The 106,274-nt window shown below is 39.6% G+C and overlaps 1 protein-coding gene and 1 long non-coding RNA gene across 2 annotated transcripts; one reads left to right on the top strand and one right to left on the bottom strand.

The window, feature by feature from the left end:
• The first annotated feature begins 27,369 nt into the window (after positions 1–27,369).
• LOC148346298 (uncharacterized) lies at positions 27,370–105,964 on the top strand. The gene is made up of 3 exons (XR_015848363.1): positions 27,370–27,637; positions 47,998–48,114; positions 105,810–105,964. It is a non-coding gene; the product is annotated as an uncharacterized LOC148346298 (long non-coding RNA).
• Positions 28,387–45,746, bottom strand: kcnk13b (potassium channel, subfamily K, member 13b). The gene is made up of 4 exons (XM_088325634.1): positions 45,713–45,746; positions 43,047–43,439; positions 35,214–35,953; positions 28,387–29,196 (listed from the first exon to the last, which is right to left on the bottom strand). The coding sequence occupies exons 1-4, from the start codon at positions 45,744–45,746 to the stop codon at positions 29,056–29,058; spliced, it is 1,308 nt and encodes a 435-aa protein (XP_088181760.1). The 3' UTR covers positions 28,387–29,055.
• Positions 105,965–106,274: the final 310 nt, after the last annotated feature.

Here is a 106,274-nt window from a genome sequence, read left to right as displayed (position 1 = left end):
GGTATCGGGTATCGTGCTTGGCCACGCCCATTTTGGAAAGAAGCTGCGCTAAAAAAGACGCATGGGGGGAAAAGTAGGACCAAAGAAATGGTTTTTCCAGGTATTTCTCCTCCAGATTGATTTATTGTAATATCAATTTAATTTGGGGCTCTCTGATTGGATGAGTGTGTGGTATTGTGGTTGGCCACGCCCATTTTGTGAAGCAGTAGGGCAGAGGCGTCAAACAGGCGGCCCGCGGGCCACATCAGGCCCGCTAAGGGATTGAATCCGGCCCGCGAGACAACACTCAGAGAAGCGCAAGAGAAAGACAAGCTGCAGGTTGAAATATGTCAACTTGATGTTGCCAAAGAAAGGTGCCTCGAAGAAAGACACTGTCCTTGTATCGCTCTCTCGCCCCTTTTCTTCCTCTCTCTCTTTGTCTCTCTCTCTCGCCCCTTTTCTTCCTCTCTCTCTCTCGCCCCTTTTCTTTATCTCTCTCCCCTTTTTGTTCCTCTCTCTCTCTCGCCCCTTTTTGTTTCTCTCTCTCTCTCGCCCCTTTTTGTTTCTCTCTCTCGCCCCTTTTGTTTCTCTCTCTCTCTCTCGCCCCTTTTCTTCCTCTCTCTTTCTCGCTCCTTTTCTTCCACTCTCTCTCTTGCCCCTTCCTCTCTCTGTCTCTCCTTTTCCCCTTCCTCTCTCTGTCTCTCCTTTTCCCCTTCCTCTCTCTGTCTCTCTCTCTTGCCCCTTCCTCTCTCTGTCTCTCTCTCTCTCTTGCCCCTTCCTCTCTCTGTCTCTCTCTCTCTTTTGCCCCTTCCTCTCTCTGTCTCTCTCTCTTGCCCCTTCCTCTCTCTGTCTCTCTCTCTCTCTTGCCCCTTCCTCTCTCTGTCTCTCTCTCTCTCTCTCTTGCCCCTTCCTCTCTCTGTCTCTCTCTTGCCCCTTTTCTCTGTCTCTCTCTTTTGCCCCTTCCTCTCTCTGTCTCTCTCTTTTGCCCCTTCCTCTCTCTGTCTCTCTCTCTTGCCCCTTCCTCTCTCTGTCTCTCTCTCTTGCCCCTTCCTCTCTCTGTCTCTCTCTCTCTTGCCCCTTCCTCTCTCTGTCTCTCTCTTTTTCTTTCTCTCTATTTTTCTCTCTCTTTTTCTTTCTCTTTCTCTCGAATCTACTAGTCCGGCCCCCAACAGAATGTTTGTTCCATCGTGTGGCCCCCGATTTAAAATGAGTTTGACACCCCTGCAGTGGGGTAACAGGATAAAAAATTTGTGAGACTCCTCAAGATTGTTATTTTATAACTTATATAAGTTATTTGTTGTCTGATTGGCTGAGTAGGTCCTGGGTATTGTGTTTGGCCACGCCCACTTTGTGAAGTACTTACTAAAAAGACATACAAAGGAAATGGATCTTCAAAAAAATTAATTTTGTGGAAGCATAATGGCATTATTTCTCAAGATTCTATTATAATAAACGGGTGTTGATTGGTGGAATATTGGCCACGCCCACTTTTAAAAGAAATTATGCTTTAACAACTACCAAATGTCGAAAAATTTAACGAAAAAAAAATCTTTTAGTAGAATTATGTCCCTTATGTCTTATTGTAAATTAGTTTGGGGCTCTGTGATTGGTCGTGTATCTGTATTAGGTAGTGTTGCTGGCCACGCCCACTTTTAAAAGAACAGGCACTAAGATGAACCTAAACGCATAAAAATGAGAATTCTACGGATTATTTTATCATGTATAATATTTCTTCTCCCTTATTGGCCGAGTATCATGCTCTTAGAAATACAGTCGAAGAAAAAAAAATTGTAAAGAAAATAAAAATATATATGAGTTCTTAGTCCTCCCTGAATCACTCCAATGTATTTTCCCGGGGAAGTATCAGGAGCGCCCGAAACAGACGAAGCTCCTCCCCTTCCTGTCGAATGGCGAATTATCGGAGAGGCCTCGCGACAACCGAGCCTCCCCGAAGCTCGTGAAATATTCAACGGTATCGGATTACAGTTAATGAACAAAAAACAAAACAAAGAAGCTCTTTAATAACACATTTACCTTCGGGTAAATTTCCTGCCACTAGATGGGATTAGTGTTTCATGTTAAGATATTTCAATGAATGGATGAATAAATTATTGAGTGAGTGAATGGATGTTTGGATAACTTTGACTTCATCTAGAGCAGGGTCTCAAACTCATTTGACTTGAGGGCCCCCGGGGCTAGGGTCCGATTGACAGTTAACAATCCACTCGCATCAAAGGGACAGTTTGTTTTATTTGACCGCTAGATGTCGCTTTATCGTGCCCTGCAACTGAAAACGAGTGCTAAAAAGACAGGTGCAAACTTACAGTGACTAAATCACAACATTTATTTTGTGTTTTTTTATGTCCATGTACATACATTTTTTTTCCTTTTTGGTGGTACCTGTAGCAGCAAGATGGCCGACAAAGTAAGTCAATGTTACGTCAAATAAATGCAAGTTTCTCTACTTATGAGTATTTTAAAACATGGACGTTTATTTCATGGTTCATGTATTTTTTGCTCATTTTTTAAATCTTTTTTTTTTAAATGATTTATATTATTCTCTCAAGAAGGTGCTTAATAATACACACTGTTCCTTTACACTTTCATATTAAGGCTGGGGCCTCAAACTATCACCCAACGTGTCGTATTTGGCCCCCGGGCCGCAGGTTTGAAACTCCTGATGTAGAAGTTAAAATGACGATATGGCCTGAAAAAAAAATCTGGATTTAATTTGGGGTAAATTCCTGCCACTAGAGGGGTTTAAACGACTTGATTTTGAGAAGATGACGTCATAGGGCCTGAAAATCAAATTCCAGGTCGTAATTCGGGACGGGAGAACAGACGTGGTCGAGATCAAAACAGATCGTAGCGGGAGACAAACGGGACAGGCGAAAAAGGGCTTGCCGTGTAAAATCAGAGATTCGCAGACGGACCGACAAAAGTGGTTTTGGGTGGTCTGGATTTTCAAAGATTTATAATTAATAAGATCATAAAGAATTTCCTTTATTGAAAATGAGTCTTCATGGTGTCGGGAACGGGAAACAAACAAATCAGTAGCCGGGATAGAAGAGCAAAAATGTGGTCAGGATCGGAAACGAGTCGAAAGCCAGAAGAGGAGAGTCGACGTGGTCGGGTTCAAAAACGGATCATTATTCGGCGCGGGAGAACAGACGTGGTTGAAATCAAAACAGGTCGTAATTCGGGACGGGAGAACAGACGTGGTCTAGATCAAAACAGATCGTAACGGAGACAAACAGGAGCAAAGAACGGGACAGGCGAAAAAGGGCTTGCTGTGTAAAATCAGAGATTCGCAGACAGACCGACAAAAGTTGTTTTGGGTGGTCTGGATTTTTAAAGATTTACAATTAATAACATCATAAAGAATTTCCTTTATTGAAAATAAGTCTTCATGGTGTTGGGAACGGCAAAAAACAAATCAGTAGCCGGGATAGAAGATCAAAAACGTGATCAGGATCGGAAACGAGTCGAAAGCCAGGAAAGGAGAGTAGACGTAGTCGAGATCAAAAAAGGATCATTATTCGGGACGGGCGAACAGACGTGGTCGAGATCAAAACAGGTCGTAATTCGGGACGGGAGAACAGACGTGGTCTAGATCAAAACAGATCGTAACGGAGACAAACAGGAGCACAGAACGGGACAGGCGAAAAAGGGCTTGCCGTGTAAAATCAGAGATTCGCAGACAGACCGACAAAAGTGGTTTTGGGTGGTCTGGATTTTCAAAGATTTATAATGAATAAGATCATAAAGAATTTCCTTTATTGAAAATAAGTCTTCATGGTGTTGGGAACGGCAAAAAACAAATCAGTAGCTGGGATAGAAGATCAAAAACGTGGTCAGGATCGGAAACAAGTCGAAAGCCAGGAAAGGAGAGTAGACGTAGTCGAGATCAAAAAAGGATCATTATTCGGGACGGGCGAACAGACGTGGTCGAGATCAAAACAGGTCGTAATTCGGGACGGGAGAACAGACGTGGTCTAGATCAAAACAGATCGTAACGGAGACAAACAGGAGCAAAAAATGGGACAGGTGAAAAAGGGCTTGCAAAATCATAGATTCGCAGACAGACCGACAAAAGGGGACTGATATGACAGAGTTTAAATACTGACAGGGAGCCAATCTGCCAACAATCTGCAGCTGGCGCCACATGGGCGGGGCCAATTGGGCGCTATGGCAACCGTGACACAAACTAGTATTTTTTTTTTCTTCTCTTTTGACGATAATCTGTTATTCTATGAAAATATTACCGTAAAACGGACAAAATGATCTTATGTGGATTCCTGGCGTCTCCAAGTTAACTGTCAAAGTGTCCTCAGGCAAGACACCGAACCCCTGATGTCCCTAATAGGCGCCTTCCACAGCTTGACTCGTGTGTGAGAGTGTGCGCGAATGGGTAAAGCGCTTTGGCAGGTGTTCGGTGACTCGAAAAGCACGATATAAATGCAGACCATTTAGCATTATTCTCTCATGTTGGGTATTCATCATCCATTTTTAACCATCTGCCCATTTATTTCAAGAAAGTTTTAATAGTTAAAATAAATATAGATAGTTTATTCATCCGGCCTGCGAGAACGCTGAGGGAAGTGCAAGAGAAAAACGAGCTGCAGGTTGAAATATGTCCACTTGATGTTGCCAAAGCCAGGGGCCTCTAACAAACGCTGTACATTTCTTTCTCTCCCTCTCTCTCAGTCTCTTCCTCCCCTTTTCTCTCACTCTTTTTCTCTTTGTTCCTCTTTGTCTCTTTCGCTGTGTCTTTTTAACTTATTTTTTTCTCTCTTCCTTTTTTCCTTTTCTCTCTCTCTTTATCTCTCTCTCTCTTGCTTTCCCCTTCTCTATCTCCCCTTCTCTTTCTATTTCTTTGGATTCCTCTCTATTCTTTCTTCCCCCCTCTCTAACTATTTCTTTTTTTAAGTCTTTTGTTTCTCACATTCTCTCTTTTTTCTCCCTATCTCCCATTTCTTTGTCTCTATATATTTTTTTCTCTCTAATCTACTAGTCTGGCCCCCGGGAGAATATTTTTTCTATCGTGTGGCCCCTGAGTTAAAATGAGTTTGACTCTATATTATAGAGTATTCAAATAGTGCTACAGAAAATACACACTGTAATAAGAGGGTAATATGCAAATGTGGGGGTGGGGTTTAATGTGGGCTTTTACACCCCCTGGGTGGAGTTAAAGAGCCTCATGGCATGAGGAAGAAAAGTTTGACTCCACGATATGGCATTTTATTTCGATTTCTCGACAAATCAATCCAGTTTTTCCTCTTGTGTTTCTACGCTAACAATTCTGGCACCTGTGCTAGCATAGCATCAGGTGGCAATCACCTGCATCAGCATCTTCTGCAGGGGGGTACCCGTCCCTCCCCAAGGGAGGGGGCGGGGGGGGGGGGGGGTCAATGCAGAGAAGGTGAGGCAAAGAGGAAAAGCGAGGGAGTTGAGGGAAGGGCGGAGTCTAGGAAAACCATGCAGGGGGGTCCCCCCCTCCCTGCAAGGAATTTCCCTTTTGTCATGTGTTTCCCCTTTTTGTCTTTTGATGGGGGGGGGGATGCACGGGTGGGGGTAATGGGTGCGGTGAGGGTGGAGCGGGGGGGGGGGAGTCTTGCAGATGCAAATGCAACATAATGCAGTGGTAGCCGACTGAGGCATTGCAGATGTGACAAGGCAAAAGGAGCCCCCCCCCCTGGGTCTTTATCGCCCCCCCTCCCTCACAGAGCATGACGGTGAGGTTTGCAATGCTCATCTTAAAGGGACAGACTGTAAAAGAGACATTGCCCGAGTAGCGTGGAATTGATTGGGGTTATTTTTTTGGGTCATTCGAGAGTCAGAAATCTGTGTTTAAGACAATGTCATGATGGTTTACATCCCCTTTTGTCAGTCCGTCAGCAAATCTCTTTTTACACGGCAAGCCCTTTGTTTTTGGTTTTCAATGTTATAATCCGGGATTATAATAAAGTAGCTGCTTGTTGCAGACCCCTGGGATATTGGGGTATTGCTAGGATTAGACTGAGACTCTTAAAGCATAGGTGTCAACTATGCAGCCCGTGGGCCGGATCAGGGGCGCCAGGGGTTCTGATCCGGCCCACTAGAATACACTGAGAGAAGCACAAGAGAAAAGAATGGCTGGTAGTTTGAAATATGTCCAGTGGATGCTGCTAAAATTGGGCACCACTCACAAAGCAACTGGAGCTCTATTCCTTTCTTTCTCACACTCTTTCTTTCTCTATCCCTCTATTCGACTCTTTTTTCACTCTGTCTTTCCTCTCTCGCTCTTTCTCTCCCTTTATGTCTCTGTTTCTTTTCTTTCTCTTTATTTCTTCTGTCTTTCTTTCCTTCTTTTTTCTCTTCCACTCTTTCTTTCTCCTCTCTTTCTCTGTCACTGTATTACATCTTTTTTCCTCTTTCTTTCTTTTTTGATTCTCTTTTTTTCTCCTCATTTTTTCTTTCTCATTTTGTCTTTTTTTTCGTTCTCTCTCTCTTTCGATATGTATTTCTTTGGCTTTCTTTCTTTATCTCTTCTTCTCTTTCTTTTTATTTTCTCTATATTTCTCTTATTTTTCTCCTCTCTCTTTATCTTCTTTCTCTCTTTCTTTGTCTTTTCTCTTCCGTTCTTTCTTCTTTTGATTTCTTCTTTCTTTATTTCTCTCTCGTCTTCCTTTTTTTGCCTTGCTCTCTTTCATCTTTCTCTTTTTCTCCGCTCGGTTTCTTGTTTATTTTTTTCTTACTTCTCTCATACTTTTTGTTTCCGCTCGTTTTCTCTCTTTTTGTCTTTTCTTTCTCTTTTTCTCCCCCTCTCCCTTTCTCCCCTTATTTTTCTCATGCACTCTTTCGTTCTCTATTTCTTTTTTCTTTCACTCTCTCCTTGTCTGTCACTCTATTACTTTTTTCCCCTCCTCCTCCCACTGCCCGATGATTGCTGGGATGGGCTCCAGCACCCCCGCGACCCTAATGAGGATAAGCGGTACGGCTAATGAGATGGGGAAATGAGATTTCTCTTCTCTCTTTCTCTCTCTTTATCTCCTTTCTCTCTCTCTTTCCTTGTCTTTTCTCTTTTATTCTCTCTTCTTTTCTTTTTTTTGTCTCTCTCTTTGTGTCCCTTTTTCCCTTGTTCTATTTCATCTTTCTCTCTTTTATCATCTCTCTCTTGTTTATTTTTTTCTTTCTTCTCTGTTACTCATTTTGTTTCCACTCTCTATCCCTCTCATTTTGTCTTGTCTTTTTCTTTTTATCCCGCTCACTTTTTCTCCCCCTCGCTCTCCTTATTTTTTTTTCATGCAATCTTTCTTTCTCTTTCTTTTCTATTTCACCCTCTCATTGTCTGTCACACTATTACTTTTTTTTCTCCTTCTCTCTCTGCCTTATTCCATTTGCTTTTTAACATTTTGTTTTTTCTCATTTTGTCATTCTTTCTCTCTCTTTTCTGTCCCCTGTCTCTCTTTGTTTCTATTTTCTCTATTTTTCTCTCTTTATTTCTCTTCTATCTTTTTCTCTCTATCTCCTTTCTCTCTTTCTTTGACTTTTCTCTTCATTTCTCTCTTCTTTTGATTTTCTTTTTTCTTTGTCTCCCTCTTTGTTTCCCCCTTTTTCTTGCTCTCTTTCATCTTTCTCTCTCTTTTTTGTTTGTTTTTTTCTTTCTTCTCTCTTTCATCTTTCTCTTTTCTTCCCTCTCTTGTTTATTTTTTCTTTCTTCTCTCTTACTCTTTTTGTTTCCGCTCTTTATCTCTCTTATTTTTTCTTGTCTTTCTCTTTTTATCGCTCTCTCTCTTTCCCCCCCTCTCTCTTTCTCTTTCCCCTGTGAGAGTTTCTTTCTATCCAGCTCAAACGAGTATGACACAACGATGCCGTGAAAAAAGAACACAGTTGAGAAACCTTGCAATCAAATAGAACCCGGAAAAAAAAACAAAAAACGAATTTTTGAAAAATAGAGGTTTTTTTTGCTTGACTCAGTAAAAAAAAAACAAAAAAGTATGACGGCGCTCGACCTTCGGAATCAGCGTTGTGCCGTCCTTTGGTCCATGTCACGTCAGAAAGCTGACTGCATTTTTTTTGGACGTTTATTGCGCTTCGGGGGCTTTAAAGGCCGAAAATGCTGCGGTCAGATGAGACAAAGTCAAAAGATGTCGGAGTCGATGTGACGGCGAGGTGCGCTTGATAATCTGCAGATGTGAAAGCGACTGATGGGGGGGAAAATATTCATACCTTCATTGCCATTGCCGGTTATAGACGTCAAAATTTCAAAGGAAGATAAAAAATATCCGAAATTGAAGTGTTAAGTGCCATTGACGGTTATAGACGTCAATATGTGACAAGAAGTCCAAAATGTATTCAAATCTTGAAACTTTATGTGCCGTTAACAGTTATCGATGTTGGCCTTCTTTCCAGCTAGCTTTTTAGCTTCGTTTTTAGCTTTCTATCTGGTTGTTTAGATGGCTTTCTTACTCTTTTAGCTATCTAGCTAGCTCCCTTTTTTTGATTACCCGTTTACCTTTCTAGCTAACTATAAAGCTACCTTTTCATCTACTTAGAATACCATTCTAGCTAGCTTTTTATATGTTTGCATGCTCTCTAGCTGACATTTAACTTATTTTGCTAGTTATTAGGCTACATTTTTGCCTTCTTTCTAGTTATATATCTATCTTTTTTCCTTTCTATCTTACTATTTAGCTACTATTTATTGTTTTCGCTAGCTTTCTAGCTCCCTTTAAGTTTTTTACCTGTTGACCTTTCTAGCTATCTATCAAGCTACCGTTTTAGCTATTTAGCAAGCAATCTATCTTGCTTTTTACCCTTTTTCATCCTTTCTAGCTAACATTTGACCTTTTTGCTAGTTATCAAACTAAATGTTGGCCCTCTTTCCAGCTAGCTTCGTTTTTAGCTTTCTATCTGGTTATTTAGTTAGCCTTTTTACTATTTTAGCTATCCATCTAGCTCCCTTTTTGTTGATTACCTGTTTACCTTTCTAGCTAACTATCAAGCTACCTTTTGAGCTACTTAGCAAACCATCCAGCTAGCTTTTTACATTTTTTGCATGCTATCCAGAATACATCTTACTTTTTGGCTAGTTATCAAGCTAAATCTTTGACTTCTTTCCAGTTATCTATCTACCTTTTTTGCCTTTCTATCTTACCTTTTAGTTGGGTTTTTATTGTTATAGCTAGCATTTTAGCTCCCTTTAAGTTTACCTGGTAACCTTTCTAGCTATCTATCAAGCTACAGTTTTAGCTATTTAGCAAACAATCTTTTTAGCTTTTTAAATTTTGTTTGCATGATATCGAGCTAACATTTTACATTTTTTGCTATTTATCACACCAAATGTTGGCCTTCTTTCCAGCTAGCTATCTAGATTTATTTTTAACTTTCTATCTTATTATTTAGATAGCTTATTACTTTTTTAGCTAGCTCCTTTTTAGTTTTTTACCTGTTTACCTTTCTAGCTAACAATCTAGTTACCCTTTTAGCTATTTAGCAAGCCATTTAGCTAGCTTATTACATTTCTTTTGCATGCTATCTAGCTAACATTTTACTCTGAACCCTTAATGCCTCTGATAAACAGGTAGGAGCCTTGCATTGCTGACTTCACTATCGGTGTGTGATCGTGTGTATGAATGGGTAAGTGTGAAGCACATTGTAAAGCACTTTGGGAACTCTTCAGAGACTTGAAAAGCGTAAATGCATACCAGTTGCCATTTACCTTTTTTGCTAGTTATCAAGCTAAATGTTGGCCTCCTTTCTTGCTAGCCATCTAGCTTTGTTTTCAGCTTCCTATCTGGTTATTTAAATGTATTTTTACTCTATTAGCTAGCTATTAGCCTTTGTAGTTTATACCTGTTTACCTTTCTAGCTAAGTAGCAAGCTACCTTTATTTGCTATTTAACAAACCATCTAGTTAGGTTGCTATTTTAGAAAATGCATATCAAATTAGGTGCTATTTGCGCTAATTAGCAACAAAAAGTTGCTCTTAGCTTGAGAAAGGTTAAGCTTTCACAGGGTTGGGTAGGGTTACTTTAACTGGATTACTTTCAATTACTTTTGGATTACCCCAATACCAAATATGCTAATAAAAGACAAAAGAAACTAAATATGAATAAAATGACTCCATTTTGTGCAGGCATGTTTTTGGATTGTGGGAGGAAACCGGAGTGCCCGGAGGAAACCCACGCAAGCACAGGGAGAACATGCAAACTCCGCACAGGAAGCTTCGATCTCATTACCTCAAAACTGTGCCGCTCATGCGCTTACCACTGCGCTGCCGTGCTGCCCCAAGTGAGAACATATTTTTACAATTTAATTTAATCTCTAAGTATGATACTATTCATGTAGGAGATTATAAACCTTCCGTATGCGGAAGCATATAAATACTAAAAAGAAGGGGGCCAAGTACAGAGCCCTGTGGAACGCCACAGGGGACATTAGAGTGTTTAGAAGTCAGATTGCCGTAATTAACACATTGCATCCTGCCTGACAGGATTTACTTTCTTTTGTCTTTTATTAGCATATTTGGTATTGGAGTAATCCAAAAGTAATTGAAAGTAATCCAGTTCAAGTAACCCTACCCAACCCTGAGCTTTCATGACCGATGGCTTCGGGACACCAAGAGTCCGAATCCAAAGTACTTAGTGTACCGATCTCGTGGGTATTAGTGCGATAGCGCCTAGCGATACGTCCGTGTAGCGTTTCGGTTTCCCGGGCGCTGATCGACGGTCCGGATCGCGCCAGCAGGTGGCGAGCCGCCCGGGTAATAACGGAGAAAACCGAACGGGTCGCTAACGAGACATCGGATCCCGCCCGATAGCGCCCCGTTCGCCGGAGGTTACCCGAGAAGCTCGGTGAATAATAGAGGCTCCGCGCTTGGTTGAGTTTGGTGGCTAGCGCTGGCGTTTAGCGGCTAACGCTAAGCTTCACCGGGAGCGAACAAAGAGAGAGGGGTTCATTGGGTTAGGAGCGCTGCGGTCTTGTGATTAAAGGTGCTAAATGTTTGATAACCGTGTATCCAGTGTTCCCTCTAAGCTGCGCACGTGCGCAATCGTGCACCGCTCGCACATTCTCAGCGCACAAGAAAATCTAGCCGGCGCACGAAAATCAGGGCTCAAAATGACTATAGAATAGAATATACCTTTATTGTCATTGTTACAAAATGGGTGAACATATTGTGACAACGAAATTGGGCATGACACTCCAGGTTCACACATTCACAGTGAGGTAAAAAGCCAAGAAGATAAAGGAACAGAGAAGAATACAGAAGAATAATAATAATAATAATAATAATTTCCTTGTATTGTCATTCTGTGTAACAATGTACACAGAACGAAATGTCGATTGCACCTGACCCGTTGTAGCGAGCCGATGCAGCCGCAGCCAACAGAGGGCGCCGCCGACCACTTTTTAAGTCTTAGGAATGACTCGGCCGGGGCGCGAACCACCGACCTCCCAGTCTCAAAGCGGGCGCCTTACCATCTAGGCTACTGAGCTGGTAAGAAGCGACCCAAGTCAAAGTTACAGTGCATAAATGTAAAAATACACGGGTTCCCCTGACGTTGTGTCCTAAATGAAGTATTTTGAAGTCGAGTCGAAGGAGAACGAAGTCGAGTAAAGTGAGTAGAGTTTGTCGGGGAACCGGCTTCTTCGGCTCGGCTCACTAAAAGGCACCGGCTCTTTCGGGTCCTAAACGGCTCTTCGGGTTGTTTTTGCTTCTTTCATCCCAACATGACCAAATATGATGTAAAATTATGCACAAAATGACTTGAAAGGGGGGGGAATAGAACAATAAAGAAAAAAAATACCAAAATGAAAAAGTAGTGAAAAGCTGAGAAAAAAAGAAACAAAAGGAAGGAAAAATTTAGAAAAAAGACGGAAAAAAAGAAAAGAAAGAAATGTAGGAAAAAAGTAAATAGAGAACAAAAAGAAAAAAGTAACAGCGCGGAAAAAACACAATGAGACTTTTTTTAAAGGAATTTAAAAAAAAAAACAGTAGAAAAAAACACGGGAAAAAAAAAGTTTGTTTTTCCATTTAAATAATTTCAAGTGAATCTTGTTGCCAACATTGTACTTCCACTAAAAAATGTGATTAAGTACAGTTCTGTATCTTACAACCGACTCAATAAGCCCCCAAAAATGTTAATATTATGCGACAAAAGATATCAGTAAAAAAAAAAGAAATAGATATCTTGTGAAATAATTGTAAGAAGAAACGACGTTTGTAGGACGTACAACCTTTGCAATCGTTCATGAGTCAATTCATTCAAAAGTGAAAAATGTTTTGCGTTGCCGGAAACTCAGCAAAATGTAACTTGATGTCAAGTTTTGGACATGTTTGATAATGAATTATCTTGCCACACTTGGGATTACGGTTGCTCACTGTTGTTTCAAGCGTTGCTCACCGACTTTGTGTGAACGCTCAGACCCGTAAGGAAAATGACAGGGAACGTTGCGCGTGTCCGATTATTCGGCGATACACGATTGGAAGTGTCGTTCTAGAAAACGATGGAAGTTTAACTTTCAATTTGTAGAAGGATGAAACGAAGCTTATGGGTTAGGATGGGTTCAGGGTGAGAGCGTTCAAAGTTAGGGTTAGGAGTTGTGTTTTAGGGGATTGGGTTAGGCGTTAGGGTTTGTGGTTAGAGCATTGCGGTTAGAGGATTAAGGTAGGGTTTGCTTTGGGTTCGAGTGAGAGGGTTAGGTCTAGAGGGTTAGGGTGAGAGGGTAAGAGTAAGGGTTAACGGTTGTGTTTGCAGGTTTGTATTAGGGGTTAGGGTTAGAGGATTAAGGTAGGGTCTGCTTTGGGTTCGAGTGAGAGGGTTAGGTCTAGAGGGTTAGGGTGAGAGGGTAAGAGTAAGGGTTACCAGTTGTGTTTGCAGGTTTGTATTAGGGATAAAGGTTATAGGCTTTAGGTAGTGTTTGGCTTGGGTTTGAGTTGAAGAGTTAGGTTTGGAGGGTTGGGATTTGGGGTTTAGAGTTGGGTAGAGAGTTAAGATTTAGGGTTCTTAGTTTGAGGGTTTGTGTTTGCATTATGGTTACAGTTTAGAGGGTTAAGGTTTAAGGTTTTGGTAAGAGTTATAGTTCAGGGTTAAGATTAGGGTTATTGGTTAAAGGGTTAAGGTTAGGATAACGGTTACTGGTTAGGTTTTTGGAGTTAAGGTGGGGCTAGGATTACAGGTTTAGGATTTAGGGTTAGATTTTTGGTTAGATGGTTAGGGGTTAAGGTGAGAAGGTTATGGTCAGTCATAGGGATTAGGGTTATGGGTTAGGGTTATGGTTACTGGTTGGTTAGGTTTAGGATTTAGGGTTAAAGTGAGCGGTGTCAGTTTTAGGGTAATGGTTCGGGATTAGGGGTTAATGTGAGAGGGTAAGGGTTAGTTATAGAGTTCAGGTTACGGGTTATAGATTGTGGGTTATTAGTTAGGTTATAATAATAATAATAATAATTTCCTTTGTATTGTCATTCTTTGTAACAATGTACACAGAACGAAATGTCGATACACCTGACCCGTTGTAGCGAGCCGATGCAGCCGCAGCCAACAGAGGGCGCCGCCATTTTACCAATGTTATAAGTCTAGGTATGACTCGGCCGAGGCGCATACGAGTTAGGGTTAGGGTTATTGGTTAAGTTTAGGGTTAGAGGGTTAGGGTGAAGGTCTGAGTTATGGTGAGAGGGTTAGGGGTTAGCTTGGGAGCATTATGGTTGGGGTTAGGATTAGGGTAATGGGTCGAATTTAGGGTTACCGGGTCGGGGTTATGGTCAATGGGTTAGGATACAAGGGTAAGTGTTTCGATTGGTAGAACGCGGAGGGGTGAAAGGAGTCACCCGGCGTCCCCTGCGGTAGCGCCGTCCCAATCCCGCATACTGTCGTCCCATCACTTTGAACAGATTATACTAATCCGCGCCTGTCACCTCCACCTCGCGCTGTCCTATTTAACCGTTCCCGGAAACCGGACACCCGAAGAAAACATGCAAACGTCGGCGCTAACTGCGGATCCTTACTGGCCACAATGCCGGAGTGCCACTTATCCCTCAAACATTCATGAGAGTTGATGTGCGCTTAATAACCCTGCGGGGAAATCGGCCACTCAACCTTCAACCGAAAGCGTGAGCTACTGTTATGATGGCAGGCGCTAGTTGCACAATGGAATTGCTGAGGTACCGGCCCTTCACCAAAGACCCGAGGACTCATCAAAATTCATGTGCCGCCTAGAAAGGAACGCCTAGAAATTTCCCCCAAAACGCTAGCTTGCACTACCACTGCTATCCAGTCTGCTTACGTACGGCAAAATGTTAAAACACAAATTCTATAACACCTACAGACTCTCTTGGGTTAAGGGTAGGTTAGGGTCACTAAACTCCCTAACAATACAGGATCATACAATTCAGAGTTAATTAAGCTAGGCTTAGACTTGGAGGGTTAAGGTTAGGGTAAGAGTTAGGGTTAGGGTAAGGGGTTATAGTTTAGGAGTTAGGATTAGGGGGTTAGGTTTAAGGAGTTAGGGTTAAGGGTTGGGGGTAAAGGTTGGGTTAGAATTAGGCTGGGGTTAGAGAGTTAGGGGATAAGGGGTTTACGGTTCACTGATCTAGAGTTAGAGGGTTCAGGTTCTGTCTAGGGTTAGGGGTTAGTGTTAAGGGGTTAGGGTCACAGGTTAGGGAGTTAGGGGATAAGGGTTTACGGTTCGCTGATCTAGGGTTAGAGGGTTCTGGCTATGGTTAGGGGGTTAGTGTTAAGGGGTTAGGGTCAAAGGTTAGGGAGTTAGGGTTTACGGTAAGGTGATTAGATTTAAGTGTTTGGGGTTAGAGTTAAGGTTATTAGTTAAGGGTTACGGTTATTTGTTAAGGGGTTTGGGTTAAGAGGTTAGGTTTAAGGTTTAGGGGATTGAGATTAAGGGTTAGGCTTGAATTAGGTTGGGTTAGAATTAGGCTAGGGCTAGGGGGTTAGTTTAAGGGGTTAGGGTCAAAGGTTAGGGAGTTGGGGATAAGGGTTTACAGTTAGGTGATTAGATTTAAGTGTTTGGGGGTTAGGGTTAAGGGGTTAAGGTTACGGGGGACAGAGTTAAAGGTTAAGGTTAGTAGTTAAGGGTTATGATTATTTGTTAAGGGGTTAGGTTTAAGGTTTAGAGGGTTAAGATTAAGGGTTAAGCTTGAATTAGGCTAGGGTTGGGGTTAGAAGGTTAAGATTAAGGGTTAAGCTTGAATTAGGCTAGGGTTGGGGTTAGAGGGTTAGGGTGAAGGCTAGGGTTAAGGGGTAGGGGAATGGGTTTAGGGGTTGGGGTTTGGCTGGAGGTAGGCTAGGGTTATGGTTAGAGGGTTAGTGAAAAGGGTTAAAAACAGACGAGCAGCGTCGAGTGATACTTCTGCATCTCACTCGTTTTCTCTCACTAGCGTTTCCTCTGACATGGCATCCGCCTACGAGCTCCCAAATGTTGAAACACGAATTCCACAACACCTACAGACTTCTCGCAGTCTGGTATACTTGTCAAGTTCCTGTTCCCGTCCAATATCTGATCCCCTGAAACCGGTATCATTTTGGATCCGGAGGGCGGTCTCGTGGGAAAGATACATATGTTTTGTTTTTAACAGTGTAGCGTTCGGTGTCCTCGGATGGCTCGGAAGCCGGCACGTGCCCTATGCATCTCTGGGGCCCGGTTGCCACGGCAACTTGTAGTCGAGGGGACGGGCCCTCCACGGGAAAGGGTAATCGGCTCGCTCGATCCGATGCTAGCGCTCGAGAGCATCTCGATCAGGTGGCTCTAGTGGCCAAAAGATTAGGTACGGAAATGCCTATCATCTTTATCATCTGTGAAGATTAAGATAGTTTAGGGTTAGGTGTGAGTCTTAACAGGTTAAAGTTAGAGCAAGGGTCCGGAGTTTAGTGTTAGTCGGTTAGAGTCGGGTTTAAGAGTTTATGTTTAGAGTTAGAAAGTTATGGTTTGGGGTTAGAGCGTTAGAGTTGGGTTTAGGTTTTAACGTTTTAAGGTGAGGTGTTTAGGGTTAGAGGGATATGGGTTTGAATTACTTTGAGGTTTAGGGGAGAAGGTTAGAGGGTTAGAGGTTTAAGGATTAGTGTTGGGTTTAGGGATTAGGAGTTTAGAGTTATGGTTTAGAGTTAGAACGTTAGGTTTAGTGGGTTAGAGTTGGGGTTAGGTTTTAAGGCTAGGCGATTAGGGTTAGAGGAAAAGGGGTTTGGGTTACAGGGTTTACGTTGGGGTTTAGAAGATAAGGTTAGAGTTGGGTTTAGAGTTTAAGAGTTTACCTTTAGAGTAAGAGAGTCATGGTTTAGGGTTAAAGCGTTAGGGTTAGTGGGTCAGATTTGGGGTTAGGTTTTAAGGCTAGGAGTTTAGGGTTAGATGAAAAGGGGTTAGGGTTATAGGGTTAACGTTGGGGTTTAGGGGATAAGGTTAGAGAGTTTGAGGTTTAGAGGTTTTAGGATTAGTGTTGGGTTTAGGGATTAAGAAATTACCTTTGGAGTATGGTTATGGTTTAGAGTTAGAACGTTAGGGTTAGTGGGTTAGAGTTGGGGTTAGGTTTTAAGGCTAGGCGATTAGGCTTAGAGGAAAAGGGGTTTGGGTTACAGGGTTTACGTTGGGGTTTAGAAGATAAGGTTAGAGTTGGGTTTAGAGTTTAAGAGTTTACCTTTAGAGTAAGAGAGTCATGGTTCAGGGTTAAAGCGTTAGGCTTAGTGGGTCAGATTGGGGTTAGGTTTTAAGGCTTGGAGATTAGGGTTAGAGGAAATGGGGGTTAGGGTTACAGGGTTAACGTTGGGGTTTAGAAAATAAGGTTAAATGGTTAGAGTTGGGTTTAGAGTTTAAGAGTTTACCTTTAGAGTGAGAGAGTCATGGTTTAGGGTTAGAGGGTCAGACTTGGGGTTAGGTTTTAAGGCTAGGAATTAAGGGTTAGAGGAAAAGTGGTTTGGGTTACAGGGTTTACGTTGGGGTTACAAGATAAGGTTAGAGGGTGAGAGTTGGATTTAGAGTTTAAGAGTTTACCCTTAGAGTAAGAGAGTCATGGCTTAGGGTTAAAGGGTTAGAAGGTCAGACTTGAGGTTAGGTTTTAAGGCTAGGAGTTTAGGGTTAGAGGAAAAGGGGTTAGGGTTATAGGGTTAACGTTGGGGTTTAGGGGATAAGGTTATATGGTTAAAGGGTTAGAGTTGGGATTTAGGGTTAGGATTTTGTGTTTTTGTTTTGTGTTGAAGGGTTAGGGTTTAGTTTATAAACGTTCGGGTAAAGGCTGGGGTTAGGGTCTAAGGTTAGGGGCTTAGTTTTAGATGGTTAGAGTTAGGGTCTAGTGTTTAGTGTTAAGATTAGCGTGTTAGGGTGTGATTAGGTTGTGGTTTGGTTTTACGGTTAGGGGTTTAGGTTTTAGGCTTCGTAGTTAAAATTTGGGTTCAGGGTTTAGAGTTATGACTTAGTTTTGGAGGATTAGGGTTTGACGGTTTAGGTTAAAAATTGGGGTTAGAGTTTGAGGTTAGGGGGTTAGAGTTGGGGTTTAGGGCTAGAGATTTAGTGTTTAGGGTTAGATATCTAGGGGTTAGGGTTTGAGGGATAGGGTTAAGTTTAGGGTTTAGGGTTAGCGGGTTAGGGTTTTGTTTGGGTTGTTAGTCAGGGTTTGAGGGTTAGGGTTTGGATTAACCGATAAGCTAAGAGAATCCCTATATCCCTCCCGGTGGCCCAAAACAGAAACATCAGTGCAATATCCATTCACAAGGGTTTTTTTCCCCCCCGGGGTATGACATAACTCCACAACGTGCCTGGAAAGTACGCGAAAAGTCACGTGTCGGTCAATGAATCGAGCGAACGCATCAAGGAATATCGCCGTGACCCATCAAAGCGAAGAGTCAAGTAAAAGCACCCTGAGGGAGGGTTTTTTCCCCCATCTTTAGACACGCCTCATTTCCAATATTGCACGCTTCCCTTCCCCCACTTCTTACTTGCGCTCCGGACCATAAAAGCACTGAGCGCAAGTGAAGGCAGCACGAGTTATACTCCTTTCTTTAAATTCCATTTAATTGCACCATTAATTCATGTTAACGACGAATCATTTTAGTTAAGCGTGTGAAACTAAAGTGAAATTTGTTCCGGGGTCATTTTCCGCCACTAGATGGCATCAGTGTTTCATGTAGCACATGTTTCCTGGGTGGTGGATATAAAACCAGGATTTTATGAAACATTCGTTGTATTTTACTTCAACTTAGACTTCGTAGTTTATCGTCTAAGCCTGTGAAGACCTAAATTCTACAACCAGGGGTCTCAAACTCAAATTTCTTGGGGTCCGCTGGAGCTACGATCTGGTTTAAGTTGGGCAGAATCGGGTTTTTCTAGTGGTCCCATTTTTTTAAATTTTCTCCATTAAATAAGATCTAAAAAAAATCAAATATTAAGAATTCATATGAAAATAAATCACTCAGTAGTAAATGTATTCAAAATTTGGGACAATGTGTGTTATTTGACCACTAGATGTCGCTATAGTGTCATGATTACTGATGTGATTCACCTGTGCCCGCTCATTTGGCTCCCTGTCACTATTTGAACCCAGTCCTGTCAGTCCCCTGTTGTCAGTCCGTCTGCGAACCTGTTTTTACAAGGCAAGCCTTCTTCGACCCTGACTCCCGCCTGTCTTGTTTTTGCTCCCGTTTGTCTCCGGCTACGAACCGTTTTTATCCCGACCACGTCTGCTCTCCCGTCCCGGCTTACTTCCCGTTTCTGACCCTGACCACGTTTTTGCTCTCCTGTGCCGACTATCGACCTGATTTTCCGTTCTTGACACCTCCATCGCTCGCTACGGAAGAGCCACTTCCGTATTCGGATCACAACCCGAGTGCGAGAACGACTTGCTTCCCGCGTCCAGCGAGCATCGGACTCTTTCTTTCAATAAAATTGCGAGAAAACGTTACGCGATTGGGTCCACCCTGTGTGCTGGTCGTGACATATCGTGTGTAATGCAACCAAAAACTAATACAACGGATTCCATTGACATGTTTTTATTTATTCTATTTTTTTTGCCCAATTCTTTTGCAAAGAAAGAAAAATGGATTAAAGGAAAGGTGTGTAAAAAGGGAAACAAGGGATAAAAAGAAAGAAAGGAAAGAAGAAAATAAGACAGAAAAGGAAAGAAATAAAAGACAACAAAAGTACATGAGGAAGAAGGAAGAAAGAAAAAAGCTCGGAAAAGAAATGAAAGAAAGAAATGAAGAAAAAATATTTTTTTGGTTTATATTGATGTCAACTGTTGCAAAATAAAGGTCTATTTTTAATCATTTTTCAGAAAATATTAGTTTTGTAGGCCAGCACGGCGGGGCAGTGGTTTGCGCTTGTGCGGCACAGTTCAAGTCATGGGAACCTGTCGTGGGTTCAAATCCAGCTCCAGACTTCCTGTGCGGAGTTTGTATGTTCTCCCCGTGCTTGCGTGGTTTCCTCCCACGTTCCAAAAACATGCATTTCAGGTGAATTGGCCGGTCCAAATTGTCCCTAGGTGTGAATGAGCGAATGAGTTGTCTGTCCCTGTGTGCCCTGCGATTGGCTGGCAACCAGTTCAGGGTGTCCCCTGCCCACTGCCTGGAGATGGCTGGGATGGGCTCCAGCCCCACCCGCGACCCTAATGAGGAGAAGCGGTACGGCTGATGAGATGGCCGGTCCAAATTGTCCCTAGGTGTGAATGAGCGAATGAGTTGTCTGTCCCTGTGTGCCCTGCGATTGGCTGGCAACCAGTTCAGGGTGTCCCCTGCCCACTGCCTGGAGATGGCTGGGATGGGCTCCAGCCCCACCCGCGACCCTAATGAGGAGAAGCGGTACGGCTAATGAGATGAGATGAGAATACATTCTCTACCACTAGAAGGCACCAAATATTACACACTGTCCCTTTAAACTTTTATATCAAGGCCAGGGCCTCATTCTATCATCCCACGGGCCTCAATTGGCCTGCGGGCCGTGAGTTTCAGACCCCTGAGGTGAAAGTCTCCGAAGCAGGGAAGCCCCGGAACGAAGACTCCCAAGATGCCTCCTCTTCCGGGAGAATCCTGAGGTGTTTTTCCTGGGTAATCCCGGGGCTCTCCCCCCCGTGGGACGCTCAAGGTACTCCATTATATCTGGCATCTCCTGGAGGAATGAGTTCCTCACTTTATTTTGAAGGACGTACTCATTGAACCCTGCTAGGGTTAGTTTTGATTTTGGACTATCAGTTCCCGACCATTAACTAGTACAGTAATCCCCCACTGTATTGAAATGTTCTCGTGGAAAACCGCTCCATTTGTTTAGTTTTGTCTTTTAATCGCGGAGACCTGTCTCAGCCCGAGGATCCCTCATGCTACCTTGTAAACTCTTTAATTTAGATATTCCTCATTCGTGTGGTTACTTGAAATCCTTGAAAATGCTTGAATTTTTATTCTGTGTTTTCAAGATTTATAAATATGCTTGAATTTTTGGGGGAAGTGCTTGTAAATGCTTGAAATTGATGCCGCGTTACTCGGCGGTCTGACTTAATAGTCCACGCATTTGATAAATAAAAATAAAACAAGTCTGGGCAGCACGGCGGCGCAGTGGTTAGCGCGTGTGCGGCACAGTTCAAGTCATGGGAACCTCCTGCGTGGGTTCAAATCCAGCTCCAGACTTCCTGTGCGGAGTTTGTATGTTCTCTCCGTGCTTGCGTGGGTTTCCTCCGGGCACTCCGGTTTCCTCCCACATTCCCAAAACATGCATTTCACGTGAATTGGCCGGTCCAATTTGTCCCTTGGTGTGAATGAGCGAGCGAGTTGTCCGTCCCTGTGTTCCCTGCGATTGGCTGGCAACCAGTTCGGGGTGTCCACTGCCCGATGATTGCTGGGATGGGCTCCAGCACCCCCGCGACCCTACTGAGGATAAGCGGTGCAGCTAATGAGATGAGATGAGAAAACAAGTCTGCTTAAAATAACGCCAAATTTGCTCTCCCGTGGCTTTGTTTTGCCGTTGTATTTCTTCTTCCCTAGTGATTAACAGCAGCTGGCATTAGTTTGTACGATGTCTCCGCCCCCCTCCCCTAGCGTCGCTGTTTAGTAGCCACAATCCGCGCGCATTGTAGAGGCAGAATGGTGGATTTTATGTCAATATTTACCAGCCGATTGACAGAAAAAGACTGTTTTTTGTAGATGGTAAGATTTCAAACGAGCACTAAGTATGTACCGTATTTTCCGCACTATAAGGCGCACCGGGTTATAGGGCGCACCCCGAAAAAATTGTTTTTGGTCCTATTTTTGACATACATAAGGCGCACCAGATTATAAGGCGCTACTATGGGAACGTGGACAAAACAGTCAGATAGTTCAGTCCAACTTATTACCCCCTTAACATTCTGAAAGCTTGCAAAGACGCAAATACGTGTCGAGAACACGTGCGGATGCGGTGTCCGTACGATGTCACTCAAATGCATCGTTCCATCATTCGGAAGGTTAAAGTCTTGGGATTCAAGAAATGCCAATCATTCCTTAGTTTCTATTTTCTTTTTCCCTCGCAACTTTACTGTTCATATGACAATAAACACTTGGAATTGAGTTGAATTTAAAAATAGACACTCCATTCCACCCATTATCTGCACCGCTTATCACAGAAACATCAAGTTCAGTCTGAAACCAGATACAGGGATAATATATAGCCGGAGTAGCTCACCGAAGTCGTTGTGTTCATAATAACGTGCAGCCAATGTCCTCTTATATCCGTGAGTTTAGTAAATCCAGGAGAGTAAAATATTTACAAATACAGAATAGTAAAAAATGCTTTCTGTATTCCGTCAACCACGTGCTATACACATTCATCTTTTTCGGCCAATTGCAGGCTTTGTTTTGCCGTTTAAACCAATGCCAGTCTGTAAATGATAAAAAGGATCCACCCCTTGACCTCCGAATAACTTTAGCCAATAGTGATCGATTCAAATGATGATTGACACATTGGTCAGCCAATGAAACGCCGGTAAATAAATCCCAGCATACACCGCGGACTACTAAGTTAGTTGGAAGACTTTGCGACTTAATGTTGATCCATATATAAGGCGCACTGTATTATAAGGCGCATGGTCAGCTTTTGAAAAAAAATAAAGGCTTTTAGGTGCGCCTTATAGTGCGGAAAATACGGTACACACTTCTAACAGCATGATAGCAATTTTATCCCTAATGCCCCTGATAGCAGGTAGTTGCCTTGCATGGCTGACGCTTAGTTAGTGTGTTAAAGGGAAAAGTGTGAAGCACATTGTAAAGCGCTTTGGGAGGTCTTCAGAGACTTGAAAAGCGCCATATAAATGCAGACCATTTACATGTATTTACATTTGCAGCTATCTGCCTGCTGTTTACATAGCATTCTGACACTGAAATTTTCATTTTGCATGACAATAAAGACCATTCTTTCAACTGCATTTCTGTGTTTTTATTCATAGATATACAGTATAGTTGTTATTTACTTTCAGAAATGTATATATTATGTGTTACAGATATTTAATAGATGAATGGATACTTTGATGGATTGCAGCCCCCATGAAAAGCAAAGGATTACTTTATCGTAAGCAGGGTAGGGTTACTTTAACTGGATTACTTTCAATTACTTTTGGATGACTCCAATACCAAATATGCTAATAAAAGACAAAAGAAAGTAAATATGAATAAAATGACTCAATTTTGTGCAGGCGTGTTTTTGGATTGTGGGAGGAAACCGGAGTGCCCGGAGGAAACCCACGCAAGCACAGGGAGAACATGCAAACTCCGCACAGTAAGCTTCGATCTCATAACCTCAAAACTGTGCCGCTCATGCGCTTACCACTGCGCTGCCGTGCTGCCCCAAGTGAGAACATATTTTTACAATTTAATTCAATCTCTAAGTACGATACTGTTTATGTAGGAGATTATAAACCTTCCGTATGCGGAAGCATTTAAATACTAAAAATAAGGGGGCCAAGTACAGAGCCCTGTGGAACGCCACAGGGGACATTAGAGTGTTTAGAGGTCAGATTGCCGTAATTAACACATTGCATCCTGCCTGACAGGTAGGACCTAAACCACGAGAGTACAGTTCCATATATTTTCATTTTGTTTCTGTCGCATTTTATGTTAGTTTTGCCGGAGATCAAAGCCAGGAGAGAAAGCTTACCACGTGTTGTGAGTCATCATTTTATTCATATTTAGTTTCTTTTGTCTTTTATTAGCATATTTGGTATTGGAGTCATCCAAAAGTAATTGAAAGTAATCCAGTTAAAGTAACCCTACCCAACCCTGACATCTATTTATATCTATCTATCTATCTATCTATCTATCTATCTATCTATCTTGCTATACATCTATCAGGGTTGGGTAGGGTTACTTTAACTGGATTACTTTCAATTACTTTTGGATTACTCCAATACCAAATATGCAAATAAAAGACAAAAGAAACTAAATATGAATAAAATGACTAAATTTTGTGCAGGCCTCGGGAGTAACGGAATACATGGAACGGCAAAAATGATGTTGGCAAGCTGTTTGGATTTATTTTCATTTTGTTTCTGTCGCATTGTATGTTACTTTTGCCATGGATCAAAGAGATCAAAGCCAGGAGAGAAAGCTTACCACGTGTTGTGAGTCATCATTTTATTCATAATTAGTTTCTTTTGTCTTTTATTAGCATATTTGGTATTGGAGTCATCCAAAAGTAATTGAAAGTAATCCAGTTAAAGTAACCCTACCCAACCCTGATCTCAAGTAACTTGAATTAGTCTAAAATCTGATTTTTGACAAAGCTAATTTAGCAATTAGCATCAAAGCTACACGCCCACATTACAACTCCGTTGCATGGGGTCTTTGATACCTTGGTGGGGGGCGAGGTTTCCTTTCCTTTTTTATTTTCTCGCTTGGTTTTCCAGCAAAAGCAGATGCGAGACAAGGCTGGCAAGCTGTGATCAACAGCAGGGGTGCCCCAGATTCAAGAGAAAAATAAATAAAACATGATAAAAAACACGCCCTCCCTTACGGTTTTTGCGAGCGCCTGCAGCCTTTCCATTTGTGGGGATTTTCTGACATCTGCTGGACAGAAAATAAAGTGCAACTAGAGTGATGCGAAAAGTATCGGAATGACTTATAAATGCGATTACTTGTTACATTAGACACATACTTGTCAAACTCGAAATGAAAATAGTTTCTTCGTTGATTTAATAGTTTAAAATTTGTTTCCAAATGATAAAAAAACCCCTTTAATTTCTATTCGTCATCCGAAGTGGATCCCGGGGAAGTGACGTCATTTCCGGTATTGGGTTTGTTTTCCTTCCAGAATGTCATTTCTTTACGTTTTACTTTTAAAATATTCTATAAGTTCATCCAAAAGGTCCTCTGATGTTTTTATCATAGTTAAATAATGTACGTTATTTTTTTTAATTTGCCTGTAAAGGTATTTTGGTGTCATCTTGCTGTTTTCCGCTAGAGGGCAACCGAGACCTTCCTTTTCAGCAACCTACTAATATTTTTCGAGAAATATAAGCTGTTTGAAACGATTTTTTTTTTTTTTTATACGATGAGATTAAATTGATCTTCTGGGGCATTTTTTAAAATACTTTTATTCATTTATAGAATTTATAAAAAGTCCTGAGTACATTTAATTATTCAATATTTATGACAGAATTTATTTTTTTGACGTAATTATTTTTTCAAAAATCATCAAAGATGCAGCTGAAAATGGATATAATTCTGTATAAAGTGACTAGGTAGAGTATTTTTATCTCAATAAGTTAGTAACTTTACTTTATTCTTGACCAAATATACTTACATAAATAGTTCAATTTCAAAAGTCGTTTTTCTACTGATTCATTGTTCGTCAGACATTATCGTGTTTCTTTCAAAATAAAAACACAAACAAATTGTTTTTCTATTTTTGTCTTTTATTTCTTTATTATTATGTTTTTTTTTACCATATATTCTCTCATAATGAACAATAATCCATTATCCTTTTTTTCACGTAAAATTTTATTGATTTTATGAGGCATTTTGCCTGCTTACATTTTGAAATATTTATAAGCAGTCCTGAGTACGGATATCAAATACATCATTTTCTTTAAAAAAAAAAATTGTATTTTTTTTTTAAAGTCATCGAAAGATGCAGCTGAAAATTAATATGATTCAGTGTAGAATGACTTCCTAAAATCTTTCTTCTTAAAAATACATTTTTTCACTTAAATATTTGACCAAATGGCCTGCAGAGAGATGGGCGCCACCAGGCTGTACTTGCCCAAGACACACCACAGAAGATGGTGCCTAAGAGATTCAACTAACTCATAAAAATGTGTGTAAAAATGTATTAAAAAACTGATTTCTACAACTGATTCCGTTTGTCAAACATGGACGTATTTCTTTCAAAGTAAAACCATAAAATTTGTTTGTAAACTGTTTCTTTCCAAAATATATACATTTTTAAATCTTGGAAATATTTTTTTTTTCTCATCATTGTCTAAATTAAAATAATCGTAACTAGATTATAAAGTTTTAATTAAATATTTGTTTAAGAAAAACGTTTTTTTTCCTCATTAACATATTCAATTCATCCCCCTAAACGGTAATAAAAAATATTATATATTTTCTAAGAATAAATAGAAAATATAATATATCCTTGTATCTTCAAAAAAAAATTCCTTTTTTAAAAAGCATTTTTTTTTAAAATGGCTGGACATTAGCGACACCTAACGGAAGAATTGTGTAACCTGCAAGTTTTTATTTGGACAAATAAAACCTCACGAAGCACAATTTTCAGTCTCCTCTAGATGACGCTAGCGTTATTAAAATGCTGTATATAAACTCTTTCCTTATAATAATAATATTATGCTTTGTTTAGCAAAAATTGTACTTTTTATCTAAATGGTCCTACCATAAATTCCTGTAAATAGATAATAGGACCTAGAAGAAAGACATTTTATGAAAACATTATTTTTCAAACATTAATATGAGATTTTATGCAGTGACTGTAGTGCCCTCAAATAATCCTTTTTAAAGGGAAGCGAGGATCTACGTCACCATGGCAACCTGGTCCCTGGTATAGCTTGGTATCTTTATTTCCAGAAAATTCTATACAGTAAACCCCCCGGGATACAACAACCCCACTTTACAACATTTGTCTTCAGGGTTTAAAATAATACCGTTAAAATACTCGAATATAAGCTGAAATTAGAACTATAAAATCAAATAGTGCAGTGGAAATTGCAAAAAAGCATGCCGTTTTTTAACACCAGTAGGTGGCAGCAGATGACTGTTTTCTTTTATTTTTATGTGCACATCATCTGCTCATGAGAATCCTCTTTTAAAAATAAATTTTAATATTTGATCCACCATCTCCTACCTCTATTGCATCCACCCGCTACTTCACTGTACCAGCTCAAGTCATATCACAGCAAATATAATTTTCATGAACATATTTCGCTTGATGAAGTCGTTTAGGTTATCCTGAAAAAAAATAGTAAAACGGATAAAATAGATGAATGAAAGTCAAATTATCTGTACTGATTTGAATGATTAGTAGTGACGTATTTTACTTCGAAAAATAGGGAGAAAAATTAGAACATAGTATTATGTGTTTTGTTCCACTTTCATATAATTTTTGCTCATTCCACATGTTATTTTTTTGTTATTAGATAGATAGATGTCTAGATAGATAGATAGATGTCTAGATGTCTAGATAGATAGATAGATAGATAGACAGACAGACAGACAGACAGACAGATAGATAGATAGATAGATAGATAGATAGATAGATAGATAGATAGATAGATAGATAGACAGACAGACAGACAGACAGACAGACAGACAGACAGACAGACAGACAGACAGACAGATAGATAGATGTCTAGATAGATAGATAGATAGATAGATAGATAGATAGATAGATAGATAGATAGATAGATAGATAGATAGATAGATAGATAGATAGATAGATAGATAGATAGATAGATAGATAGATAGATAGATAGATAGATGGATGGATACTTTATTCATCTCCGTAGGGAAATTCACATTAGGATACAATTGTGGTATAACTTTTGAAATAAGTCCAAATAGTGTCAAATTATGTAAAAATATTTTACTTGCACTGAAAGGAGAAGCCCTCCGATTTTGTTATGTTATTGCATAATGACAAAAAAAGAAATTTGTTCATTTATTCATTCATTTAAACAAAAATAAATAACCTAGAATAATTTCTAAGCCTCAATGACCACAACTAACAAAACATTACGCTGTCAATTAAGGCGACATGATGATTTAAATAAAAATTTTCTTTAAAAATAAATCAAAAATGGCGCCAGGAATTGGATTTCAAACAGGGATCGGCTAATTTGCGCATATTTAAATTTATGTCCCTCGTAGCGAGCCGTAGGCTATACCTGAGGGGGAAGAGGCGTGGCTTTTACAGGAAAAACAAACCAACGGGGCCAGACGTAAACATGTGGTAAAAGTCCTCTGAATTTGTATGGATTTATTTTTGTAAACAGTTTTTTTGCCTGGAGTAAAAAACGCTTTTTAAACTACCGACTTTAAGCTATGAGTGATAAAAACCCGCTGAAGAAAAAAATGAAATAAACTTGGAAGAAGCAACAAGTTTGGTAGAAGAAGAAAAAAATCAAGTTTGGTGGAGATGACAAAGAAGAGGACAACGCCGGGAATCGCACAATACAAGAAAAATGATTTCTTCACCGCTTCCTCAGGTTGGTGTACACGTTTTCTTCTATTTCTTTTTTATATATTCATATTCAAAACGAGGGTTAGCTTATATGTGAGTATATATATGTATGTTTTTGCCCCCCTCATTAAGGTTTACAAAATTCAATTTTAGCGGTATTTGTGGGTGTGGCCAGTTTTTAAGACGTCTGTGTACTATTGGTCAAGGTCTTTCAATATGCTGAGCTGCTATTGGTTTACATCAAAGGATTATGAAAATGCTAATTTGCTATTGGAGGAACTATTTCCCAAGATTATTTTTTTCCCCTTCACAGAATGTGGTTTGCTTTTTAAGGAATTGCTAGTGAGAGCGATCCAATCAGGATTTTTTCCCCCTGTACTGTTTTTAGTCGCTATCAAGTGATGCTAAAGGGAGAAGCAAAATCAAGATAACCATGGAAACGAAGCTTGGGCTAATGAAGAAACTTAAAGAAAGCATATGAAATCATTCTCTCACTCCTGCAATTTTACATCATAACTGGTCTGCTATTTGTTTGCGTCATGGCATCCCAAAGATGCTGATATGTTAGTGGCTGAATACACTCCCACAATGCCTTTCTATTCATTCAGTTCAGAATCTTTGGTGCTTTGTAAAGACTTTGCGAGTTTAATTTAAAATACTGTGTTTTTGTACAGCGTAATTTAACTATGGGTGCCTATGCTTGCAGTGATTATTAAAAATGTAAAAGAATAACATGATAACCATGGAAACAAAGCTTGCAAGGATCAGGAAATACTAACAGGGAACACAAATGCCTAACCAATTACTGATCCTAACGTGTGTAACATTCAGTGCCTCCTAGTGGGACAAAAAACTTTCATCCCTTAAAAAAAGTTGGTTTGTATTTTAGACATAAAATACATGAATTATCACATCAGTGTTAATGTTTATAAAAAAAATCACAAGTTGAGAAATTTGTATTTATTTTACTCTGTGGAATCCCCACTTAAGTTGGCGCCATATATGTCCGACATCCTGCCACCATGCTGTGCTTTGTATCACTGGCCTTCACTCACACCAGACATCACATTGCCATCTAGTGACCAAATTTTACACATTGAGGCTTTAAAAATAAGGAGATGATTAAAGCAGAAGAATCTCCCAAGAGCATGAAAATCCTCTCTTAAAAATAAATTTTAATATTTGATCCAACATCTCCTACCTCCATTGCATCCACCCGCTACTTCACTGTACCAGCTCAAGTCATATCACAGCAAATATCATTTTCTCCCTCAGATGTACAATATATAATATTGCTATAACTTTAGTGAATCATATGCTTGTATATTACTCATAAGTAGTACTCACTATATATTACTTATTTATTTAAATGTAGTTTGATCCAAAAATACACAGTATTCATATTTTCCCGGGGGAGGGGCTTCGTCTTCGGCCCCCGCCCCCCTATCTGTCGGTGCTGGTCTCGGCCAATCGGTTGTTCATGATTCCGAGGGCCCCCACTCCACCGGAGAAGCCATTTTGGGGCTGGCGCGGGGGCCCCAACGCCATTTCCGACAGTTGCTTTTGCATGAGGGCCAAGTTGACCTGTGGGGAAAATAGAATCAGATTAATAAACAGCTAAACAGGAATATATATCTATTTATTTTCATTTGTATTTAATTGTGAATACAGCATGCTAGCACTCGTTTTTGTTTTTTTGGCCCTTGTGGCCCCCCATCTTCTTATTTATAGGGGACTACTTGGGCCCTATTGTTGCTAGGTTACCAAAAGCCTTCACATTTACTCTGTGCATCGAAACTCGATGCTAACCTTCGGTAAAATGAATTTACTCGATACTTTAGAAACAAATTATATTTATTTATATTGATATATATGTATTTATTCCATTAACATGTTTTATATTTTTTATTCTATATATTATTGACTTCTCCGCTTTATTCAGGACATATTTGTCAACTAATTCAGGCAGGTGTGGGCAGCTAAGGGGTCCTTACAGGTCTTCATTAGTTAGTCATGTGACTTGTCATAAAACTGTTAACTACTATACTAATTCAATGCAAAATTATAAAAACCCTCCCAATTAACTCAATTTGTCATAAATCTTTTTTTTTAAAGTATTATAATCTGTTTTCTTTACACTTGTTAATTTATTCAGGCAGGTATGGGCAGCTAAGGGGTCCTTACAGGTCTTCATTAGTTAGTCATGTGACTTGTTGTGAAACTGTTAACTACTATACTAATTCAATGCAAAATTATAAATCCCCCAATTCCTTAATTTGTTATAAATCTTTTTTTTTTTTTAAAGTATTATAAACTGTTTTCTCTAAGAGACACTTGTTAACTTATTCAGGCAGGTACGGGCAGCTAAGGTCCTGATTACTTAGCATGTTCATGCTAATATGTTTTTTTAAATTTGACTGATTAAACACAAAACAAATTCATATTCTAGCTATGAAATGTAAATTAGCATTTTAGCTATGTTGTGTTTATCAAAAGATGAGCTCGCAAAAGCTAAATAAATCCGCGCCAAAATGTGAAGCCAATTCAAGGCGGAATTATAAAAGCTCACTATATATTTTACATTAAAAACTTCACTGTATTATTCAGAAGGTACTTGTCAATTCATTCAGGCGGGTGTGGGCAGCTAAGGGGTCCTCACAGGACCTAATTAGTTAGTCTGGTGACTTTTTGTGAATTCTTTTTGATTTTTGGTCACATTTGACTCGTTGAAGACGACAATTTTGCAATTTTCCCCCAGGAATTTATTTAGTGCCACCGGGGAAGCTCATTATGTGAGAGGTGGGCAAATATTTGGGTTGAGGGACTTATTGGGTTCAAAGATTTGGCCAAAGGGGCCCATCATTCTGGACACCTATCCGATTTTTTTTCCATTTTTTTTTTCATTTTCAATATTTTTTTATTACTATTTTTTTTAAAATAGACACTATATAACTTTATATTTATTTCCAAAACGATTAGTTCAGTCAAATTGGTTTTAAAACACTTGAAATGACAGTTAATAATATCATAGATCCCGTTTCAAGCACTTAATTGGTTTTTTAGTTTCGTAGTATTACTAGTATTACTTTTTTCTACAGTTGAATTTTTGTTGTGTTTCTGTAGTATCTTGTTGTATTGTTGTGGTTTTATCTTTGTAGTATTTTGTACTATGTCTGCAGTAGTATTATTGTAGTAAATGCATTGTTGTATTTTAGTTATACTTCTGGACTATTTCTGTAGTATTTTTGAAATGTGGAATATTTTTTAGTATATCTGTAGTATTTATGTTATAGTTTTCTAGTATTTCCGTTGCAGAATTTGTGTGGTTCGTAGTATTATGTTGTATTACTGTAGTAGTATTTTTGTAGTATCTCAGTAATATTTTTCTCCTAGTATCTTCGTATTATAGTATTACTGTGGTTTTACCTTTGTAGTATTTCAGTAATATTTCTCTACTAGTTTTTTTGTTTTATAGTATTACTGTGGTTTTACCTTTGCAGTATTTTGTACTATGTCTGCAGTAGTATTATTGTGGTAAATCCATTATTGTATCTTTGTTATACTTCTGGATTATTTCTGTAGTATTTTTGAAGTGTGGAATATTCTTTAGTATATCTGTAGTATTTATCTTGTAGTTTTCCAGTATTTCCGTTGTAGAATTTGTGTGGTTCGTAGTTTTATGTAGTATAACTGTAGTAGTATTTTTGTAATATCTCAGTAATATTTTTCTCCTAGTATCTTCGTATTATAGTATTACTGTGGTTTTACCTTTGCAGTATTTCAGTAATATTTCTCTACTAGTATTTTTGTTTTCTAGTATTACTGTGGTTTTACCTTTGCAGTATTTTGTACTCTTTCTCCATTAGTATTATTGTAGTAAATCCATACTAGTATTTTTGTTGTATTTCTGTATTATTTCTGTAGTATTTTCTTAGTGTGGATACATTTTTGTTTCTCTGTAGTATTTTTGTTGTAGTTTTCTAGCATTTCCATTGTAGAATTTGTGTAGTCTGTAGTATTATGTAGTATTACTGTAGTAGTATTTTTTTAGTATTTCAGTTGTAATATTTCTCTACTAGTATCTTTGTATTATAGTATTACTGTGGTTTTATTTGTGTCGTATTTGGTCGTATTTCTGCAGTAGTATTATTGTAGTAAATCCATAGTTGTAATTTCGTTATATTTCGGTCTTATTTCTGTAGTATTTTTGTAGTGTGGATTTTTTTTTGTATATCTGTAGTCTTTTTGTTGTAGTTTTCTTGTATTTCCATTGTAGAATTTGTGTGATCCATAGTATTATGTAGCGTACTGTAGTAGTATTTTTGTAGTATTTCAGGTGTAATATTTCTCTACTCGTATCTTTGTATTATAGTATTACTGTGGTTTTATATGTGTAGTATTTTGTCGTATTTCTGCAGTAGTATTATTGTGGTAAATGCATAGTAGTAATTTTTTTGTATTTCTGTATTATTTCTGTAGTAATTTTGTAGTGTGGAATTTCTTTTTGTAAATCTGTAGTATTTTTGTTGTAGTTTTCTTGTATTTCCATTGTAGACTTTTTGTGGTATGTCCGTAGTATTATTGCAATAGTATTTTTAGTAGTATTTATGTCGTAATATTTCTCTAGTAGTATTTTTGTATTGCACTATGACTGTAGTGGAATTTTTGGAGTATTTCTGTACAATAATGTTTTTGGAAGTAATTCCATGGTAGTATTGTTGTCGTATTTCTGGAAAGAAAAGTAATCGCAGTCATCAATGATATTGAACGGCAATACGTTTTCTAAGCAAACATTTGAAGTATTTTTCAGACATTGACTTCATTTTCTCTCGTTTTCTTCCTCAATCATCCCTCGTTCGTATTATTCAAACGAGAAGGAAGACACGGCAGAAATTCTAATCAGCGGTCTGATGAGACCGCCTGTTGTGTGTTGGTCTTGTGGCGCCACTTATGGAAATCTAAGGACAGATGGCGCCGCTGAGTGTTTTAAGAATTGTTCTAGGGCTTGTTACAAAATTTGTTACAACTCTATATTTTGCCTTGCTGATATTACAGATTTGTTAACTGGTTCTTTGCCATTGACTGCCGAAGAATAGTTCTCAGATATTTACTCATTTAGTAGTTTTACCATCGGCTTCGTTCTCTTTGGCCTCTTCTTGGTGTCACAAGACATGCAGGAGTATGTGACAGTATAGTTGCCATTGTTTACAAGCAATACTACGGACTCCATCCTTTTTGGCCTCTTCCTAGTGTCTCAAGTCAGGCAGTCCCTACTAAGCACTATTTTTTTGGCCTCTTCTTGGTGTCACAAGACATGCAGGTTGCATATAGTGGGCCTGTATTTAGGCATTTTCTGGTATTACTTCCGGCTTCATTTTATTTGGCCTCTTTCTGGTGTATAAAGACAGGCAATCCCTACTAAGCACTATTTTTTTGGCCTCTTCTTGGTGTCACAAGACATGCAGGGTGCATATAGTGGGCCTGTGTTTAGGCATTTTCTGATATTACCTCCGGCTTCATTTTATTTGGCTTCTTCCTGGTGTCTCAAGATAGGCAATCCCTACTAAGCACTATTTTTTCGTCCTTTTCTTGGTGTCATGCATATAGTGGGCCTATATTTGCGCATGTACTGGTATTACTTCAGGCTTCGATCTCTTTAGCCTCTTCTTGGTGCCACAAGACATGCAGGAGTATTTGACGGTATAGTTGCTATATGTTTACTCGTTTGCAAGCAATACTACAGACCCCATCCTTTTTGGCCTCTTCCTGGTGTCCCAAGTCAGGCAGTCCCTACTAAGAGCTAAATTCCTTTTTGGCCTCTTCCCGATGTCACAAGACATGCAGGGTGCATATAGTTGGCCTATGTTTACACATTGTCTGGTATTACTTCAGGCTTCATTGTACTTTGCCTCTTCCTGGTGTCTCAAGACAGGCAGTCCCTACTAAGCACTAATCTTTTTCTGGCCTCTTCTTGGTGTCTCAAGACATGCAGGGTGCGTATAGTGTGCCTGTATTTAGGGATTTTCTGGTATTACTTCCGGTTTCATTTTATTTGGCCTCTTCCTGGTGTCTCAAGACAGGCAATCCCTAATAAGCACTATTTTTTTGGCCTCTTCTTGGTGTCATGCATATAGTGGGCCTATATTTACGCATGTACTAGTATTACTTCAGGCTTCGATCTCTTTAGCCTCTTCTTGGTGTCACAAGACATGCAAGAGTATGTGCCGGTATAGTTGCCATTGTTTACTCGTTTGCAAGCAATACTACGGACCCCATCCTTTTTGGCCTCTTCCTGGTGTCTCAAGTCAGGCAGTCCCTTCTAAGACCTAAAATCCTTTTTGGCCTCTTCCCGATGTCACAAGACATGCAGGGTGCATATAGTTGGCCTATGTTTACACATTGTCTGGTATTACTTCAGGCTTCATTGTACTTTGCCTCTTCCTGGTGTCTCAAGACAGGCAGTCCCTACTAAGCACTAATCTTTTTCTGGCCTCTTCTTGGTGTCTCAAGACATGCACTGTTTTTGCTAGTATTACTTCAGGCTTCATTCTATTTGGCCTCTTTCTTGTGTCACAAGATGTGCAGCTTCATACTTGTATTACCCTGGGTTTCATTCTTTTCAGACTATTCCTGGTCTTATAAAACATGCAGGGTCTTACTGTAGACTCTATCCTTTTTTGGCTTTTTCCCGTTTTTCAGTGACGTGGTAATCTGACTAATTACTAAGCCGTTATTGTTACTGACGGTCAAAATCGATGCGTTACTTTGGTTGCAGAATGCTAACCCCACCTGACGCTGAGTTGTTTACGTCACGTCCTTTCGGATCGCGTCATTATCCAAAATAGCGACTACCATATAGTTAGATAGCGATTACGAATACAGTATTTACTAATGCGGCGAAAGAAAAGGGCGAATTGGTGAATGTGGCAACCGAATCGTGTCGTTAGCGGACGAACCTGCTCTATGACGTGGGAGCCTTTGACCCAGCAATCGAGAGCAGGTTCTCTAAGAGACGCTGTTTTTCTCTTGGGATTGGTCAAATGCGTTTTTTTCAGGATGTTGAGTATAAAAGATGTTTTATAATCTTTTTCTTTGTAGATTTATAAATATTTTCATTTATGTTTCCTATGTTTTTTTATTGTTAATTTTTCTGTATGTCTCCCCCTTTTAAGTCATTTGGAAGAGCAATTTGAGAGCCGCCGTAGTCGGCTCTTTTTAGTGAGCCAAGCCGAAAAAGCCGGTTCTCTAAAAAGAGTTGCAATTCTCATCTCCACAACAGACCATTCGAGTTAGATTTAATGTATTAAACTCACATTATATTTTTTACAGATGGTTATTTTGTTTTATTTTTTACAGTTTATTTTTGTTGCACTTGAAGTGAAGGATAAATATCGAGTGATTCAGTTACTTTTTGGAACTATAACGATCTATCCAACCAACTATGTTCATCCGAACTAATTTGTTTTTTTGTGTTGCGAAAGGAGCAGGTAAAATCTGTATTTGTTCTAGAAATCCTGTTTTGGGAGTGAACAGTTTGTTCCTCTCAATCTTGATGCGGTCAAACATTCACACTCTTTTTGTACAATTGGAGAAGCTCTGACCTTATTGGCGGCAAGAAAGTCCCTCATAGAGATCATCTCCCCGGACATCCTGCGTCCGGCCTCAGTCTCACTCTCATTGACAGCATCAGTCTCTATGGAAACTGGGCTGCGGGCCCTCAAGTGTCCTGGGGCCACCACGTTCCGACGGGGATGGCGTCCCCTTCTGGAGTAGCAACACCAGCAGGGGGCTTCCAGTCTCCTCAGCAGCCAGTTGAGGACCTGCTTGATGACAATGGAGATGACGTTGAAGAGGGAGTAGATGCAGCAGACGCCCGTCAGGATGAACAAAAAGTTCCCCAGCTGGTAGGCCGCCGTGGCGTTGCCCTGGTGGACGAGCCTCTGGCCGCTCACCATGTCACCGAAGCCGATGGTGCTGAAGGCCACGAAGCAAAAGTAAAGCGAGTCCAGGTAGCCCCAGCCCTCAGCCGTGGAGTACATGAGCGAGGCACAACAAGACACCACGATCGCCGCTAGTCCCAGGATAAGCATGACGCAATAGACCGAAGGCTTCCAGCCGGAGAGGTCCGTCCCTTTTCTGGGGCCGACCCCCCGATCGGTCTGGGGCGCCACCTCGCCCTTGTGCCGGTGCTCGTGGCAAGATTTGAGGACCACGGCAATGACTGTAATGACGCGCTCCAGGAAGAGGTTGAAGAAGAGGATGGTGGCTGCGCATCCGAGAAGACCGTAGAACATCAAGAAGACTTTGCCTGCGATGGTGGCCGGTGTGGTCATTCCGAAACCTTGGACAAGAAGAACGAATCTTGAAAAATGGATACCTGGTTGCCACAAATTTGTCTCTAATAAACCTCATGAAAAATAAGAAACTGCTACTTTGTCTTGGCCTGGTTTTGGTTTCAACTGCTCAAAGTCTTGGTCTTACCATCTACATCTCTGGGTCTGGTGTCCTGATTTTGGCTGAATCTCAACCCCCAAAAGTCTTGATCAGGTTTTGGTTTTGATCTTCTTAGGCAGGGGTTGCCCACCTTTTTCAATCTCAGTGCTACTTTTTGTTACTAATTAGCGCATAGGGCACCCAGTTCCATCGGCATTTCTAAATGAAAAAACTTGTTATTTGTCAGGGATAGACATTATTAAAACTATTTAGTGGCTATATTTGCACAGATAAAATACATGTATATAGTTTAATTCTACATGATGGTGGAAGCAAAGAACTCACGTCCTTCTTGGCTGAGGTCCCGAACAGAGAGAGGGAGTGTTTATTAACGTCAGAGGAATCAGTACAGACAAGAACACGACTTCAAAATAAAAGAATACAAGATTGATAAAAGTACAAGATATATAATTACACTCATTGTTAAAACGTTACTTTATGTGTGTGTTTGTATGAGAAACATTGTTTTTATATTTAGTAATATAAAAACAAGCTAATTACCTTGAGAAAGAAATTCAAGAGATTTACATTGAAAACCTGACATATTATGGGTCAAATATTTGGAAGTAGGGTCAAATAGAGTCAGGTAACCGCAAAAAAAATCATTTTACTCGAAAATCACAATGACACAGCACTGATGAGCTATTTTCAGAACAGGTCTGCAGGCACCTCAGTTGTCCTTGAAGGCACCATGGTGTTGGGGGGCATCACATCGGAGACCACTGTTGTAAAGACGTTGTCTGTTATGTGTCTCTACCTCCTTAAGTCTTGGTTTGATCATCGACAAGTTTTGGTCTGGACAAGTCTCAATATCTTGGTCTTATTTGATCTCGAAATCCCAAAGTATTGGCCTTCAAAATTTAGCCCAGTCTTGTTTTGTTTTTTTAATCTCCAACTCTTTGTATAGTGACCATTAACCTCCTAACTTTCTTTTCTGGTTTTGCTTTAAACCTTCTATAGACCTAGTTTGATATTTGTTTCAACCTCCTTAAATCTTATTTTTTAAAATCTGAACAAGTCTCAATGTCTTAGACTTATGGGACCTTAAAATCTGAAAATATTGGTCTTGACTCATCCTCTGCCTTCAAAAGTCTTGACCTTGATCTTAACCTCCTTGAGTACTGGTCGCGGTCTTATGATCTACAACTCTTGTTCTGGTGTCACTTCATCTCCTAGTAACATTCTAAAGTATTTGTCCGTTATCCATTACAACTTCCTTAAATCTTGGTCTTATCATCCACATGTCTTGGTCTGGACAAAATCTCAAAGTATTGATCTTGACTCAGCATCTGGCTTCAACAACTTTGACCTGGTCCTGGTGTCAACCCGCCTGAGTCTCAGTCTTTTCTTGCTCTTATGTGACTTTGACATCCAAAGAACTGATTGTGACTCAGCCTCTGCCTCCAAAGCTTTGATCTTGGTCTCATCCTTCCAAAGTCTAGGTCTGGTCTTAGTCTTGTGTGACCTTGACATCTGACTGTATTGGTATTGACTCGGTCTCTGCCTTCAAAAGCCTTTGGTTGGTCTTCGTTTCAAACTCGTTTAGTCTTGGTCATCTCAGTCTTATCGCCAATCTTTGGTCTGGTGTCACTTAACCTCCTTAAGACAAGGAAGTACCGTATTTTCCGCACTATAAGGCGCACCGGGTTATAGGGCGCACCCCTAAAAAATAGTTTTTGGTCCTATATTTGACATACATTAGACGCACCGGATTATAAGGCGCTATAATGGGAACGTCGACAAAACAGTCAGATAGTTCAGTCCAACTTATTACCCCCTTAACATTACGAAAGCTTGCAAAGAAGCAAATACGTGTCTCAGACACGTGCGGATGCGGTGTCCGTACGATGTCACTCAAATGCATCGTTCCAAATATCATTCGGAAGGTTAAAGACTTGGGATTCAAGAAATGCCAACCATTCCTTAGTTTCTATTTTCTTTTCCGCTCGCAACTTTACCGTGCATATGACAATAAAAACTTGGAATTGAGTTTAATTTAAAAATAGACTCTCCATTCCATTCATTATCTGCACCGCTTATCACAGAAACATCGAGTTCAGTCTGAAACAAGATACAGGGAAAATATATAGCCGGAGTAGCTCACCGAAGTCGTCGTGTTCAATAATAATGTGCAACCATGGTCCTCTTATATCTGTGAGTGTAGTAAATCCAGGAGAATATTTATAAATACAGAATAGTAAAAAATGCTTTCTCTATGCCGTCAACCCAACGTGTGATTCACATTCATCTTTTTCGCCAATTGCAGGCTTTGTTTTGCCGCTTTAGCCTATGCCAGCCTGTAAATGCTAAAAAGGATCCGCCCCCTTTACCTCCGAATAACTTTAGCCAATAGTGATCGATTCAACTGAAGATTGACACATTTTTTTCGGCCAATTGCAGGCTTTGTTTTGCCGCTTTAGCCTATGCCAGCCTGTAAATGATAAAAAGGATCCGCCCCCTTTACCTCCGAATAACTTTAGCCAATAGTGATCGATTCAAATGATGATTGACACATTGGTTAGGAAATGAAACGCCGGTAAATAAATCCCAGCATACACCGCGTTCGGGGGAAAATCTAGTCGGCGGCTGCTTGCCTTAGTTGCAAGACTTTGCGACTTAATATTGATCCATATATAAGGCGCACTGTATTATAAGGCGCATGGTCAGCTTTTGAAAAAAATAAAGGCTTTTAGGTGCGCCTTATAGTGCGGAAAATACGGTATTTGGTTTCGGTCTTTATATGAGCCCAAACCTTCAAAAATCATTGCTTAGTGTCTGTCCCAACTTTAGCAAGTCTTTGCTTCCTTTGTTCTCCCCCGTGTGGCGTAGGTGACCTTTTCACACAGGAACTGTTCTGAAGTCTGGAGATGTCCGCCTAGCCAATTAGCGACGAGTTAGCGACAGAAACGCGATCGGTGATCGACAACCAGACTTCGTTCCTGTCCTTCTGGGTCGGGGACATGAGTACCGACCCCCCTGACACCACTTGTGTGGAGCGGAATCCAGTTTGTTCATTACAGAGGAAAAATATTGAACATTGAGTCGATGCTCAGGAAAACAAATGTGTCACCCAACTGTCTTGGGACAAATATATTGGATTTACAATGTGGGGGGGGGGGCATGATTTGTGTCGGATGACGCCTGAAGACAATCGTATAGATCACAGGTGTCAAACAGGCGGTTCGCGGGCCAGATCAGGCCCACCAATGGCGTAAATCCGGCCCGCAAGACAATCGTGAGAGAAGCGCAAGAGGAAAATGAGCTGTAGTTTTAAATATTTATTTGGGGCGGCAGTAGCTCAGGAGGTAGAGCGCTCGTCTTGGGATCAAGGGATCCCAGTTCAAATCCCGGCTCGTCCGTGTTACATGTCGAAGTGTCCTTGGGTAAGACACTGAACCCCTAATACCCCCAATAAGCAGGTTAGCGCCTTACATGGCTGCAAGGGAAATGTGGAGCACATTGTAAAGCGCTTTGGGTAGTCATTGACTTGAAAAGCGCTATATAAATGCAGTTCATTTCATTTCATTATTTCCACCGGATGTCACCCAAGCCAGTTAACACTTACAAAACAACTGTGGTAGTATTTTTCAGTTTCTCTCTCACTTTCTTCTTTTTTATTTTTTTCTCCTCTCTCTTTTTCACTCTCTTTTTTCTCTCTTTTCTCTTTTTCTCTCTCACTCTCCAATTCTTTCTCTTTTTATTTCCTCTCTCTGTAATTTATGCTGTAATTGTCTTTCTTTCTATTTTTCTCTTTCTTTCTGACCCTCTCTTTCTCCCCCCTTTTTTAATCTCTCTCTCGCCTCACTTTGTCTCTTTTCCCCCTGCTCACTCTTTTACTCTTTCTTTCTCTGTCATTTCACTTCTCTCATTCTTTTTATCTTTCTCTTTCTCTCTTCATTAATTTCTTTTTTCTTTTATTTCTCCATCCATATCTCAATTCTGCTCTCTTTTTCTCTCACTGTTACTCTGTCTCCCTTGTTCTCCCTATCTGTTTATCGTTCTCTCTCTCCTTCCCCCTCTTTCTCTCTCTTTCTTTAAACGTACTAGTCCGGCCCCTGTGAGATTTTTTTTATAGCATTTTTGGCCCCCAACTAAAACGAGTTTGACACCTCTGGTATAGATGAAGTACTAATTCACCTTTTTGTGCTAAATCGATGTTTTTTTTTAACTCTGGCTTTCCTTTGTCAGGTTTCATTTTTGCCCATAAAATATATTCTAAATGCTAGTCATTTTTTCTTGTGGAGCGCTTAATCACAAAAAGGGCTGTACAGACTATTATCACACCATCCCCTGATCTGAAACCAACATGAAGGCAAGGAAAAACTCAAAAATGTAAGCATACTAATTGGCCGACTGACTTTTTTTTTTCTCGAAGAGTAAACCTTTATTTACAAGTCATACACAAAATGGATTTTAATAATCAAGTTTCCATTTAATGCCAAAATTCTCAGTGTCTTGCAAACGGATGAAATTAATGTACCGTATTTTCCGCACTATAAGGCGCACCTAAAAGCCTTTATTTTCTTTCAAAAGCTGACCATGCGCCTTATAATACAGTGCGCCTTATATATGGATCAATATTAAGTCGCAAGGTCTCGCAACAAAAGCAAGCAGCCGCTGACTAGATTTTTCCTCGTAGGCGATGTGGTCCGCGGTGTATGCTGGGATACATATGCAGGCGTTTCATTTCCCAGCCAATGTGTCAATCATCATTTGAATCGATTACTATTGGCTAAAGTTATTCGGAGGTAAAGGGGGCGGATCCTTTTTATCATTTACAGGCTCGCATAGGCTAAAGGGGCAAAACAAAGCCTGCAATTGGCCGAAAAAGATGAATGTGAATAGCAAGTTTGGTTGTCTACGGCATAGAGGAAACATGTTTTACCATTCTGTATTTGTAAATATTTTACTCTCCTGGATTTACTACACTCACGGATATAAGAGGACCATGGTTGCACAGTATTATTGAACGCAACGACTTCGGTGAGCTACTCCCGCTATATATTTTCCCAGTATCTTGTTTCAGAGTGATATCGATGTTTCTGTGATGGGTCTTTTTTAAAATTAAACTCAATTCCAAGTGTTTATTGTCATATGCACAGTAAAGTTGCGAGCGAAAAAGAAAATAGAAACTAAGGAATGGTTGGCATTTCTTGAATCCCAAGACTTTAACCTTCCGGATGATATTTGGAACGATGCATTTGAGTGACATCGTACGGACACCGCATCCGCACGTGTCTACGACACGTATTTGCTTCTTTGCAAGCTTTGGGAATGTAATAAGTTGGACTGAACTATCTGACTGGTTTGTCGGCGTTCCCATTGTAGCGCCTTATAATCTGGTGCGCCTTATGTATGGAAAATATAGGATCAAAAACTATTTTTTTGGGGGTGCGCCCTATAACCCGAAGCGCCCTATAGTGCGGAAAATACAGTAATCAGGATTCATACACCTGTTTTCATGGCCAAATTCAAGCACTTTTCAAGAATTACTATTATTGTATTGTTTTTCCTTTTTATCTGAAATTAGATTTTTGGTCACCAGGGATACAAACAGAAATCTATTTTAGCTAGTAATATAACAATACAGCATCCAAGGTGAGAATATCATGGAAAAAACTAACAAACCAACTTAATAAATAGTCAATGACTGACAGTCTTTTTGGCAGTGGTTAGCACTTGTGCGGCACAGTTCATGTCATGGGAACCTCCTTCGTGGGTTCAAATCCAGCTCCAGACTTCCTGTGCGGAGTTTGTATGTTCTCCCCGTGCTTGCGTGGGTCTCCTCCGGGCACTCCGGTTTCCTCCCACGTTCCAAAAACATGCATTTCAGGTGAATTGGCCGGTCCAAATTGTCCCTAGGTGTGAATGTGCGAGTGAGTTGTCTGCCCCTGTGTGCCCTGCGATTGGCTGGCAACCAGTTCAGGGTGTCCCCTGCCCACTGCCCGGTGATTGCTGGGATGGGCTCCAGCACCCCCGCGACCCTACTGAGGATAAGCGGTGTAGCTAATGAGATGAGATGAGATAACTTTAAATTTCATTTACATACATAAAGAGATTTTTTTAAATGTGTTTATTACTATCTTTTGAATGTATTCATTAATTATTTTAGTTTTATTATTTGTGTATTTCCACCATCTTTTCCGATTATTTTGAAAAGAAATGGAGAAATCGAATTGCAATTTAATATTCTGTACCTGAGAAAGCATTTCTACCCAAAGGTTTGGATTTTGGTATAAATATGAAGTTATTAATATTAAACCCAAAATTCGAAAAATGTTTACAAAATTATAAGGTACATCACAGGCAAGCACTATGCACGGATGCTTTAATGGGGATACAAGTTTTAAGTGTGTCAGTTTTAATATTGCTTATGCTCGGTATTTGTTTATTTCTCCAACCTTTTGCCAGCCAAGAGGTACATTTTTTTTACTAATTGGGTACATTCTTTTACTAATTAGCGCATAAGACACCCAGTTTTATATGTTTTTCTAAAACTTATCTTGTTATTACTATGTTGTTACTATGTTATTACCACGGTAACTATTGGAAGTACGGTAGAGTTAAATGGACTCAGTCAACCACTAACATATCATTTGACTAGAAAATCACAATGACCCAGGGCTGATGAGCTATTTTCAGAACCTGATTCTTTAGGGGCCCATTAAAGCCCAACACTGGAGACCCCTGAACCATGGAGACATTGGAGACCCCTGGTATAGAGTAGTTTCACCAAGACCCCATGCATTCTTCTTAAATAAGTGGGTATATAAAGGAAACTATCCATGACAGTGAAAGAAGTAAAAAAAAAATCAGCTGAATGTAAGTGCAGAGTGAGCATAATAAGTACGGGGGAATTGGAGATCAATTGAACAGGAAAAGCCCAAAAGGAGTGATGTTTTTGTTGCACCGTCAAAAGTTCTATTTTTTGGGGGGCTTACCGATAGTAGAGACCACGGTCCCGACGAAGTAGAAAGCCCCCGCAAAGTCCCACCTGGGTCGGACGCTGTCCACACGGATGCCGGCCAGGTTAGCTTCCTCGTAGCGGCGCAGGAACTGCTCCAGTTCCTTCCGACTCAAGTTATAGGTTCTTCGGAAGATCTCGAAGCTTCGCGCCCATCGCTCCTTGGCCTGCCGCTCCTGGGGCTGCTCCAGCGCCGAGAAGACGGCGGCGCCCCCTAGCAGGTACAAAGCGATCAGCAGAGCCAGAAGGAGGAACCTGGCGTTGTCCTCGTTCATCTCCCCGTTTGCATGGTGCCGCTTGCGGAGGCAGCAAGCGGCGGCGAGAAGTGAGAAGCGCCCGGCTGCCGACCTGTGGATGCTGCCCGAGCGCTCTAGTGAGAATCACCCATCTCGTCCCCCGCTTTGTCCCCCCCCGCCTCGTCCCCCGCCCCCCCGCCTCGCCAGAGCCTGTGTTTCATGCACGCCGCATTAGCCGCCAGAGACCACGGCTTCAGCGCAGCTTACCGTACCTCATAACGTACAGTGGAACCTCGGTTCTCGACCATAATCAGTTCCAGAACCCTGTTCGAAAACCGATTTGTTCAAACACCGAAATCATTTTCCCCATTAAAAATAATGTAAATCGTTTTAATCCGTTCCAACACCCCGAATCTTTACCATGAATGTTTAAGAGGGGAAAAAGATGGAACATGAAAGAGGAGACATAGACAAAGTACACAGGGAGAGAGAGAACAAAAACGTGACATAATTAGTAAAGGAAAAAGAAAGCAGGAGAGAAGAAAAAAAAGAGGAGAGAGGGGGAAGAAGAAGGATGAAAATAAGAAAGAAAGGGAGAGAAAGTGACCAGAAAAAAATGAGTGAAGGAATGAACAGAGAGAGAAAGAACAAAAAAGAGAACGACATCGAGAGAGAGAATATAAAAGAGAGAGGGAAAAAGATGGAATAAGAAAGGGGGGACAGAGAGAAAGAATAAGTGAAAGGGTAAATAAAAGAGAAAAGGCAAGAGAGAGAGAGCAAAAGAAAGAAAAGGAGAGAAAATGGTAGAGAAAAAGAGACAAAATTAGAAAAGGGAGTGTTAAAAGTAAGAAAGCAGGAGATAAGGAAATAAAGAGGAGAGAGGGAAGATATACAGAATGAAAATAAGAAAGAAAGGGAGAGCAAGTGACCAGGAAAATGAGCAAAGGAGTGAAGACAGAGAGTGAACAAAAATGAGAAAATATAAAAAAAGAGAGAGGGAAAAAGATGGAACAAGAAAGAGGAGACATAGACAAAGAACACAGGGAGAGAGAGAACAAAAAAGTGACATAATTAGAAAAGGAAAAAGAAAGCGGGAGAGAAGGAAATGAAGAGGAGAGAGGGGGAAGAAGAAGGATGAAAATAAGAAAGAAAGGGAGAGAAAGTGACCAGAAAAAAAAGAGTGAAGGAATGAACACAGAGAGAGAGAACAAAAAAGAGAACGACATCGAGAGAGAGAATATATAAAAGAGAGAGGGAAAAAGATGGAATAAGAAAGGGGGGACAGAGAAAAAAGTGAGTAAAAGAGTAAATAAAAGAGAAAAGGCAGGAGAGAGAGAAAAAAGACAGTGAGGAAAAAGAAAGAAAAGTGGTAGAAAAAAAGAGGAGGCGGGAGTGTAAAAAAAGAAAAGAAGTGTAAAAAAGTAAGAAAGCAGGAGAGAAGGAATAAAGAGGAGAGAGAAAGAGACAGTGACCAGAAAGATATCATCAGAAATACAGAAAGAAAGGGAAAGAAAAAGACCAGAGAAAAAGAGCAAAGGAGCGAACACACAGAGATAACAAAATAGAGAAAGAGAGAGAGAGAGAGAGAGAATATAAAAAAGAGAGCACAAGAGAGAGGGAAAAAGACGGAACAAGAAAGGGTGGAAAGAGAATAAAAGACAAAAGGCAGGATAGAGAAAGAGAGAGAGAAAAGAGACAGTGAGAAAAAGAAAGAAAAGGAGAGAAAGTGGTCGAGAAAAAGAGACAGAATTAGAAAAGGGAGTGTAAAAAAAGTAAGAAAGCAGGAGAGGAGAGAGAGAGGGAAAGAGATCATCAGAAATACAGAAAGAAAGGGAGAGAAAGTGAGCAAAGGAGTGAACACAGAGAGAGAACAAAAAAAGAGAAAGAGAGAGAATATAAAAAAAGCACAAAAAAGAAAGGGAAAAAGACGGAACAAGAAAGGGGGATATAGAGAAAGAGAAAGTGAGAAAAAGAAAGGAAGCAAGAGAAAGAGAGAAAGCGGTCGAGAAAAAGAGACAGAATTAGAAAAGGGAGTGTCAAAAGTAAGAAAGCAGGAGAGAAGGAAATAAAGAGGAGAGACAAAGAGAGAGAAAATCCTAAATCTCAAGTTACTTTGAAAGTGGCCGAATTAACAACGTCGCCGTGCCCGATTTGGCCCCCGGGCCGCACCTTTGACGACCCGAACCATTGTTTACTATCATCGATTCGACTTCCTGTCTACATACACTCACCAATAGAGGAATGCTAGGGTGGGATCCCGTAAACAATGGCGGAATATGGAATGGTTCCCAGGACCAAAATCCAATTCCCCCACTCTGCACAATTTAAAATCCGATACGGCGGCCATTAATCGCGCCACTGTATTGACACGCCGGAGTTAACTCAGCGGGGGGCGCTAAATTCTCACCTTCCCGAATTCCCCCGTTCCGCTCGTGCGTCATTGTGACGGTGTCCCCACTTTACGCTTGGGTCCTTCCATTCCTGTCCCTGTGACATCAAATACTATCATTTTCTAGTATTTTTATGTCTGCTTTACTGCCCTCTAGTGTAGTACACACAGACATACACGCAGGATAAAATCCTTTGAATTAGTACCTCTACTTACAAATTGAATTCGTTCTGGGAGTAGAAACCTGAAAAATTCTTAAGTAGAGTCGCCTTTTCAATGTAAATGCGCTAATCCGTTCCAGGCACCGCAAAAGTACATGAATTGTTATGCGTTCTACCCATGATGAATGACACATAACAGAGAGAGTGAGAAAAAGAAAGGAAGCAAGAGAGAGTGAAAGAGAGAAAAAAGAAAGAAAAGGAGAGAAAGAGACAAAGTAAGAAAAGGAAGTGTAAATAAGTAAGAAAGCTGGAGAGAAGGCAATAAAGAGGAGAGAGAGGGACAGAGATCATCAGAAATACAAAAAGAAAGGGGGAGAAAGGGACCAAAACAACTCTGAGTAGAGGAGTGACCACCGAGAAAGAGAGAGAGAACAAAAAAGAGACCAGAAAAAAATGGTGAGAGAGAGAGAGAGAGAGAGAGAGAGAGAGAGAGAGAGAGAGAGAGAGAGAGAGAGAGAGAGAATGGTCGAAAAAAAAACAATTAAAAAAGGGAGTGTATTAAAGCAGGAGAGAAGGAAATAAAGAGGAGAGAGACAGGGGAAGAGATCATCAGAAATGGAGAAAGAAAGTGACCAAAACAACTCCGAGCAATGGAGGGAACACAGAGGGAGAGAGAGAGAGAACAAAAAAGAGAAAGACATCAAGAGAGAGGGAAAAAGACGGAACAAGAAAAGGAGGGCAGAGAGAAACAGTGAGTGAAAGAGAAAAGGCAGGATAGAGAAAGAGAGAAAGAAAAGAGACATTGAGAAAAAGAAAAAAAAGGAGAGAAAATGGTCAAGAAAAAAAGACAAACTTAGAAAAGGGAGTGTAAGAAAGCAGGAGAGAAGGAAATAAAGATGAGAGAGAGAGAGGGGAAGAGATCGTCAGAAATACAGAACGAAAATAAGAAAGGGAGAGAAAGAGACCAGAAAAAATTGGTGAAGGAGTGAACACCGAGAGAGGGAGAGAACAAAAAAGAGGAAGACACCGAGAGAGAGAATACAAAAAAGAGAGAGGGAAAAAGACGGAACAAGAAAGGGGGGAAAGAGAGAGTGAGTGAAAGCAAGAGTAACTACTACCCATGTTGAATGACACATAAGATGCTGGACAGCTATCATTTTGCATCAAGCCATTTTGACAATGCCTATATGCTGTTGGCTGAACTTTCGCCCACAATGCCTCACCCTCTCTTTGTCGAGTCTTGTGTGATTCGTAAAGAATTTTTGAGTTGCTGCAACACAACACTGTTTATTTGTACTTTATCTATCCGCTATCCAGAAATGCTAAAGGAAGAAACAAAAACATGACAACCATGGAAACAAAGCTTGCGATGATGAAGAAAAAAAAATAAAAAATCACATGATTTAGAACCCTCACAACCCACGGGGTGGACGACATATAAGAATTCTGTTTTCATTTTCTGTTCCGCCTCCATGGAAAGTGAATTTGAACTCGCAGTTTCCCATATTTTATTTTGAAAGAGACTCAGAAGTGACATTACATTGGGAGTCATATTGGCTTGATATTTACAAAATGTTCATTGCTGCATGGCATTTCCTCATATGCTTGACCCAGTTTCTGTACGTTTTTGGATAATTTCCTGTGTAGATAGATATTTTTGTTGTATTTTACTAAAATATGGTGTCAGACCTACTGTATTTTGTTTGTATCGTTCAGTTTTACTCTCTTATAGAACTCGGATGCTGATCTCGACTCTCACCTTTTTCTAAGAGGAAACACGCAACGATGGCAGTACACCCCGCCCCACTGTTGCATCCACCCACTACTCCATTGTACCAGTTCAATTAAAAATCTTTTTTTTTCCCCTGTTTTTGTAATGTAATTTAATTCAGTCCATGTATATTACACATATGTAGTACTTACTCGTTATTATTTTGTTATTTTCATGTTTTTATCTTGGATACTGGGCATTTGGGATAGCAAACGCAATCGCCTTATATATAGCAATTTCACTTCAGAATAGATTTGTGTGGTATGCTGGGGGTTGACTGTATTTACAAACGATGTTATTATTTATTCATTTAATCATATCATCGAACAATTTTCTTTATTTAAGGTAACGTTCCATTTTCTCTCAATTAGGGAACAATTTGTGCTCTCTCCATCTCCGCCGACCGTCCGCCCACGCGTGACTCTAAGGAGGAGAGGTTGCCGTGGAAACCCATGGCAACAAGCGGAGGAGGGGCGGGATAAGTTCATGTAAGAATTTTTACATTTTTTTTCTTTTTTAAATAACCATCTTGTCATAGCGGGCGACGGCTTCGCTGATAAGGTCAAAGACGAGTGCTAGAAAATGCCAGAAGCTAAAATCGGTTTTGTACTGATTCTTTAGAATTGCCTCTCCCATTTACCTCGGAAACGAGGGAGAGCGGGGAACCGGGGCCGGTACGGAGATCAGGTACTAGTATCGGTACTTGAGATGCAAGATTTGAGCCCAAATCCTAATAATTACGACTCGACTCAATGACAGTAACAAGGTAATAACACAGTAGTAACATAGTAATAACGCATTTATGATGTGGACTAAGATTCAGATTCAGATATACTTTATTGTCATTCTTGTACACGTGTATACAGAACGAAATGTCGATACATCTGACCCGCACAGTTTCCTTGAATGTACAGATATAAATAAATGTTGTACTGAGTTAGAGTATTGAAGTACTAATAATATGCTAAATAATTATAGCTATGTATAGTATTATACAGTAGTGCAAAGAGTGCAAGAGGAGCAGCTAACCAGATGTGCAAAATGGGCAGTCAAGTAAACAAGTCACTATACAATAACACTGGAGTACGGTAGTGCAGAGGAGAACAGATGTGCAAAGGAGTGGCTAGGTATAAGAGAACTGCCAGTAGTGCAAAAAAACTAAAACAAACAGATGTACAGATTAGCAGCTGTGTAGGGTTATCGTGGGTGTGATTGACCATTTAACAGTCTAATGGCCAAGGGGACAAAGCTGTTGCAGAACCTGGTGGTCCTGCACCGCACACTGCAGTACCTCTTCCCAGAGGCTAGCAGAGTGAACAGTCCATGATGGGGGTGAGAGGGGACCCTAATGATGTTCTTGGCCCGGGATAGGCAGCGCTTCTGGCCAATGTCCTGAATGGAGGGGAGAGAAGTCCCGATGATTTTCTCTGCTGTCCTCATCACCCTCCTCACACTACCCCAGTCGGAGGCACTGCAGCCTCCACACCACCAAGAGATGCAGCTGGTCAGGATGCTCTCTATGGTGCCCCTGTAGAATGTGATAAGGGTGGGTGGGGGCAGGTGGGCTCTCCTCATCCTCCGCAGGAAGTACAGGCGCTGCTGTGCCCTCTTCACCAGTGATGCAGTGTTCACGGACCAGGTGAGTTTGTCTGTGATGTGCACTCCTAGGAACTTGGTGCTGCTGACAACCTCCACAGCCTTGTTGCTGATGAGAAGTGGGGCATGCTTGGGCTGGTTTTTCCTGAAGTCGATAATGATCTCTTTAGTTTTGTCAACATTCAGGACCAGGCTGTTGACTCTGCACCAGCCCACCAACTGCTCCACCTCCTCTCTGTAGGCTAGGTCGTTGTCGTCCCTGATGAGGCCCACCACTGTTGTGTCGTCCGCAAACTTCACGATGTAGTTTGTGGCTGACCTAGGGACGCAGTTGTGTGTCATCAGGGTGAACAGCAGGGGGCTCAGGACACAGCCTTGGGGGGAGCCCGTGCTGAGGGTGATGACAGCGGAGATGTTCTGACCAAGCCGCACTGACTGGGATCTGTCAGTGAGGAAGTCCAGCAGCCAGTTCCGCAGGGGGGTGTTTAAGCCCAGGAGTTTCAGTTTGTCTACCAGGTGTTGTGGGATGATGGTGTTGAAGGCTGAACTGAAGTCCAGGAACAGCATCCGCACATGGGTGTTCTTCTCCTCCAGGTGTGTCGGGCTCAGGTGAAGAGCAGAGGAGATGGCATCCCCGGTAGAGCGCTTTGTCCGGTAGGCAAACTGAAAGGGGTCAAGTGAGGAGGGGAGACTGGAGGTGATGTGCTCTTTAAGCAGTTTCTCAAAGCACTTCATTATGATGGGAGTCAGTGCAACGGGCCGGTAGTCGACTAAGTTACAGTTATCTCTGAAAACCCTCCAGAAATATACCCAATTTAGTAGAGAGTAAGATAAATGAGAAAAGGTTAAAGAGAATAACCGCTCCAGAAATTGTTTAACACATAAAAGTACTGTACTTTATAAACGTTGTAGTGTCATCGATATGACACAGAGCTAAACCACCAAAGAAGACACGTGACCACAGTGTTAAGCCCCCTAACTCGGACCTCAACCACCCTAACCCCCAAAATATACCCTAACCCTCCAAACCCTCACCCCTGTTCTGCTATCCCCTTTCCCAAACCTAATCCTAACCCCTGTAACCCTAACTCCTGACCCTTTAACTCTAAACCCCCTTTTAACCCTAAGCCTTACTCTATAACACTAACCCTAAACCTTAATCCTCTTACCCTAAACCCAACTCTCTAAATCTATCCCTAAACCCTAATCCTCTAACCCTTAACCCAACTCTAAACCTAAGCCTCCTAACCCCTGACCCTAATTCTCCAACCCTAACCTCACTAACAGGAACCTCTTATCCTAACCCTCCTAACCCTAAACACTAATCGTCTAACCTTACTAACGCTCCTAACACCTAACTTTACCTCTCTAACTCCGACCCCCCCAACCCTAACCCTCTAACCCACCTAACCCTAACCACTAATCCTAATCACTAACCCTTTAACCCTAACTCTCCTAAACCTAACTCTAAACCTGAATACTATAACCCTAATCTCCCTAACCCTATCCTTAGCACTAACCCCCTATCCCTAATCTCTATCTCTAAACCCAATCATAACGCTCTAACCCTAAACCCTCCTAACCCTCTAACCCTAACTCTCCCAAACCTAACCATTACCCTAATCATATAACCCTATTCTCCCTAAACTCCCTAACTATAAACCCAACTCTCTAACTCTAACCGCCCTAACACTATCCTTAACCCAAAAATATAACCCTAAACCCAACCCTTACTCTCCAACCCTAACCCTCTATCCCTAAACCCTAACCCTCTAATCCTAACTCTCCTAAACCTAACCATAACCCTAATCATATAACCCTAATTTTCCTAATATCCCTAACCCCCTCTAACCCTAAACCTGACTTTCTAACCCTACCCCCCAACCCTATCCTTAGCCCTAACCCTAACCCCTAACCCCTTAACCCTAACGCTCTTAGCCTAACTCTAAACCCTAATACTATAACCGTAATCTCCCTAACCCTATCCTTAGCACTAACCCCCTAACCCTAATCTCTTTCCCTAAACCCAACCATAACTCTCTAACCCTAACCCTCCTAACCCTAACCATTACCCTTCTCTCCCTAATCTCCCTAAACTCCCTAACTATAAACCCAACTTTCTAACTCTAACTGCCCTAACTCTATAAACCAAACATCTAACCCTAAACCCAACCTTAACTCTCTAACCCTATCCCTCCTATCCCTAAACCCTAACCCCCTAATCCTAACTCTCCTAAACCTAACCATAACCCTAATCCTATAACCCTAATATCCCTAATCCCCTCTAACTCTAAACTTGACTTTCTAACTCTACCCCCCTAACCCTAACCTCTAACCCTAAACCCAACCTTAACTCTCTAACCCTAACCTTCCTATCCCTAAACCCTAACCATCTAATCCTAACTCTCCTAAACCTAACCATAACCCAAATCCTATAACCCTAATCTCCCTAATATCCCTAACCCCCTCAACCCTAAACCTGACTTTCTAACCCACCCCCCTAGCCCTAGCCCTATCCCTAGCCCTAACCCTAACCTCTAACCAAAATCTGATTGGGAACCAAGGAACAACCAAATCCCTAACATAATAACACAAGTGATTAAGGATAACCAAAGCCTAATTAACACGCTAAACCCACAGTCTCACAGAGACAAAGATAACCTTAGCAGAGGAGAATGTGAAGCTCTTTTTCAATTAGCTAACAACAAACAGATCGTTATTAAACCAGCAGACAAGGGTAGTGCAATAGTTATCCTAGACAGAACACAGTACATATATGAAGCATACAGACAACTAAACAACACAACACATTATAAGAAATTAACAAAACCAATATACCCAGAAACAGCCCAGAAAATAGAAGATATCATACAAACAGTACTAGAAAATAAATATATTAGCAAAAAACAAAGCCGCTACCTAATGGGAGAAGAAGAAGCCAGACCCCGTAGATTTTACCTGCTACCTAAAATCCACAAACCACCATTATCGTGGACTATACCATATGAAGTGCCAGCAGGAAGACCAATTGTCTCAGATTGCAACAGTGAATCCTACAGGATCGCTGAATACATAGACCACTTCCTCACTCCACTATCCACAAAACATAATAGCTACATTAAAGACACATATGACTTCGTAAACAAAATAAAACAGATTAAAATAACGCAGGAAACAATCCTATTCACCATTGACATAGATAGCCTCTACACAAACATAAACACAGTCGCAGGGTTAACAGCAGTAAAACGCTGGATGGAAAAATACCCGGACGACAAACGCCCAGACACAGAATTAATACAACTCCTAGAAATTAACCTCACTAGGAACGACTTTGAATCCAACAAGGAATTCTACTTACAGATTAGTGGTACAGCCATGGGCAAAAAATTTGCACCTGCCTATGCTAACATCTACATGACACATTGGGAGGAGACAGCTTTTGAAAAATGCGACAAACTACCCACCAATTATTTTAGATACTTGGATGACATTTGGGGAACATGGACACATAATATAGAATCCTCAACACACACCGTAGTACAATTACAGTCAAACATTCCACAAATGACCATCAGATAGATTTTCTAGACACAACCACTTACAAAGGACCCTCATTCACCCAAACACAAACTTTAGACACTAAGGCCTTCTTCAAAGACACAGACACACATGCGCTCTTACACAAAAACAGCCTACATCCAAAGCACACCTATAGGGGCTTAATAAAATCACAGTTGCTCAGATTCCACAGAATCTGCTCACAAAATACGGACTTTGAAAAGGCTACTCAAACCCTGTTCAAGGCACTGAGACCAAGAGGATACTCTAGATCTTTCCTCAGGCAAGTCCGTAAAACATTTTTAACCACAAGGCAAAGGGACACACAGAAAATTATCCCCCTAATAAGTACCTACTCAGAATTTAGCCAAACTGCTAATAGAAAAATTTGACAAAATATAAACCAGACACTACAGAACACAGACATAATCCAAGATTACAAAATCATCTCAGCCTTTAAAAGAAACAAAAACCTAAAAGACTACTTAGTAAAAAGTAAATTACCGGAAATCAACATAACACAAACGCAGGGCCCCACATTCTACAAACAAGCCACCACAGTTAGGAACACCGACACCAACACAAACTACCTAATTAAACAAACAATCACACCTACTACGGAAAACTGTATATATGTCATAAAGTGTAAACACTGTGACATTAAATATACAGGAGAGACAGGAAATTCTATCAGATGTAGATTAGCACAACACATTTACAACATTAGAAACATTGGACAAAGTAACACACACCTTGTAGCCCACTTCATGCAACATGGACTACAGGCATTAGAAATATGAGGCCTACAAACAAACAGCAATTGGACACAAGGAGAAAGACGTAAGGCAGAAAAACACTGGATAAGAAAACTTAACACTCTCTTTCCAGATGGACTAAACAAACGCAGGTAAGACAAGAAACGCTCCAGTTTCCTGAATGGCCAGTGCAGAAACTTAATTTCTCAAGGACCTCCAATTTTTTGGGGGGACCTTGAGAAAGAAAGATTGCTTCCTAACCTAACCCTAACCTCTAACCCTTAACCCAACCTTAACCCTCTAACTCTAACCCTAAACTGTAATCATCTAACCTAATCTCCCCAATTCTCCTAACCCTCACCATATCACCCCGTATAACCTTTGAGTCATAATAATCCGCATTTGCCATTCCGCGTGTCGCTACGATATTTTCCCCGATTTTCGGAGTTCCTTCTCGCGTTTAAACGTCAATCATCCGCAGCGCTAAAGGCCAAGTTTAGTCTTTGAAAGGTGTGGAGTGTTTGAACAAACGCTGTGATCTTTGCACAAAGAAAGGTCGCCATCGGAAAGTCAAATTGAGGACGCTCGCCTATCCCGAGTGGAAAAATCGCACGGAATTTAACGTTCAATCAAACCCAACACCAAAAATGGAATGCGTTGAATAAAAATGGGATTTTTTTTTCATCATAGATTGCTCTCATTAGGTATTTGCCAGTAATATCGGCACTCAACTTCGTATTTCTTGATAATCGCAAGCTTCGGTTCCATGGTTATCATTTTTTCTTTAGCATCACTGTCACCTTTGAACCCATTGTGAATAAATATGGTACAAAAATACTCTATTGCCGATAAATCTCATTGCAACTAATTGAATACTTATCAATAATCTGAATTTTTTACTTAGTTCCGAATCAGTATCTGCTAGTATTACCACTGCAATCTCTTACCTAGGCCTAAAAATTTCATCAGTCACACTGGTAATAAAAAAAAATAAAAAAATAAAAAATCATAATTGCATTTAGTAAATGTTATAATAAACTAATATTTTTCATTTTTTTAACATTTGAAACTGTTGAGAAAGACAATGTTGTTGGATAAGATAAAAAATAAATTGATAAATGAGTATATACTAAATCATGTGTTTACCTTTTTCTGGTAAACTAAGCAAAATAATGACATTGAAATGTATTAAAAAAATTAGCATTTCTTAATTTATATGTTTCAAACATTCAGATTTTAAAGTCAAAATTTAGCTTCAGTGGCAAGAAATAAAAATAAAATAAAAATTTACATACATACAGAATTAATGTAACCTTTTCTGGTAAAATAGGGAAAATTTGAATGTAATAATATATAGACAGAAATATATTTAACATTTTTCATTTTCAAGACGGGCAAAGTAGAGGAAAATATTAAGAAAATGAAGATAAAATAAATGAATGAACACATGCAAAATGACCGTCCTTTTTTTCTAGTAAAATAGGGGAAAAATACATTTAAATGTATGAATAATTTAAAATGTATTTATTTTTCATTTAAATTTTCAAGAAAAACAAACCTGTGGAAATATAAAATTAGTTAGAATAGAATGGATAAATTAATACTTTCTTTTTTCTCGTTAAAAAAAGAGGAAAATATTTACATATAAATGCATTGAAATGTATTTATTTTATTTGCATTTCATTTTTTAAGAAATACAAAATAGTGGAAAATATAAAATTAATAAAAAGAAAATGAATAAATGAATGCATACAAAATTAATGTTTTTTTCTTGTAAAATAAGGAAATTAATTACATTTAAATGTATTAATAAGTTCAAATGTATTCATTTTTTTACATTTGAATTTACAAAACTGATAAAGTACTGGAAAATATAAATCAAATTAATTTTCTGGTAAAATTGTGAGACCATTACTACATGTAAATGTATTTACACGTTAAAATCATTTTTTTTTCACATTTGAATTGTCCAAATTCTCTCAAAAAGTGGAAAATGTAAGTTAAACAAAATAACAGTTCATTTTTTTCTGGTCAAACAAGAAAAAAAGACAATCAAATTGTTAAATTGAAATGAGCAAACATTGTTTGAAAAAAATGACTTATCTACTATCACAAATAATGACCAAATTAATCTGATAATTAAGCAAATGAAGCATTCGTTTTTTTGTTTGTTTTTCAGACAAAAGCAATCGAAAATCGTTGTGGCGAGATCGTCACTATTCACTTTTTCTGACACGCAGACGAATCCTATCGAAATATCATGGAAATTGTCGTGCAATGACACAAACTGTCTCACGGTCGATTCCGATTTAAACGCTTTACGGATTCAAAACAACTCTTTTATGTACGGACATCGCTAAAAGTGTGCCTGCTTTGCATTTCTATTCAGTACATGGAACAAAACGTCGCCTGAATCATAGATGAGATTATGAAGGAGTTGCCATGACAACTGGGACTGGACACCATACCGTAAATTGTTTTTTTGGCGCCACCTAACGGTAAAAACGACAAGATGCAAGGACAGTAGTACTCATATTTGGTGTTAAGCTCTATAAATTTACTCTACCTTTTTAGAAACATTTATTACACTTATGTATACATCAAATCTATATTTATTTATATATATTTATTCATATTTCATATTGTTAAACATATGTAATATTCCACTCTCAAATAAGAAATTGGGAGACCTTGTTCTTTGTTTAAATTATTATTAAATAATTGAATTCAATTAAAACTTGTAATTTGTAACACAAAATTTTAAAAAAATAGGAATATATATATATATATATATATTTTTACTAGATGAAATAATAATGAGAAAATTTGTACAGTATGACTAATATTATACAATAAAACATCTTAAAAATTGCTGTCATATTCAATAATTTCTATTTTTCGTATTAGAAAACAAGATAAGATATAGTTTGAATTAAAAAAAGCATTTCTGCCAATTATTTTGTGTTTTTTAAAATAATTTAAAAAACAAACGTCAAATATGTCATATGTAATGATTTTGCTAGTATTTATTGTTGTATTATACAGTGTTGTATTTAAAACATTTTTTGGATTGTATTTATTTTGGTTTTATTAACAACACGCCAAGAATATTATAAATTATATATATACAAAACTCAATTCCAATGAAGTTGGGAAAGTGTGTTAATTGCAAATAAAAATTGATCCAAGTAAATTGCAAATTCTTTTCAACCCATATTTAAATGAATGCACAGCAAAGACAACATATTTATTGTCTTCACTCATAAACTTTATTGTTTTGGGAGAAAATCATCAACTCTGTAATTTGATGACAGCAACACGTGCCAAAATAGTTGGGACAGGTGTCAATAACTACTCAGAAAGTGGATGAATGGAAATCAACCAACTATTTGCAGGTGAACAGATGAATTAGCAACAGGTGAGAGTTGTTACTGGGTATAAAAAAGGGAGACCCGAACAAGCTAAGTCATTCACATGCAAGGATGGGGCGAGGTTCACCTCTTTGTGAACAACTGCGTGAGCAAATTGTTGAACAGTTTAAAAACAACATTCCTCAAAGTACAATTGCAAGGAATTTAGGGATATCATCATCTACAGTCCATAATATTGTGAAAAGGTTCAGGGAATCTGGAGAAATCACTGTGCGTAAACGGCATGGCCGTAAACCATTATTGAATGCCCGTGACCTCCGAGCCCTCAAGCGGTACTGCATTAAGAACCGACATCAATGTGTAAAGGACATCACCACATGGGCTCAGGAACACTTTGGAAAACCACTGTCAGTCAATACAGTTCGACGCTATATCCGTAAGTGTGGGTTAAAACTTTATGTTGCAAAGCGTAAGCCATTCATCAACAACATCCAGAAACGCCGCAGGGTTCTCTGGGCCCGAGCCCATCTAAAATGGACTGATACAAAGTGGAAAAGTGTTCTGTGGTCTGATGAGTCAGTTTTCCAAATTGTGTTTGGAAATTGTGGACGTCGTGTCCTCCGGTCCAAAGAAGAACAGAACCACCCAGACTGTTATGCACGCAAAGTGCAAAAGCCAGCATCTGTGATGGTATGGGGGTGCATGAGTGGCCAAGGAATGGGTAACCTGCACATCTGTGAAGGCACCATTAATGCAGAAAAGTACATTCAGGTTTTGGAACAAAGTATGTTGCCATCCAAACAGAATCTTTACCATGGGCGCCCTTGCTTCTTCCAGCAGGATAATGCCAAGCCACACACTGCACGTCTCACGACAGCGTGGCTTCGTAGTAAGAGGGTGCGGGTGCTTGACTGGCCTGCCTGCAGTCCTGACCTGTCTCCCATTGAAAATGTGTGGCGCATTATAAAGCGCAGAATAAGACAAAGGAGACCCCGGACTGTTGAACAGCTGAAGCTGTACATAAAGCAAGAATGGGAAAGGATTCCACTATCAACGATTCAACAACTAGTCTCCTCACTTCCTAAACGTTTATTGAGTGTTATTAAAAGGAAAGGTGATGTAACACAATGGTGAAGAAGCCCCTTTCCCAACTACTTTGGCACTTGTTGCAATTATAAAATTCTAAGTTTATCATTATTTGCTTATGGAAATAAAGTTTATGAGTTTGAACATGGATAATCTTGTCTTTGTGGTGTATTCATTTAAATATGGGTTAGAAAAGGTTTGCAAGTCATTCTATTCTAATTTTACTGACATTTTAAACTTTTTCCCAACTTCAATGGAATTGACTTTTGTATATATATATATATATATATATATATATAATCCCAAAATCTGCCACCCGTCATATTTAATAATATTGCCATTTCATTGTATTTAATATTTTTATTTTTGGGGGATTGAATTTAATTGTTGTTTTATGAGAAAACAGATTAAAATATACTTTGGATTAATAAAAAATATATATGCTTTTTTCTCATAATAATAATAATTAATAATAAGAAATATCTTTAAACTTACCGTCTATAATATTGAATTATTTTGCTGTTATGGTTGATTATATTTAATATGTTCAATGTATTGTTGCATATTTTCAATCGAAAACAAGTTACGATATAACAGGATAAGAAAAATATACCACACCATATTTTTTTTTTCAATAAAAGAATATTAAAATATAGTGTGCCAACTTTTTATGTATATTTGTTTTCTTGAATTTGAATGTAAAAACAATCTTAAAATCTGCCATCTGTTATATTTAGAAAAATGCTATTATTCATTTATTATATTAATTTTTTGAATCTATATTTGGATCATATTTAATTTTTGTTTGATTAAAATATAAGAGAGAGAGAGAGATACAGTTAGATATAGAGATGTTAATAGATGGATATAGAGACAGATAGATAGATATATAGATATATAAAATGCATTTTTTTCAATTCTTTAAAATGTTAACCTTATAAAAACAAGTTTAAAATGTATTTTTTAGTTATTGTAGTTTTCTTATTTTTAGAATGGATTTAAACAAAAACAAGTCAAAAGTATAGTAAAAAGAAAATATTTCTCAACTTATATATGAATTTAAGACAATCTCGAACTCTGCCTGTCACGACCAGAACGGAATTAGGACCCAGACGCGTAAAGTTAATGTTAGGTTCAAGTCCCCAACACTTTTAATAAAACGCTCTGAAATAAAAGACAAAGAGAATCGGTTATTACAATTGGTTATTTTATTAATCATCATTATGAGAGCCGCGGAGACCAAGCTGTTAGAATCTCCTCCTCGCTCGCTCGCTCGCTCTGAAGACGTCTCCGAAACCTCCCTTCTAATATTCAGGTTCTTGGAGAAAAACAACTTGAGTTATGGCATGAACAGGTCAGGGTGTATCCAGTGGTATGTGAGACAAAAGACAGGCTGTACATCAAAAACAACTCATGGCCTTGAAGAGCAGCTTACAGGCTGAGAACTCTTCAAAATGGCTGAGAACACATATAACATATTAAATGTCAACTGTAGGATAAATATAATTATACAATCCTAACAGTTAACCACAAGTTTATTGAGATAAAGAGGAAAGGCAGCGCCCGCGATCCGGTGCTTGCTGAACACAGGATGCAAGGCGCTCACAGAATCGGAACTTCCTGACCGGGAGATCGTAGTGTCATAGACGGGAAAAAAGGTCGATCACTGGGACAGGAGAACGAAACGTGGTCGGGGTCAAAAACAGGTCATAGCTGGAGACAAACGGGGAAATCAGGATCAGATCAGGATCATTTCTATTTCGATCGTATTCATTTTTATTTCATCATAAGACAAGTTAAGAATATGGATAGAAGATCTATCTACACATTAAAAAAACTTTGTTATGTACATAGTTGCAATTGTTGGCATCCACTTAGTGAGTTAGCCCATCCTTTTTGAGGGATTGCATAACCCTTTTCACCTGGACTTAACCTTTTGGTTTCTTCCCCTTTTAACTGAAGAAAGTCCAAAATCTACTTCTCCTATTTGGACCCAACTGTTAATAATCACAACCTAGTCGTGCAGTGGTTAGCTCATTCGCCTGACACGCAAAAGGTCCTCGGTTTGAGACCGGGTGACAACATTGGTTGGCCTGGAGATGGGTTGGCACCTCTGGGCTGTACTTGCCCAAGACACACCACGGGAAATGGTGCCCCCGTTTCCTGGTTAAAGGATCCAACCAACCAACCCATTATTTAGTTTATCATTATCTGTATGTGAGCGGTGAAGCTCCTTTTGTGGCCACCAGATGGCCCCCGATCCTCGCATTTATTTCCCTCCCTTCTCCGTGTACACGTGTCCTCTGGGTCCTGCAGTCTTTTCCCTTTTTGCAGAATCGTGCAATTGTTTTAATTCAGAATCGAATTACCGTAGTTTACCTGATCGGCCAGCAGGTGGGGCTCTTGGTTTCCCACCGGAATTCATTCGAAATCGCCTCATATTGTGTTTAGCATTTATCATGAAGAAGAACATATTTTAATTTATCTTTAAATTACTGGTTTTTCAGTTCAGCAATATGGATAATGATTGATCAGTCCATAAGGAAAACAATAGTGACACACAAATAAATGATTCACGTATTTGATTCTAACAAACTACGTTTTATTTACAAGACAAAGGAGAATTAAATCACACACACACACACACAAGAATACATTGTTGACAAAAGCCTTTGCCGTCATAGAAAACGGGAACAGTGTCAGGACCCAAAGGAAGACAGGACCCACTTGCGTAATATTTCTCACAGTTTTATTGGGAGGAAGGAAAAGGAGTGCACACATGATACGGTGATCGCTGTTTGCGGGGAGCAGGTCGCTCTGAACGCGAATGTGGCACTTTCGTGGCGAGCGACAGCGGTGTCGGGAGCAGAAAAAAACCTGATCGGGATCGGAAACAAGTTAAAAGCCAGGAGAGGGGAGTAGACGTGGTTGAGATAAAAAACGGGTCGTAATTCGGGACGGGAGAGCAGACGTGGTCGAGATCAAAACAGATCGTAACAGGAGACAAACTCGAGCAAAAACAGGGCAGGTGAAAAAGGGCTTGCCGTGTAAAAACAGAGATTTGCGGACGGACCGACAAAAGGGGACTGACAGGACATTGTTTAAATACTGACTGGGAGCCAACTTGTCAACAAGTTGCAGCTGGCACCACACGGGCGGGGCCAATTGGGCGCCATGGCAACCGTGACACACGGGCGGGGCCAACTGGGTGCCATGGCAACCGTGACAAACGGGGTAAGAAATTCAATCGCAATAAAAACACTCAACTTATTTCAATGATCAAGAATTATTTCCACAGCATATCTGAAACGAAATATTATTTGTCTCGGCACCAAAAGAATCGGTTGTGAAATCTTATCTTGATTTACCTCACGGAAACCAAAAGGTATCTGAGAAAGTTGGCAAACCAAAATAGCTATACCTGTATCGCCCTACAATCAAAAGGACTAATTTTTATGAACCCACCTGTCTCCTCACCTATATATTATCATTTTAGAACTTATATTGACTGTGCCCGACAGCAGAGGTCAAGTCATTGCTATGGTTTTTGCTTCTTTGTTTGTTACTTTCTTCCTCTTTTTTTTTATTTTTAGAAAATCGACATTATTTTGTAAAACGTATCCCTATAAAAACTGTTATGAGTCAGTTTATAAGACACATTTTTCTAGGATGAAACGTAATTCAGTACACGCTGTCAGCTGCAAAGGAAACGGGTGAACCGCCATCTTTGAATCTTCGGCAAATAAATAAAGAAGGCAAATAATCTCATTTTGCGTTGAAATCGTGTTTTCACGGCTTTGTGGCGCCGAGACACTTGGCTGCCTTCTCTTTTATTATTTTGATCTTCTTACAAAGCGCTCTTGGAACGGATTCTGGCGTTTGCGCAGGACATTTTCTGGATTTTTTCGTCTTTTCTCAATAAGAATAATTTACGGTAGCTCGTTAGCCTGGATTGATTGGTATTTATTTGGACTTTTTTCTTTAAAATAAAATAATCTATATTTTTTTTTTGACAAGGAAATATTCTGAAAACGTTTTTCCAAATAGAGGAGAATATTTTAAGATGGCTTTTTTCGTTTATTTTTTGTTGTTTGTAAGAAACATTTTCCTATGTATCTTGTTATATATTTACACATTTTATTAAATTAGGGGGAGGAGGACATATTGTGTAATAGGATTCTTCCTTTTTTAATTTTTTGGTGTAATTTTTGTGGCTTTTTATAATCATCTCATCTCATTAGCCGCACCGCTTATCCTCAGTAGGGTCGCGGGGGTGCTGGAGCCCATCCCAGCAATCATCGGGCAGTGGGCAGGGGACACCCTGAACTGGTTGCCAGCCATTCGCAGGGCACACAGGGACAGACAACTCCCTTACTCATTCACACCTAGGGACAATTTGGACCAATCCACCTGAAATGCATGTCTTTGGAATGTGGGAGGAAACCGGAGTGCCCGGAGGAAACCCACGCAAGCACGGGGAGAACATACAAACTCCGCACAGGAAGTCCTGTAGCTGGATTTGAACCCACGCAGGAGGTTCCCAAGACCTTAGAACTGTGCCGCACACGCGCTAACCACTGCGCCGCCGTGCTGCCCTTTTATAATCATAATAATAATTAAAAAGAAAACAATAAACTGTTAGGACCAGAACGGGAACAGGACCGAATTGCGTGATGTTTACCAGTAGTGTGTTCGCTGGACACGGGAAGCAAGTCGCTCTCGGATTCGGACTGGGATCTGAACACGAAAGTGGATTTTCTGTAGCGAGCGATGGCGGCGTCGGGAACGGAAAAACGGGTCAGTAGCCAGGACAGGAGAGCAAAAACGTGGTCGGGGTCGGAAGCGAGTCGTAAGCCAGGAAAGGAGAGTAAACGTGGTGGGGGACAAAATGAGGTCGAAAGCCGGGACGGGAGAGTAGACGTGGTTAGGATCAAAAAAGGGTCGAAGCCGGGGGACAGACAGGCGCAAAAAATGGGACAGTTGGGAGTCAGGGTCGAAAAAGGCTTGCCTTGTATAAAAAGAGGTTTGCAGACGGACTGACAACAGCGGACAGACAGGACCGGGAGCCAATCAGAACCCGCAGCGGTTGGCATCAAATGAGCGGGCACAGCTGAGTCACATTTGCAGCTTTTTTTTTTTTTTAATACTTATTTTTATTTTTATTTTTTTTATTTTTTTTAATATTCTAAAGCTTTTTTTAAGTATATTTTTTAGGTGATTTATTTGTAGGGAGAATATTCCAGGATTTTCTTTAACATATTTTCATCAGGGAGGGGAAAATATTCCATGGTTATTTTTTTCATATTATTTATACTTTTTTTTTTTGCGGGAGGCTGTTGTAATTTTTTCCCTTTTTTCCTTATTCCTTGGGTAAAATATTTCAAGTATTTTTATTTTGGTCAAAGATAGCACACACAAAAATATGGCAAAAAATACCTAAAAACTGTCCCAACCAGAACGGAATCAGGACCCAAATGCGTAGCGTTAACCACAGGTTTATTGATAGAAAGAGGAAGGGCAGTGCCCGTGATCCAGTCCTCGCTGGACGCGGGAAGCAAGCCGCTCATGCAATCGGATCGTGATCCGAATACGGAAGTGGATCTTCTGTAGCGGGAGATGGCGGTGTCAAGGACAGAAAAACAGGTCGATCGCCGAGACAGGAGAGCAAAAACGTGGTCAGGATCAAAAACGGCTCTATACCGGAGACAAACGGGGAGATCAGGAACAGACAGGTGGAAAAACGGGGTCAAAATGCTTGCCTTGTAACAACAAAGGTTCGCTGACGGACTGACAACCGGAGAGTGAAAGGACTGGGTTAAAAAATGGACAGGGAACCAATCAGGTAGCCCGCAGCGGCTATGAGCGGGCACAGGTGATGTTAATCAGTAATCTTGACAAAAAACCCTCACCCAAAAAAATGTATTCAAAGAAAAAAACGGTCAAGAAAACACAGCCCAAAAAAAAAACGGATTTTAAAAAAACACCTTAAGAAAAGGAGAAAAAAAGAAAAAACAATCCTGCAGTTTCCGTCTAAAAGTCTCTCAGCTGCAGGAAAGAAAAAGCTCACCTGGGGGCCGCTAAGACCCCCCAAGAGGTAGACGCTAAGAAAAATTGAAATGAAGAAAGCAAAACTCAAATCCTCAATTGCCAAACTATCTCCTCCATCTCCCAAAAGCTTCAAAGTTCTTCTTGGAGATGATTGACAAAGCGTGAAACCCGTTTTGGACTCAAAGTTCTCAGCTCAGAGCCCCAAACTTGGTCATAAATCTAGAAAGCGGGGGTCCTAAACTCCCGGCCCCTCAAGGTGAGAAGTTTGAGGCTCCTGCCTTAGTATAAAGGTTAAAGGAGCAGTGTGTACAGCATTATTTGACCAGTAATTGTGGCTGAATTGCGTCCTGCAGCGGAACACGAGTGCTAAAAAGCAAAAGGGAGAATAAGACCAAACAGGACCTTATTACTTTTAAAAACGAAGAGAAATAATAGAAGAGAAAAGAAAGAACAATAAAAAAGAGGAAGAATATGGGGAAAAAGAAGAAGAAAATCGAGACAAAGGAAACCTGAAAAGAGAAAAAAGAAGTAAGAAATAAGATGAAAAGAAAAAAGAATGAAAAAGGGAAGAAAAAGAAGAAAAGGAAAAAAGTGAAGCAGAAATAAAAGAGAAAAATGAATAAAGAAAAAAATAAGAGAAATAAGAATACAAAAAAAGAGATAGGGAACATTGAAAAAACAAGAGAAATAAGCAAACAAAAATGAGGAAAACTGAAAAAGAATGACAAAAGAAGAAACATAAGAGAAATAAGATAATAGAAAAAAGGGAAGCATAACTAAAATGACAAAAAGAAAAGGCAAGGAAAACTGAAAAGAAGAATAAAAGGAAAAATGAGAGAAAAAACGTTAACATAAAAGAATAAAAAAACAAGAGAACTGAAAAGAAAAATGTCAAAAAAAAACCAACTTAAGTAATACGAAGACTAAAAACAAGGAAACTAAAAGTAAACATAAAAAAAATAAAAATGCAAGAAAAAAAACGAGAAAAAAATGAAAAGAAATACAGGGGAAAAAGAGCCTTTTTGTTTTCGTCTTCCTTTTCTCCTCTTTTTATCTTTTTTTTTCACCCATTTTTCTTGTCTTCTTTTTTTGCTTCATTTTTCTTCTTATTTTTTTCTTTTACCCTATTTTTCTATATCTATGCTTTTCTGTTTTTTCACCCCTATTTTTGCTCCTTTTTCTTTCCTTTTATCCTATTTTTCTTTTTTTTTGCACTTATAAATTATTTTCCTTTTTCCTTTTATTTCCCTTTTTCTTTAAAAACCTGGGTTTTCTTCTTCTTCTTCTTTTTCTTTTTCTTTTTCTTTTTCTTTTTCTTTTTCTTTTTTTCTTCTTCTTCTTCTTCTTCTTCTTCTTCTTCTTTTTCTATTTCTTTTCTTTTTCTTCTTCAAAAATGCAAAGAAGAGCATTTTATTTTTGGTCACTTTGAGTTTCCGTAGTTCGTATTCTTCCTTGTGCTTCGTAGGACTAATATATCTGGCTACCTTTATAGCTTTGTAGCTAGCTATCTTCCTACATGTTAGCTACTTAGCAAGCTATCTAGCTAGCTTTTTACATTCATTGCATGCTATTTAGCTAACATTTGATATTTCTTTGCTCGTTATCAAGCTCAATTTTGGGTTCCTTTCTAGCTAGCTAGCTCAGCTGTCTATTTGGCTAATGAGTTTGCTTTTTACTGTTTTAGCTTTCTGTCTAGCTTCCTTTTTGTTTTTCACCTTTCTAGCTAGCTATCTTCCTATATGTTAGCTACTTAGCAAGCTATCTAGCTAGCTTTTTACATTAATTGCATGCTATTTAGCTAACATTTGATTTTTCTTTGCTCGTTATCAAGCTCAATTTTGGGTTCCTTTCTAGCTAGCTAGCTCAGCTTTCTATTTGGCTAATGAGTTTGCTTTTTACAGTTTTAGCTTTCTGTCTAGCTTCCTTTTTGTTTTTCACCTTTCTAGCTAGCTATCTTCCTACATGTTAGCTACTTAGCAAGCTATCTAGCTAGCTTTTTACATTCATTGCATGCTATTTAGCTAACATTTGATATTTCTTTGCTCGTTATCAAGCTCAATTTTGGGTTCCTTTCTAGCTAGCTAGCTCAGCTTTCTATTTGGCTAATGAGTTTGCTTTTTACTGTTTTAGCTTTCTGTCTAGCTTCCTTTTTGTTTTTCACCTTTCTAGCTAGCTATCTTCCTATATGTTAGCTACTTAGCAAGCTATCTAGCTAGCTTTTTACATTAATGGCATGCTATTTAGCTAACATTTGATTTTTCTTTGCTCGTTATCAAGCTCAATTTTGGGTTCCTTTCTAGCTAGCTAGCTCAGCTTTCTATTTGGCTAATGAGTTTGCTTTTTACTGTTTTAGCTTTCTGTCTAGCTTCCATTTTGTTTTTCACCTTTCAAGCTAGCTATCTTCCTATATGTTAGCTACTTAGCAAGCTATCTAGCTAGCTTTTTACATTAATTTCATGCTATTTAGCTAACATTTGATATTTCTTTGCTCGTTATCAAGCTCAATTTTGGGTTCCTTTCTAGCTAGCTAGCTAGCTCAGCTTTCTATTTGGCTAATGAGTTTGCTTTTTACTGTTTTAGCTTTCTGTCTAGCTTCCTTTTTGTTTTTCACCTTTCTAGCTAGCAATCTTCCTACATGTTAGCTACTTAGCAAGCTATCTAGCTAGCTTTTTACATTAATTGCATGCTATTTAGCTAACATTTGATTTTTCTTTGCTCGTTATCAAGCTCAATTTTGGGTTCCTTTCTAGCTAGCTAGCTCAGCTTTCTATTTGGCTAATGAGTTTGCTTTTTACTGTTTTAGCTTTCTGTCTAGCTTCCTTTTTGTTTTTCACCTTTCAAGCTAGCTATCTTCCTACATGTTAGCTACTTAGCAAGCTATCTAGCTAGCTTTTTACATTTATTGCATGCTATTTAACTAACATTTGATATTTCTTTGCTCGTTATCAAGCTCAATTTTGGGTTCCTTTCTAGCTAGCTAGCTCAGCTTTCTATTTGGCTAATGAGTTTGCTTTTTACCGTTTTAGCTTTCTGTCTAGCTTCCTTTTTTGTTTTTCACCTTTCAAGCTAGCTATCTTCCTACATGTTAGCTACTTAGCAAGCTATCTAGCTAGCTTTTTACATTTATTGCATGCTATTTAACTAACATTTGATATTTCTTTGCTCGTTATCAAGCTCAATTTTGGGTTCCTTTCTAGCGAGCTAGCTCAGCTTTCTATTTGGCTAATGAGTTTGCTTTTTACCGTTTTAGCTTTCTGTCTAGCTTCCTTTTTTGTTTTTCACCTTTCTAGCTAACTATCAAGCTATCTTTTAGCTATATAACAAGCCACCTAGCTTAGTTGCCCCTGCGCCAAAAGGGTCGGTTGTGAAATCGTATCTCGATTTACCTCACAGTTGAATTTGAGAAATAGAATAACGAATAAGCAAATACATCCCGGGGGCCAACCCGGGGGCCGGTCCAAAAACCATTACGACAGATGGTGCATTAGGCTGATGTCACCCCCCCTTTGCCGATCATATTTCCACTCTATTTCGCAATGCATTGTGGGCCTTTCAATCCAGTGTAGCCAGGACAGTTGGTGGCATCTTCTTTTTTTGTTGTTCTATTTAAAAGCCTTTTGAGTTTTTTTTTTTCACGTTTTTTTCTTCTTCACGCAAGACCCCCTTCGGGCTAAAAGTGTTTCTTCTCTTTTTAGCGTCTTGTCTAAATGTAGCTTTCCATTAGCGACCGCTATTTCGCATCACGCTCCAGCGGATTTCAAAACACATGGATTCTCCATTGTGTCCCACACAAATACAGATTGAGGCTATCGGCTAACGCTAATCAGAAGTCCGGGTTTTTGAGTCGATCCGATCCCTTTCTTGAACCGTTTGGATGCTTTTGGTCTCTTTTGAAAGGTAGCACTCTCAATCATTAAATAATCACTGCAAGTGCTAGTGAAATTTGTTTTAGACATTGTGAAAGAGTTGTAAATGTTCTCTTTCCAGATGTCTATCACTGTGCACACTTGGGCGTGATAACTGCATGTAATAAAGGATCTTAGGCTGCATTATTTTTGGCTCTGATTTGAATACACAAATGCATTTATTGTCATGGTTGCCATGGCGCCCAATTGGCCCCGCCCGTGTGGCGCCAGCTGCGGCTCATTAACAGATTGGCTTTCCGTCTTTTTAAGCTCGGTGCGCTCTCTCTTACTTTGTCAGTCTGTCAACGAACCTCTGCCCCGCAAGACTTGGCTTCTGACTCGGTCCTGTTTCCCTGTTGGTATTTCCAGTCCGGCATTGTTCCCGTTTATTTTTGTCCTGTTTCATTTGAGTTTCCGGTTTCGTTCCCGTCTATTTTTGTCCTGTTTATTATTCTCTCCAGTTTTCGTTGCTGTCTTGTTTGTCCTGTTCATTTTCGATATCCTGTTTCATTATCAATCCTGTCTGTCCGTCCTGTCCGGTATCGACCCCATCTGTCCGATGTCAACTCGGGCAATTGGAATCGATCTCGTCTTCCTCTCTTTCCACACCAGACCGCTTGCTTATGTGCATGACTCCTCATTTCCCGTAAAATAAAAGGCTTGTGTGAGAACGTCACGCGTTTGGGTCCTGATCCTGTTCTAGTTCCTCACATATATTTATGTTATGAATCTTATTGGCTAACCAATGTGTCAATCATCATTTAAATGGTTGGCTGAAGATTTTTGGAGCCAAAGTAGGTCATGTCCGTTTTTTTCAGTACTTCATCGATTCTTTCTGAGGCTATTGTGGACTGACGGCCATAAAAAAAAGCTTGCAATTGGACGAGAGTGGTGTCAATCGAAAAGTTCAGAGGCAAACAGCCATATTGGAACTCATCTTACGAGTTTGTTTACTTGTAAAAGGGAATTATAGGGTGAAACAGACCGATTACAAAAAGGAATGTCAAATGATTCAGAGATACTTTTAGGCGGATTTTTTTCTTTTTAACTGTAGGCATTGTTGTGTGTTTTGGAGCAAAGATTTGAAACGATGTTAGCCTGTTAGATACAAAGCTCCGGGCCGCCTGTTTGACACCTGTGTTGTAGACCCTTCTATCTACCGAGAGAGCTCACCGCTTCACTCTCAGTAAAATGTGAAACTGGAGTGCCACCTCCAATTTTGTTGTCAACCCCATTTTGTAACAACGATAATAAATAATAAAGGTATATTCTATTCTATGTGAATTTCCCTGCGGGGATAAATAAAGTATCTATCTATTTATCTATCTATCTAATAAACTCAATTATTACCCAACACCTATTGAGCCATTTCTGCGTTTGTCGACTAGTGTGACGTATTGAAGCTGCGCGTGGATTGTTAAAGCATTATGGCAGAATTCACGTCAGTTTAGAGCAGCCTATTGACCTCGTAGACAGAAACAGCTGGAAATAGCACAAAGTATGTGCTTTATTTGAAAAAATGGCCTTAAAAGTGCTTGATTTTGGCGATGTACGAACCTTGAACTAAGCGTCTACTGAAAGAAATTCCTTTTTAAGAACTTCTATGACTTTTTTTCGTGTACTGTATTTCTAAGAGTCCCATCGATCGCGTCCGAGTCCGATACTAATCCCGCTCAACACAAATGTCAAGTTCAGTGGCAGGTGAAATGTCAAAGTCCCCGCAGACGCGTCCCGCCAAAATAAAAGCATCGATTTTCCCGCCGACCAATTACCGGCCCGTCAGAAACGGGGCGGCCAGCCTCGGACTTTAATCGGGTATCAACGGCGGGGCCCGGCCGCCGGCCCGACCGAGACTTTCCCCGGCTGCTATCGATTTTAGCACCGTCTGTGGCGTTCTGCAAGAAGGAGAAGAAAAAAAAATGGAAATGATCTGGAAAGGAAAACCGGGAGAGATGATTTCTAAACGAAACGGGGATTGATTTTGTGACGCGCCGGGGACGGACGGCTCTTGCCCGGGAAATAACGATGGCCGAGTTTGAAAAACATCAAGGAATTGTCACACCATTTGATTTTTTTTTAAAACAAACAAAAAAGAAAAATATGGACCATTCCACTTTTTTTTTTTAAAAAAAGGACTATACCCATGCACCAGTCCAAATCATTGATTTATAAAACAAAAAAAAACCATAACAAATAAATGAATAAAGAGTATGACTACGAATAATAAAATACAAAAAATCTGAAATAATTAGAAATAATAATTTATAGGAAAAATTATTGGAAAATGAACAATACAAATATAATAAAATCAAATAAAAAATAATTTACAGGTAAAAATACACTGGTCCAAATATTTGATTTAAAATAAAATACATAAATCAATAAATAAATAAAGAGTATGAAAATTAATAATAATTGAAAAAAAATAATGAATAAAAAAATAATAATTTACAGGGAAAAAAAATGGACCCACACACTTGTCCAAATCTTTGATTTATAAAACAAAAAAAAAACCGTAACAAATAAATGAATAAAGGGTATGACTACGAATAATAAAATAAAAAAATATGAAATAATTACAAACAATAATTTATAGGAACAATTATAGGAAAATGAACAATACAAATATAAAAAAATAATAAAAAAAAATAATTTACAGGTAAAAATACACAGATCTAAATATTTGAGTTAAAATAAAATACATAAATCAATAAATAGATGGAGTATGAAAACTAATAATTGAAAAAAAATCATGAATGAAAAAAATAATAATATACAGGAAACAAAAAATGGACCCACTCACTTTTCCAAATCTTTGACTTCAAATAAAATAAAATACATACAAAAATATATGAATAAAGACTTTGAAAATGCATAATAAAATACAAAGATGAAAAAAATAAATAAAAATCATTCACAGAAAAAAATGCACTGGTCCAAATATCTGATTTAAAATAAAATACATAAATCGATAAATGGATAGAGTATGAAAAAGAATAATAACAATAAAAAAAGCATAATTTAATAAAAAACGACACGGCACGACGAATCGGTCGCCATCGCTTCTAATCATCGATAAGTTGTTGCAGCCGGCTGCAAGTGGCACCCGACCTTGTGCTATTTTGAGCGAGGCCGGGGCGCTAAACGGTAGCCGCGGTCACGTTTTGCTCGCCCGTCACTTTCGAGCGCCGTCCAGTTGACGCCGCCCGAGGGGCCACTCGGGCCACGAAAATAACGTCCGTAGCAGCAAGATGAACGAGAACGCACCTAAAAATCAAACGGCCACGGTTGGCTTTTCTATTCTAGATTCGAAATTGTCTTTAACATCAAAAATGACATTCTCTTGCGTGAATTTGAACGTGTTTAGGGAAAATTTTGGGTAAAGTGCTTGATAATGCTTGGAATTGTTGCCATTTTCTGGTCTTTGGCGTCTGACTCCTTAGACAATACGTAAAGTATTTAGTTTGATAAAAGTGCTTGAAAATGACGCCAACAAGCCTGCTCTGGTGGCTACTCATTATGGCATTCTCATGTGAAGCGCCCCCTGCTGGTCACACCCGGGAACACATCTCAACTTAGAAATCCTGGAACAGTTAGCGTCCAGAAAATCGGTAGCTCAGAGGTGGAGCGCTAGTTTTGTAGGACTGATTCTCGGTTACGATAAGCAGGTAACTGTCTTGCCTGGCTGACGCCGCTATCCTTGTGTGAGTGTGTGTGTGAATGGGTAAGTGTAAAGCACATTGTAAAGCACTTTTGGAGATCTTCAGTGACATAAAAAGCGCTATATAAATTTACCATTCTTGTGTGATTCTAGCATTAGCACTAATCAGTACTTTGTTTGGAGTTTCACTGATTTAGTGTGCTAATATAGCATCTAGCTACAATGGCATTTGAATCCTTGACTATGAAGCTAGCATTAGCAGCTAGCTCAGTGACACGTGATTCTGCCTGCATTAGTGCAAATCATTGTGTATATGCTTAAAAATGGCTATTAGCTCTGTAATAAGGTGACTGTTAGCTTCGGTAACTGTGTCCTTGACTCGGAAGCTAACATTAGCAGCTAGCTCAGTGACATCAATGACATTCGCTGCTAGCAAAACAACAAATTAGTGTTATTGTTTGAAGTTTTACCGATATAGCCTATATTTGCCACGATACAGCTGCTAGCCACACGACAATGCGACTGCTCACTTTAGCATCGACATCTAGGATGCTAGCATCAGTGGCTAGCGTCTGGGACGCCTTTGACGTGAGCAGCTAGCATTAGCGCAGGGGTGTCAAACTCATTTTAACTCAGGGGCCGGGCCCCACGATAGAACAAACATTCTTTCGGGAGCCGGACTAGTAGATTAAAGAGAAAGAAAAAGAGAGATAAAGAAATAAGAGAAAGAAGGAGGGAAATGGAGAGAGGGCGGGACAAAGAAAGAAAAAGAGAGAGTGGGAGAGAGCATGAGAAACAAAAGATAAAAAGGCATGAGAGAGGGGGGAAAAGAAAGGGAGAGGAAGAAAGAAATCCAAAGAGAAATGGAAAGACAGAAGGAGAGAAAAGAGAAATGGAAAGCGCAAAGGGCAGGAAGAGAGAAAGAGAAAAAGAGAGATAAAGAAATAAGAGAAAGAGGGAGGGAAAAGGAGAGAGGGCGGGACAAAGAAAGAAAAAAGGGAGAGAGGGAGAGAGCGTGAGAAACAAAAGATAAAAAGGCGTGAGAGAGGGGGAAAAGAAAGGGAGAGGAAGAAAGAAATCCAAAGAGAAATAGAAAGACAGAAGAAGAGAAAAGAGAGAAAAGGAAGAGAAAAAGAGAAACACAGAGAGTGAAAGAGACAGACAGAGTGAGAGAAAATGGGTGGAAGAGAGAGAGAGAGAGAAAGAGAAAGAGAGAGAGAGAAACAAAAGATAAAAAGTCGTGAAAAAGGGGGGAAAAGAAAGGGAGAGGAAGACAGAAATCCAAAGAGAAATAGAAAGACAGAAGGAGAAAAAAGAGAAAAGAAAGCGCGAAGGGTAGGAAGAGAGAAAGAGAAAAGAGAGAAAAGGAAAAAAGGGAAGTTAGAGCAAAAGAAGTTAAAAAGACACAGAGAGAGAAGGAGACAAAGAGCAACAAAGTAAGAGAAAAAGAGAGACACAAAGAGTGAAAGAGACAGAGAGTGGGAGAAAAGGTGTGGTAGAGAGAGAGAGAGAGAGAGCGAGAGAGAGTTTTTATTACTAGTAATCTATTTAGTATTCTCTTGATATTTTGACCGGTTTCGTTTGGAGGACCGGATCAGAAAGCCTGAGGGGGCCGCATTTGGCCCGCACGCCATACTTTACTGTTAGCCGCCGCATGGTCCTTTGAGGGAAGAGACCCCCCCCCCCATCCTCGACCTTCATCGGTGCTAAAGTCGTCACCACGGCAACCGCAGCCCGACGCTTCCCGACAGGTTAGTTTCGCGAATGCGACCACCGCACAATATCTGACATAGGTGGCCGAAAATGTGCCTGTTAGAAATGCCAAAGGGGGAAAAAAATGGGCCACTAGGGGAATCTACGCAAACAAAGGAACACTGCGTAATATGTGACCACTAGATGTCGCTGAACTTGAGTCGTACAGCTGAAAATGAGGAACGAATACAAACTACGGATACTAAAAGGACAGATTTTATGACTGGCTTTTTGCGAAGAAAGAAAAAAGCAAATAAAACACGGAAGCGGAAAAGAAATTAAGAAAGAAAAGAAGTAATATGGTAAAACGGAAGGAAAAAAAAACAAAGTAGGAAAAAGACAAAAAACGGAGAGGAAAAAAAAAGCCAGAAACAGTGAAGAAAAGAAAGGAAAAAAACAGAAGAAAAATATAGAAAAAATGATAGAGGGAAATAAAGAAAAAGCCAGAGACAATGAAGAAAATATAAGGGAATATAGAAAATGAAAGAAAGGGTAAGGAAATAGAAAAGGCAAAAAGAAAAAAATGAAAAAAAAAGAAATAGGAGCGAAAATGAAAAATGACATAAAACAGCAAAAAACAAAGAAAAACACAAAATGGACGAAAGAAAGAGAGGGTGAAAAGAAAGAAAAAACAAGAAAAATATAGAAAACATGATAGAGGGAAATAAAGGAAAAGCCAGAGACAATGAAGAAAAGATAAGAGAATTTAGAAAATGAAAGAAAGGGTAAGAAAATAGAAAAGGTAAAAAGAGAAAATCACAGAAAAAAAGAGAAAAAAAGAAATGGAAGCGAAAATGAAAAATGACATAAAACAGCAAAAAACAAAGAAAAACACAAAATGGACGAAAGAAAGAGCGGGTGAAAAGAAAGGAAAAATGAATAAAAGAATGAATGAAAAGGACAAAAAGAAGAAAAATTACAAAAGAAGTGTCAAAGATAAAAGGACAAAAGAAAAGGGACAAAAATAAAAAAGAAGAAAAAAAAGAACCAAAAGAAAAAAGAAAAGAAAACACAGAAAAAGAAGAAAAAAATGCAGAGTCAACATAACCAAAAGTGCTGAGTCGACTTATTTTTGGCATGCATGCATGTCAACCCATCTCACTCTCTGCAAGACATTGTGATGAAATTGAATCCTGTTCCGGCCTGTAAGAGCGTAATGTCTTTTTGGAAAGGGACCGATTGCTTGTAAAATATTGTGATCCTGGTTACAATTGTTATATTATGGGAGACTTGAATGTCTTTCTAGAAAAGCTGCTAAGTCTGCGGTAACCTACCTGGCTGCTTGAAAAATATGGTGGATCTTCAATGTCATTCTCTGCTGGGAGAGTGGAATGTCTTTTTGGGAAAGCTGCTGATTCGGCAACACCAAAAGTGCCCAGTTCATTTTTTTTGGGCTCTTTATATTGACTGTGCCTAACAGCAGAGGTTGTCGGGTCCTTGCCTCATCACGTTTAATGTTTATTTTTTTTAAAACTACTAGTTTGTTTGTTACTTTGTTCCTAGGTATTATTATGCGATATTCTCCTTTTCTAACCGGAACGGTCGGACGATAGCTTGCCCCGACTTTTAACGGCTGCCTATAAACAAATAATTTGCTTCCCGTCGAGTCAATAGTGTCGTCTTTGTCCCGTGATGAAAGACTGATGGCGATTGGGCAGGTGTGTGTGAGGGGGCGGAGCTAATCAGACTGCCGTGTTGTGTAGTAATAAAGCTTTTGTTAAGTATATAGGGCTGCAGGACTCACCAAAATCGAATCGCTATTGTCATGTGATGTAGTACAATTGTGTAATCGCAAGAGACTGCAGTTTTTAATCAAGGATTTATAGTTCCGTGTTTCTGTTTCCCGCCCTTTGTTATTTGAGTGTTTAGCTAACCTGAGTAGTTCAGGTTTTAACGGCACTAGCCGGTAAGGGCCAGGCGGATGTTAAGTTGTTATAGCGGAATCCCAAAAACCAGCCACGAAGTCGACAAACGGATTTTGTCAGAAGAGTGCTCTGTGGATTGTTATCGGGTCTGGGTAGGGACTCCAGGAGAGAAGGCAATAGCGGCACCGAAGGTCCGGCCTACTGCGGCTAAGCTACGTAATCAGCCTGTATCTCACCAAAGCCAGATCCATTACCCATGAAACGGATGACCTGGAGCTACAACTGGTGGGATGATTGTATTTTAATCAGCGCGGGGACCATTCTGAAGTTACCCGATGCTAGCCAGACGCTCTTTAAATTGCTTTCTGACACTAGAAGAAGAAACCCTCTAATTCGCTTGTACTTTTGAATGATGACATTCTTTCAAATGTAATTCTGGTTTTATTTGTCGATCTTTGGTTGTTATTTTGTTATAGGTGTATACTCTCAGTCGGTAATGATGCTATTGGCAGAACAACTTCCTACAATGCCTCTCTGTCAAGCAGTTCAGAATCTTTTGTGCTTTTTGAAGACAGTACTGTATTTTTCTACTGTTTTTTTTTACCATGGATGCCAGAGCTTGCATTGATGCTAACAAGAAGCAAAAACATAATAACCATGGAAACCAAGCTTGTGATTAGCAAGAAATACGAAGAAGGGACGGGAATAGCTACCGTTGCTAAGTTGCACAGGTGCAACCAATCGATGACGGTAAAGATGATAAAAAAGTAAGGTGGCAGTTAAAGCAAGGCGACGTCTCCTCCCCCCGTCTGCATCCACCCGCTACTCTACTGTACCAGCTCAAGTCACATCAAAATCTATTTCACTTTCTTTTCCTTTATATTTATTTAGAATGTTATTTTATATTCTATTACACATGAGTAGCACCCACTATTTTGTTTTTTTGAAGTTTTAATCTTAGATATCAGGGTTAGGGCGGCACTAGCTCATTAGCATCGGTTATTCCTCAAATTCTCCCCATTCGTGTCGTATCTCGGGGCTCTACCGTACATCTTTCCTATCCAGTTTCCCCCGGAGAAGCTCAAGCTAGCGTAGCAGCATAACGAACAGGCCGACCATCTGCCCGGCTTGACCTACATCTGGAACGGACCAATCGCAGCAGGCCATACAAGCGTGTGGCCGGTATGTCACGCGTGGTCCCGTTCCGGATGACACGCCATTTACACGGGACGTCTGCGTGACGGTTGTGAATATACAGTCCGATGAGGGACAGTGACTAGCAAAAGTATTGACCCCCCGCGTCCCTCCAAGAAATACACCATTGGGATATGAACCAACTCACTTGAGCATTCGGAAGCAGGGGTCTTAAATTTGGCGCCCCCTGGAGGAGAGTTTGATCAGGCCCGCAAGACAACACTCAGAGAAGCACAAGAGAAGAACAAGCTGCAGGTTGAAATATGTCAACTTGATGTTGCCAAAGCCAGGTGCCTCGAACAAAGACACTGTACTTGTATTTCTTTCTTTCTCTCTCTCTTTTCCACCCCTTTTCTCCCACTTTTTGTCTCTTTCACTCATGTGTCTCTCTTTTTCTCTTCTTTTGTTGCTCTTTGTCTCTTTCTCTCTGTGTGTCTTTTTAACTTATTTTGCTCTAACTTTAGTTTTTCCTTTTCTCTCTTTGCTCTTTCTCTCTTCCTACCCTTTGCGCTTTTTTTTCTCTTTTCTCTCCGTCTTTCTATTTTTCTTTGGATTTCTTTCTTCCTCCCCTTTTTTCCCCCTCTCTCACGACTTTTTATCTTTTGTTTCTCACGCTCTCTCCCTCTCTTTTTCTTTCTTTGTCCCGCCCTCTCTCTTCTTTTCCCTCCCTCTTTCTCTTATTTCTTTCTCTCTCTTTTTCTTTCTCTTTAATCTACTAGTCCGGCCCCCGACAGAATGTTTGTTCTATCGTGTGGCCCCTGAGTTCAAATGAGTTTGACACCCCTGGGTTAGACGTTTTCAAAAGAGATTCATTTTTACACCAAAAGTAAACACGTGCAAGTGTCACGAACCAGGAACGGAAACAGGACCCGGTAGCGTTCGTTGACTCGGTTTTATTGATTAGAGGGAGAAGAAGGGCTCGGTTCCACGATCTGAGGACTTATTCTGAAATACTCTTTTGCAAATAGACTAAATTTTAGGACTTACGAATCAGAGTATCGAACGCGATTTCCTTTAGCGGCGATCATTACCAGTTTTAGATACAGCAACAAACTAATTACTTTTAGCGATCTTATCGATCCCCAGTCCCCGAATCGATCGCCCAAGGAAATTGGGTTCATCTGCGCTTCACCTCGGTTATTCTTCCTCTTCCGTCAGGCACTCCACTGCATCCTAACCTCTCTATCACTATTATTTCATTTATTTTATTTATTTATGGGATTGGGGAGGGGGGAGGGGGGGCACATGCCGGGAGTGCTCAAATTGAGTCGGAAAAAGGGATAAGTGATTCGGCCGATCGATAATGGAGGATCGGTGCCCCCCGGGCGGCTCAATCAGAGCCCCGTGGGGGGGCCCGAGGAACATTAGAAGACGGATGAGTTTGTGCCGGAGAGAGAGAAAAGCGAGAGAGCGTGAAGGGAAAAGTGGGACGGCTTTTGTCTTCTTTTTTTTCCTCCCCGATTGCGTTTTAAAGGGACAGCGCGTATTCATTGACCGGTGTATGGTATAGTGCAGGGGGGTCAAACAGTAAGAGATCACTCAGAGAAGCGCAAGAGAAAAACATGCTGCAGGTTGAAATATGTTCACTTGATGTTGTACTTGTATTTCCTCCTCTCTATCTCTCTCTCTCTCTCACTTTGTGTCTCTTTTTCTCTTTCTTTGTTTCTCCTTGTCTCTTTCTCTCCCTGTGTCTTTTTACCTTCTTTTGCTCTTTCTTCCTTTTTTCATTTGATCATTTTTCTCTTTCTCTCTCTCTCTTGCTTTCTCCTTCTCTCTTTCTCTCCTCTTTCACTATTTCTCTTTTTAATCTCTTGTTTCTAACCCTCTCACTCTTTCTCTCACTTTCTGTGTCTCTTTTTCTCTTTCTTTGTTTCTCCTTGTCTCTTTCTCTCTCTGTGTCTTTTTACCTTCTTTTGCTCTTTCTTCCTTTTTTCATTTTCTTTTTTTTTCTCTCTTTCTCTCTCTCTTGCTTTCTCCACCCCTCTTTCTCCCATTCTCTCTTTCTCTCCACTCTCAATGTTTCTCTTTTTAATCTCTTGTTTCTCATGCTCTCTCTCTCTCTCTCACACTTTCTGTGTCTCTTTTTCTCTTTCTTTGTTTCTCCTTGTCTCTTTTTCTTTCTGTGACTTTTTACCTTCTTTTGCTCTTTCTTCCTTTTTTCATTTTCTCTTTTTTCTCTCTTTCTCTCTCTCTTGCTTTCTCCCATTCTCTCTTTCTCTCCTCTATCACTGTTTTTCTTTTTAATCTCTTGTTTCTCTCTCTCTCTCTCTCTCTCTCTCTCTCGCTCTCTCTCTCTCTCTCTCTCTCTCTCTCTGACTTTCTGTGTCTCTTTTACTCTTTCTTTGTTTCTCCTTGTCTCTTTTTCTTTCTGTGACTTTTTACCTTCTTTTGCTCTTTCTTCCTTTTTTCATTTTCTCTTTTTTCTCTCTTTCTCTCTCTCTTGCTTTCTCCCATTCTCTCTTTCTCTCCTCTATCACTGTTTTTCTTTTTAATCTCTTGTTTCTCTCTCTCTCTCTCTCTCTCTCTCTCTCTCTCTCTCTCGCTCTCTCTCTCTCTCTCTCTCTGACTTCCTGTGTCTCTTTTACTCTTTCTTTGTTTCTCCTTGTCTCTTTCTCTCTCTGTCTTTTTACCTTCTTTTGCCCTTTCGTCCTTTTTTCCTTTTCTCTTTTTTCACTCTTTCTCTCGCTCTTGTTTTATCCTCCCCTCTTCTCTCCCATTCTCTAAATTTTTTAGTGGAAGTACAATGTTGGCAACAAGATTCACTTGATATCATTGGAAATTATTTGAATGCAACACATTTTGGATGTTTTTTTCTACTTTTTATTTAATTCCTTTAAAAAAAATCTCATTGTGTTTAGTTTTTTCCGAGCTGTTGCTTTTTTCTTTTTGTTCTCTATTTACTTTTTTCCTACATTTCTTTCTTTTTTTCTGGCTTTTTTCTAAATTTGTCCTTTTTTTTCTCTCCCTTCTGTTTCTTTTTTTCTCAGCTTCTCACTACTTTTTCATTTTGGTATTTTTTTCTTTTTTGTTCTATTCCCCCCTTCCTTTGAGTCATTCTTTGCATCATTTTACATAATATTTGGTCGTGTAGGGATGAAAGAAGCAAAAACAACCTTGAAGAGCCGTTTTGGACCCGAAAGAGACGGTTCCTTTTAGTGAGCCGAGCCGAAGTAGCCGGTTCTCGAAAAACTCTACTGACTTTACTCAATTTTGTTCTACTTCGACCTTGACTTCAAAATACCGCATTTAGAACACGGCGTCAGGGGAACCCGTGTATTTTTACCTTCATGCACTGTCACTTTGACTTAAGTCGCTTCTTAATGAGTCATTTTGAGCCCTGATTTTTTGTGCGCCGGCGCAGCTTAGAGGGAACACTGCCCTGGACCCATCACTTCTCACAGGTCAAATGAACACTGCGTGGCGGTATCGATTCGGTTTCATCTCTGAAGGCCTCGGTGTAGAATGCATGGCCTGCAGACTTTGCCCTTGATACAATAAACCAGGGATGTCAAAGTCATTTTAACTCGGGGGCCACACGATAGAACAAACATTCTGTCGGGGGCCGGACCAGTAGATTAAAGAGAAAGAAAACGAGAGATCAAGAAATAAGAGAAAGAGGGAGGGAAAAGGAGAGAAGGCAGAACAAAGAAAGAAAAAGAGAGAGAGGGAGAAACAAAAGAGATGAAAAGTCGTGAGAGAGGGGGAAAAAGAAAGGGAGAGGAAGAAAGAAATCCAAAGAGAAATAGAAAGACAGAAGGAGAGAAAAGAGAAAAGAAAGTGCGAAGGGTAGGAAGAGAGAAAGAGAAAAGAGAGAAAAAGAAAAAGGAAATTTGAGCAAAAGAAGTTAAAAAGACACAGAGAGAGAAAGAAACAAAGAGCAACAAAGGAAGAGAAAAAGAGAGACACAGAGAGTGAAAGAGACAGAGTGGGAGAAAAGGGGTAGAAAAGAGAGCGAGAGAGCAAGAAATACAAGTACGTTGTCTTTGTTGGAGGCACCTGGCTTTGGCAACATCAAGTGGACATATTTCAACCTGCAGCTCGTTTCTCTCTTGCGCTTCTCTGAGTGTTGTCTCGCGGGCCGGATTCAATCCCTTAGCGGGCCTGATCTGGCCCGCGGGCCGCCTGGTTGACACCTGTGCACTAGACCCTCATTGATGTCCCCCCCCCCTCCTAAATGTCCAAATGACATCCTTCCCTGGATGAGATGAGTCACTTTTCAAGGCGATTCGCCGTCCGAGTGTGATTGATTCGAGCCGAAGTCGCCTTTTGATGCATCGACGCTCCAACGTCCTCTGCGCGATTGCGCCCCCCTTCACCCCCCATTGACCCCCTGCCCATGCACATTGCAAAGACCCCCCCCCCCCCCCCCCTCCATTGTCCTTGCACGACCGTCACACTTCCGCCCTCAAGACTGTCGAGTTTAGCCCCCTGACGATAGTAGCGCGAAATCCAGGTTTTTTTTCGAGAACCGGCTCTTTTGACAAAAGATCCCAAACGGTTCTCGGCTCTTTTGACTCTCTCACAAAAGATCCCAAACGGTTCCTCTGATTGTTTTTGCGTGTCACACTCCATTGAGGACAGGGGCCACATAGAAAAAGACCCCCCATGGGGGCCAGACTAGTCGACTAAAGAAGGGGTGAAAAAAACACAAGAGAGAAAGAGAAGAGGGAGGATGAGATATGGAGGGATGAAGAGAAAGCGAGATGGAGAGAAAGAAGGAGAAAAAGACAGACAAGAGAAAAAGACTTGTAGAAAAAAAGGACAGACAGAAAGAAAGAGGGAGAGCAAACAACAGAAAATGAAAGAGAGAGTGAGAGAGAAATATAAATAAGATAAATAAAGAGAGAAAGCACAACAAGAGAAGGGATGGAAAAAGATAAACAAAGAGCAAGATAGAACGAAAGAAAGAGAGAACTTGAGAGAAAGCACAACAAGAGAAGGGATAGTAAAAGAAAAAGAAAGAGCAAGAAAGAAAGAGAAAAAGAAAGAACTAGAGAGAAAGCACAACAAGAGAAGGGATGGAAAAAGAAAAACAAAGAGCAAGAAAGAAAGAACTTGAGAGAAAGCACAGCAAGAGAAGGGATAGAAAAAGAAAAACAAAGAGCAAGGAAGAAAGTAAGAGAAAAACAAAAGAAAAAATGAAAGAAAGAGAGACAGAGAAAGAAATAGAAAACAAGAAAACAAAAGACAAAGAAAGAAAGAAAAAAGAAAGAAAGAAAAATGAGAGAGAGGGAGAGAGAAAGAAAGTGAAAGAGAAAAAAAAGATAAGAAAAGAAAGAACAGAGAACTGGATAGGCAGGAGAGAAAGAAAGCAAGAGAGAGAAGGAAACGAGATAGAAAGAGAGCTAAAGAAAGAGTGAAGGACAGACAGAGAAAGAAAATGAGAGAGAGGGAGAGAAAAAAAAAGAGAGAGAGAGAGAGAGAGAGAAAGAAAGCGAAAGAGAAAAAAAAGATAAGAAAAAGAAAAAACAGAGAACTGGATAGGCAGGAGAGAAAGAAAGCAAGAGAGAGAAGGAAAAAAGATAGAAAGAGAGGTAAAGAAAGAGTGAAGGACAGACAGAGAAAGAAAATGAGAGAGGGAGAGAGAAAAAAGAGAGAGAGAGAGAGAGAGAAAGAAAGTGAAAGAGAAAAAAAAGATAAGAAAAGAAAGAAAAAACAGAGAACTGGATAGGCAGGAGAGAAAGAAAGCAAGAGAGAGAAGGAAACGAGATAGAAAGAGAGCTAAAGAAAGAGTGAAGGACAGACAGAGAAAGAAAATGAGAGAGAGGGAGAGAGAAAAAAAAAAGAGAGAGAGAGAGAGAGAGAGAGAAAGAAAGCGAAAGAGAAAAAAAAGATGAGAAAAAGAAAAAACAGAGAACTGGATAGGCAGGAGAGAAAGAAAGCAAGAGAGAGAAGGAAAAAAGATAGAAAGAGAGGTAAAGAAAGAGTGAAGGACAGACAGAGAAAGAAAATGAGAGAGGGAGAGAGAAAAAAAAGAGAGAGAGAGAGAGAGCGAAATAAAGCGAAAGAGAAAAAAGATAAGAAAAGAAAGAAAAAACAGAGAACTGGATAGGCAGGAGAGAAAGAACGCAAGAGAGAGAAGGAAAAAAGATAGAAAGAGAGGTAAAGAAAGAGTGAAGGACAGACAGAGAAAGAAAATGAGAGAGGGAGAGAGAAAAAAAAGAAAGAGAGAGAGAGAGAGAAAGAAAGCGAAAGAGAAAAAAAAGATAAGAAAAGAAAGAAAAAACAGAACTGGATAGGCAGGAGAGAAAGAAAGCAAGAGAGAGAAGGAAAAAAGATAGAAAGAGAGGTAAAGAAAGAGTGAAGGACAGACAGAGAAAGAAAATGAGAGAGGGAGAGAGAAAAAAAAAGAGAGAGAGAGAGAGCGAAATAAAGCGAAAGAGAAAAAAGATAAGAAAAGAAAGAAAAAACAGAACTGGATAGGCAGGAGAGAAAGAACGCAAGAGAGAGAAGGAAAAAAGATAGAAAGAGAGGTAAAGAAAGAGTGAAGGACAGACAGAGAAAGAAAATGAGAGAGGGAGAGAGAAAAAAAAGAAAGAGAGAGAGAAAGAAAGCGAAAGAGAAAAAAAGATAAGAAAAGAAAGAAAAAACAGAACTGGATAGGCAGGAGAGAAAGAAAGCAAGAGAGAGAAGGAAAAAAGATAGAAAGAGAGGTAAAGAAAGAGTGAAGGACAGACAGAGAAAGAAAATGAGAGAGAGGGAGAGAAAAAAAAGGAGAGAGAGAGAGAGAGAAAGAGAGAGAGAGAAAGAAAGCGAAAGAGAAAAAAAGATAAGAAAATAAAGAAAAAACAGAGAACTGGATAGGCAAGAGAAAGAAAGAAAGCAAGAGAGAGAAGAAAAAGCGATAGAAAGAGAGGTAAAGAAAGAGTGAACGACAGACAGAGAAAGAAAATGAGAGAGGGAGAGAGAAAAAAAAGAGAGAGAGAGAGAGAGAGAGAGAAAGAAAGCAAAAGAGAAAAAAAAGATAAGAAAAGAAAGAAAAAACAGAGAACTGGATAGGCAGGAGAGAAAGAAAGCAAGAGAGAGAAGGAAAAAAGATAGAAAGAGAGGTAAAGAAAGAGTGAAGGACAGACAGAGAAAGAAAAAACACATTTGATAAAGAGAATGAGAGAAAGGGAAAAAGAAAAGGACCAGAACAACAATAAAAAAGCAAGAGAATCAAAAAGAAGGTTTGCAAACGACACACCGCTAACTCCCTCCGTTGGCCCTAAAGAGCCGGCTCCTCGAGCCGTCTCGTTCGTAAAGGACGCATCACTACCTGACAAGGCGCCGCATAAGAGCCCCCCCTGCTCCCCCCCAGCTTGACTTGAATAATGTATCCCTTTTCTGGAGAAACGGCAATGTTTGCATTTCTCCTCATACCCCCCCCCCCCTCTCCGCGGATGCCCCTTCCCCCTTTTCGGTCTGAAAATAGAGTGCAGAAGGAGGCTGTTGCCATGGCGATACATCCACCGGCGTTGCCTGGGACATTTTTAGCCACGCCGTGCGGGGGAGGGGGGGCGAAGAATAGGTGGGGGGGGGGGGGGGCGATTTAGCCGGCCTGTAACTTTCTTTCATTTCCATTCCGATGAAAACGTCTTAAGTCGAGTCGTGTTTTGTATCTAAACGCGCTAATCCGTTCCCAGCTCCGCAAAAGTAGGATTCCATTTGTAATCAATTACAAGAAAAAAAACATGAAACGATGCTAGAATTCGATAACCGCACGATACACATAAAACGATATCGATTTTGTTTCGGAATCTCATTCGACAGTTACCGGTTCGGCCAGCAGGTAGTGCTCACGTAGCTTCGTATTGCGTCTAGCATTCATACTCTTAACAGGGTTGGGTAGGGTTACTTGAACTGGATTACTTTCAATGACTTTTGGATTACTCCAATACCAAATAGAAACTAAATATAAATTAAAAAATGACTCACAACACGTGGTAAGCTTTCTCTCCTGGCTTTGATCTCTTTGATCTCCGGCAAAACCAACATTAAATGCGACAGAACCTAAATTAAAATAAATCCAAACAGTTTAGTAATTTTATTCATATTTAGCTACTTTAGTCTTTTATTAGCATATTTGGTATCGAAGTAATCCAAAAGTAATTGAAAGTAATCCAGTTAAAGTAACCCTACCCAACCCTGCAAATGAATAATGTTTGATTTTAACAAACTACGTTTTATTGACGTGACAAAGGAGAATGGATTCACACATGTGGAAAATATGAAAAAGACAATGTTGACACAAGTCTGAGAAAACGGGAACAGGGAAAGAAATTTGGGAACAAGAATCAAAATACTGATCCATAAACCCGCGGTTAATTTCATTCCAGAAATGAAATCATATTTGGCCCTGCACCAAAAACAGTGTTGTGTTAATTTTCTCAGGTCAGACAAAACAGCACGTCAAAATACTAGGAACAGGTCGCTCTGAACGCGGAAGTGGGACCTCCGCGGCGAGCGATGGCGGTGTCGGGATCGGAAAAACGGGTCAGTAGCCGGGACGGGAGAGCAAAAACGTAGTCGGGGTCGGAAACGAGTCGAAAGCCAGGAGAGGAGAGTGGATGTGGTCAAGATCTAAAAACGGGCCGAAGCCGGGAAACAGACGGGAGCAAAAACAGAAGTGAGTCAGGGTCAAAAAGCTTGCCTAGAGTAAACTGAGGTTCACAGACGGACTGACAACAGGTGACAGATAGACGTGGGTTTAAATAGTGACAGGGAGCCAATCAGAGTCCGAGGCCGCCACAAGTTAGACCTGGTTTGAACGAGTCTAAAATCAAGTCCAGTAATAGTATTCCGAAATATGTATTTATTGAATTTTTTTTCTATTGTTTTCTCGCATTTTGATTGGTATTTGAATTCGTGCATCCTCTTTTGAATTCATCACAAGTTGGAGAGTGTAACCTGTTTACTCCCACGGCTGACTCGAAACATCAAAAATGAATATTCCTGTCACGACCAGAACGGAATCAGGACCCAAATGCGTAACGTTAATCACAAGTTTATTGAGATAAACAGACGGGAGCAAAACAGGTTGGAGTCAGTGTCGGTATTTCAATCTGTCCATCCTCTTTTCAATTCATCACAAGTTGGCGAGTGGAACCCGTTTACTCCCACGGCCGACTCGAAACGTCAAAAATGAATATTCCTGTCACGACCAGAACGGAATCAGGACCCAAATGCGTAACGTTAACCACAAGTTTATTGAGATAAACAGACGGGAGCAAAACAGGTAGGAGTCAGTGTCGGTATTTCAATCTGTCCATCCTCTTTTCAATTCATCACAAGTTGGCGAGTGGAACCCGTTTACTCCCACGGCCGACTCGAAACATCAAAAATGAATATTCCTGTCACGACCAGAACGGAATCAGGACCCAGATGCGTAACGTTAACCACAAGTTTATTGAGGAAAAGAGGATCCGGTGCTCGCTGGACGCGGGAAGCAAGCCGCTCACAGAATCGGATGGTGATCCGAATGCGGAAGAGCATCTTCCGGAGCAGATGGCGGTCGGGATCAAAAACGGGTCGTGAGCCAGGACGAAAGAGCAGAACGTGGTCGGGGTCAAAAACAGGTCGTAGTTGGAGACAAACGGGGAAATCAGGAACGGACGGGTGCAAAAAGCGGGTCCGACGGGAGTCAGAGTCAAAGTGCTTGCCTAGTAGAAACAGAGGTTCGCTGACGGACTGACCACAGACGAAGGAAAGGACTGAGCTTAAGAAGGACGGGGAACCGATCAAGTAGCGATACTAATCAGTCATCATGACAATGAAAGGTGAAAAAAAATCCATTCCTCCCGCGCGTATCGTAAGCGAATCGTAGCGTCGGGCCCCGTTCCAGGAGAGCCCCCCCCCCCACTCCTAATCCTCGGGGTCCTCGGGGGCCCCCCACTTCTATTTGTTCACATCAACATCAAAGGTGGACTTGAAAGGAGCTTTCGGCTAGCTTGTAGCGTCGACCCGGCCTTGCGCCTCCCTCCTCGTTAGCGCTGCTAGCTTGTACGCGAGCTACATGCTAATTGCTAATGCAAAAAAAGGAAGAAAAAGCTAAAGTCTAGAATTAACTGGCTAAGCTAACTTGGAGCGAGTACTAAGCTAGCTGCCAAAGAAGCTTAAAAAAATGACAAAAAATGTAAAAGTTTCATTTAAACACAATTTATGAAGTAAAAATAGTTTTTAAAAAAAAAAAAAGTTTAATAAATGAATAAATATGATACTAAAATATGACCAAAATCAACAATAAATGCACACAATATTATAAATGAAAATTAAATAGTGTATGCGTTCAAATATAAATATATCTTTTTTCTTTTTTCTTTCTTTCATTCTACCATTCTCTTTTTCTCTTTCTTTTCTCCTCTTTCTTTTTTGTCTTTTTATTCCCATCTCTCTTTATTTCTCTCTTTATAAGCCTCTTTCTCTCTTTTTTTCTTTAATTCTCTCCCTCTTTTTCTCCTTCTCTCTCTTTCTCTTCATATATTTCTCTTTCTGTGTGTGTGTGTGTCTATTTTTCTCTTTCCCTTTATTTCTGTCTCTAATTCTCTCTCTCTCTCTCTTTCACTCTTCTTCTGTTATTCTGTTTTTCTTTCCGTCTCTCTTTGCCTTTTTTCTCTCTCCCTATCCTTTCTCTCAGTCAGTTTGCCTCTCTTCTTTCTTTTCCTCTCATTTTCTCTCCCTGTTTTTCTTTTTCAGTTTATTTCTCTTTCTTTTTCTTTCTTCTTTTTTCTTTCTTTCTTTTTTTCTTTCTTTCTTTCTTTCTTTCATTCTTTCATTCTACCATTCTCTTTTTCTCTTTCTCTTTTTTTCTTTTTTATTTCTTTCATTCTACCATTCTCTTTTTCTCTTTCTTTTCTTCTCTTTCTTTTTTCTCTTTCTATTCCCATCCCTCTTTATTTCTCTCTTTACAAGCCTCTTTCTGTCTTTTTGTTTTTTTCTTTAACTCTCTCCCCCTCCCTCTTTTTCTCCTTCTCTCTCTTTCTTTTCATATCTTTCTCTTGCACATTCTCTATTTCTCTGTGTGTGTGTCTATTTTTCTCTTTCCCTTTATTTCTGTCTCTAATTCTCTCTCTCTCTTTCCCTCTTTCTTTGCCTTTTATTTCTCTCCCTATCCTTTCTCTCAGTCAGTTTGCCTCTCTTCATCTTTTCCTCTCATTTTCTCTCCCTGTATTTCTTTCTTTCAGTTTATTTCTCTTTCTTTTTTCTTTCTTTCTTTCTTTCTTTCTTTCTTTCTTTCTTTCTTTCTTTCTTTCTTTCTTCCTTTCTTCTTTTTTTCTTTTTTCTTTCTTTCTTTTTTTTTCATTTTTCTTTCTTTTCTTCTCTTTCTTTTTTCTCTTTCTATTCCCAGCCCTCTCTTTTTCTCTCTTTATCAGCCTCTTTCTCTCTTTTAGTTTTTTTTCTTTAACTTTTTCCCTCTCTCTCTTTTTCTCTTTCTCTCACTTTCTCTTTCAACTAATAGTCCGGCCCACGCGGGTTTTTCCTACTCCGTGTCCCCCGAGTTCAAGGAGACCGACACCCAGCGTCATTTTCGAAAAGCAGCGTCGGAAAGTGTCGGGTTTAATCAAGCTTTGATCGGAGTCGCTCAACTCGTAAAAAAACGCCTGTCAACATGGAACCTAATTGGATTATTTTATGGGCAGATGAGTTTTTTAGTGGCCAATAACAGTTACGCTGTCGGAGCCTGATTTATAAATCGGGCTCTGGCAAGGAGATTTTGCTCAAATGAGAAGGTCAAAATAGTTGAAAAAACACAGTTTGTTTACCTCCTTTACTTTTCTTAGGTATGTTGTAGTTACAATGTCATTCATGTTAAAAGTTATCATGCTCTTTGCACTTATGTACCATTATATTTACAGTATATATATGTTTCTATGCTCCTTTTTATAATGGTGTGTAAGCCATGTTAGTACTCTAATGGTGTGATTATGCAGTTACTATGTCACTATAATTGATCATTATATATGCGGTTGCATGGTTATATATGTTGCGTTTTATTAGTCAATCCAGCACCAGGATATATTTTTTTACCAGTCACTATGTTGATTATTATTATTATGGTGTTGTTGGTTTCTATGCTCCTCTCTACGATGAAATATTAGTCATTGGTGCTTTGGTGTTATTATGACATTCCTATGTTACTCTAATCGAGAATTAGTAGTTACTATGTTCCTTATGATGTATTAGCCATTGTACTTACTCAGATGTATATAGTCTTGTAGTCACTGTCAGTTATGACGAGTTTGTCAGTTTTTATGCATGTGTGTCCCATTTGATAGTGGTAGTAGATATTCAGTTGCTATGCTTTTTATTATAATGACATATGAGCCATAGCTAGCTTGCATAAGTGGTGTGACGCCAACGTTATGGACTAATGTTGTCAGTTACGATATACCTCTGTTTATCTGTGTAGTAGCTATCCAGTTATATAGCCATTCTAATGTTGTAGTTGAGCGGTTATAATGTCATTTGGTACGCAGTTGGTAGTCTCACTATTGTTACAAATTAGCCAATGTTCGTTTATTTTAGTCATTTTCATTCCATAGTTATGTAGTTGTCATATTGCATGATGCTAATGTTCACAGTTGCTATGCAGTTGACCTCAAAGTTGAGGGTTGTTATTGTCAGTTGCTATGCACCTATGTCCCCATTGATATTCCTAGTAGTAATCCAGTTGCTATGCTTCTAATTACGCTGACATATTAGCCAACGCTAGCTTTATTAGTCATTCTAACGTTGCAGTTACAATGTCAGGTGCGATGATAATGTTACCAGTTGCTATGTAGTTGGTAATCTCATGATGATTACAAATTATTCAATGGTTTTCATTCCATAGTTAAGAAGTTGTTATACGACGTGAAGTATACCAGTTGCTATGCTTCTAATTATGCAGACATATTAGCCAATGCTAGTTTTATTAGTCATTCTAACGTTGCAGTTGAGCAGTTACAATGTCAGGTGCGACGATAATGTTACCAGTTGCTATGTAGTTGGTAATCTCATGATGATTACAAATTAATCAATGATTTTTATTCCATAGTTATGAAGTTGTTATACGACGGGAAGCATACCAGTTGCTATGCTTCTAATTATGCAGACATATTAGCCAATGCTAGTTTTATTAGTCATTCTAACGTTGCAGTTGAGCAGTTACAATGTCAGGTGCGATGATAATGTTACCAGTTGCTATGTAGTTGGTAGTCTCATGATGATTAAAAAATTATTCAATTATTTTTATTACATAGTTATGAAGTTGTTATACTGCGTGAAGCATACCAGTTTCTATGCAGTTGAACACAAAGTAAATAATTGACCTTGTCAGTTGCCATGCACTTATGTCCCCATTGATAAGTTTAGTAGTAGTCCAGTTGCTATGCTCGTCTATATACGACATATAGCCAAAGATTGTAGTCGTTCTAACGATGTAGTTGAGCAGTTACAATGTCGGGTGCGATGATAGTGTAACCAGTTGCTATGTAATTGGTAGTCTCATTATGATTAGAAATTAGCCAATGTTAGTTTATTTTACTCATTTCTATTCCATAGTTATGTAGTTGTTATATCATGTGAAGTATAACAGTTGTTATGCGGTTGACCTCAAAGTTAAGGATAGATCTTGTCAGTTGCCATGCACTTATGTCCCCAATGATATTTTTTGTAGTAATCCAGTTGCTATGCTCATCTATATAAGACATATAGCCAAATATTTGAGTCGTTCTAACGTTGTACTTGAGCAGTTACAATGTCAGGTGCGATGATAGTGTAACCAGTTGCTATGTAATTGGTAGCCTCACTATGATTAATAATTAGCCAATGTTAGTTTATTTTACTCATTTCTATTCCATAGTTATGTAGTTGTTATATCATGTGAAGTATAACAGTTGTTATGCGGTTGACCTCAAAGTTAAGGATAGATCTTGTCAGTTGCCATGCACTTATGTCCCCAATGATATTTTTTGTAGTAATCCAGTTGCTATGCTCATCTATATAAGACATATAGCCAAATATTTGAGTCGTTCTAACGTTGTACTTGAGCAGTTACAATGTCAGGTGCGATGATAGTGTAACCAGTTGCTATGTAATTGGTAGCCTCACTATGATTAATAATTAGCCAATGTTAGTTTATTTTACTCATTTCTATTCCATAGTTATGTAGTTGTTATATCATGTGAAGTATAACAGTTGTTATGCGGTTGACCTCAAAGTTAAGGATAGATCTTGTCAGTTGCCATGCACTTATGTCCCCGTTGATATTTTTAGTAGTAATCCAGTTGCTATGCTCGTCATTATACGACATCATAGCCAAATATTTGAGTCATTCTAATGCTGTACTACTGTGTTATGTCACATGCGAGGATAATGTTATGACCTAATGTAGTATATTTGTAGTATTACTGTAGTTGTATATTTGTAGTATTTGTAGTCGTAATGTTGTAGTATGGATGAAATATTGATGTAGTTTTGATTTTGTAATATTTTTGGTAGTATTTTTGCAGTTGTATTTTGTTTTTTTGTATTTTTGTTGATATACTAGAATGTAGTATATCTGTAGTATTAATGAAGTTGCATTTTTGTAGTATTTCTGTAGCCATATTGTTGTAGTACAGTATTGCTCTAATATTACTGTAGTTTTTATTTTGGTAGTATTTTTGGTCGTATTTCTGCAGTTGTATTTTTTGGTATTTTTGTTGTTATAATAAAATGTAGTATATTTTTAGTATTACTGTAGTTGTAAGTTTGTAGTATTTGTAGTCATAATGTTGTAGCATTGGTGTAATATTTTTGGGAGTATTTCTGCAAAAGTATTTTGTTTTGTATTTTGTATTTTTGTTGATATAGTAGAATGTAGTATATCTGTTGTATTACTATTGTTACATTTTTGTAGTATTTCTGTAGTCATAATGTGGTAGTATTGCTGTAATATTACTGTAGTTTTGATTTTGGTAGTATTTTTGGTAGTATTTCTGCAGTTGTATTTTTTTGTATTGTTTTGTATTTTTTGTTGTTATAGTGAAATGTAGTATATTTGTAGTATCACTGTACTGTAGTTGTATATTTGTAGTATTTATAGTCATAATGTTGTAGTATGGATGTAATATTGATGTAGTTTTGATTTTGTAATATTGTTGGGAGTATTTCTGCAGATGTATTTTGTTTTGAATTTTGTATTTTTGTTGATATACTAGAATGTAGTATATCTGTTGTATTACTATATTTACATTTTTGTAGTATTTCTGTAGTCATAATGTGGTAGTATTGCTGTAATATTACTGTAGTTTTGATTTTGGTAGTATTTTTGGTAGTATTTCTGCAGTTGTATTTTTTTGTATTGTTTTGTATTTTTTGTTGTTATAGTGAAATGTAGTATATTTGTAGTATTACTGTAGTTGTATATTTCTAGTATTTGTAGTCATAATGTTGTAGTATTGGTGTAATATCAATGTCGTTTTGATTTTGTCATATTTTTGGTAGTATATCTGCAATTGTATTTTTTTGTATTGTTTTGTATTTTTGTTGTTATACTAGAATGAAGTATATCTGTAGTATTACTGTAGTTGCATTTTTGTAGTATTTCTGTAGTCATAATGTTAGTAGTATTGCTGTAATATTTTTGTAGTATTTTTGGTAGTATTTCTGCAATTGTGTTTTTGTAGTATATGCATAGTAGAATCTTAGGAGTATATCAGTAGTATTTTTGTAGTATTTCTTGTGTTGTTTTTTTTTGGTAGTATATCAGCGGTCAAATTTTGTTTGTATTTCTGTAGTATTTTATGGTAATACTGTACTTTTATTTGGTAGTCTTTTGCTGAATTTCTACAGCATTATTTACGTAGTATTTTCTTACTATATTTTTTGTGGTACATCCGTCGCTTTTTTGTAGGATTACTATAGTTAGTTTCAATTGTAGTCAAAGTAGAAAATGCTGTGCAGTTGCTATGCACTTCATGATTTAGACCACAGGTGTCAAACAGGCGGCCCGCGGGCCAGATCAGGCCCGCTGAGGGATTGAATCCGGCCCGCGAGACAACACTCAGAGAAGCACGAGAGAAAAACGAGCTGCAGGTTGAAATATGTCAACTTGATGTTGCCAAAGCCAGGTGCCTCGAACAAAGACACTGTACTTGTATTCATTTCTTTCTTTCTTTCTCTCTTTCTCTCCCTCTCTCTTTCTGTATCTCTCTCTCTCTCTCACCCCTTTTCTCCCACTCTTCCTTTGTTGCTCTTTGTCTCTTTCTCTCTCTGTGTCTTTTAACCTCTTTTGCTCTAACTTCCTTTTTTTCCTTTTCTCTCTTCCCCTCCTTCGCACTTTCTTTTTTCGTTTCTCTCCTTCTGTCTTTCTATTTCTCTTTGGATTTCTTTCTTCCTCTCCCTTTCTTTTCCCCCTCTCTCACGACTTCTTATGTCTTTTGTTTCTCACGCTCTCTCCCTCTCTCTCTTTTTCTTTCTTTGTCCCACCCTCTCTCCTTTTCCCGCCCTATTTCTCTTATTTCTTTATCTCTCTTTTTCTTTCTTTTTAATCTCCTCGTCTGGCCCCTGACAGAATGTTTGTTCTATCGTGTGGCCCCCGCCCGAGTTCTCTCTCTCTCTCTCTCTCTCTCTCTCTCTCTCTCTCTCTCTCTCTCTCTCACACACCCCTTTTCTCCCACTCTGTCTCTGTCTCTTTCACTCTTTGTGTCTCTCTTTTTCTCTTCCTTTGTTGCTCTTTGTCTCTTTCTCTCTCTGTGTCTTTTTCACTTCTTTTGCTCTAACTTCCTTTTTTCCTGTTCTCTCTTTTCTCTTTCTCTCTTCCTACCCTTTGCGCTTTTTCTCTTTTCTCTCCTTCTGTCTATTTCTTTTTGGATTTCTTTCTTCTGCTCCCTTTCTTTTCCCCCTCTCTCACGACTTTTTATCTTTTGTTTCTCACGCTCTCTCCCTCTCTCTCTTTTTCTTTCTTTGTCCCACCCTCTCTCCTTTTCCCTCCCTCTTTCTCTTATTTCTTTATCTCTCTTTTTCTTTCTTTTTAATCTACTAGTCTGGCCCCTGACAGAATGTTTGTTCTATCGTGTGGCCCCCGAATTAAAATGAGTTTGACACCCCTGATTTAGACATATTAGCCAGTGTTATGCACTACTGACTCATTTGACATCTATAGGATATACAGTTGTTCTGTTACTTGTAATGCTAATGTTGACAGTTACTATGTCGTTGACCGAATGACAAAAAAATAGTGTTTCATCTTTCTTATTTAGGTCCGACTTCCCGGAGCTTTGCAGTAACGGCAAAACGGAAGCCCATTAGTGCCGCGTTCAGGTGCGACGGCCCTCAACGGCATAGCAACCGTATTTTGGGCAGCCTTGACCCTCCCGCGCCCGTCGCGCCGCCGCCCCAATTTGTCGGCCATCGCCGTCCATCCCTCAACCGGCTCACGGTCGTCACGGCCATCCGTCGCCGGATTTATGACACCGCCGGATGTTTTATGGCTTTATAAAGTCGGATGAAAGCGGCTCTCCGGTTCTAGCTAGCTAGCCACGACAGCGAGAGAGAGAATGGGAAAGTTTTTATGCATTCGGAATGGAAGCGAAAGTTACGATCTGCCGGTAATGGGAGCACTCTGCCCGTAATGCTGAATAAGCCATTTGTCGCTACGATTCGTTGGTATTTATCGTTGTTTGAAAACAGACTGTAGCAATATGCAAGGTACCGTATTTTCGGCACTATAGGGCACACCGGGTTATAGGGCGCACCCCGAAAAAATAGTTTTTGGTCCTATATTTGACATACATAAGGCGCACCGGATTATAAGGCGCTACAATGGGAATGTCGACAAAACACTCAGGAAAGTTCAGTCCAACTTATTACCCACTTAACATTCCCAAAGCTTGCAAAGAAGCAAATACGTGTCGTCGACACGTGCGGATGCGGTGTCCGTACGATGGCACTCAAATGCATCGTTCCATCATTCGGAAGGTTAAAATCTTGGGATTCAAGAAATGCCAACCATTCCTTAGTTTCTATTTTCTTTTCGCTCGCAACTTTACTGTGCATATGACAATAAACACTTGGAATTGAGTTGAATTTAAAAATAGACACTCCATTCCATCCATTATCTGCACCGCTTATCACAGAAACATCGAGTTCAGTCTGAAACAGGATACAGGGAAAATATATAGCCGGAGTAGCTCACCGAAGTCGTTGTGTTCAATAATAATGTGCAACCATGGTCCTCTTATATCTGTGAGTGTAGTAAATCCAGGAGAGTAAAATATTTACAAATACGGAATAGAAAAGATGTTTTCTCTATGCCGTAGACAACCAACCAAACTTGCTATTCACATTCATCTTTTTCCGACAATTGCAGGCTTTGTTTTGTCCCTTTAGCCAATGCCAGCCTGTAAATGATAAAAAGGATCCGCCCCTTTTACCTCCGAATAACTTTAGCCAATAGTGATCGATTCAACTGATGATTGACACATCTTTTTCAGCCAATTACAGGCTTTGTTTTTCCCCTTTAGCCAATGCCAGCCTGTAAATGATAAAAAGGATCCGCCCCTTGACCTCCGAATAACTTTAGCCAATAGTGATCGATTCAAATGATGATTGACACATTGGTCAGCCAATGAAACGCCGGTAAATAAATCCCAGCATACACCGCGGACTACTTGGCGTTCGGGGGAAAATCGAGTCGGCGGCTGCTTTCATTAGTTGCAAGACTTTGCGACTTAATGTTGATCCATAAATAAGGCGCACTGTATTATAAGGCGCATGGTCATCTTTTGAAAAAAATTAAGACTTTTAGGTGCGCCTTATAGTGCGGAAAATACGGTACTTGATAAGCTAACAAGCTAGCAATGTCAAGACCAGAACGGAGACAGGACCCACTTGCGTTGCGTTTCTCACAAGTTTTATTGGAAGAAAGAGAAAGGGTTGCGCCCACCATCCGGACGCGGGAAGCAGGTCGCTCTGAACACGGAAGCGGATCTTCCGTGGCGAGCAATGGCGGTGTCGGGAACGGAAAAAAGGGTCAGGATCCGGAACAGGAGAGCAAAAACGGGGTCGTGAGCGAGTCGTAAGCCAGGAACGGAGAGTACAAGTGGTAAGGGCCAAAAAGAGGTCAAAAGCCAGGACGGGAGAATAGACGTGGTCAGGATCAAAAACGGGTCGAAGCTGGGGGACAGACGGGAGCAAAAACGGGACAGGTGGGAGTCAGGGTCGAAAAAGGCTTGCCTAGTGTTAACTTAGGTTCACGGACGGACTGACAAAAGGGGACAGATAGGAGTGAGTTTAAATAGGGTCAGGGAGCCAATCTGAGGCAGTTGGCGTCACAGGTGATTCATATCAGTAATCATGACAATATGCATTGTATTTAAATTTTTTGAATGTTTTTAATTTGAATAAAAATATTGGAAAAAAATACTAAAAAGATAGAAATCTAATAAAAGAAAATGTTTTTTTCTTGTTTTTTTTCTTTTAATTTATTTAATTTTGTATTCCTATTATCATTATAAAATTGATTATTACTGTATTACCTACTGAACTGTCAGGACCAGAACGGAAACAGAACCCAATTGCGTTACGTTTTATTAAAGGAAAGAGGAAGGTGTTCGCTAGGCGCTCTCAACGCGGAAGTGGATCTCACTTGGCGAGTGATGGTGTTGTCGGGAACGAAAAAACGGGTCAGTATCCGGGACAGGAGAGCAAAAACGTGGTCGGGGTCGGAAGCGAGTCGTAAGCCAGCATAGGAGAGAAGACGTGGTTGAGGACAAAAAGAGGTCGAAAGCTGGGCAAGAGAGTAGACGTCAGGATCAAAAACGGGTCGAAACCGGGGGACAGACGGGAGCAAAAACAGGTGGGAATCAGGGTCGAAAAAGGCTTGCCTACTATTCACTGAGGTTCGCAGACGGACTGACAACAGGGGATTGACAGGACAGGGTTCAAATAGTGACAGTGAACTAAACCTGTATCCCCGGTTTTCTAATTTGAATTCATTTCTGGATGCTGTGAATGTGCTTGTTTAGTTTAGTTTCAATTATTTTTCAATGGAGACCCTTAATGTCTATTATCTCTTTCAATCTTCTCCACCACCAGTAAAGAGATAATGGAAATACAAATATTTGAAAAGAAAATACTCCAAAAAACACAGAAGAGTCCACGAAAGAGCGAACGGAAACATTTTTTTGTCATCTGGCGCTATCACAGCAGCACAGCAACCGCCTTTTATCTCCCTATTCTTCTATTCATCTCTGAATCAACACCGGTAAAGAAATCATAGGCGGCAAAGTGAAGCGCTTCGAGGCCACGACTGTTCCTGTTGATTTCCTCAATGTTCTTAAAAGCCGCAGCCCAAAAAACATGGCGGGGAGCGGCCGCCTCCGGGTGAAAAAAATAAAAAATCTTCCGAGAGACTGTGGGAGAGGATGACCCACTTAATGGAACAATTCGGAGCGCCGGTAGAAAAAGGCCTGGCAGCGCCCACCGTCGAATGGTACACAAAACCAATAAGGGGTTTTACTTTGTGCTTATTAGAGGTCGGCCGATATTTAGGACGGATATCGGTATCAGGGGTTTTTTTCATTCCACGGGCCGATTAATCAGGCTCAGAAGCAGGCGAGCCTCTCTCTCCCTATGTCTCAGTTGCCACCCTGTCATGATTATTGATGTGACTCAGCTGTTCCCGCTCATTTGGCTCCAACTGCCGCGGGTTCTGATTGGCTCCCTGTCACTATTTGAACCCAGTCCTGTCAGTCCCCCGTTGTCAGTCCGTCTGCGAACTTCAGTGAATACTAGGCAAGCCTTTTTCGACCCTGGCTCCCACCTGTCCCGTTTTTGCTCCTGTCTGTCTCCGGCTACGACCTGTTTTACTCCTGAGCACGTCTGTTCTCCCGTTCCGGCTTACGACCACTTTTGTCCCCGACTAAAAAATGTTTCGTAGACTCTTCTGTGTTTTTTGGGTATTTCCTTTTCAAATATTTGTATTTCCATTATCTCTTTACTAGTGGTGGAGAAGATTGAAAGAGATAATAGACATTAAGGGTCTCCATTGAAAAATAATTGAAACTAAACTAAACAAGCACATTCACAGCATCCAGAAATGAATTAGAATTAGAGAACCAGGGATACAGGTTTAGTTCATGTCATGATTACTGATGTGACTCAGCTCTGCCCACACATTTGATGCCAACTGCCGCGAATTCTGATTGGCTCCCGATCAGTATTTGAACCCAGTTCTGTCAATCCCCTGTTGTCAGTCCGTCTGCGAACCTCAGTGAATACTAGGCAAGCCTTTTTCGACCCTGGCTCCCACCTGTCCCGTTTTTGTTCCCGTCTGTCTCCGGCTAGGACCTGTTTGCCTCCTGACCATGTCTCTTCTCCCGTCCCGGCTTACGACCTCTTTTTGTCCCCGACGACGTCTACTCTCCCGTTCTGGCTTATGACCCGACCCCGACCCCGCCCTGTTCTTCCAGTCCCGGCTATTAACCCGTTTTTTTCCTGTCCCTGACACCGCCATCGCTCGCTACGGAGGATCCACTTCCGGGTTCTGATCACAATCCGAGTACGAGAGCGGCTTGCTTCCTGCATCCAGCCCTTCCTCTTTCCTTCAATAAAACTTGTGAGAAACGTAACTCAATTGGGTCCTGTTTCCGTTCTGGTCCCAACACACCCAAGCCGCGCCTTCTGATTGGATAAGCGACCGGGCAGGAAGCAGGAAGAATAACGTTTTTTTTTTTGTGTGTGTGGATTTTTCCTGATTTTTAGTGACCAAGCCCCTCGATTGTAATCCTTAATACCAAGCAGGGAGGCAACATTGTAAGTGTAAAAAAATGTGCAAAAAAAAATTATAGGGGAGCACGTTCAGGCGTAAACTGATACATCAGCTCTTATCATAACATTAGTTCGTCAATCAAGCGTGATTGAAAGAGAGCATAAAAGGCGTGCTAAATAAAATGCTGAGTGATTAGCTGTTACCATAACATGAGTTTGTCAGTATGGCTCTAAAACAGTAGTGCGCTCATGTTTCAATTCACTAGCTTCGTTGAAATGTCGACATACTTTTTTTGGGGGGGTCGCTTGGGAACCAAAACAGATGTTTATCGATTTTAGTCTGTATTTATTGGGGGTGCCTTGGGACGATGCCAGGCTGAAAACACTCTAAGAGGCCTCTAAGTACAACTGTGTAAATTTTTATGAAAATGGCTTCAGCCATTTCGGAGTCTATACGCCACATACATACACACTCACATACAAAACAGGATTTATAATCTACTTTTGATCTTCTTTTTGCATTAGTGAAATCTTGTTGCTCTATTTTTAAGGCGTTTACAGTAAGTGAATATCAAATCCAAATATAGGTTATAATTAATAATCTGTATCGGTATCAACATCTGCTGCATCCGTCCGCTACTCCACTGGACCAGCTGAAGTCAAAGGTACATAAAATATTTTTTTTTCCTTAAAATCTTTATTCATTTATTATATCTAATCATTTTCACGTACATTTTCTATGGGCCTTTGCAAAAGTGTTGGCCCCTGCCCACCTCCATTTCGGTGAGGAATCGACACAACATTTTGGAGCAAAGCCGGTGAAGGTCGAGACACCTGAGGTGGAATGACACACAACACCATGATCTTTTTTTTTTCTTCTATCGGGTGACTCATCCAACTCAGGGACAACGAGGGGAAATATGAGGAGGGGAATTTGAGGAGGGGGGGAAATGCAAGGGGGGGCGGGCGCACTGCGAAAAAACGAGACCAAACGGGGATGCATGACACCCAAGTCGACAGTTTTTTTTCTTTTTTTTTCTTTTTTTTTTCCTCTGACCTTTCGTTTGATCTACTGTGCCGGCTCGATGCTATCATAGCAAAGTTGCTAGCCGTTAAATGAGGTTGCTTGTTTTTTTTTTTTTTGCAGGATGGACCTAAAGCCATGGGCGTAACCAGCCTGTTTTGGGGGGGGCTCCAGCACCCCCCCAAATTCAACCCAACCACCCCAAAAAAAGATATTTAAATATGATGAAAAATGCTGAATACAAATTGGAAAAAAAATATATAAAAAAAACTAAAATGTAAATGACGCGGCGTCGGAAATACTTCAAGGCTTTGAAATGGTTCAGTCCATTTGATTCTTAGCACCGCGTTGTAGCTTTTTTTTCAGTAGTTTTTAATCTCATCTCATCTCATTAGCAGTACCGCTTGTCCTCATTAAGGTCGCGGGGGGGCTGGAGCCCATACCAGCCATCTCCGGGCAGTGGGCAGGGGACACCCTGAACTGGTTGCCAGCTAATCGCAGGGCACACAGGGACAGACAACTCATTCGCTCATTCACACCTAGGGACAATTTGTACCGGCCAATTCACCTGAAATGCATGTTTCTGGAACGTGGGAGGAAACCACGCAAGCACGGGGACAACATACAAACTCCGCACAGGAAGTCTGGAGCTGGATTTGAACCCACGACAGGTTCCCATGACATGAACTGTGCCGCACAAGCGCTAACCACTGCGCTACCGTGCTTGAAAAAAATATATAGAAAAACTAAAATGTAAATGACGCTGGCCTGGGAAATACTTCAAGGCCCTGAAATTGTTCAGTCCATTTGATTCTTAGCACCGCATTGTAGCATTTTTTTCTGTAGTTTTTAATGTACTTTTTTAAAATTTAGGATGTAGTATATTTTTTTTCTCTGACCTTTCGTTTGATCTACTGTTTTTTTATTGCAGGATGGACCTAAAGCCATGGGCGTAACCAGCCTGTTTTGTGGGGGCTCTAGCACCCCCCCAAATTCAACCCAACAACCCCCCAAAAAAAAGATTTTTAAAACTCTGTTTTCCTTAATAAATATGATGAAAAGCGCTAAATACAAATTGGAAAAAAATATGTAAAAAATACAAATGCGGCGTCACTTCAAGGCCTTGAAATGGTTCAGTCCATTTGATTCTTAGCACCGCATCGTTTTTTAATGTACTTTTTAAAGATTTAGGATGTAGTATATCGGCAGTATTACTGTAGTTTTATTTTGGTAGTATTTTTGGTAGTAATTCTGCATTTCTTTTTTTTTTTGTTATACTAGAATGTAGTATATCTTTAGTATTACTGTAGTTGCATTTTTGTTGTATTTCTGTCGTCATATTGTTGTAGTATTGCTCTAATATTACTGTATTTTTTACTTTTGTAGTATTTTTGGTAGTATTTCTCCATTTTTTGTATGGTTTTGTATTTTTGTTGTTATAGTAAAATGTAGTACATTTTTAGTATTACAGTAGTTGTATATTTGTAGTATTTGTAGTCATAATCTTGTAGTATGGGTGTAATATCAATGTAGTTTTGATTTTGTAATATTTATGGTAGTATTTCTGCACTTGTATTTTGTTTAGTATTTTTTTTATTTTTCTTGATGTACTAAAATGTAGTGTAACTGTAGTATTAATGTAGTTGCATTTTTGTAGTATTTCTGTAGTCATATTGTTGTAGTATTGCTCTAATATTTAATAGTTTTTATTTTGGTAGTATTTTTGGTCGTATTTCTGCAGTTGTATTTTTTTTTAGGGCTATACAAATAAAAATGACTTGACTTGACTTGACTAGTAAAATGTAGTATATTATTAGTATTACAGTAGTTGTATATTTGTAGTATTTGTAGTCATAATGTTGTAGTATTGGTGTAATATTAATGTAGTTTTGATTTTGTAATATTTTTGGGCGTATTTCTGCAGATGTATTTTGTTTTGTATTATTTTGTTTTTTTGTTGATATACTAGAATGTAGTATATCTGTTGTATTACTATAGTTGCATTTTTGTAGTATTTCAGTAGTCATAATGTTGTAGTATTGCTGTAATATTACTGTAGATTTTATTTTTTTAGTATTTTTGGTAGTATTTCTGCAGTTGTATTTTTTGTATTGTTTTGTATTTTTGTTGTTATAGTAAAATGTAGTATATTTGTAGTATTTGTAGTCATAATGTTGTAGTATTGGTGTAATATCCATGTAGTTTTGATTTTGTAATATTTTTGGTAGTATTTCTGCAGTTGTTTTTTGTTTTGTATTTTCTTGTATTTTTGTTGATATACTAGAATGTAGTATATCTGTAATATTACTGTAGTTGCATTAATGTAGTATTTCTGTAGTCACAATGTTCTACTATTACTCTAATATTACTGTAGTTTTTATTTTTGTTGTATTTTTGGTAGTATTGCTGCAGTTGTGTTTTTGTAGTATATACATAGTAGAATCTTAGTAGTATATCAGTAGTATTTTTGTAGTATTACTTGTGTTGTATTTTTTTGGTAGTATATCAGCGATCAAATTTTGTTTGTATTTCTGTGGTAGTTTATAGTAATACTGTACTTTATTTGGTAGTCTTTTGCTGAATTTCTACAGCATTATTTACGTAGTATTTTTTTACTATATTTTTGTAGTATATCTGTCACATTTTTGTAGGATTACTACAGTTAGTTTCAATTGTAGTCAAAGTAGGGAATCTATTATTTTATCCGCGAAACTCTAGCCGAGACATCCGTGGGTGGGCCTACGCCCATGTTGCCCCCCACCCCTGAACCCCCCCTGTCTAATGGAGATTCCATCTCCCCCGGCTCGTGCAATATTAAGGCAAGGTGAAAGTGTGTCTGGGAACCCCGGCCATGTTTTTCTCGCCTGCGCAAATTCTCTTTCATCCTTATCCAAGCCTACACGTACTGTCTTGTTTTTATTTACTTCTTTTTTTTTTACTTCCTTGTCGTTTCTCCAATTCTGGATGCAAAGAGAACCGAAAAACGGGAAAAACAGGTCGATAGCTGGGACAGGGGATCTAAAACGCGGTCGGGGTCAGAAACGGGTTGTAAGCCAGGACAGGAGAGCAAGACGGAGTCGGGATCAAAAATGGGTCGTAAGCCGGGACGGGAGAGCGGACGGGGTCGGGATCAAAACAGGTCGTAGCCGGAGACAAACGGGAGCAAAAACGGGATAGGCGGGAGTCAGGGTTGAAAAAGGCTTGCCTGAGTTCATTTTTCTAAAATATAAGGACATAAATGGCTTTAAATTGTCCTAAATTCTATTTTCTGAGGTCTCAAACTATGTGACCACATTGATATTGTTTTGGATCTATAAATATTGAGTAAAAATGCAATTTTCAAGGCATTAAGATAAAAATGCTTCATAATTGTTGCCGAAGAATTCCTCGAAATTAGTAGTTCTCTGCCGGTTTTGACTGGGGTTCCAAATTGTACTATGAACACCCTTTTTATTTATTATTTTCAATACTCCGTTACAATTACTTGAGTAAGTTTTGGGTCATTTTGTACTTCCAGGAGTAGTTTAATCACTATACTTTTTACTTGAGTAAATTTGTGAAGAAGAAACTCTACTCCTACTCTGCTACATTAGGCTACTTTGAAGCCGTTACTCAAATCCCCTCCTCATAATGACGCGTCAGTCAGTCTTCGCTAAGGCTTATTTATTGGTTCAGAGACATCCTTTTTGATGTAGAGCGCTTGTCTTGTGATCAAGAGATCGCAGGTTCGATTCCCGGCTCCTCTGTCTTATATGTTGAAGTGTCCTTGGGCAAGACACTGAATCCCTAATGCCCCCAATAAGTAGGCGTGTGTGAGTGTGTGTGTAAATGGGTAAGTGTGAAGCACATTGTAAAGCGCTTTGGGAAGTCTTCATTGACTTAAAAAGCGCTATATAAATGCAGTCCATTTACCATTTAATTTTGTATAAACAGAGGTTCGCAGACAGACTGACAACAGGGGATTGACAGGACTGAGTTTAAATAGGGACAGGGAGCCAATCAGAACCCGTGGCGTTTCGCGCCAAATTAGCGGGCACAGGGTTGTCGTTGGGCACGTTACTTTAAAAAAGTAATTAATTATAGTTACTCGCTACTTCTTCCAAAAAGTAACTGGATTACTCCATAGTAAAAGTAACTAGTCACTGGGGAAAGTAACTATTTCCGTTCCTTTAAAAATAAGTTTTCTGAGCAGTATTTGAGTCAGTTCAATAGAGATGAGACTGTCATGATTACCGATGTGAATCACCTTTGCCCGCTCCTTTGGCGCCAACTGCCTCGGACTTTGATTGGCTCCCTGTCCCTATGTAAACCCACCCCTATCTGTCCCCGTTTGTCAGTCCTGTCTGCTCCCCGGCTTCGACCTGTTTTTGATACTAACCACATCTACTCTCCCTTCCCGGCTTTCGACCTCTTTTTATCCCCGATCACGTTCACTCGCCTTTCCTGTCTTACGACTCGCTTCCGACCCCGACCATGTTTTTGCCCTCCTGTCCCGGCTACTAACCGGTTTTTCCGTTCCCGACACCGCCATCGCTCGCCACGGAAGTCCCACTTCCGCGTTCTGAGCGACCAGCCTCCCGCGTCCAGTAATCACCGGATTGTGGGCGCAACCCTTTCTCTCTCTTCCAATAAAACTTGTGAGAAACGCAACGCAAGTGGGTCTTGTCTTTGTTCTGGTCCCGAAATAGACATAACCTTGTAATATTAATTGCACCTCACCAACAACATACTTAAACTTCACTTAAGTGCAACAAAACGTAAACGATATAATAAAATAACAATCAGCAGTAAACAATGTAAAGTGAGTTTAACACAATAAATGGACTCGTCATGATTACTGATGTGACTCTGCCGTGCCCGCTTATTTAGCGCCAACCGCCGCGGGTTCTGATTGGCTCCCTTGTCACTATTTGAACCCAGTGCTGTCAGTCCGTCTGCGAACCTCAGTGAATGGTAGGCAAGCCTTTTTCGACCCTGACTCCCACCTGTCCCGTTTTTGCTCCTGTCTGTCTCTATGACCTGTTTTGATCCTGACCACGTCTGCACTCCCGTCCTGGCTTAAGACATTTTTTGTCCCCGACTACGTCTTCTCCCCCGTTTTGGCTTACGACTCTTTTCCGACCCCAACCACGTCTTGCTCTCCCAGTCCCGGCTACCGACCCGTTTTTCCGTCCCTGACTCCGCCATCGCTCGCTACGGAAGATCCACTTCCGTGTTCGGATCACAATCCGAGTACAAAAGCGACTTGCTTCCCGCGTCCAGCGAACACCGGATCGTGGGTGCAGCGCTTCCTCTTTCCTTCAATAAAACTTGTGGTAAACGCTTTGCAATTGGGTCCCGTTTCCGTTCTGGTCCTGACAACACTTTATATTTATTAATATTTTATTTTAATTGTTTCTAAAAGTTGTGTTAATTTCTATTTTTATATCATCATCATTTTATTGATTTGATTTTATTATTGTATCATTTATGATTTTAACAATGCTATTGTTCTTTTAATTTTATTGGTTTATTTTCATTATTATTACTATATGGATTTTTTTGTAATTATTTGATTAATTTTCGGTTATTCTTCGCATTTATTTTTTCATATTTTTGAACATTGATATTATTATAATTGACCGTATTTCTATTATTTTATTCTCATTATTTTGTTATTTTTTCCCCTCTTCTTTTTATTATTTTTATTATTTTAGTTTTTGCTTTTTAATTTTTAGTTTTCTTTATTATTACTAGCTATATACTATATTTGTATTCTCATTCTTTTGTTATTTGATCATTTTTTGTTTTTTTATTTATTTTTATTGTTTGATTTTCATTACTAGTTGGATTATTATTACAGTATTTTATCATCATTATCTTATTCCTCCTTTAAAATGTACTTTTTTATTGTAATTTCATTATTATTACTCTTTGGATTATTCTTTTACTTTATTATTTATTAGGGTATTTTCATTATTATTTTTTTATTTTATTTTCTTATTTTCATGATAATTTTTTCTCTCAATAATACTACTGTTTGATTGATTAGAATTTCATTATCATTATTTCATTGTATTTGTTTATTTTTATGATATTTATTTCGTATTATTTCAGTCATGTATTTTCTTTTCATTATTAATATTTTATTACATCATAGTTTATCTATAATACTATATTTTTTTCCTCCATATTTGTTTTCATTAAAAATGAGAACTATATGAAACCCAAAAGGTGATCGCTGGCAATTATTTATTGCTTCATTTTCTCTTCTTCAATCGACAGTTTGTCTACAATTCTTTTTTAAAAATCTTTTCATTTTTATTACTCTCTTCCAAAGATCTAAGACGACAAATGAACTGCAGAATCATGCTAAGTTTAACTGCAGGGTCCATTTCCAAAGGTCTTCTCATATATTTTTAGCCCCTGGAAATACATGATCTTTTTTTTTTCCAAAGGTTTAAAATGGAGCACAAGGACTTTTATTTGCAGTGCCAAGCAATTTCTTTTTCTTTCCCACACTCGATCTGCTGTGACTGTTTAACACCCAAAGTGATCCAGTTCTGCCATTTCCTGTGTTCTCAGGGAAAAAAAGAAGAAAAAAAAAGAAAAGAAAACGTCCTTCAATTTCTGGGTCCCATGCTTCATAATGATCTGTTCTGTCTCCTGTAGGCAGGCCGTTACTATGGCAACGTGATGACGCTCTGTGGGAGAAAGGAGGAGACTCGATGCGCCGAAGATTGACTCCAGTGGAAAGAGGTGCCACTCCCCTATCAAATGACGTAATGGCGTTCCAATATTTCCCCCAAATGTTTTTTAAAAATAAAAACCGCAGTCATAATATTGTTTTATAGCAATATTCCAAACTAATTCAGATTGTTAATAATTCATAAAAGAGAGTGGGAAAGTAATCGTCCTGCTTCATTAAAAGTGGTATTGACAATTAAAAGGACCAAAAAATGTCTTCTTAATGATTCTTTTGTTGCCATAGCAACTGTTGCATAACAAATGAGGTAACCTGGGAAAAAAGTTGATTGCTTTCTCTGTTGATCAAAATTAAATTGATTTCCATACACACGCGTTATATCAGTCTAAGAAATAATCTAATACAGAAAATAGAGTATTAAAAAAATCCTA

The sequence above is a fragment of the Urocampus carinirostris genome, chromosome 20, assembly GCF_059441175.1.
Source record: "Urocampus carinirostris isolate Australia breed hairy pipefish chromosome 20, RoL_Ucar_1.0, whole genome shotgun sequence".
NCBI classification, from domain to species: Eukaryota; Metazoa; Chordata; class Actinopteri; order Syngnathiformes; family Syngnathidae; genus Urocampus; species Urocampus carinirostris.
Note: the sequence above shows the minus strand (reverse complement) of the source record. Positions and strands in the feature narration are given on the sequence as shown.

Excerpts from the sequence above, each read along its gene's own strand:
- kcnk13b (XM_088325634.1), bottom strand. The coding sequence starts at position 45,746 with ATGACGCACGAGCGGAACGGGGGAATTCGGGAAG. Across the intron at positions 43,440-45,712 it reads GAACGGGGGAATTCGGGAAG|AGCGCTCGGGCAGCATCCAC; the intron begins GTGAGAATTTAG and ends GATTCTCACTAG. Across the intron at positions 35,954-43,046 it reads GACCGTGGTCTCTACTATCG|GTTTCGGAATGACCACACCG; the intron begins GTAAGCCCCCCA and ends TTCTTGTCCAAG.